Raw genomic sequence first — 144,179 nt, forward strand, 5'->3', positions numbered from 1 at the left:
AATAATATCACTATTATTTAACATTTATTAATTTCTGCTTTCCCTTTCAGCCCATGTCCATATGATTGGCTTGTTAATTCAGCCTTCAATTCTGTATAATTTTATATATATATGTATATTTTTTTTTTGGTTCTTTACATTCTTTTTCTTTTAATTGCTCATTCTCTTCTCTTTCTTAGTTTTCTTCTATTAGGCTTGGCACCGTGCGTTAATTACTTCTCCAACTTTTTGTATTTTCTATTAATTACTTTTAATTTTATCATTATATTTTTGTATCCTGTTTTTGCAGCCTTGCCCATTCCGCTGCAATTCCAGTTTTTCTTTTTCTTGTATTTCCTACTCATACATAGTATATATACATATATACGTATGTACAAAGGTGAAAATTACACAAAATATCAAAGGCTAGAAGAATAAGGATAGTAGAAAAAGCAGTATTGTAGATTTGAAAAAAGCAAAAGAACGTTAATATCCTAAAAGTTATGATGAATTAAGAAAATTATGGGCTGAATTGCAAAGTCAATTTGGATTTGAATGAACTGTAAAGTAAAATTATTAATACCAAGCGCTTAAACAAAATAAAGTAAAATACAATAACACGTGGCAGATCTGTCATCGGATATGGGTGGATAAATTTAGTTATAAGTCGAATACAGGGATGGCAAAATGCAAAGTCTGATGTCAGCTGAAGTATATTGATACATGGTCAGGTAATTCATCGGTGGACTCCACCTGCCCATGTAACAGGAACTGCGTCTCTATACTTGTCCGTAACAGTAGACGAAATGTGTAATAAAGCCATAACAAAAAATAATAAAATTAGCATTCATTTACAGTATGTACAAGGTAGCCCCCTGTTCATTCGTCAGGCCGTAATGTACCAATAAACGTAGCAAATAAACGCAAGGCAATTTTACTCTTGTGATGATTAAAGAAAAATGGAAAGTGAACGAAGAAAGTAATCTTAAAGAAAATTTAGCATTTTCCTTTTGAGACTTTTGACGGTATGGAAAAAACCTACTTTAAATTCGGTGATCGTAAAATGGAAGTTTTATTCTAGCAATTAAATAACTATTTTAGGACAATTCACTAAATCGTCCCCTTTCCTCACAAAAGTATTGCCAGTCCACCTGATATTACCTAATATTACTTTACACGCACGCTTTTATTTTAGAAAACTACTTTACTTTGAATATTCAATATCTTTTAAAATCCAAAAACGCATTTTAATGTCGTAATCAGTATTCCAGACTTCTGTTTTTCAGGTGACAAATGAGGAATTAAATTTGTGCAGTTGTGGAGAAAATCAGAGCTGCATCTTTTAACAAATTGAACTAGCTGCAAAGGACAATATTCAAATTACAACATTTGTTTTTCTCGTTTCATGAATAACTCGCTTTCATACATAAACGAAGGAGATATGAATGTCAAAAAAAGAATATTTATTATGGATCTGAATTATAGGGGGTATGTGACAGTCAATTGACAGTAACAAAACCAGATGGTGCAATATCTAACGTATGCTTTTATTCAGGAAGTTATAGTTGCTTAACACATGGTATTCGATCATACAGGGCCTTGGAGTATCGGATGTATCCATCATCTTTCTAAGCCACACATCTCTTTTGTTTCACCTCACGTCCCAAAAGGTTCCACGTTGAATTCTAGCTTCATATTACAGTATTACCGATGATGCAATTGACGTTAGTAACGTTGTGTGATTTTTTTTATTTGGCCTTAGATTTTAAATGTGATTTTTTTATGAAAATCCCAAATACAAAAGATATCATAACTTGAAGTACCTAGTACGTGTGGGATGAAACACTCAGATAAAACGGATACTGCTTAGTCTTGAATTTCTGTAGGTTGCAAAATTTCTAGAAATACATGTCGTTGTTTAACGTAACTCGCCTCTTTTGAACTAGCTGCCAAGGAAAATATTCAAATTACACCGTTTCTTTTTCTTATTTCATGAATAACTGGCTTTTATACAAAAATGAAAGATATATGAATGTCCATAGTGAATAGTCATTATGATGCTAAATTACAGTCTATATGTAACTGTCCAATGACAGTGGTGACAAAGCAAATTGTGCCGTATCTGACGTATGTTTCATTCAGAAAGTTGCAGTTGCTTAACACACGCTATTCGGTCATCCAGGGCCTTGAATTATCAGTCAAGGATCCTGATTTAGGGTTTGGGAAGCCATCCCAGATGTGGGAATAATGTTCCATGGGATGAGGGATTTAGCATTTGTACAGAATCAGTAGATATTTAGAAGAAAAGTAACTTCCAGAGTGAAAAAAAACAAAAAAACTCAGGTTTGGTCGCAGAAGAAGCAATATGTGATTTGCCAAGAGAGAGATTACAAATCAGGGTAACCCTTTTGTGATCTCGTCTACTACTCCTATATCATTGAAGATGATGGAAGTCACTAAGTTTTTTTCGGTAATTGTTTCAATAATTGTGTTAAATAATTATTTTTTCTTCAGCATTTAAAGAATTGATGGTAGATAAGTTGAAACCGCTTGTGGAAGGAAAGGTTTCTCAAACTGGAAGGTAAAATGTCGTGTACTGTCACCAGCAAAACTAGGGGTAGGATTTCCTATCAGTCATTAATATACAAGAGGAAAAGATTGAAAAGAGATCATTAACATAAAAGCGTAAAAGAGTGAAAGATAGAACTTAACCTAGGAAACACCAGCATTACTGGAGAAGTAAGGAGACAGAGAGACTGTCTACTAAACCATGGTTCTCAAGAGACTTGAAGCCCGCCTTTCTAGATTACCTGTGTGCCTTCAGAAAATGGAAGAGTTCAGGAACTACACACGATTTTATTAACTTTAAAAAGAAACGGGCATCATTTCTGAAGTAAAAACCACAAGCCAACTATACATATAAGCTGACAGATTAGTAAGCTCGAAGAGGCCATTTCCAAAGCACTGCAGGAATGTTCAGATGGCTGATAGCCTCTTCCTAGAATGGTCAGATAGTACTTTTGGTGAGAGTTGCGTAAAGGAAGAATCTAATTGTCCCTTCCCCATCCCCGTACGAGATTTGACTCCCCTGTCTACACTTAATATCACAAAGGAAAACCTGTTGAAAGTAATAAACGATTTACCGAACAAAGCTAACGTTGGGACTGATAGATTTCCTTAGTTCATCATTAAAATATATTGTGTCTTCATTGTGAATGTTCTTTTACATATCTTTAATGAAATTTTGAGAACTTCTTCAGTACCTCAAATTTTAACGCACTACTACGTCAAACCCATTCCAAAGAATTCGAGGCCTAAAACTGCGAAGAATTATAGTCCGATTTCAATGGGCTCTTCTCTCCTTAAAGTTTTTGAAAGGACAATCCTAGCGCAACATATTGAGCACTGTTTTCAGCACAGATCTTGTCACTTTCACAACGTTGTCCCTTGGAGATCTACTACCACCAACTCTTTCAAACGCTGTTTCGCATATAGGAAGCTTTGAATTATCGAACGCAGCTGGATAAAATTTTTCTTGACGTTAAATCTGCATATCATATGATTTCCATCACATCTTTGCTTAACATCTTGAAGAACTACTTCACGATCTCCGATAACCTCCTCACTGTACTCAAAAACATTTTGCAGGAAAGGCGGCTCCTTGTTGAGCACAACGGTGTCTCACGATCCTTTACTGTCATCAGAGGGATTCCACATGGTGGCGTTTTGTCAGCAGCGATGTTCTCAGCGCTTTGGAACCTGTGCTAGCAAATTCACAAAACATGATATCGTACGCTGACCATCTGAAGCTCTTTATTCATTAAGATCAGCCTGAGCAAGCGCTCTCTTTCCAAAGAGCTGCAACAAAACAAATCTCTCAGATAAGCACATTTCTCCAATACATTGGTCTTGAGCTAAATGTCGAAAAATCTGCCCGGATGACGTTTACGAAGAGAAGACGAATAAATCCAATGCACATCTCTATAAATGGACACCAAATTAAACTTGTCAACTGTCACAAGGACCTAGGTTTGGTCTGGAATTCGAACCTGGCTTTTCTGGAGCACTTCAAGGAAGCGAGAAACAAATTATTCGCAGATCTTTGGTCTGCTCGACAGGAACTTGTTGGGTACGGCAATAAGAAACTAATAACTAGCTTTGTCCGAACTTGTGCGGTACCGTGGGCACTTTACGCATAGGAAATCTGGTCCTCTGCCCTCCCACCTACCTGCGAGAGTTCTTGGGGACTGAGTATTGGCTTCTGCGATCACCCAATAGGAATTCAGGACATCCCCTTTTTATCTCTAGGGGTATACTACATTCGCTGCACGGAATGATCCCTTGGAAACTATGGGGGGGGGATTTAATTATCTTTCTTCTTTGTTTTATTTATTTTATATTTCAACTCCCTTATTTCATTAATTGTTATTTACTGAACCCTTCTATACACCCCTTTCTGTCCCCTCCCACTTTACACCTGACTTGTTAATTTCCCAGAAGATTTCAAATTCTAGGGGTTTTGTAATAATGATTTTCCTCACACAGAATCTAGGTTATGGGTTCAAAATGACTAACACAACTCAAATGAACTATATACAAATTTGTTTATTAACATTATTTACAAAATGAATAATTGATAGCTGTGTACATAATTCAGTTTGATACTGTCAAGCAATTAATTATATAAGGTATGCGCTATTGATTAGACTAATTAATAAATCAAGCACATTATTCTTCTTCATGTCTCTTGGATAGACGTATACTATCAGGTCCAGGATTTACGTCTCACTTGTCACCGATCATTATCCATACAGTTGACCTTTCACAATAAAAGCATGTATACATAATGTATATATGTATATATTTATGTATTAATATCTATAAGTTCTTCTTGGTAAACTCCTTAATTTATCCCTTCCAAAATAGGGGTAACTAATGAGCATTCTCAAACGAAAGACAATATATATCTTACATATATATATATAACTATTCCTATTGTTCTTTACTTTATCTTGAGATTTAGATCAACCTACTATTTCTTTCTTATACTTCTAAATTCAACCTATATATATTTATATGAAACAAACTCTTACCTATATATATAACTATTCCTACTGTTCTTTACTTTACCTGGAAATTCTAAATTACACATATATATATATATATATATATATATATATATGAATCAAACTCTCCCTTGATTTAACTATACGTCTCTAAGGTCCTTTTTTTGTGTCTATAGATTAATTTGTGTGTTTTTAGCACTTACTTATACTGTCTAGTCGGATTTTCCTGCAAGGCCTTTCATCTCTGCACTTGGGGCTGCTGTAACCATTTGTATAGGACAATAATCATAACTCCCTAGAACTCATCTCCTAGTAAGTGGACGGCTGCTCATCTTTAGAAATCTGCTGCTAGTCTGTAGCTTCGCTTTCCCATCGACTACGGAACTGCTAACATTTTCTCGGGGTTTTTATCTCCTTCCTCTTGGTCCTTCCAGGGCATCAGAACATTGCCGTGGCGCTTGGAAGTCTGTCTGGACCGTTCAAGCTCTCCTCTCTACTCTATGTGAGTTGCCTGATTTATCAACGCTTTCATCGACTGTATTTTTCAATGTGCTCTGCTCACATATATCTCCATGCGGGATTTCCAGCTTCCCTATCGCTTCTTTGGCAGGTTCGCTTCTCCACTCCCCCACTATACATTATCTTAACTCTTTGGAAACTTATACATCCCCCCTTATTTTAGGCTTAGCTCCGTGACGCTTCCCTCTCGGGGACCCTCTTCATGATCTCCACCCCAGAACACTCTCTCAGGAAAACTACCCAGGAACAAAACTCAGGAACTCTTTTTCCTTGTCTCGCATCGCCTTTTTGTTATATACCCCGCCCCTTATTTCTGACCAATCATTAGCTATTTCTCCCCTTCCTCTCCTATCGCATTTGCTACTTCCCATCCTATTGTCTTGACCTCCAACTTTGTTGCGTGAACTTCCGGCATTCAGAATTTTCTCGAAAGTTCTAGAAGGATGACCGGAGTTCACAAAGAAGATCCGGAAGTTTCCGGATCTGCTTTGTGACCTCACATGCTCTTAATCGCACCATGAAATTTTTAAGTGCGTACTCCCATCCCCGAATTTTCTCCTCTATCGTGTGCTGTCTCTTTCCCCTAATGGGTTTCGTAACGGTCTATTGTTTGATTAAGGGTGGGGTGCTGTCGTCGCTCAGTATACTTTTACTATGAATTTTACCAGATCGGTGAACCCATTGTTCCGCGAGTTCGAAACCGCTTCTCCCCGTTGCTATTTCAATCATCTACTTACTTAAGGACAGTAGGCCAAACAAGGGATATAATTAAAGCTATAATTAAAGGAGTATCTGAACTACAATTTTCCAAACCACTGTTTTCTAAAACCCGGTATATTACTGAAGGCTGACTGTTTTAAAATACAAATAATTTTCCAATATTAAAGAAAGCCACTATTAATAACAGTTGTAAGGACAGGTCCTTACAAAACAAATCTCCAAACTCATTTCGGGTAGACTGCATGCTCCTAACATCGATAGCCTTACCATCATGCCCACGAAGAAAAGCAGAATAACTAACCGGCAAACATCTTCGATCAGACCTGCCCTTAACCAAATCGGTTCGCTCAGCCATATGTACCCAGCAACCACAACTGGACTCCTCAACGACCTGAATATCAACCCTGAGACGATTTACATCGAAAACGCCTACAGTTTTAGCTGGTACCTGCAATTTTAGTTCTTTCAGATCACGATCGCTTTACGTGGCTACTGTGGTGGAGGATGAACTGCGCTCCTTCTCCTGTACTTGACAGCCTGCAGTAACTTCCGGGTATCTGCGCTCCTTCTCCTGTTCTTGAGAGCCTGCAGGATCTTCCCGGCATCCCTGCACTCTTCTTGGACAGACGTTGAACGTATTTAAAGTAATATGTCGGACCTAATCTGTCTTAACTCCTGTAATTAATTATTGACTTGATCTCTGTATATTTTATTTTCCCTGTATTGATATTGTATTCATATTTATGATTCTGTTACCCTCCTAGCATCTGATTGCTCTCAAGTGATAGATGTAACTTTTCTTTACCTGATTAAGTAATACTAATTATAATAATAGCAATAATAATAATAATAATAATAATAATATCACCCATAGTGAGCAGTCAGAGAGTGAACTAGATACTCAATGCAAAACAGCAGTTGGCAATAAGATAGGCGCATGTCTAGAAAGCGTTTTGCTAAAGGATAAAAAGCCTTAAAAATGTTAAGCGTTTTTCTTGAGTTTCATCGAACTTTTCCAACATTAGAGGAGGATTCGCAATTTTTTTAAGATTTTAACTCAGGTTTTAAATTTGATTGATGTTTGGTTTTTTTACCCAATGCAATGTTTTTTTCGATAAAATTGTAAGGTTCTATTATTGCTTTATTTGATTTAGTTATTTAATTTAATTATTAAAAGTAAATGATGTATTTATTTCTTGCCAAGCTCTAACCCAAACAAAACTATTAATTTTATTTATGTACGCCTAGTGCGTGCACAAATTCATTTATTATTTTACAGGAATGCAGTATCGAAAAGACCAGTTGAGCAGTATAAGCAAAAGCTTTTCGGGTATATAATCGACGATTATGTTCACAGTGAATATAACACCGTCCGCCCAGTAGACAATATTTAAATTCAACTCCCTTCAATCATAACAGAAATTTCCATGGGCTTTTCTCACAACATGATTGAATGAGTTGATCTCAGGGGAGAGTTTTATTGTTTTGACTCCTGGAAGGTCGGGTTTCCATCCAGCAATCAGGCGAACAGACCATAGAACACACGCAATTTACAGACACAATGTACTAACAGCTTATCACCTTAGTTGCTTTGGAGATTAACACACAGGTACACGCACACATATACATTCGCAATAAGCAATCGTTTCGTCAGAATTATATTTACACCAAGTAAAATTAAAGTCCCTATAGACAGTTCAAATTAAATAATTTATAACCAATTTAATTAAATTAAGCATTAAATAAATGATTAACTAATTAACACTAATATAACCGCTGCATATTTTGGCTAATGGGAATGCAAGCTTAATTTATTAATAATAGAAGAAGAACTCTTTATTGCATACAAAACTCACATGCCGTACACAATACCCTTCACGGCTACAAGCCAGGGGTTTACAGTAAAGGCTAATACAAGGTTACAAAGGCTAATACAATATTACAGTAAAGTCTAATAGAATGTAATAAACAAGGATGATATAGGAGAAAAAAATAATATTATTACTAATTATACAAGTGTAGGAAAGCAGATGAAAAATTTACATATGAACATATATACACAACAGCATGTTATCATGTTAAATTATTCTCCGGGGAGCAGTCCTTTTACAATGCTGGAGTCATCTGAGCAGGCGCAGAAAGTTGGAACAATGTAGTGAGGGATCCATGAGAGTGATGGACAGGTCCGTGGGAGCAGGTTCTAATGTCCTGTGACGTGGTCCTGAGAAGGAAGTGGATGGACTAAGATGCCTGTGTTTTTTATCCAATGCGAACTTGTAGAGGTCGCCATCCAAGGAGTATATGTACTGCAGCATTTGCACGGGTATAGTGTATAGTGTATAGTGTGTTTAGGGTCTAACGGCACCAGGGGTTTCCCCCATCTCCGCGTAATATACATTGTGGTGTTATACAGAACACTGTAGAGGTCAGAGGTTTAAAAGTGTGTGGATATTGTGGCGTGTAATGTTTTGTACCGTTGTTCATCTGGTCTTTTAGCCGTTGGGTCTCAAATGAGGCCCACCGTTGCCCACACTATACCTCGTGGAGGCAGACCAGGTACACCAGTATTTTAGAAATTTACTATTTACTCTGGCAGGTCCTGCCACCTAATTTCCTGAGATTTCAGTGGCTAGGACCTAAAAAAAAAAAAAAAAAATGAAGGGTGGGGAGAAACGCTAGAAATTGGGTCAGGCCGAGATATAAGTTATACGGGTTCGGATAACTTTAACCGGTTTGGGGTGGCCTGAAGGACTGGATTGGCCCGAAGGCTTGGGACTGGAATCCTCCAACTGCAGTTAGCCCAGAAGTCTGGGTTCGAAATAATGCCAACATTCATTTTTACAGCAAAGACGAGTCTTCTTTCATGGATAATGGCAGGAAGACGTCTGATGTTTAGAGCTGCTGCCATTTGGGTGGTCCTTGGTGCAGGGGGAAACCGAAATTTCCATATGGCCCACTTCAGTAGCCAAAATTCGCCTGCAAAAATCCGTCTCAGATGCGTTGGGGCAATTGAGGTCCAGACTTCTGCTCCATTAAGAATGACCGGATAGACACATGTCTTAATATACCTGCACCCAACGGCCTGGTCATGGACATGCATAAGTTGTTGCTTAAGCATCTATTGGAGTCGACAGAATTTTTTTTGCAGGTGGTCTATGTGTGGTAGAAAGGAGAGCTTCTGGTCAAAAATAACGCCCAGATCGATGTGTTGCTGAACAGCAGAAATCGCGGATCCTCTTATATTGGGTTGCACCATTGTTGGGTTCCGTTTGAGTGAGAAAGTCAGCTGTTTCGACTTCTCAGGATTGATGCAAAGGCCGAAACCGGAGAGGAAGGCCACGAGGTTCTGGATTTTCTGTACTATTAAGACATTTGTGTAGTCAGCAGTGTCTCCGGGGTTGATAGCAGTGAACAGCTTTATATCATCAGCGAAGGTGATAATATCAGTTCCGCCCGTAACGAAAGGCAGAAGAACAGCTGAGAACAAAATACCAGAGAGGACCCCACCTTGTGGGACTCCAGCTGTAATAGTTCTGGTGTAGCGCCTATTGGCATCGCGAACAATAATAGTCTTGTTCTCAAGCATTGTCTGAATGAACCAGAGCACGTCTCCTCCAATGAGGTAATACTCACTTAGTAGCCTTGGCAACGCGTGAACGGATACGGAATCAAATGCTGCCTGGACGTCGATATACGTAACGGTGATTTCCGAACCGTGCTCAAATGCCTCCAGGATCTTGGTAGTGGTGGTGACTAGTTTTGTAGCGGTGGATCTTCACCGGGTGACATAGTGGATCTGCGGTGGCTGATGTGACATTATTTGGGTGGTTAACGTTTTCAGAAGAGATTTCTCAAATATCTTTAATAGGCCTGATGCAGAAGAAATAGGACTGAAGTGACTGGGCTGAGAAGCAGAGCATATTTTTATCAGCAGGTACGGCCGGCATTTTGGCAGTTGTCAGGACAGATATAACAACAACATGATTTGTTTATAATAGGGATGTCGGGCTGCGTTTGTGAGCTCATGGATTTTCCCTTACCATCTCTGGGTGGGTAATTTGTCCGGTTCTCTCATATTCCAAATGAAGTCTACCTTCCTGATCCAAATTACTTTCTTTATTCTGCAAGTCATTGTTTCGAATATCAGTGAAACGGTGAGGGGTTACGGAATTGCCAAAGTATTAAATATTTCTACCGATGCATTGCCTTCTCTTCGCGGAGGGGGGGGGGGTATCATCCTTCCTACTGGCCGTTGCTGTGGTTCCTATTTGCTTTCCCTTTACACAACATTTTCCCAGGAACCCTTTCCTTTTGCTCAGTGACAAGCGAGAGAGAGACTTGAATACCACGAGCATAACAGGCATATTCTGTGCTTCGATTTTCTGCAGATTAAGGTTTCGTCTGCAGAAGTATGACAGAGGTCACATGTCCCAGCAGTTATTGCGAGTGTTGTGTTCTTAGTCATCATTTCCATTAGCAAGCAGCTTCCTGTTATTGATGAATTAAAAGATTAAAAGAATTAGTCCCTGAGGAAGGGTAGCGGCCGTTTTCGGCAACTGAGGCTAACTAGTCAAATAGCCCTATTCATACAGAATCAACGATAACCTTGAAACAAGGTCAGGTGGTTTTATGGCCAGCGTCCATAGTTCAATTACTATTAATATAAAAATATTAATAAATAATTACCTGATTAAGGCACAGGTCAAAGAAGAGTATCACTATGTGACTGGTATCCTTAGGATCATGTAGATACTACACATGGAACTGTTCATAGATTATTTCTTTCACTATTAAACGCAAACACGGAGCACAGAGAGTTTGCGTCCGCACCGACGCACAACAACACCTTAATGTTTCTGTTATCATGTATTTATCGGTTATGTCTCTGATTTGATCAGAGGATTAGGGTCAAATATTTTAAGAATTATGATCAAATATTAAAATATTGCTCTACTCGTCAAGTGAACATTTCATGGAAGAGTTCCTTCATGAAACATTTCATTAAAGAAATATTAACGAAAAACAAATAAAAGGAAATTTGATTGTAACGGACATTCTGCTATTTCCGTTACAAACATATTTCGGACATTGTGCTATGTCCGTTACAAACAAATAAATATGTATCAGCATATCAATTATTCAATTTAAGTTTCCTTGGCCAGAGTAAAAATGAGTTTGAAAAAGTGCCTACAGTTATTTAAATATGGCACATCAAATGGCTAAACTAAGTGCTTTGTGATAGTACGGTGAAAAAAGTTGACTTCTTGATAGATTCTAGATGCAAATAGAGCAAACATAAGACCTAAACCAAGCATATCCTACCGAATACTGGTATCAGTTGTTTTTCTTAATTTTATTTTAAAAATTCAGGATAAAGAAATAATATAGAATATAAACATTTCTTGGTCATATTTTTATAGAATTTGCCTTACGTTGGTACATAACATGAAAAAATATATATATTTGATAATTAAACTTATTAAAATTAACTTGAAAAATTAAACGAAAGTATAGATGGGAAAATCTTATAGTAATTATATTTCCAAACAAAACATATATTACATCATCAATAAGAAAGTATTGACATCAATGACAATCGTGGAATAATGAATAAATTTACTTCAAACAAATCAAAATCAGAAATAAAAATCAAAATGGGATTCCTTATTAAATTTACGGTACAAACATAAGTACAGTATTAAAAGCTAAATTTCGCAAATAATATTTTGTGTTAACGTGCTTTGCAAGCATTTGTCAAATTAGTTTGCTCTTTTTGTGAATACGTATAATAAAACATTGCAGTATCATTATGGTATTAGTACAACATACGACACTCACTCAGTCATTAATTTTACCTACTTTTATAGCTTCCCATAACTGATGGTGTAAATGCAGCAGTTTGCATAAACCTTTATTCGTTAAAAATGCAACAAACTTTTCCCAAATTGAATAAATCACAATTTACCCAGCAAACAAAAATAGAGGTGCAATTTAGCCATAGAAGCTCTTGTGCCATTAAACCCCCAGACCAACAACAAGCAAAATCACAAGAGCTGCAATAGTTCCTTCGTCCAGTAAATCATGAACTCAGTGATCATCATAGCATAGCACCGTTCATTTTCAAATAGTATAAAAGTATCCACTGCATTATCCATCGTATAAAATGTACAGTATAGTTATAAATCCATCGATCTATTTTAAAAATGAAAACTGAAGCTACGCAGAAACGAGGCTACTAGAGACGGTCGTGTTCCAAGCGGCTAAGTGGATTTTTCTTATTTATTGATTTGAAATTATTGTTTTTCTAAAGCTTTTGATTTAAATTTAGTAGTATAACATTATTTTGTGATTTTCTGATTAACTTGGTGTATTTATTCTTTACTCGGCCTTGTAATTGCATAAACGTATCGGTAAAGGTTTCCACGTGTTTCAACTCCGCTACCGTTCGTAATTTTCCCGCCATTGTGATACGACAGTTATATGCTGTGCTAGATAGCGTTAGTTGAACTTCGTTAGCAGTTAAATTGTACGTTTAAATAAATACATATAACGACTTAGATTACAAACGTAATATAATTAATTATATTTAACATAATTAATAACATAACATAATTAATTATAATTAATTAATAAATTAATAGAATCATGACTCAGACCAGAGCAGCAAAGCAAAAGGCTCAAGCTAATGGAAGCTCTGTGGCTCAGAGCAGAACTGAGGGGGGCAGTTGTCCTCTGACTCACAGCCTTATAAAATGCACTGTTTGCTTGATGTTTGCAGAGCAATCGGGTACGGGACATGATACTGCCAAGGGGGATGTCTTTGTGTGTGCGCGATGCAAGGAGTGTATCGAAATCAGGCAACAACTCGGCGTTCTTGTGGGCCTATATGAGAGCTTGAAGGACAGGGTGGATGCCCTCGAAGAAACTAAATTGAGAGGCCCATCAAGCTCTCAGCTGCCCACATCAACGCCAGAGCTTGCACTTGGGCATCGCGTGACACAGAGACAACCCCCAAGGCAGAATGCGCTGGTCCCGAAGGAACTAGTAGTTGTTGGTGACTCTATTGTCAGGGAAACGGGGAACATGCTTTGTAAAAAAGATAGGTGGAACAGGACCAGGGTATGTCTGCCAGGGGCAAAGGTTGATGACGTTGTAGAGCGAATATCATCTTTTAAGGGCACAAAAGGTGATATAGTTGTACACGTTGGCACTAATAATATTAAGAGTAGGAGACCGGCAGAATTACTTAACAAGTACAGGTCACTGTTGAACAAAAGCCGAGAATTAGGGTTGAATTTGAAAGTGTCTGCAATTCTGCCCAGACACGATAGGAGGGAGTATATGATGAGAGCCTTGTCGATCAAGTCGGCCTTGGAAAGATTGTGCAAGGCTCAAGGGGTAGAATTTTTTTCAGCCTGGACTGTACTTGTTAACAGGAGAGATTGCTTCTACAGGGATGGGACACACTTAAATAGAAAGGGTGCAAGAATATTTGCTGATGCTATCGAGGCAGTGTTAGGTGGGTCGGAAAACTGCTAGCTTGGGGGGAAACAAAGACCAATAGATTGACAGTAGCCACTGGCAGAGGTGAAAGAGATTCTTGCACTGCTTCTATTAGAATGAGCAGAAGCCTGAAAAACAAGATGCATGGTATTTCAGAGACTGCTGGGAGCCATTGCGGTACAAGTAAACACATGGGTTGTGTTAGGGTAGCTAAGAATAGAAACAGGTGCAGGTATACTTGCGTGAACACCAATGCTAGAAGTTTAGTAAATAAATTTGATGAATTTGAGGTATTGCTCAAAATATCAAAGGCAGATATTGTTGGGATATCAGAGACGTGGTGTCACACAGATATAAGGGATGCAGAACTGCAATTTGGGGAGTACAACGTCTACAGAAAGGATAGACAGGATAGGAAGGGGGGAAGGGTTATGCTATTAGTTAAGAAACACATAAAAACCAAGGTAGTGAAGCCAGTCGACATCGCTGGACAGTGCAGTGTTGAGTCAGTTTGGTGTGACATAAGCATTGGGAGATCAAAATTGAGAGTAGGAGTGTGCTATAGGCGTAATGACTCTGATGAGTATAATAAGGAACTGTACAGGGAAATAGAGTGGGCCAGTAAATCAGAGAGTCTTATAATGGGAGATTTTAATTTCCCAGATATTGACTGGAATTTGGGGGCTGGTTACTCACACACTAGCAGGGCTTTTGTGGATTTATTGGATGATTGTTTTCTACATCAGCATGTTCGGGAGGCAACTAGAGGGAGTAATACTCTTGATTTGATTATCAGCAGTGATACTTCATGCATTAAGAATCTACAGATAAATGAACCACTAGGTGGCAGTGATCACAGTGTGCTGAAGCGGGATTTACTGAAAGAGGTAACTACCATTAGGGGTAAAGGGAAGGGTTATTGCTTCCGTAAAGGCAACTACGATGGATTGGACAGTATTTAAATTCTATACAGTGGGACCAACTGATGATGTTACCAACAGCAAATTCAAAATGGGAAGCATTCAAAGAACTTATCTTGGAAGCTACTAGGCTTTACATACCAACTAAGAAATATTGTTCAAGGTTTAGGCCAAAATGGATGTCAGATGAACCAATGAGGCATATGGCAGAGAAGAAAAATGCATGGGATACTTACAAATTAACACATGACACAGAAGCCTATGATAGATACAAGTTGATATGCAACCAAGTTACAAAGGAGGTTAGGCAGGCGAAGGCAGATTACGAGAAATCCTTGGCAAGGGATGCAAAGAAAAACAGCAAAGTGTTCTTTACTTATGTAAACTCTAGAAGGAAGGGGATGAATCAGATTGGTCCACTTGATATTGATGGGTCAACTGTTGATGATCCTGCTCAGGTAGCTAACAAACTAAATGAATATTTTGCATCGATATTCACACATGAGGAGTTATTCAGCGAGGGGAATGCCAGAGGTGTATTCAACTCTAGCAGTAAGCTACAGAATCTTGAAATAACTGGGAGTAAAGTGGAGTAGAAACTGTTGAAGATAAACAGAAGAAAGGCACCCGGGGTGGATGGGATCTATCCAGTTATATTAAAGGAGGCAGCAAAGGAAGTAAGCAAACCCTTAGCCATAATTATGAGAGCTTCCTTGGACTCAGGGAAGGTACCCATAGACTGGAAATGTGCAAATGTGACCCCAATTCACAAAGGAGGATCAAAGGCTGACACAAGTAATTATAGACCTGTGAGCTTAACTTCTGTTCCAGGAAAATTAATGGAGGCACTGGTTAAAGAAGCACTGCAGGATCATTTAGACAAGACTTCAGTTATAGCTCAGACACAGCATGGTTTTGTTAAGGGGAAGTCTTGCCTGACCAACTTGATTGCATACTATGATGCAGTCACAAAAGAACTGGATGCAGGGAATAACTTTGATATTATATACTTGGATCTTAGAAAGGCTTTTGATACTGTTCACATGGAAGACTGCTACACAAATTGGAGCAGTGTGACATTGGAGGCAAATTGCTGCTATGGATAAAGGGGTGGTTGAGGGGGAGAAGACAGAGAGTGGTAATCAATGGACACTGCTCATCGTGGACTAATGTTATTAGTGGAGTCCCTCAGGGCTCAGTGTTGGGTCCATTATTGTTTTCTGTATATATAAATAATATTGATGATGGTATATCAAGCTTAATGTCCAAGTTTGCAGATGATACAAAGGTTGGCAGGGTTGTCAAGGACACTACTGACACTATGCTGCTTCAACAGGATCTGGAAAGGTTGAGCAGATGGGCTGAGAGGTGGCAAATGAAGTTTAACATTGACAAATGTAAAGTACTACACATGGGAAACAGCAACCCCAGAGCAACGTATCAACTCTATGGTACTACACTGACAGTGGTAGAGAATGAAAGGGACTTGGGGGTGATTGTGCAGGCAGATATGAAGTTCTCTGAGCAGTGCAGACGGGCTGCAAGAGTAGCTCATGGAGTATTGTCAATGATATACAGGAATTTTTCCAGCAGGGATAAGGAGGTGATTATTCCATTGTACAAGGCAATGGTCAGGCCACACCTAGAGTACTGTATACAGGTCTGGAGGCCTCATTTCAAGAAGGATGTAGAGCTGCTGGAACGAGTACATAGAAGGGCAACAAGATTAGTGAATGGAACAAAGGGGTGCTCTTACGAAGAAAGGCTTAAGTTTTGCAAATTACAGTGTCTGTAGACTAGGCACCAGCGAGGTGATCTGATAGATGTGTATAAAGCCTTGAATGGTTTAAGCATGCTCAATGCTGATGGGATTCTTCCTCTAGGTCAGAAAAATCACTTGAGAGGGCATAAATTCAAATTGAGGAAAGACAGATGTAGGATAGACGTGCGGAAATTTGCCTTTAGCCAGCGGGTGGTTGGTTGGTGGAACAGACTGCCATCCCTTGTGGTGGAGGTTGATAGCCTAAATAAGTTTAAGGCTCAGCTGGACAGGTATTTTGAACGAACAGATGGGTGAAGTGGAAGTGGGTTTTTTTTTTTTTTTTTTTTTGGCTGATGCTGCATAAGCTTGCTTTCTTGCATCAAATGCCTCTACTAATGCTAATGCTAATGCTAATTTTTTTTTCGAGGTTGGCATTCGAGGTGAGCGGACGCGCTTAGACAGGGCTCCTCAGTTAAGTGGTTTACTTTTGGATAGTGCTTTTAAATATTTGATTTATTTAGATATTGTTGGATTATTTTGTTATAGGTTTTCCTGTAACTGTTTGATTTTAATAATATTATAGATATAATTTTTTAAAGTTACTTTCATTGATATTTATTTAATTTTATAATGGTAGTTACGAGATCTGCCTTAAACACGTCACAGGGTATCGTGACTCACACGGAAATAGCAGATGGCGATTTACGGGTGAGTCATGATTTAATCCGTTGTGGAACCTGTGGAATGTTTTCCAAGGTCGACCTGGTGACTAATCCTACCTCACCTGGGGATTCTTTTCTTTGTGATCGATGTAAGGAGTGCACCGATCTTAAATTACAATTTGGTGCACTGAGGGAACAATTTGAGTCCCTGAAAAAACGATTGCTTGCCCTCGAAAATAATGCATCTGGGAGCTCGTCAGGGACTCAAAACGTCAGCAATCTACCAAGTGATGCACACCCGATTCGAGCCTCAAAACAGAAAAACCAAGTGCAAACTACTCTGGTTAAAAAGGACATTGTATTATTAGGAGACTCCATTGTCAGGGAAACGGGGAATATTTTTTGTAATAAAGATAGGTGGAGGAGAACCAGGGTATGTGTGCCGGGAGCAACTATTGATGATGTCACCAACAGACTGTCAGATTTTAAAGGGGGTAAAGAAAATATTATTATTCATGTGGGGACAAACGATATTAAACGTACACGATCTGACGATTTGTTGGAAAAATACAGGACCATGCTGAGGAAATGTCGCGAGCTAGGCCATAATGTCTATGTGTCTGCAATTCTGCCCAGACACGATAGGAGGGATTATATGTTAAGAGCCTTGTGGATTAACTCAAGACTTGAAGGAATCTGCAAGGCTTTAGGGGGTAAATTTCTATCAGCATGGCCCACACTTGTAGGTAGAAAGAATTTGTTTTGTAGAGACAGGATACACTTAAACAAAGGTGGTGCAAAGGTTTTTGCCAGTATTATTGAGGATACCTTAAAGGTTCAGGGAAACTGCTAGTTAGGGGGGATGTGGGTAATACTGACACGCGTTTATCTGATAATATTGGTCAATGTAACTCTTGCACATACCATAAGAGTTCTTATCTGTTACCCCAACTGGACGTATTATCTAGATGTTCTGGGGGCACAAACGTTTCACGTGGGCGGGTAGCTAATGCCAGGGAAGAGAGCCTAAAAAACTTCAAGGGTTGTGTTAGGGTTGTTAAATATACAAGAACAGTAAATCTTAATTGTTTATACAGTAACGTTAGAAGTGTCGTCAATAAAATGAGCGAATTCGAACTGCTGGTTAAAACAAGTAACGCGGACATAATAGGGCTTACAGAGACGTGGTGCCACCCGGAAATTGGGGATGATGAGTTTCAGTACGGCTTGTATAATGTATTTAGGAAGGATAGGTTAGATAGAAGGGGTGGTGGGGTAATGCTTCTTATCAGAAGCAGCCTGAGTGCGACGATAGCTTTCCCGGATTCAGACGTCTCACATGCTAGTATAGAGTCTGTATGGTGTGAGATAGTTGGAAACAAAGGTATAATGCGAGTAGGAGTAATCTACAGACCAGGTGATTGTGAAGATTATGACAAAAGCCTCTACATGCAAATGGAATGGGCAAGTAAGCGTCAATGCCTTATTATGGGTGATTTCAATCTGCCTCTAATTGATTGGAGTAAATGGGAAGGAAACTCGACATGGGGAACAAAATTTTTAAATCAACTAGATGACTGTTATTTGTATCAACATGTCAGGGAAAATACTAGAGAAAAGAATATCCTAGACCTCATCATCACACATGAATCAGATGACATAACAGGGCTGACAGTAGAGGAACCAGTAGCAGGAAGTGATCACGGAGTTCTACGGTGGATGATGACGAGAGAGGTAGCAGAAGTAAAAGGCAAAGGAATGGGTTTTAATTTCAGAAAAGGAAATTACGATGCCTTAAGGTACTACATGGCCTCTATTAACTGGGTAGATATCGCGCAGAGAATGAATACAATTGAACTGTGGTACGCTTTTAAAACATTAATCACAGATGCCTTGAATGCGTATATACCATTAAAAAAATACTCCACGAGGAGGGTTCCAAGTTGGATGACTAGTGAAGTTGCCGCATTACTTGAGCAGAAAAAGGTGGCATGGAAAGGTTACAGAACAATAAAAAGTACTGAAGCCTATAACAGCTACAAGGTGATGTGTAATAGAGCCACAGAAAAGGTTCGACAGGCAAAGGCAGTTTATGAGAAATCACTAGCAAACAGAGCAAAGAGGGGGGATAAAGAATTCTTCACATATATAAATGCCAAGAAGAGCAGGACAAACCAGATCGGACCTTTATGTAAGGGAAAGGGGATAGTAATAAATACACCAGCTGCCGTTGCAGATGAACTCAACAGTTATTTTGCATCAATATTTACAAATGAAAAGCCTTTTGTGGCAAAGGGAAATTGTGGGAGCGAAGTTAAAAAATATGTAATTAATGATATTGAAATTTCGCAAGATTATTTAATGAAAATACTTTCGAGCCTACAGACCTGTAAGGCTCCTGGAGTTGATGGAATATACCCTATAATCTTAAGAGAGGCAGCAAGCGAGTGCATTGAACCATTGAGGCTAATTATGCGAACATCATTAGACTCTGGGGAGATTCCCTTGGATTGGAAAAGTGCAAATGTATCTCCCATACATAAGGGTGGCTCTAAAAGTGAAGTTGGAAATTATCGACCTGTCAGTCTGACTTCAGTAGTAGGGAAAATCATGGAGGCAATGATCAAGGGAGGAATTCAGGATCATTTGGATCGAATTGAAATTCTCAGGATACTCAGCATGGTTTCGTAAAGGGAAAATCATGTTTAACAAATCTGGTTCGCTATTTCGAAAGGGTCACTCACGAGCTGGATTTAGGGAATAATTTCGACATTGTTTATTTAGATTTCAGCAAAGCTTTTGACTCAGTCCCACATGAGCGGTTGCTTTATAAGCTGGAAAAGGTTGGAATCACTGGGAAAATCCTTAGATGGATAGAAGGATGGCTTCAGGGCAGGAGGCAGAGGGTTGTGATAAATGGCTATTCCTCAGATTGGGTTGATGTAAGAAGTGGGGTTCCCCAAGGATCAGTATTAGGACCACTGTTGTTTTTAATTTTCATAAACGACATTGATGAAGGGATAGAGGGGGTGATGTCTAAATTTGCAGATGATGTTAAAATTGGGAGAGTAGTTAATGATCACTGTCAAGCTGAGCTTCTTCAGAGAGACCTAGATAGACTTCAGGAATGGTCAGAAAAATGGCAGCTGTGCTTTAATCCAACAAAGTGTAAGGTATTACACCTGGGAAACAGTAATCCCAAAAAAACTTATTCACTTGGTGGAGTTCAACTAAAGCCAGTACTGGAGGAAAGGGACTTGGGTGTTACGATACGGTCAGACATGAAATTCTCTGAGCATTGTAAACAGGTTGCAAGGAAGGCCCATGGTGTCCTATCGATGATCTATCGAACTTTTGCAAGTAGAGATAGGGACGTGATAATCCCATTATATAAGGCTTATGTTGGACCCAACTTGGAATACTGTGTTCAAGTATGGAGACCGCACCTGAAGAAAGACATCGAGCTTCTTGAAAGGGTGCAAAGAAGGGTAACTCGCCTGGTGAGATCGGCAAAAGGGCGTCCTTATGAAGAAAGACTTCGAATATGTGGGTTGCAGAGTTTGGAAACTAGACACCTTAGAGGAGATTTGATTGAGGTGTTTAAGGCTCTGAGAGGCATCAATAAAATGAATGAGGACAAAATTTTCAAGATTATAAATGATGCTAGAACTAGGGGACATAAATTCAAGTTACGGGGGGAAATGTTTAGATTGGATTGCAGGAAGTTCTATTTTAGCCAGCGAGTTATAAATTACTGGAATAAGTTGCCTTCATGGGTGGTAGAGGCCGACAGTTTGGGGAAATTCAAAGGTCATCTGGATAGTACTTTCGGGTAAGGGAAGCACATAGGATGATAGGTTTAATTTCCTTTTTATTTTATTTTTTTATTTATTAATTATTATTATTTAGTTATTTATTTATTAGTATTTTTTTTTTTTTTTTGTTTTTATCATTGTTTTGTTCGGATTTTTTTTTTTTTTTTTTTTTTTTTTTGGCTGGTGCAGCATAAGCCATAGGCTTTCTTGCACCATGCGGCCGTTACTAATACTAATACTAATACTAATACTAATGCTAATATTTTTGCATACCTCTTAAAGGATTAAATCTTTTCATGCCTCCTAAGATTTTGGAAATGGCCTTATGCGACAATAAATCAGGTTCTCATACAGAAGCCAGCCAATATTCATCGCGCAATAACTGTCACAAAAATTTAGCAGCAATAACAGTTTCCATCCTTCAAGCACTTGAACTAAGAGCAGAGATACCCACCACTCACTTGGTATCCATGCAGCTTTTGATGCCATTTCCATTCCAACTTTACTTCATCTAGTACAGCATTGCTACAATATACGTGGAGACATCCTTTGGTTACTTGGTTTCTTGCTCCATGAAAGGACTTTTATGATGCAGTCAATAACCACACCCCTATCGCAAAACCACCACAGGTGTTCCTCAGGGAGGAGTTTTGTCAAACGTCCTATTCAGAACAACCATGTTCCACTGATCTCATCCAGAACCCAGCACTGAAACCTGAGGAACTCCACTAATAAAAATTAATCCAAGAGCAGTGCCTAATGATTACCACCCTCTGTCTTCTGCCACTTAATCATCCCTTTACCCATAATGGAATTTCTCCCCTAATCAAACATTGCTCCATATACTGTACATCAGTCTTTTATGCGCAACAGTATCGACAACTTTTCTGAACTGTAAGTACTGTCCCTGCCCGGTTTACGTAATACTCGACTTACGGAAATTCGACTTTATGTAATTTTTTTTCCGGCAGGTGCAAACTTAAAAATTGTGGAAACATATTTTGCATCCCATAGAAATGAATTGAGATATCGTAAAAACATCTTAATTGAACCCAATAGCACATTGTTCTTTTTTGGTAATTAATTTCCCAGACCTCAGAAGTTGAAATTTTCGCTACGTAACTAAGCAATTTATCTCCCCGAAAGGTCATTTTTATGATGGAAATTGCACTACACTTTAATCGTTATCATATGTTGCGTTATAAGAATCAATTTTGAACGCCCTTTTGATGTTTTTCTAAAGCACATTTCTGGAGGTCACGACCATAAAACAATAAAAACAATTTGCACTTTCCGGTTTATTAGAATTTTCTGTTAGCGCAATCGGGTAGTAAATAAATGGGTAGTAAACTCGAGCTTCCTGCATTTGCGATAATACCAACAACAGCAGGGGTCGGTGCTCGGGCCGCTCCTGTGGACAATGGTCCTCGATGAATTCCTGACGACGGACCTGGGTTCTGTTGCAGCACACGCCTTCGCGGAAGACTTGACATTGACGGTAGAGGCGGACTCCAGGGCCCATATGCAATTGCTGGCAAATCAGGCACTGCAGCGGCTGCAGCAATGGGCATCAAAGAACCAGCTGAAAATATCGTCAGACAAGACCTCATCGATCCTCCTAAAGGGGACTCTACAACTACAACGACACCGGCAAATTAAAATCAACAATGTAACAATCAAATCTGTGAGCCAACTGAAGTATCTGGGCGTTATCCTAGATAAAAACCTGACGTTCCAGCCGCATCTGAAATACATAAGAAGAAAAATCAGAGGATACTCTGGACTGGTAACCAGAATCACAAGGAAAGATTGAGGACTCAAGAAAAAAACACTGATCCTTTACTATAAAACAACCTTCCTGCCAGCAATTACCTACGCAGCAGCGGAGTGGTATCCAAAAACGACACTGGTGTTCAACAAAAGAACACTAGAAATGACCCGAAGGACCATACTGCTATCAATAACGCGTGCGTGCAGCACGGTAAGTGCCCCAGCATTGCAGGTACTTGCTGGAGTGCTCCCTCTGGACCTGCAGGCAGTTCGGGCGGGGCTACTATTTTTGCTGGCCAGGGGAGTGGCCGCTACCCACCAAGGATACACGACTGACCCGGCGGGCATCCTAAAAAACGAAACATTTAGGCTACAAACCCACCTCCTAGATCTTTGGCAGAGAAGATGGACAGAGACTACAAAAGGCGAAGTAACAAAAAGATTTCTACCAGACCTCCGGAAAATATACCCAAAACAGCCACTGTGGTACTTCCCAGGGTACCATATGACAACACTATTAACCCAACACGGACCCTACAAGGAGAAGCTGTTTGGCTTCGGACTCGTTGAGGACCCAAACTGAATATGTGGAGAAAGCAAAAGCTGGAGCCACACAGTCTATGATTGTCAACACTGTGAAGACCTCAGAGGGCTACTAATAACAAGGTTGAGATACCTCCCAAAAGCACCACTTCCTGGACACTGAGAATGAATATAGGGCACTCTCCCAGTATGCGCAAGACCTATTCACCAGGAGAAAAACACTAATAGCTATCTACAGCAATGTACAAAGAGATTGACAAAAATCGCAATCAAATGTGACAGAAAATTGAAACCCACAGGGGACTAGTACTTGGACAAGGAGGGTGCTGATCACACGGAAAGGAAAAGCAAGGACGGGGCTCGCCCAATGTGTGACAAAACAGAACAGAATGCAGCACAGAGAGTAGAGAACAGACTAAACGCAGCACAGCTGCAAACAGCCTGATGGCGATCTGAAGAGGGCACCCTAGCCGTCTTCACCTATTATTCCCACTTCCTTTGGGGGGGGCGTTTTATTTTCCCTCTCCTCCACCCCCAAACTTTGCATTACACATATACAATATCCATACACTTTTAAATCTCTGGCATTTCCAGTGAACTGGTACACCCACAATGAATACTATGCGGAGATGGGGGAAATCCCTGGTGCCGTCTGACACTAAATACACCTTACACCTCACCTTACCCCCAAACTTCTACTCTGGTGGGGCATGGGCATGCCCCAGTGAAAACTGGGGCTATCTACACTATTGGCCCCATATTTCTGTCTTTTCCCCCCAATCTTCAGTCTTCCTCCCCTCTCTACCTTCATCATAGCGAAAGCCCCACACATCAAAAATTTAATATGATAAAATTACCTTACACCCAAAACTCGGCCTAGCAAACCAAAGCGAATTATCCCTACGATAGCGCAGATTTTTATTTATTTATATTTTTTTCTTTATTTATTTATTTTATTTTTATATATTTTTTTATATATTTTTTTGTTTTATTTTTATATATATTTTTTATTTTTTATTTATTTTTTTTTTTATTTTATTTATTTATTTATTTTTTTTTTTTATTTATTTATTTTTTATTTTATTTAATTTATTTATTTATTTTTTATTATTATTATTATTTTTTAAGGTCCTAGCCGCCGAAATCCCAGAAAATTAAGCGGCAGGACCTGCCAGAGTGAATCTACAGCTACAGGTTCCTGGTCTGCCCCCACGGGGCATAAGTGGAACAAGGTTGGGCCTCAATAGGGGTCCAACGGCTAAATGACCAGATGAACAACGGTACAGAACACAACACATGAACAATTCCCATACACTTTTAAATCTCTGGCATTTCCCAGTGATCTGGTTCACCACAATGAAAGCAACGCGGAGATGGGGGAAACCCCTGGTGCCGTATGACAACAACACACACACACTTACCACTTCAGTGATAGAATGACCCATCCGTCGAACACCCATCTATCATCTCTCATTCAAAGTCGGTTGACTCACAACGTTTATCCATACTGATATCGAATTTCCGTCTACGTGAATGCAGTGATGCAGTTTACCTATATAACTGCCAAGCGTTGGATTCGTCCACTAGCGACAGCAGCAAGTGCGTTGCCCAGGAACCATTTCACTAAGGCTGAACAAACAATAAAGATTTTGGATATGCCTATTAGACTATACATATCGAAGAAATGTTTCTCTTTAAAAATAACAACCAAGTTGTTCTTTTAAAGGCATAATGTGTGGGTAAATTAAAGTACAAAAAGTGTAAATGTAGAAACTTCTAAAAGAAATCTGTCATTATTTCTACAAGAAATGCAGACTTTTCACCAACATTTTATCGTTGTAGTACGTATATTTAGTGAACCTAGTATATTTAGTAAATGAACTGAGGGCCTTTCTACACTTCAACTTCAAACATAAAGTCACTACAAAAAAGACAGCAATCATTGAAAAAATTGGATTCTAACTACGAAACCTCCAAGACTTATACCTCGTCCAATACAGATTTTACTGTACGCAGTTGAAGTGCCCAGATTTTAACAATTCTCCAAAATAAAACTTTATTGCATTTTGCGTCAGTAAAATTAGTGAAATGCTATTTGAACTTCAAAGGGAAACATAATTTCAAATTAATTTTATTTGAAGTGATATTTTATGAAATACTATTGTTGTTACAGATTATTCAGAATGGTAAAGATTTATAAAAAAAATTAGCCATTTAATGGTACTTTAGATCTTTAGATGATTTTGTTCGTTTGTGAATGGGAAAATGAAGCAAAATCATTATAAAGAGAATGGGCCTGTGGCACTACTTTCCATGGTTTACAAGAAGGAAATACAGTAGACCCAGTGGAAGCGGTAACTAAAATGAATTTAATAAGTTTTTTACGCGACGAAGAAGCTTTTTGGTGTAACAAACCCCTTCCTAAGCAAGAAAGGTACATACGTACAGAAATGCAAACGTAACATAAAATGTTAGGTGTGGAATTAATTAATGTTTCTTTGTTTTTTAGGAGCATTAGCAACTATGGCCATATTGCTCCGGGATATGCAATGGTCATTCCCTGACCTTTCCGCATCCTCTGTACTTGGTGGTGACGTGATCAAACCCCGATCTAATCAAGAAACGTGTGTTATGCACTGCTGCTCCTTCTCACCTGGCTACTGAGGCGCCGAATTAATTAATCGGACACTGGGCTAAGGAGTGCTTTGAAAGGCTGCCAGTTGAAGGTAAAGCAAAAAATGTCCAAATATATCAGCTGGAGGATACGGCGCAACATACTTCAGCGAAAGGAGATGTTTGTGAGGTATTTTATCCACAATCATTATTTCTAGAGAAGATCTCATCAATTCCATTAATTTCTTGCTTAACAAATCTACGATCGGCCCCGACGGGTTTCTTATCTTTATTTTAAAAATATGCAGTGCCTATATTTATATAGTTGATGTGCGTTGCACATTTGCTCAAACATCCTGAAAGATGGATTCTCCACCAGAGATGGAATCACTCATTTGTGCAGCCGTTGCCAAAAAAGAGGAAACCTAAGGCCTCTTCAGACTTTCGACCTGTATCCATCAGTTGTCCTTTAAAACTTGAAAAGGCCATCCTTCCTTCTTTAACCCAACAATGTTTGCGCACAGGCCCCCGCAACTCCATACCGTATTACCAAGACGATCCACTACTACTAATCTGTTGGAGCCTCTCTTCAGAATGCTGCACGCATTAAATGAATGGCATCATCTTCCTTGACATAAAGGCAGCTTTCGATAATGTGTCGTTACTTTCACTTCAAAATATACTGAAAGTTTATTTCCGTATTGAGGGCAAACTACTACAAATCATCAAGACCATTTTGAAGCCAAGGCACCTAATTGAACAACACCAAGAATTCCGTGCAGAATACACCCTCACTTGGGGCCTCCATCAGGGAGGTGTTTTATCAGCATTTCTGTTCGCTGCCACCCTGGAGCCTTTTGTGGCGCGAAATAAGAATTTTATTTCCTACGCCGACGATATAAAATATTTTGTTGTCCCTAACGAAGGATCTCTGGTGTCCGACGTCAATTTCGACGCCAACGCTAAGCTGTATGAACTGCAGACATACCTACGTAAAATCGGTTTATGGCTAAACTCAGACAAGTCAACACAACTGACAATAACTAATAAGAAGATAAAAAGTCAAACGTCTTGCTGCCATTTGGGCCGTAAGACAGAGAATAACTGTGATTCGAAACCAGCAACTAGTGACCCAATATATCCAAAGATGTACCACTCCTGTATCCTTATATGCTTCGACAATTTGGTCCTCTGCTCCCAATACTTTAATGCGTGCAGCATTAGGAAATTTCTCAGCCTGGAATACTGGTTGCCCCGGTGGTTGAATAGGATTGCCGGGAAGCCCTTCACAATTTCAAAATCATACTGTATACAAAATTGAACATAGTTCCGTGGATTCAGATGATTACAATACGTAACATCTGCACTCTGGCACAACTTCTGACTAGGAGTTTAGATGCCCCTCAAATTGAAAATCTTGTAGTAAGGCTCCGGAGTCCGCCGCCGCAACCCTCTTAGTCTCCGAAGCGCTCTCAATAACACGGACGGATTAAGGCGGATGCCAATTCTCTGGAGCCCTTTAGAGACCTCAAAATAGACCCGGACACGTACTGCCATAAGAAAACTTACAGGAAGCTCATTGCAGCCGATCTGTATACTAAACTATAAGTATGATGAAGAACGTTATTCAAGAAAGACTTCAAGTGCCCTCGAACTGATAAAAATCTGAAACGAACGATTTATAGTGTCTCTAAAAGACTCTTATAATACTGAGGGTGTTCCTTTTTGTTCAGAGAATGACAATCAGAATCGATTCATAGATTAAATGACGGTGCCATTTTTCGATGTATGTATAATGTTTTGTAATTTTGTAATTTTTCTCTGAATGTATGATTTCTGTACGCATGTAATTTTTCCTCTATATTTATTTATTTTATGTATTTGCTGATATTTTATTCTATGTTACACTCTAATAAGTTTAGTTGGATGTATGTATGAGACACCTTCCTAGATAATTTCTGTACAGGGCGTTTGTTGAATAAACTGATGATAATAATAATAAACTAAATAGTCTGTGCTGGCTCAGACGACTGGGAGAGCGCTACATGAACGCGAGAGTGTTCATTCACTTACTAGGCCACATCACCTGACTGTTGTTGGTACGCGGCGGGCATATGGGATTGCTGAAAGCATTTGTCGTGCTTCAAAACTACTGACACCAAAATTGGGTGTAGGCTTGTACCCTACTGCGACTTAAACTTTGTGACAGCTGGATATATTTAGGGACTTTAATCATGGGCGGTGATAGTAGTGTCGAGATTGGTCGATCACCTCACTTGGGGTTGAGGTCATGTTCAGTTGACCAAACGTGCTGTGCGATTGCAGAGTCCTCAGAGTTACCAAAGAGGATGGACCTGTCATGTTCCGCGAGGTGGTCCTGAAAACGTATAGAGCTTTCTCCTACACAGCAGCTGCCATAATCGTGGTAGATGATCCGGTATACAATGCCGCTGTGAAGGAGAGGAGCGATGGACGTTTTTACTCTCGAGACCAGAGATCATAAACTCCTACCAGTGTGAATTGCAAGCTCTTGTGCCTGTACTACGCACCTGTCTAGCATACGAGCTAGGTTTCTACAAGTGGTGAGGTCAGCTTTTACTCTAGAAACCGCGGTGCGTCTGGCTTCCTCTGAGCTGGAATGACTCCAAGCTTGCTCTCTCTCTCTCTCTCTCTCTCTCTCTCTCTCTCTCTTTCTCTCTCTCTCTCTCTCTCTCTCTCTCTCTCTCTCTCTCTCTCTCTCTCTCTCTCTCTCTCTCTCTCTCTCTCGAATTTGGATTACAGAAAAACGGTCAGATGGTTGAGGAATAGGTAGCCCTTCGCCGTGAGGCACGAGACGAATTCCAGATCGCATATTTGGTCATGTCGTCACTGGCCACTTTATCTTCATTATCATGGTTACTGCGGAAGGCATAAAACGTCCATTTCGATTTATCCACGCGTTTTGTTTTGACGAACAGGTTGTGCGGAGTATGTGTAGAGCCGAGTCCTTGTCCTTGCCGCCTACTGAACACCCAAAGTACAAGCAGTAGCCCTTTTTTATGGCTCGATTAAAGGGATCCCTTCTTGAGGCTAATGATTTCTTTACATGTGTTACAGAAGTCATCCTGAATATTCACACAATTGCTGGCATATAAATCTTACACGACACAAATACTGCACAAGATGTAGAAATCTCACAGAGAACAACTGTTAACTGAGGAAAAATCATCCTTCAGTACCTAACCGTATTCGTGGATTACTGCAACAGATTTGAAGACGCAATTGACGGGACAACTTTCCACTTGAAGAAGGGTGAGGCGACAGTTGTCGTTCACGTGATAAGAGCATGGGATTGCTGAAAGTAAGGTGTTGTCACGCGTTTTGCCGAGAGCCGTAGTTGAATATATATTGTAGAGTCTCTGAGACCATAGGTGTCCCATCTACTGGAACTGGCTCACCTTCCCGTGGTGTGGTCGAGTACCCAGAATCATCTGTCCAGGTGACTGATGCTTCACACACATATCTGGCCCATTTGTAGTGATACTGTTCTTCACAGAGATACGAGGCGGAGTTGAACTGACGTTCTAGGAGCCGCCCCTTACATAAACAGATGTCCACATGTCCTCATATATTGTAGAGTAACTCGCTAATATCAAACCTCAACTGTTATTGGAAAACAAGAGCCAATCGACAAATTTGATCGTCATTTTCTTGCTCACCAGCATAAAATTATTGAAGATTGGATATTTTCCTTTTCATAACATTTTAAGTGTTGACCAGGGTAAACTTTAGTACAGATTAGGGTTCATACATGTGATAAGATATACTTTCTTTGATCAGCTGGTATTTTTGCACAAGCATCGGGTAAATTATCTAGAGACTTTGTCAAGTCTATGAATGTAATCCGTCTGGGTGATCAAGCTGTACCCAGCGGTGATGTGCTGGATTGTTTCTGGAGATAGTTTGCGTCGTCGACATGTATCATCTCTCACTCTGGAGTCTCCTTGGGCATGTATTTCCTGTACTTCCTGTTGTAAATTATACGGTCTTGTATGGCGAGCATGAATCGGTGGTCTCGGAAACGAATTTCCGCTCGTCAGCCGTCCGTTGGAAGCCATCGTATCAATGTAGTCCTGATGTAATTGAATGTGAGCCATGGAGCGCGTTCGTCGCCAATCTTTCTGTCTGTTTATTTTGTCTGCGTGAGTGGGTCTCCTTGTTGAGGTTGGGCGGTGTGTGCTATTTGTCTATCTTCTTTATGACTTGGTAGATTGGCGCTGCTTCTTCCTAAAAGTAATCGTTCAGGTTCGGAATTGCTTTCCTCGGTTGTTCAATGAAGTCTGTCAAACCCGTTCCACTATTTTCCGGACGGCAGACTGCGGGTGGTATTGGCGGGTCTTGGTCATCATTATAATGGTGGATCTGATAATCTCCTCCAGCTAGTTGTTGGTGCAAACTCTGATTCCGAAGGAGAGTGTTAGTAGTGGAACTGCGTCTGAGTGGGTAGCACAGTGGTATCGTCACCGTCCTCACCACACCGGGTGGAAAAGGCCCGGGTTCGAATCCCGTCGATGACGCGAGGAACTTTAGTGGGCTTTTTTTCACTCCGTGGCTGAGTTAGTCGGTCTCAGGCGGAGATAGCAAGGTTTTTTCGTCCAGCAAAATAGGCAAATCGACCAGAGAACACACGCAATTTACAGACACGAATACGGGTTAATGTAATCATTTACGGGTAACCCTAATATAGTAATTTGATTTAATTTTGTAAATCAAATTACTGCGTAGTTGTTTATGGCACTGATCGTGTTCCTACCTGGAAAATACCATCAGAAATGGCATTTTGCAGGCTGGAACAATTAAGGCCTGGTTGTCTAAGAATTCCCATCTCTGATGGTATGTCTCAGCCAGTCAGGCCTCTTGTGTTCTAGCTGTTTAATTCGCATGCATCATCTGCAAATTTTTGCAGGTCCCTCTGTCATGGCTTCAATCACTTTACCGATCTGCAGCTGGTGGAATCTGCTGAGTGGATTTCCTTGATATAATAAATAGGTCCTGTATTTGTCTCACCTAAGTTGAATCCTGATGTCAGTGCTGGACTCTTCGATTATTTGGAGTAGCTAGTGGAGTGGATTTTCTTGCAAAAAAGAATTTTTTATCATTCATATACATCACGTGAGAGAGGTTTTTTAGGATTTTTCTCCCTTCTTTAATGATATATATATATATACTTGCTGTTGTTGAGCATGGTGTACAATATATTGAGTGCTAGACAGAAAAATAGCCAGGGCACTTTTTGTCAGGATTCCTCCTCTAATGTTGATAGTTTTGGTTGTGTTATTTTCGAGCTTGATGGTTTTTCTCCACTTTGATATGGTTGCTTCTACGAAGTCTATCTATGAGGAGTGGTTTGAACTCCTTGGTGCAGTCGATGTAGACCTTTACAGGATGGGGCTCTTGTAGGCTTTCTCCATATGCCAAATCAATGGCAAATTGATACAACATTGTGAAGCCAACTAGCAATAAGTTAGGTTTTCTTAAAGGATATTGCAGAGATTTTATTAATTGGCATTATTTATGCTTCTTTATGAAATTTATGCCATTGCAACCCAAGATCATGCCATTGCAACCCATGCTTCTCAGGTTTGGTCTCCCCATGTGGCCTTCCAAAAATTTAAATTAGAAAATACACAAAAAAATAAGAGTAATGCCATTACATTATAAATAAATAAAATTTCTGTTTATACTCCGGCACGACAACCTAGTCAGTAGAGTTTACAATAAATTTTCAAAATTTAAAATAACTAAATGCACAAGGCATAATACATTAAGAATAAGTAACAATAGTCTTCTCTATTAGTGAAGCGTTACTTATTCGAGGTAGTGCAATATCATGGCAACTCGTCGTGAAGACAGAGCACAATATGAGAAAGAGCAAATGATGCCTACATCAACTACTTTGTAGTTTCTTAAGAGTTGTCTATGGTGTATCTACACACCGATATTATATAAATAAATTTTCAATACAAATATTTATCGCATTTAGTAGTCACGGGTTTGAACCTTGGTCCACTCAAAGAACGCATGCTATGCACTCTCGCTCCTGACCACAGGATTACATCAGGCCTATAAGGAGAAATCCTATAAAGAGTGGTGTGAATTCTTTGAGCTTGAAACGCTGGAAGAAAGCATAGAAAATGCCGATTTCCACTTATTTAATAAGCTGTTAAACGGTTCTATTAATAACTCCAAATGAGTCACAAAATTAAACTTTAATGCATTGAACAGAGCATTAAGATATTCTCCAGTGCTGAAAGTATCCGATGCAAGGACATATTAAGGGTATTTCAACTAATGTAACCACGAAGGCAAGATTAAAAAACATTGCAAATTTGGAGATATGTGAATCATAGCGACCCTTCCTTTGCTTTCAAATAATTTATTTATGTTTTTATTTTCATTTTTAATTTTTACTTGATTTTATTTTCATTTTTAATTTTTATTTAATTTTTTATTTCATTTTCTGCCTGTTGTAATCAGCATTACAAGTCCCTCAACACAAATTGGGCGTGTCCAGCAAGGAACAACAGATCTGAAAAATTTGTACAGTTCGCCTCTTTTTGCAGATAGAACGACTCAACAGATCGTTGCCTCGTCCGTGGAGTTGAACCCTTGGGTTCTTATGGGGCGCACACCTGCCCTCATGAGTGCGGTCTGACATTCGAGGCTGACAGTCCTTTTACCCAGGATAAGCGCATGGTTCCTGGCAAATCTAATCTCTACCAACCTTGCAGAAGACGTCAGGAGAAGCTTGGTGGCCAGGTTCTGAGCCAGTTTCATCACTGTTACAACATGATGCAGTTGAGAGAAACCCCAAGTCAAAATAGGGAGGAGCGGATCTACACTCAAGTGGATTCTTTCTGTCTCACTGATCAATTTAAATCTCATGCGCAATTTCCCAGACATAACTCACAAATGGCTTGAGCCCAAAGCGTTTTGACTGTGAAAAGGCAAGGGATCAGAATTCCATCCCAGATCGATTGGAACCGGTTGGAACAGATTGGACCGATTCCATCCTGGTTGGAACCGACCTAATAGGTTGGTTCCAACCGAACCTGCCTCAGTCCCTCTGTCGAGGAGACTTGAGGAGATATATAATATTTCAGCTGTCCAGACCCGAGAGAGAGAGAGAATTTTTGTTTCCAGACTGGGACAAGAAACAAAAGCAGAAAGTATCAGGGCACTCTTTGCCCAAGAGCATGGGGGATGAGTAGGTAAAGCGGTAATATAAACAGTTTTGCCATAGGCGGTTTATTTGGAGTAATAAAACAGTCTGTTGAGTTGGGGAGTGTTACTGCCCCGTCCTTTTCTGTGATTGGCTGTTGAGGTTGGCTCTGTGATTGGTTGTTGAGTTGAGGGGAACAAAAAATTTATTTAATTATTATTTTGCTCACTAGCTGGCGCTGCGCGTTTTTTCTTTTTCTAATTTTTATTTATTTTCTTGCTGAGGTTCAAATTCATGTCTTCTGTGATGGTGGCTCTCAGAGTGTTAGTACTGGAACTGCGTCTGAGTGGGTAGCACAGTGGTATCGTCACCGTCCTCACCACACCGGGTGGAAAAGGCCCGGGTTCGAATCCCGTCGATGACGCGAGGAACTTGAGTGGGCTTTTTTATTTAATTTACCGTTTTATTTTATTTACCGTTTCAATTGTGTGAATGTGTGTAAATGTTGTAATTATAGATATAAACGTGTGAGTTACGTCAAGAGACCTGTATTCTGTAATGAATTGTGGGGGGGGGGCTCTGTCGTCGAGCGTTGTTTATTTCTTCTGGTTCGATGTACCTGAAGCAAAAAGGTTTTTTTTTTATTATTATTGTTTATTTCCAATGTCGATACTATTGGAAATATACACTGTTATTGTTAGTCCACTTTACCTGCGAAAGAGCTGAAAGTAGAGACTTTTATGTGTTTCATTGTTAAATATATACAGGGTGTCTCAAAAATATTGGTACAAACGTTTACGGGAGGTAGGTAACATCTAAAGGAATGTGAATCGCATAGGAACCCATAACCGGAAACGTCGCCGTAAGTTGGTACACGGCGCTGTTCATCAGTTCGCGAGAAGGAAAATTTCTGGTTTACTCATCCAAGCAGTAGTCTCCGCACGAAGAGCATGCATCGATATAAGAACTATGAGCTGGCAGACATGCACCTAGTGTATCGATTAGCAGATGGCCCAAACGGTGTGCGTCTCCATGCGGCACAACATTGCTTCGCAATAAATGTGTGGGCAGGTATGGTCGGCGACTGCTTAGTCGGCCCATACCTGTTACCATCCCGCATGAACTCGGCTAAATATCCGATCTTTCTTGAACAAGTTCTACCAGGGTTACTTGACGATGTTCCAGCAAATGTGAGACGCAACATTTGGTTTCAACACGACGGGGCACCTGCCCATTATGGAAGGTGTGTTCGTGACCATTTGAACAGGCGTTTTAGGCGTCGATGGATTGGCCGTGGTGGACCTGTTGCCTGGCCCCCACGCTCACCTGATTCATCGAGCCTTGATTTCTTTCTGTGGGGGGCCCTCAAATCTATCGTGTATGAATCGCCTGTGGAGACGGAAATGGATCTCGTGGCGAAACTCGTCTGCGCTGCTGCTACTGTCAAAGAAACTCCAGGTGTGTTCGACCGTGTCCACCAATCCATGCTGCGTCGGTGTCACGCATGCATCGCGTCTCATGGTGGAACCTTCGAGCATCTGTTGTAACATCATTAAATGCATCTATCTCGTACTCCATTGTTAATATTGTGTCAAATAAATGTTTGCCACTAATTACTGCCTTGGGTCATTTCTGCTTCTTGTGCCTCTGCTACTACTTTCCCGTGACGTTTCCGGTTATGGGTTCCTATGCGATTCAAATTCCTTTGGATGTTACCTAACTCCCCTAAACGTTTGTACCAGTATTTTTGAGACACCCTGTATATATCTTTACCTTTTACTTGGGCTATGAATGGTGGCTCCAACAATCGGTGTTTTCTGCAAGCTGAAAAAAAAATCTTTTTCTTCTTATTCTGGAATGTACAGTTTTTTTTTTATTTCCTGTACTGATACTATTTATGTCTCTCATGTTTAGAGGCATACTTTTCTTTCGAAAACGTGAAAAGTAATGTGAAAATCTGGAGTGAAAATTTATATACCGATGTTAGACTATGAATGGTGGCTCCAGCTATCGGTCCTTTCAGCAACTTCACTTTTTTTCTCTAATTTTGAAATATAATGATTTTTACATTCTAAAAGTAATTTCCCAAAGTTGCTTAAGATTTTAAAACTATTGATTAATTGTAAAATTTTACATAGTTTTTTCTCTTGTAGCTAAGAAAAATAGAGACGCAATATTTACAAAAGATATTTTTTATTGCTACAAGATTTACGTGGTTAGCTACAAAAAAAAACGCAAAAATTTAAACTACTAAGAGAAAAGTTTAAAAATTAACACAATCACATGGCCATACACATCGCTAAAAGATACAGCGAATGAGTTTGAAAACACACCTGATTTTAGACGATCCCTAAGACAGTCAAAAGATGTTCCAATATAACAGTTTGCATCAGTAGAAATGCTGATTTTTTCATTTTCTAAACGCTGAAGAAAAGCATAGATATCAGGGATTATAGTGGCAAGGCAGGGTTAGACTACAGCACCCAACATCTGATGTAAGTACCTCGTAGCTCCGGTCACTCCAGATGAAACCCACTTTTGTCTGCAGCACATGGATTCCACTGTGCATTAAGGTCAGCATTCACTGTCTTCATATTCTTCTTTAGAGTCAATGTGTGGTGCCCGAACCTCACCCCCGCCCTCTGGATAGCGCCGAGGCCAACCGAGATATACTTGATGACGATATATCTGCCTCGTATGCATGGTTTGAGACGTCCATCAATGTTTTGTCAGAGCCAAAACTATCAAGCTGTAATCGCTGTGTAGTTAGGGAACCAGCGCTGTATTGTTCATCCCCCAACAGGAGCTGACATCGCATTTTGGAAAAATATAAGGATGACTCCCAAGCAAAACCTTTAACGCTACCATCTATCTCTAAACGGTTTACATCATCGCTCAAATCCAAGAGGCAGTAGCACTGTGAGCTTTCACTGTAAAGCTAAACTGATAACGATCATAGGTTGTTGTGATAAAACATTTTAAGGTTGTAAAAATGTGAGTAACCTGAAGAGAACGCCACAAAATTATTTCTTTTTAACCCAAACGCAGATTCAAATATTAAACCAAATATACCCAAGCAGCTCCTGGAAAAGTTAAAAATTTAACCAATGAGGTGTTTTGAATATATCTGCGTGCATCTTCATCCGGAATCAGTACTTTACTATGGTGTTTTTATGAAATACAGATCACACTGAATATGAATAGAGATATGTTTTAAAATCAGAATGCAGTTAAGCAAGGTGATAAAAGAGATAAAAGAGAAAACATCGATCCGATTGCAATAAAATAACAGAGGATACCCGCTTGCCAAGGACAGTTTCGCAGCTCAGAATTTCTGTTCACGGCTGCCATGACACCTTTCTTAACAACTATCCAAGTCCCGACTACTGACTCTCTGATCTCCCGGTGCATATCAAAATCATCATTGAAGATTCCAATAACAGCTTCCCTAGTCGTTTCCTTTTCTTCCTTCACAATTTCCAAGATTATATTCTTTAACTATCGATTGTGTTCAATAGCATCGTAAATCGCTTAACGTATGTTAATCCAACCGTCTACGACTGCTTCTTTTTCCTATCTCTTGAGAAACAGTTCTCTCTTGATTTTCAAATTTACGAAATTGCGTGTTTGCGATCGTCCATATTTAATTACTTTTCTGATTCCTGCACGTTTATTTACGACGCCCTCAACAACATCCCACACATTGGATTTTCCATTCCTCACAGCTTTTCTTGTCAGAGTGTTAAGTTCCGAATGACTTTTAACGAATCTCGAATGCCTTCTCGTATACCACGCCTTGTCTAAAATTGATTATTTTATTATTGATTATTTTATTATTGATTATTTTATTCGAGAGTGCTGTTGCTGGGACCGCCAGCAACAGCACTCTCGATCGACCCCCCTGAGGTCTCCATGGTCGATGTTGAGCCTACAGTAGAAGAAGTGAAAGCAGCCATACAATCCCTGAAGAATGGCAAGGCACCAGGAGTGGACCAAGTCACCACAGAAGCGATCAAAGCCGGGGGAGATGTACTGCTTCGCCGACTACACTCACTCCTCAAAACCATCTGATGCACTGAACAAATTCCGTTAACATGGAGGAAAGCCATTATCGTACCAATCCACAAGAAAGGTGATAACCGGGACTGCAAGAACTACCGTGGCATCAGCCTCCTTTCCATCATTGGAAAGGTCTTTATGAAGATTATCCAGTCAAGACTGCAAAAACATCGCGAGCAAACCAGTCGAGAAGAACAGGCAGGATTTAGACCCGGGCGAGGATGCTGTGATCAAATCTTTGCCATTCGTCAGCTGATGGAGGAGAGGATCCGGTGTGGACAGCGAACCGTCATTGTTTTCATTGACTTTAAGTCTGCTTTCGACTGTGTCCACCGGCCTGCCTTATGGAAACTACTAGAGGTTGAACATGTACCTCGAAAAGTCATCACACTCCTCCAAACTGCATACAACGGTTTAACCAGCCAGGTGCGCATCCAGAACGATTTATCTGAGGAATTTACCATCCAAACTGGAGTCCGCCAAGGGGATGTAGCCTCCCCGTTGCTTTTCAACATCGTGGTCGACGCCATTATGAGGCAAGCATTCAGAAACAGACAGGGCATACAATATGACAAGGAACACTATGTGACTGACCTGATGTTTGCTGATGATAGTGCTATCCTTGCCGGTAACGACGCTGAAGCCACGGAAATCCTCTACGACATTGCCCGCATTGCCCGGCCATACGGTTTGAAGATCAATGCTGGTAAGACAAAGGCCCTGACAACAGATGGGTCGCAAGCCACCATCTATCTCGAAGGCGTCCAGATCGAGCAAGTGCAGGACTTTAAATACCTTGGGTCGCTGGTCCAGGAGAAGAAAGTTGCATCCACCATGGAAATTCACAGCAGAATTGGACAGGCGGCCACTGCGTTCGCCTCGCTCAAATGGTGTCTGTGGAAGAGGACCAACATTTCCACAAAGACTAAAATCCGACTCTTCCGGACTTTGATCCTGCCCATTCTTCTTTACGGATCGGAAACATGGATTTGTCTCAAGTTAGATTTGAACAAACTTGAGGTATTCCAAATGCGATGCCTGCGGCAGATCTTGGGCATCTCTCTTCGCGACCGCATCACTAATGATACCATCCGCGCCAGATGCCAACAGCAACCAACCATTGCCGACCAAATCCAGAAGCGAAGGCTCAGATGGTTTGGCACGTATGTAGAATGGGCACGAACAGAATACCATCCACACTCCTTTGGAGACAACGACCCACCCAATGGAGCATCCAACGGACCGCGCCTAGGAAAACGTGGGCCAAGCAAGTGGAAGATGACTTGAAGAGCCGACGTCTCGACCTTAACCAGGCCAGGACTGAAGCCATGGATCGTAAGGTATGGAAGAACATCACAGAGCAAGTCCGAAACCCTGCGGCACCTACAGCAGCATACTGGTTGCGTGGCCAACCGCCTCCCCCAGCTGCCAGCTAAGGACCAAAGAAGAAGAAGAAGAAGAAGATTATTTTATTCTCCTGCGGAATTCTACATTCTGCTTGATTCCGTCCTTAACCATTTACCTCAACTGTGATGTTCGCTGATTCAAAGCTTTAATAAATTAATCTAGATCATCATCCTTGCGTATTATATTTTCCACTTCTTCCCACACGTTAATCCATCCATCTTCTATCGCTTTTTCTATGAGATCGCCAAGTTCAGTATTTCCGTTAATAGCATCCCTAATTCTTTCCACTATTTCCAATCTCCTCTCTAAACGTTCTCTTATTTCTCCAGACAGTTCTGCATGGTTCTGCTTTATCTGCAGAAGTAGATCATTTAATTCCGAAAATGTTCCTTTTGCTTTTTCTTTAAAAAGATTCCTCACTTGTTAATTTTTCTTGATCACATTTTCGATATCAGTCGATTCGTCTGCCCAACCATCCTCAATGGCTTATTGTCTCTCTTATGGCATTTCAGAGTTGCAGTCTCCATTCTATATTCTCTCTTATGAATTTTCCAAGATCTGAGTCACGATTTATTGGCCTCTTTTGAGCCGGGTTTATGTTGGAGAGGTCTTGTTTAACTTGCACTTAAAGTCATACGGCTCCAATTTGTACAGTTCTTGATCAATTTCTGATTCAACAGTATCAAAATCTTTCCTGAAATCGAATCATATCAAAATTATTTTTTGCTTCTTGTTTCTTTGTGACCACTGACCACTGTTTCATTGTGTACAATGAAATTGGTCAGAAAAGACTACCCCTTGACAAACTCATGCTGTGTCTGAAGTGTAACTGTTGTCTTGTCTAGATGATTATGCAATGCTTCTTTAACCAGTTCCTCCATAATTTTCCCCAGAACAAAACTGACAGGTCTGTAATTTCTCGTATCAGTCTTAGATTCTCAGACCTTCACTGCCGGTATTAATTAAACTCTTACAACATGAAGCTTTTGTTCAGATGTTTTTTTACTCTTGTTTTAGCATATTTGCTCAACACATTACATGTGTCAGTCACCCGAATAGTATGTGAAGATTTCAACCTTCCACTATAGCTCAACAACCTACTGGACACCACATTGAATAGGCTGCAGCCATGATCCATCTCACAAGGGGTGAAAATAAATTTGACCTGATTCTATCTTCTGGTAGCTGTCTAATTGATATACAGCCTGAAATATCTTTTCTATCCGATCATAGTCCTAGTCCTATTGCAATCTCCGCAATGCTACCGTATATTGATTTAATGTCAAGAAATAACAAAATACAAAACAGCATCGCTGCTCTAAACACATCCGACAATGTCATTCAAGCCGATGAAGCCGATGTGGTTGATCAATTTGTTGATGGTATTATTTTGTAATAATTCAATGATGACAGAATACATGGATTTTAAAGTTTACAAATATAATTTATTTTTGGGAAAATTATAAAGAGTAATTTATTTGTTTGGCCTATTATTTGACGAGTAACTCGCCTGTTCAAATTAGTAAAAAAGGACGTACACATGAGAAAAGACTTCGAATATTAAGGTGCCTGTTTCCAAGGCCGTGGATTACACAGTTTTGGAAATAGGCATCTTAGAGGAGACTTGATTGAGGTGTTTAAGGCTCTGAGAGTCATAAGTAAATGGAACGAGGAGAAATTTTCACGGTTATAAATGATCTAGAATTAGGGGCCATAAATTTAAGTTAGGGGAGAGTTGTTTAGACAGGATTGCAGGAAGTTTTATTTGTGTCAGCGAGTTATAAATTACTGGAATAAGTTACTTACATGGGTGGTGGAGGCTGACAGTTGGGGAAATGCAAAGGTCAGCTGGATAATTACCTACGGGTGGGAGGAGGGAAATGCATAGATTGTCTATTTCCTTTTCTCTTTTCTGAGGCTGTTAGGACATGAGAACGGAATGATACGAGGATAAAGAAAAGGGGCGGAAAGGGAAAAGAAACAGAAAAGAAAATTACGGGTGAGGGAAGGAAAAATAGGAGAGAACAAGATGATTGCACAGGAAGGTAAAAGGGAGGAGAGAAAAGGAATGGTTTTGGGGAAATAATAGAGCCAAACCTTAACAGGGCAATGAAATTATCCAGGGAAGGGCACGAGAACTGAAGACGATGTTTATCCGCCATTAACGGAACACCAGAGACTCAAACATGGGATTTATACAGGTTCCTTAATTTCTATAAAAATAGAAATTAAGCATTTTCTTAATTTTTATTTTTCTATGCGTACTTATTTGACCGCTATCTATGATTTGAGAGTCCTTGGAAGGAAGTTATATTATTATTATTATTATTATTGTTGTTGTTGTTGCTGATATATTATTTCTCCCTGATTGGGAATTTCACTCCGTGACGGGTACTGCTACCAAGTACACAGGGTGCGTGTAATATCTGGTGTTACTGTTGGTCGAGGAAATCTCTGAATATCCTACAGGTGTTCAGGATTGCGACTTCCTGGGGTTCCTTGTAGGTGTTCTCTGGGAGACCTATTGCTGCTAGGCTGCTATGTAGAGTCTTGGCACCATACCGGTGGTTGGCACGATGATCGGGATGTTCGATACTTCTTGTATATGGCACATCTCCTTGACTTCCTGTCTCAGGTTCGTGTACTTCCTAATTTTTTCCTCGTGGGCTTTCTGGACCTTGCCAGTGTTCGGCACCGCTATGTCAATCAGGTTGGTAAGGCTACCTACCTGATTAGGTAAGGCTTCCATCTTGTCCATAAGGGTTATGTCCGGGCTGTTGTTTGGGATGGTCTTATCCGTTATTATGGCGCGGTCCCAATACAGCTTGTGGGTTCGGGTCTCCAGTACTGCCTGAGGTTCGTACTTGTTGTATGATACACTTTCTTGGTCAACTTGTATTTCCTCACTAGCTTCTGATGTATTGTCCTGGCTACTTCGTAGTGTCTATGAGTATACCCAGCCTGGGTGATCACCTTGCAACCCGCGGTGATGTATTGGATCGTTTCTGAATCCAGGTGGCATTATGGACATGTGTCATCTGATATTCCGGTCTCCTTTGCGATGTATTTTCTGTAGTTTATGGTGTTGATTACCTGGTCTTGAATGGCCTGCATGAATCCTTCAGTCTCGGGGATGAGCGTCCCGCTTGGGTGCCATGCATTGGAAGCAATGTTATCGAAATCATCTTGATGAAGGTCTTTGTAGTGTCTGCCATGGAGTGTCTTCTTTGCCCATCTTTCTAACTTCGTTTCTTGTGCAGTCTGGGTGGGTGGATTTTCCTCGCTTAGGTTGAGTGGGTTATACCACTTATTTATCTTCCTTACGGCCCGATGGAGTGGTGCTGTGTTGTTCTGGAAGTAATCCTTCAGGTTAACTATCGCTGTTTTCTGTTGCTCAATCAGGTTTATCAGGCCCCTTCCTCCCTCTTTCCGAGCTATTGTTAGTCTATCCACTGCTGACTTCCGGTGCTGGTGGCGGCTCTTGGTCATCATTGTCCTTGTCTTTCGAATGATATCTTCTAACTCGGTGTTAGTGCAATTTATGACCCCGAATGTGTATGTTAGTACTGGAACTGCATAGGTGTTTATGGCTTAAACTGTGTTTCCTTCGTTCAATTTTGCTTTCAGCTGGCTTCTGACTCTCTGATGATATTTTTCGGTCAGGCAGGCCTTAATTGCCTTGTGCTCTAACTGCTCAGCCTGCATCATCCCTAGGTATTTGTAGGTCTGTCCTTCTGTCATAGCTTCGATCTCTTTACCAGTCAGCAGCTGGTAGTTTCGGCCAACTAATTTTCCCTGGTGCAGTGTGTGGGTCTTGCATTTGTCTAGACCAAATTCCATCATGATGTCCTTGCTGAATTCTTCGGTGATCCGGAGTAGTTGCTGCAGTTGCTTCTCGGTTGGCGCATAGAGCTTCATGTCACATGTACATCAGGTGGGTGAGGGTGTACAGGTTCTTTCTTCCTTCTTTGAGATTATATCCATACTTGCTGGCGATAAGCATTGTGGATAGCGGGTTGAGTGCTAGACAGAACCACAGACGGCTCACAGCATCTCCCTGAAAGATTCCTATTCCAATGGGTATTGGCCTAGTTGTGATGTTTTCGACCTTAATAGAGGTGTTCTATATCGCCATTGTTGCTCCTAGGAAGTTTGTCACTATCTGATTGCCCTTGTTAGATATTCAGGGTCTCTATTGGCCAGCTATAAATTACGGAGTCGAAGGCCTTGCGGTAATCGATGTAGGCCGTGTATTGCTGTGCTTCTTGTAGGCTTGCTCCATAACTGCGAAATCTATGGTTAATTCCTCCTTGCATCCTTTGCACCTCCGCTTGTATCCTTTCTGCTGTTCGGCCATTATGTTCTGACTCTCTAAGTTGTCTGATATCTTCTTGGTTATGCAGCTGATCTCGATCTTGTTCATTGTTGGGAGGTAGGTGATTGGCCTGTATTTCGCCGCCGGGTTTCTTGTATCTTCGTCTTTAGTTTCAGATAGGTGACTCCTTCGGTGAGAAACTTCGCAATTGCCTTATCATTCGAGTGAACTGCTCTGCTAGGTGCTTGTGTGTGCAGGTAAGCTTCTCGTACCAGTAGTTGGGGATCGTGGATGTTATCAATTCCTGGGGTTCGCCAGTTGTGGGTGTTCCTGATCGACTGTTTTACTTCTTCTCTAATCTCCCACTCTCTCTCATCTCTTGTATGTCCTTGGTTTTCATCCGTTCTACTTCTATCAAGAGTGCTCTGCTGTTATGTCTTACTTCACTGCTCCAGATATTTCCCCAAAACTTCTCAATCGTCTTCTTCTCGGATGGTCCGTTTTTCTGCTTTATTATTATTATTATTATTATTATTATTATTATTATTATTAAAATCAGTTTATTTCCCAAGAAACCTTGGGTCATTCCGGGACGGCTGTGTTCAAAGCAATGCTGGGCAATTGTTGGCTGAATTACTTTTTCAAAAATTTTGAGTAAGGAACAACTGATGGAGATTGGTCGCAGGTCTTTAGGAAATTTGGGTTTCTTGATCTTTGGAACAGGCTTAACATGGTAAGTTCTCCAAATTGAAGGAACAATTCCAGATTGCCGGATTTGTCTGAAAAGGTGAAGGAGAAGGTCGACTATACATGGGCTGCAAATTTTGATAATAAATAGTGGGAAACCATCGGGACCCACAGTAGATTTGTTGGGTAGTTTATTAATGACATCAATTAGGGTCTCTCTAGTTATTTCTATTTCGGTTAAGAGTGCCCTAGTTAACCAGTCCTCCTGCGAGAGAGAGGAATCAGAGTCAGGAAAATCTGCTTTCTATAAGCTGAACTGCGCCCATTCCTGGACAAACATTTGGTAAATGGCTAGATGATGATGATATGAAAGGATCCTCCTACCACTCTTCAACCTATCTAGAACAGCTTTGTTCTCGATGTTAAAGATGGAAAAGTCTGAGGGAAGTTAGGTTTTCTGCCATTTCCGGTAGGCCTTCTGCTTCTTGATGAAAGCTGTCTTAGTTTCCTTATTAAAGCCCCGATTCGACCTGTTACCAATCCTGGTGATTCTGGCTGCACCACGTAGTGCAATTAACTTCAGTTGTTCGGACAAGAGCATAATGGCATCCTTCGACTGCTCAGAATAGAGATGGCCACAGTCAAACCCAATCAAGCATTGGAGAATGAGCTCTGGCTTCAGATATTTAGTAGAGAAGGCTATCCTAGGCAATTCAGTGGAGTACTCGTCAGGGAATCCAAGGAAATTGCTCTGTAAGGATAGTTTACACGCAATTGGCGTGTGATAAGATTGGAATCGAAAGTTGCTACATAGGAGTTTGATGTCTTGCAAGTTGTGGAAGATTAAATCCAGCGCTTGGCAGGCTCTAGTTGTAGACTGTGTACATTGTGCATAAACCATAGAATCTCTCCTTCGTGTATACCTGGTAGCACATCATACTTTGGTAGTTATGGCTCTTTATCTCGACTGGATCCGCTGTAGGCGAACGATCTGCTCCTCTCTTGGAACGGCTTTATGGGGGTGCCTACCGGCCAGAAGCTAGAATCCAAGACGATATGCTTTGCATTTGCACGCCAAGAGATGATAAAGGAAGAATAAGTCGGATGTCTAGTTTTGATAGCCTTTGCGTCTACGTTGATATTGCCTCTTGGGCAAAGAGCGTCCTGATACTTTTCACTTTTCTTGCTGGTCCCAGTCTGGAAAAAAAAATTCTCTCTCGAGTCTGGACAGCTGAAATATTATACAGGGTGTCTCAAAAATATTGGTAGAAACGTTTAGGGGAGGTAGGTAACATCTAAAGGAATGTGAATTGCATAGGAACCCATAACCGGAAATGTCACCGTAAGTCGGTAGACGGCGCTGTTCATCAGTTCCCGAGAGGAAAAATTTCTGGTTTACTCATTCAAGCAGTAGTCGCCGCACGAGGAGCATGCATCGATATACGAACTGTGAGCTGGCAGACATGCATTGCACCTAGTGTATCGATTAGGAGAGGGCAATGGACGAGTCGCTCAACGAATTTATGGAGAACGCTTCCCAGACAGACATGTACCGGTCCTCCGTTTGTTTCCGCGTATGCATCAAAATTTGTGCGATAATGAGTCATTTAGAGGTAACAGGAGTAGTTCGGGCAGACCGCGTTCGACACGAACTGCCGCCAGGAAAGAAAGAATGTTGAATGCTGTTCAGAATAATCCTACTGCCAGCACACGTGCCGTTGCCTCTGCCTTAGGGAATGTCCCGTTACAGTGTACAACGTGTCTGGCACGACGTTTACTCTCACCCCTTTTATCTCCAAAGGGTTCAGCCACTGCTCCCCCAAGATCATCCTGCACGTATGGCTTTTGTGAAATGGTTTATCCAAGAAAGTGTTGAAGACTTGAATTTTCCAGCCTGTTTTGTTCACGGATGAGGCTTATTTCACTCGGGAAGGTTTATTCAATCAGCACAATGCTCATGTGTGGGCTCGCTCACGACAAACCACACGGTGTGCGCCCCCATGCGGCAGAACATTGCTTCGCAATAAATGTGTGAGCAGGTATGGTCGTTGACTGCTTAGTTGAATCATGCCTGTTACCATCCCACATGAACTCCACTAAATATCGGATCTTTCTTGAACAAGCTCTACCAGAGTTACTTGACGAAGTTCCAGCAAATGTGAGACGCAACATTTGGTTTCAACATGACGGGGCGCCTGCCCATTACGGAAGGTGTGTTCGTGACCATTTGAACAGGCGATTTGGGCGTCGATGGATTGGCCGTGGTGGACCCGTTGCCTGGCCCCCACGCTCACCTGATTTATCGAGCCTTGATAAATCAGGTGAGCGTGGGGGCCAGGCAACGGGTCCACCACGGCCAATCCATCGACGCCCAAATCGCCTGTTCAAATGGTCACGAACACACCTTCTAATCTATCGGTCACGAACACACTCAAATCTATCGTGTGTGAATCGCCTGTGGAGACGGAAATGGATCTCGTGGCGAGACTCGTCTGCGCTGCTGCTATTGTCAAAAAAACTCCAGGTGTGCTCGACCGTGTCCGCCAATCCATGATGCATCGGTGTTACGCATGCAGCGCGTCTCATGGTGGAACCTTCCAGCATCTGTTGTAACACCATGAAATGCATCCATCTCGTATCTCGTACTCCATTGTTAATATTATGTCAAATAAATGTTTGCCATTAATTACTGTCTTCTGTCATTTCTGCTTCTTGTGCCTCTGCTACTACTTTCCCCTGACGTTTCCGGTTATGGCTTCCTATGCGATTCACATTTCTTTAGAAGTTACCTACCCCTCCTAAACGTTTGTACCAATATTTTTGAGATACCCTGCATATCTCCTCAAGTCTCCTCGACAGAGGGACCCAGGTATGTTCAGTAAGAACCGACCTATTAGGTTCCTGGGATGGAATTCTTTTACCCTGTGTTTTCACAGGCAAAACACTTTGGGCGCGGGCCATTTATGGGTTATGCCTGGGTAATTGGGCATGAAAGTTAAATGGATCAGAAAGACAGAATGCATCCGCTTGAGTGTAGATCCGCTCCTCCCTGTTTTGACGTGGGGTTTATCTCAACTCCATCATGTTGTAACAGTGATGAGTCTGGCTCAGAACCTGACCACCAGGCTTCTCCTGACGTCTTCTGCAAGGTTGGTGCAGATTATATTCACCAGGAATCATACATTTGTCGTGGATAAAAGGGCTGTCAGCCTCGAAGGTTGGACCGCGCTGATGGAGACCGGTGTGAGGGGGATGAGAAACCAAAGTGTTCAACGCCACGGCCGGGGTTTCGATATTTTGAGTTGATCTGTCTGCAAAAAGAGGTCTGTACACTCTCTACTTGCTCTCTGGTCATGGCTCCCTTAATGCGAAACTTGCAACTTTCAACCTTGCTGAATCACCTCTCTGTTCTTGTGGTGACCCAGAAGACTGGGAACATATTTTATACCACTGCCATCAGTACCTAGATCTTCGACAGAACCTTCTTCTCTCCACCAGTATCACTGTCCCTGGAAATGAGCCGGACTTCCTAAGCACCACAGAAAATTTCCAGTCCCTGCAAGAATTTGCTCGTCATGCTTTTGATCGCCGGAGATGCCTTCTCACTCAACTACGGAATACCTCCTAGACTTCCTAGTGGAGAACCCTGCTGGCACTGGCTTCTGGCCAGTGCGGGATCAGATATATATCTATACTTTTTCCCTCTCTTTTTTCTTTTCTCTTTTTATTTTTTTTTATTTTTTTATTTATTTTTTTTTTTTTTCAATTTTATATTTTATTTATTTTTTTTTATTAATTAATTTATTTAATTTTTTTTCTACCAAAAATAGTTTTCTAATTTTTATTTATTTTTTTTCTATTAAAAATAGTTTTCTAATTTTTTTAATTATTATTATTTCTATTTTTATTTATTTTTTTTTTTTAAATTTATTATATATATATATACATATATTTTTTTTTTTTTTTTTTTTTCACATTTTATTTGTATTTATTTACTTATTTATTTTTGCTGGTTCCCTGGGTTTGGGCTGCCCGATGGACAGATTTTATTATCTAGTTTTTATTATTTTCTTACATATAAGTACTTTATTATTATTATTTATTATTTTATTTTTTTATTATTATTTATTATTTTATTTTTTTATTATTATTATTTTATTTATTTTATTTTATTTTTTTTTTTTTTATTTTTATTGTTTTTGCCCTGATACTAGGGCAGTAAGAGCTGGTAAACCAGAGCGTTTAGAGGGCGGTCGCAATACATGCGTAGTTGTGGCCTACCTCCCCGTGGTGTAGACGGACACTGGGCAGGCTTTCCAGGTGATCGCCTGCCTGGTGACAAAACGGCCAGAAACAACTAAACAACACAACAACACACACACTGCACGAACATAATTTTACACACATTTCTGGCCTTTTACAGTGCTTTCTGTAATCATCACAGTGTACGAAGGCGGAGATGAATTGACGTTCAGGTGCCGTCCTACATAAGATACTATACATGTCTACATGTCTACATGCAAAAAGAGGCGAACTGTGCAGATTTTGGAGTTCTTTTGTTCCCCGCTGGACACGCCCAATTTGATTTGGGGTTATGGAAGTGTATCAACTGCTTCCTGTAAGTGGTCCCAAGTTTCCTGATGGTCCATCACTGACGTCTGACTAGAGGGAAAACAGCATTCACTTATAAAGATTTTGAGTCCCTGAGTTGTTCGTTCAGTACGAGCACTTGGTCGAGAATTTCCGTATTTTGGACTTTGAGTTTTCTATTTTCATCACTGAGGCAAGCAGGACAGTCGATTACTGGGGCCAGAACCTCCCCAAAAGTGATCTTGAATCTTTCAGGGAGGGCATTGAGTATAGACGAGTTATCACTTAAAGCGCTTTTAATTGACAAACTGTCAAAGGGACTATTAACCTGCAAGCCCTTCGCGGAGGCGGCAGGAGCGGAATTAAAGTCTTTCCCAAAACATAAGCTTGAATCTCCAAGTGTTCTCGACGCAGACGACGCAATGCTACCTCCAATCGAACTGCGCACCTCAAGAAGGCCAGAGGGGTTGGATGGGGTTTCTTCTGCAAGAGTGATAGTGGATATCTCTTCTGTCCGCGCTTTAACTTTAGGTGGCTCGCAATCACGACAGACGTTTCTACGACGCGTAACACAAAGTAATGCCGGGGCCTCGGGTTTGAACCCACATTCGGCACAGGAGTTTTGCTGAAAGCCCATACTGTCTTTTATTGTATACAGCTGAAATGGAAGCGGAGGATCTGAGCTGAAAAAGGGGGCGAATGGCATGTCGAGAAAGGCAGTAATCGGGTATTTTCAAATTATTATTTTAGGGTCGCCCGTAATTAAATACATTAACCCGTATTTGTGTCTGTAACACAAAGTAATGCCGTATGTTCTATGGTTGATTTGTCTGTTTTGCTGGACGAAAAAACCCCAGTTACTGGGGAGAAAACCTTGCTATCTACGCGTGAGACCAACTAACTCAGCCACGGAGTGAAAAAAACCCATTAAAGTTCCTCGCGTTATCTACGGGATTCGAACCCAGGCCTTTTCCACCCGGTGTGGGGAGGACGGTGACGATACCACTGTGCTACCCGCGCAGACTGCAGTAATCAGGTAGGTAAAAAGGCAGGAGCAACAAAGTCTTGCTGCAATTTGACAGCTTACTCGCTTAAAGTGTCCTCGCTTGTATATCCCGCCCGCCAAAAGTGCTCAGCAGTCGCTGATTAATGGATGCGCAATAATTGTCAAGGCAGTCTTTCTCACAAGGAATGGACTCTCTGATATAGCTCGCATTACAATCTCATGAGAGTTTTCCAGAAGGGTGAGCGTAAATAGTTTATAACATTCTATCCGGCATTTCCATTGTACAGTGTAATTCTAAAATCCTAGCAATTCTCCTGAGATAATACCCCACTTAGAAAAGAATGCAGGCTATACCAGAAACTTGATTGAATCTATTCAGACCTGCGAGAACGTGATGGAAAAAATATTGCCTTCTACGTGCTTCTGAATCGAGAAAATTTCCAAACAATTTAAAGTTTGTTCTGAGAAGTGACATTTCTGGAGATCCGTCCTAACCTTTTTTATTTAATTTGGCTGATTTTATCATTTGTAAATATGATTATGTTTTTCTTGCCCTTGCATCACTGGTGGGAGGAATATAGCTTCATTCCAAGCGATTAAAAAACCATTGATATGCACTGGACTAAGATCCGTTACTGGTTGGAGTCATATGTCCGAACATCCTCAGACATCCCCAGAACATCCTCAATCATCCTCAGACATGAGGATGATTGATGATGTTCATTACTCACTGCTTTGATTCAAATTACTTTATAGTTGAAAACGCATCATTTTTTTATGTAAACCCCAAACACGAGAGGTATTAGAACCTATAGTACTTAGTAACGTGCTTGGGTTGGAGATTGAGAAGACGAAAGAAGATATTTGTTGACATTGGACTTGAACTTCTGTAGACTGTAATTTTTAGGAAATACGTATGAAGGAAGGTTGTTCCAGAAAACGGCAGTTGAAGGAATAAACGAGGAAGATGAAAAGTTGGTTCTGTGAGTTTGAAGTTGGACATTAAATGGACGATGGCTGCTGGCTCCACGTTTTCGGACTGTTTTGAAAGAGAGAGAGGGAATTATAGAAGCCAATTCAGAAGAACCGTGCCCATGGAAGTGTATGTAGAAAAGGCATGCAGCAGAAACAGAACGTCTATGAGACAGCGAGTGGAGAGAGACTCTGTTAGAAATGAATCATTAATTAACCTAACTGCCCTCTTCTGAATGGAATAAAGAAGCCTGAGAGAGGTTTTGGGGGCACCACCCCAGATGTGGGAACAATGTTCCATGGTAGGGCGGATTTGCGATTTGTACAGAGTGAGCAGCTGTTTGAAAGAAAAGTAACGCCGAGAGCGAAAGAGAAATCCAAGTTTTTTAGATGCAGAGGAAGCAATATTTGTAATGTGCTTGTGCCAAGAGAGATTAGAAGTCAGGGTAATCCCCAAAAGAGATATATTATTTTGCGTAGAAATCGGAGTGTCACTAAAGATAAGCATAGGAGCAGAAGAAGAATCCTTTTTGCGAGATATAAGAGAAGACTGTGTTTTAGAAAGATTGCAATCAACTAAGTTGTCTTTGAAACACTGGAGATCCACATTTAAGGAATTGGTAGCGGATATTCGAAAAATTGAAGCTGATTGAGCAGGGCAAGGTTTCTCAAACTGGAAAGTGAAATGCAATGTGCTATTATCGGCAAAACTACGAATAGGAATTCCAATCAATGGAAGAAGGTCATTAATATACAAGAGGGAAGTGTAGGGAGGGGAAAGAACTGAACCTTGGGGGACACAGCATTAGTGTAGAAGTTAGAAGACAGAGAGCCATCTGCCATCACCCTCAGTGAGCGATCAGAGAGAAAACTCGATAACCAATTACTAAAAACAGTTGGCAAACCACTAGATGGAAGCTTGTTTAGAAGACTTTTATGCCAAACACGATCGAAAGGCTTTGAGATATCAAGAGCAAATACTTGGGTTTCACCGAACCGTTTCATTGGATTAGTCTATAAATGGGTAACACAAGCCTGAATATCACAAGTGGATCGGCACTGACAGAATCCATACTGGCGAACGTTGATCACACGGATGGTTTATAGGTAGTTTAAGAGTTGGCGGTTAATTGATTTATCCATTACTTTAGAAAGAGTAGAAGTAATTGCAATAGGACGATAATTGGATGGGAGGTATTTGTCACCCTTTTTAGGAACTGGCTGGATGTGAGCAAATTTCCAAGCTGAAGGAAAAACACCTTTAGAATAAAAATGTGAAAAAACGCGGCAAAGAATAGGAGTAAGTTCAGGAGCACAGATTTTGAGAACAAGTGGTGAAACACCATCGGAACCTGGAGCTTTCTTAGCATCAAGATTCGTCAAAATCCTTCTGACATCCTTTTGTCGGAAGACCACGGGAGGCAGTGAATGGAGCTTGTTGGGAATGGTGGGAGGTGTTTTACAAGATCATTGATACATGAGTTGGAAGAAAAATGGGATGCTAGCAGGTCAGCTTTATCCTTGGCTGAAGTGACAACAGAACCATCTGGTTTGGACAGAGGTGGGAGCAGAGATGAGCAATCGTTTCGGCCAATAGCTTTGGCAAGAGACCAGAATGCTCGGCTGCCAGTAGGGCAAGAAGCAAGCTTTCTATTCTTATCCTGAAATGAATTAGGAAACGAATATGGACTGATTAATAACTGCTTTACAATTGCTGCAAGCTTTGGTGTAGGCAGAAAATGAAACTGATGAATTAGAAAAAAGCCAGTTACAATATGCAACATTCTTCTCTTGAACAGCCTTAGCATATTTATTGGAAAACCAAGGTTTAGATAAAGGATGATATTTTAAAGTGGAATGTGGGATAAAGGATTCCATTCCTGCAAGAATAATTTCACTGAAACGATCAGAGCAAACGTTGACATCAGAAGTTTTGATACAGTAATGCGACCAAGGAAAAGAAGAAAAGAAATCCCGCAGGTCATCCCATTTTGCATTCTTTTAATGCCAAACAACACGAGGTTGGGAATTTCCATGAGATAAAGGCTCCATTGGAGAAGAGACAATCACCAAATTGTGATCTGGAGTGCCTAAAGGACTTCTCATTTCGACCGTTTACTTAGAAGGGTTGTCAGTGAGAAAGAGTTCAAGCGTGTTGGCTGTATGATTAGGATTGTCCGGTATTCTTGTAGGTAAATTAACAATCTGTGCAAGATCATTAGTAATTGCAAAGGTCTCAGCATCTCGACCAGCTGGGTCGGTGTGACTAGAAAACAGAAGCCAGCTGGAGTTGTGAACATTGAAATCACCAAGGAAAATTAACTCACTGTTAGGAAAGTTGGACTGGAGAAAGTCAAGTTGCAAAGAGAGGAAGTCAAAGAGCTCCAAGTGATTAGTGCGGTTGGGAGAACGGTAAAGACAACAGATGAATTTGACACAATGAGGTAGAGAGATTTTAAGACAGACAAGATCAAAGAGAGGAGATTCCAAATTGCCAAGTTTCTGACAGGGAATGTCAGTACGGACATATGCACAAATACCACCTTTGAGGCGAAAGGAAACAAACAGCCAATAATTTTATCATCTGAGATGAGCAGTAGTTGAATCAACCGATAACTGAGATTCCGTCAGAAGAAGTACATGGGGTTTGACAGATTGCAAGTGGAAATGGACATCGTTGAGATTAGAATTGAGACCATGTATATTTGTGAAATGAATTAGGAAGTGATTGGGAGGTTTAGATCCTTTAGCAGATAAGCTTGCTGAATTTGTTTGACAATTCATGGTGTATTCAATAGTAAGAAAAAGTGGGTGGGACATGCTGTATGAAGTAATGAAATTTTTGTATATGGCGTACACATGGTAAGAATATACCCAGATCCTTGACATAACGTGGCCTCGACAATGCTCCCCGCATACCCACTACTCGGACTCCCTCCAATCACTATCTGGCAGAGTAGAGGTAGCAAGATTATACACTAGCTGATCCGGACGCCTCCTAGATAATTACCAATAGGTTCGGTCTAGTGTACTAACTAGCGGCCGACCTGCGAACACCGTTTTAGAGCTGAACCCTCGAAAAGTAAGGAATATTGGATCTCGCCACGATGTTCATCATAACTTCAAAAGTCATCAATCATGCTGCATGATGGAAGAGATAGGGAAGCGTTGACCGGAACTTAGCTCTAGAGACTAAACATGGGTTCCACCACTTCAAGCCTCCAGTAAACAAAGTGGTGGTATTGCACCGGTTGATGAGAGTCATCTGCCATCTAGTACTGCCTGGTAACATAGAGGGGGCGGCATTCCTACATGTGGTGTGGACGCCACACCTCGACCCCTGCTTACGTTGGTTCACACATGGGGGATCACCCACCATCTACTTGTGCATGGAGGTTATACCCAAGATTACCAGCAGTCCCACCATCGTGAAGGTGCAAACAGAGGATTTGGCTGTCACAGACCTTCCGGACTTCGCCGACATTGGGTCCACTTGACTTGAGTGTCACCCGAATATCAGTTCCATCAGCGTTTTAGACTCCTAAGTAGCAAGTACAGCTTGTCTGGCATATCTGAGAGAATCTCTGTTACAATCTCAAGGAAAAAATCGTATTGATACCGAGAGTTTTTTAATTTCTACTCATTTTATTTTGTCAGTTTTAACGGTTTTATTTTTATTTAAAATTCTAAAAGTTGGACTGTACAGAGAAGATATCGAGAAAAATTTTGGGGCCTCAGTTTCTTCGTAGACCTGATCACTTAATCGGAGATACAAAAAATTAATAATTAATAATAATAATTATTATTACTATTGTATTGTACTGTCTTATTATTATTAATTATTGTTATTATTGCTCTTATATTATTTCTCCCTGATTGGGTGTTCCACATCGTGACGGGTATTGCTACAAAGTACACAGAGTGGTTGTTGTTACTGTTGGTCGAGGAACTTTCTGAATATCCTACAGGTGTTCAGGATTGCAACTTTCTGGAATTCCTTGTTGGTGTTTGCTGGGATACCTATTGCTGCTATGCTGTTATGTAGGGTTTTTGGCACCATATCTGTGGTTGACACGATGATCGGGATGGTCGTTACTTGTTGCATATGCCACATCTCTTTGATCTCCTCTCTTAGGTTCGTGTACTTCCTGATTTTATCCATGAGTTTTCTCCAGGTTGCCAGTGTTGGGAACCGCTATGTTAGCCAGATAGGTAGTTTCTTCTTTCTTGTCCACGAGGGTTATGTCCGGTCTGTTGTGCAAGATTACACTATCCGTTATTATGGCGCGGTCCCAGTACAGCTTGTGGGTAGGGGTCTCTAGAACTACCTGGGGATCGTACTTGTAGTAGGGTACACTTTCTTCAATTATTATTAATTTTCCCAGATTGGGGGGGGAGGTTTTCCACTTATGACGGATATTGCTACCAAGTACACAGGATGGTACTTGGTAGCAACAGGATTTTCTAAATCCTGTTGCAGCAGTGTACTGTCAATAGTGTCATTAACAACCCAGTCAACCATCGTATCGTCTGAAAACTTGGACAATAAGCCTCATATACCATCATCAATATCATTTAGAAATTCAGAAAACAACAATGGACCCAACACTGAAGGACCTGAGGGACTTCACTAATAACATTAGTCCACGAAGAGCAGTGTCCATTGATTACCACTCTGTCTTCTCCCACTCAACCATTCCTTTATCCGTAGCAGCAATTTGCCTCCAATGCCACACTGCTGCAATTTGTGCAGCAGTCTTCCATGTGCAATAGCCTTTTCATCCAGTTCCTTTGTGATTATATCATAGTATTCAATCAAATTAGTCAGACAAGACTTCCCCTTAACAAACCCATGCTGTGTCCGAACTATAACTGAAGTCTTGTCTAGATGATCCAGCAATGCTTCTTTAACCAGTGTCTCCATTAATTTCCCTGGAACAGAAGTTAAACTAACAAGTCTGTAATTACCTGTGTCTCGCTTTGATCCTCCTTTGTGGATTGGGGTCACATTTGCACATCTCCAGTCTATGGGTATCTCCCCTGATTCCAGGGAAGTTCTCATAATTATGGCTAAGGGTTTGCTTATTTCCTTTGCCGCCTTCTTTAATATAACTGGATAGATTCCATCCACCCCAGGAGCCTTTCTTTTGTTTATCTTCAACAATTGCTCCTCTACTTTACTCTCAGTTATTACAAAATCATAGAGCTTACTGCCAGAATTTAATTCACCTCTGGCATTCCCCTCCCTGAATAACTCCTCATGTGTGAATGTCGATGCAAAATATTCATTTAGTTTTTTAGCTACCTGAGCAGGATCATCAACAGTTGAACCATCGATATCAAGTGGACCAATCTGATTCATCCCTTTCCTTCTAGAGTTTACATAAGTAAAGAACTCTTTGCTGTTTTATTTGCATCATTTGCCAAAGATTTCTCGTAATCTGCCTTCGCCTTCCTAACCTCCTTTGTAACTTGGTTACAGATCAACTTGTATCTATCATAGGCTTCTGCGTCACATGTTAATTTATATGTATACCATGCATTTTCTTCTCTGTCACATGTCTAATTACTTCATATGATATCCATGGGGTTTCTAGAAGTCGTGTGACTGTTGCCCTGCCTAGAATGGATGCATAAGTACAAGGTTCTATTGTAATGCTCAATTGAGTTATTTATTTATTTTTTCGTTGTTGTTGTTTTGTTTATTTGTTTTGTTTCTGTATTTCACACCGATTGTTATGCCTGCAGAAATATTTGTTGCGGGATAATTTTCATATTGTATGGGAGGAAAACCCAGAAAAAGTCAGGGAACTAAATTCTATATCCCACATCTGACATCTAAGTTTGCCTAATCAGAGGATTTTGAGAATTTTCCAGTCTCTGGTGGGATTGAATTTTAGCTCTCTCCCAATAACAATGTGGCATATCGAAACTACTATAATGTTCACGGAGTACTTGAGCTGCTTTGAATCATCACTCCCAAGAAACTTCTGCCAAGTAAAACCATTGTGTCTTTTCTCTTTGTTGGATTTAAAAAAAGTTTCAAGAGGACTCCATGGCTTCCAACAAAACTGAGTAACCCTGCTCACTTGAAAAATCCATTTCATTTTTCGATATGACTTTTGCAAAATAAATAAAGAAATAATTTATTCATATGAATGTCCAAAACCAAACGAACACTCGCACAAATAAGCAATGTTAAAACAAAAAAAAATTATTTATTCATCCAATTTTCATTACATTATTAAAAATATATTATTTGTATTATTATCATATTATTATAAAATCATATATGATATATATTATAGCATATATCATATATTATTAATTTTATTAAAATTAATAAAATGTTAAGGCTTCTTTTTTTTTATCAATACCTATTAGACAGTTAAGCAACTATAAAATGTTTAATTTCGTTCTAATGCACACAGAACAGGAGTGAAATCAAGTCCACATTCCTGTAAAATAAAATAAAAGATCAAAATTTGAAGTTACAACTAACCTATAAAATGTAATGAAACTATATGACAAAATTAATTTCTAAATGAACAAACTATAAGATATTGCGTTTATGCTGTCGTATCAGAGGGCTGTTCCATGATACGAACACGCCTCTGAGAAAATTAACAGTTGGGTACAATGTAAGGAAAAATGTTTATCTGTTTACTATTGCTCAGTAACTTGATAATCCCTAGTTGGAGCACATAATTAAGACAAGTTCAAGGCGATCCATTCTTTTGTGGAGCTTACTGATATCTTAAAGGCAGCATGGAGCAAATTACCGCTAGTCTTCTGCTAATTCTCTTAGAAATTAGAAGAAATATTTTCAAAAATGAAACGACACATTGAAATTTGTTATTACGGAAAAAATTGGTTAATTACTTTTCGCTTTATAATAATCATTTGTTGCTTCCAACGGAATCACTGCCCTTGTGATCATGAAGGGTCAAATTGCTCGCACTCTCTCTCTCTCTCTCTCTCTCATATCTCTATTATATACAGGGTGTCTCAAAAATACACGGCGTAACTTCAGGAATGAGTTCCTCATATGTAGACAATAAAAATATTTTATATCAACATAGTTCCGAAAATGCATGGTTTCCGAGTTATTAACCAGAATGTCTTTTATCCTGCAGGTGATTTCCTTCATCACAAGGTACTGACAGAATCTGGTAGATTTCCATTCCGGCCATGTACTCAAATCAGGAGCAAGCGGATATGCACTTTATGTACGGTTTGGCGGACGACAATGCTCTCGAGGCTCGTCGTTTGTACCACGAAAGGTTCCCAGAACGAAGATGTCCAGACAGGAAAACGTTTGAAACTATCCATCTCCGCTTTTGTGAATTTGGGACCTTTACACCTCGTACTGCCGACAGAGGACGACCAAGATCTACGACTCCTGAAGTAGAGGTGTGGACCAACTCCTCGCCTCCACGCTCAGCTGATTTAAACCCACTAGATTTCTTCTTGTGGGGCCATTTAAAGTGATTGGTGTATTCGACTCCGGTAGCTAATGTCGAAACTCACCGCAATCGAGTTGTGGCAGGTTGTGAGACAATACGAAACATGCCAGGAATTTGGCATCGTCTTCGTGAGTCCATCAGACGTCGATGTGAGGCCTGTATTCAGGCAGAAGGCGGACATTTTGAACAATTACTATAAGGTGATGTGAACAATTAAGCGTCAGAGACAGACCTTCGAAACTCTGAAACCAAGCATTTCCGCAACTATGTTCATATAAAATATTTTTATTGTCTACATATGAGGAACTCATTCCTGAAGTTATGCCGTGTATTCTTGAGACACCCTGTATAGCTGGACATATACAACACATACACATACTTTTCAATCACATAATTTAGTAATATTTACAAACAACTTCAAATTATATAGTAAAATTCATAATACGTTCATATGAAAGAGAATATCCACTGAGTGTACTTTATTAACCATTTTATTAGGAAAACCTACCTAGTAGGAGATAGGTCCCTCTGAAGAGCTGTAGTCTAACCCACAAAAAATCCGGATTCTTCTGAATCTGGATTTTTTGTGGGTTAGACACAACGAGATGACGAAATAATGCCACAAGAATACTGGCTCAATACTGTCTCCTCGCAGTTGTCACATATTTAATGGTTGCAGATCTGTACTACAAAGAGCAACTTCTACTTCATCCCACAGGTGTTCAATTGAATTGAGGTCGGATGACTTAAGGCTACCGCAATATGATGAATTCACTTTCTTATTCGTGGAACCAGTTTAGTAAAATTCATGCCTTTTGGTGTATTATCTTGTTGTAAAACCCATTCGCAGATGGATAGACTTCAATTATAAAGGGATGCTCATGCATCTGGTCGGAAATAATTTCGAGATAACCTGTGGCATCCAAATGTTGCTCCACTGATATAAAGGAGGACAAATGTGTATCACTAAAACTCTGAGCACAACATTGCCCCACCACCATCTGCGTTCATTGTTGGCACCTGACAGGATGGGCCCCGTGCTCTTTTCATTATGTTCTGGTCCTTCCGTCAATGTGAAACACTAAGAACTAGGATTCGTCAGATCAGGCAACATTTTTCGAATCCTCCACTGCCCAACGTTACTATTCTTGAACAGGCTGTATGCCATCTTATTTATTTATTTATTTGACAGAAGTGAAACCCTAGTTCGGTCGAAGCTACGATACCCTCATCTGTGACAAGTTACGATGCGTTCTGCACTCTGAAATGCCTCTTTGGTTACTACTGTTGTAATGGCTTGCTTTTTGACTGACTGTAGCATTCCTGTTGCCCTGCACAAGCCTGTCAGCATCATTTTGTCTCTCGCATCAACGAGCTGTTTCCGACCACTGTATCGCCTTTGGCCGGATGCTATTTGGTTATTGGAACAATCTCGCTACCCTCAACGCATAGTCTAAAGTCGAAACCTCATCAGTTTCTGAAATACTCATATCGGCGCACGTGATGCCGACTACCACGCCATGTTCAAAGGCACTTAAATCTTTCGACTTGCCTATTGTCGCAATGCATTACACGCACGTGCAGTATCCGTGTGTATCCGCCCACCTGCTTTATATCGCATGCTATGAACAAGTGATGTCTTTGCTGAAGATGAACTCCATTTTATGATAGAGTACATACACTTAATAAAGTGACACTCAGTGTACATTTCCGTCGAATGCATAATAATAGTGCTGGCGTAATTGTGAAAATTATTTCGTTGATGGCATAAGGAAACCTAGCTTACCGCATTTGCTTTGAAGTAGTCTTCCATTTGTGAAATTAAAGATGACCCAGTAGCATTTTCGAATTCTTGAAAGACACAGTCCGCCCACTGTATCCGAATCTATACGAGTAAATTATTTTAAAATAATTATAAAGTAATTTTTATTGTTATTTCAGTTTAGTAGTCAATACTCATATTGTACCACAAAAAGAATTCAGACACCCTATCCAAAGTAGTGAACCAAGCGGACTAAATGTGTACAATATAAGAAACAGGTTTAAAAGCCAGCAGGATGTAGAGATATCACAAACAAGAGGAGTTTCGAAGAGATTTGTGTCGGATGCCAATTTACAATTTCTAATTGCTTGACAAGCATACGTTTGTGCCTCAAATGTCAACAGTAGTCGATGTATTTAAAAAGGGAAGGTCGTGACCATTTAGGCGTATGTATAAGCGTGAGTGCTGATAGGCAGATAATGAAAAAAAAAAAAGAACTGAGCGATTGGGATTGTCGATTACTTGAAGTACGTATTGAAGGAGTATAGAAAGACTTCCCTGGAAAAACGTCGAATCCTTTTACAGTTTCACTTGGGAACAGTGAAATTCTTACTATTTAATTCATTTGAATTATGTTATTGAAATTAGCAACATTAAGACGAAGTATTTATTTTATTTATTTATCTAGTTTTTTAACTGACGGTGAATGGACGAAATATAGTTTCGCATACACGACCATCTCTCTATAAATTGCGCACATTCTTTGTCCCATTTATTTCTTTTACATAAATGAAATCTCTGGAACGTTCCCCGGCGATCGACTACATTATCAAAAATCTCAAACAACTTCCTCCACAATTGAAGGTAATCGGACCCAGGCCTTTACAACACATTGTGTGGAAGCAGCAGCGTCCGTAACCACCGTGCTACACGAAGTCCGTCTAGGTTGCGGATCCCCAATTTTTCATCATGCCGACGAACTGGAGTTAAAATAACACACGGTATAAAGGCGATCCACTTGAAGCCTTGTGGCTTTCATTGTTTGGAAATTAATCCAAAAATCCAATCCGACCCCGCAAGAGAGAGAGGTGTACGAAATATTTGTCCACTGACTGTAAATAAGTATTTGTTGCTTTCCACCAAAATTCTTCCTAGTAAACCAACTAAACCCACGACGTATAGGTAGGTATAGGTATGTTGAGGGTCTGACGGCTCCGGGGATTTCTCCCATCTCCGCGTATGTTCTTTGTATCGAGTGACAGTACCCTGTCTATGCCAGAGGTTTAAAAATAATGTATGGGTCATGTGGTATGTAGTTTGTTGTGCCCATTGTTCATCCGGCCTGTTGGCCGCCGGGCCCCCAGTGGGACCCGGCGTTACCATACCTAGCGACGGGGACGCCGACCGGGTGTACCAAGAGACTAATTATACTCTGGCGGGTCCTGCCACTTACTTTCCTGGGATTTCGGTGACGAGGACCTAAAATAAAGGTTGGAGTTATCGCTAAGTTGGAGTTATCGGTTTAAGTAAAATTGCATTTAGAAAGCGCTGCGTGGGATTTTACGCTGGAAGAACTATTTCTAGAGAGCCTAAAAGGTCGGGCAAAATTTGATGTGATTTAAATTTGGACATGTGGGGCAGTCGCTGTACAAGAGAAAGTGTTGGGAGGGGAGGGTGAAGGCTGGGGGGATGAATAGGAAGAAGAGGGGTCGGATAGAGAGGTGACCCCCATTTTCAGTGGGGCATGCCCATGCCCCACCAGAGTGAAAATATGGGGAGGCGAGGAGAGGAGAAGAGCAAATACCCCCTCCCCCTCCTCCTCCCCAAAAAAAAAAAAAACCGCACAAGGGAGTGCAGTTTTGGGTCGACAGTAGGCCATTCAAATCATCCTAAAGTCTTGTCTTTCTGTGGTATGGTGAGTTTTTTGCTTGTGTTTTTTTTTTTTTTTTTTACTTGTTTGACCTCCTGCATTCTTTCTAGTTGGGTTGCCTTTGGTATATTTCTATCATTGTTTTCCTTCTAGAAAATAGATCCTGGGCATATTGACTGAGTGCCTTGTAGTCCTCTTGAGTGTCTAGCAGTCTTGGTTCTTGGTTTTCTGGGATATATTGGATTGACGTTATTATCTGTAGTCGCAGGTCGTCATACAAATCGCACTCAAACATTAAGTGTCTCCAGGACTCCGGGTTGCCACAGGGACAGTCCGCGTTATTTATGATACCAAGTTGGTGAAGTTTAGCTTTAAACGGGCCGTGTCCTGTAAGGAGGAAGGTGGTATTTCGACCAGGGTGAAACCACACTGGCTCCTTAGGGTACAGCTTGGTGACAGTGGGGAGGAATCTTCTGGTCACTGCACCTTTTTCTGTGTTGCTCCATCTCCTCTGCCAAATCTGGATGAGGTGGTCGGTGATTCTTCTCTTCTCATAGTTGCGGTCATTAGTGATGTCAGTGGTGAGGTCATACATCGTAGCCGATGTGTTTCTGGCAAGATGGTAGAGCAGACCACAGCGGGTAGCTTCGAGATCCAGGGGTACAACTCCTACCAGGACTTGGAGGGCAGCCGTGCTAGTCGTTCTAGTTGCTCTCGACATGGTAAGGAGGATGGTCCTCTGAATGGTTTCGAGGATCCGTTTATTCACTTCTAGTGCCGCCCTCGCGTACCAGACAGGGGAGCCATATGTGATGGCAGGGATGAAGAGAGCTTTGTAGTACAAAGACAGGGTAGTACGTCTGAGTCCCCAGTCCCTGCGAGTGACTCTAGCGAGGAGGGCCGCATATCTTCTTATCTTTTGTTTAATATATTCTAGGTGTGGCTTGAAATTTAATTTTCTGTCCAGGATTATTCCTAGGTATTTAATCTGTTCGCACAGCTTAACTGTTTTGTTCTCAATCTTAATTTGTGGTGGTCTCCTTAAGTCTAGCGTACCTTTTAGCAGCACCGAATTTGTCTTGTCGGGTGCTAGTTTGACCCACGACGTAGTGAAATGACAGTCCACACTAATCTACCACTCTGCTCCCTGTAAACTATTCTTTTCTGGATGTCTTGAAATAACACTTCTGTGACGCTTTCTGCTTCTCTCTTTACTTCACATAAATATTAAAAAATGGAAAGCCTGTTTATGCACCTTTTTGATGCTACATTAGGGAACGACTGATGTGGATGACTGCAAATAAATAGCACTGTAAACCTAAAAGGCAACGAGGACTTATACGGTCTGTTTAAAAAAGTTAAAAATTGGCACAATTATTTCAAAAAACAGTACATGATGGATAAAAGATTGATATTTGAATTCCCCGCACAGTAAGGGAGACTAGGGTCAATTCTTACATTTTTTTTTATTTATTTCTATAATTACTCTATTCTTAATGAAAAAAAAAGTTAAGTAATTTTGTATCAGGCACATAATGTGTCCTGCCGCTAGCATATTTAACGTGTTTTACATTTAGGAGCCATCGGAAGTCGATAAAAGCGTTTTAATTTTCACATATTAATAAAATTCGTGAATAATAATATAACAATGTTTTTATTTTATTAATAATAATTACATATCGGTTACTGAAAGTATTGGTCTGTGATCATTAAAGTAGGATATATAATTTTTACATTGAAGGGTTTACGACTAAATACACCATCTACAGTTGTTCCATTACGTGTAGTATTTATCAGAAAATCTGATGACATGTCCAAGTTGAATATTGTTTTCATAAATGTGCATAACTCGTTTCCAATCTTAGAGTTTAATTGTAAAGAAAAAAGTTACATTCAATCTGGAAACACCAGTTGATTTTTTTTGAAACAAGATTCGTTTTCGAATTAGCGCACTTCTCAGTTTCCGAAAGTTTTTTTTGTATCTTAAAAGTTTAATATTTCTGTTAGGAAATTCCTTAGCTTTTTAGCGATAGGCTATACGTCCACATTATGGACGTACTGCTGAACAGAACGTCACTTCCGTAACGCTTTCGCATGACGGTTCTTCGTTGCAATTTTTTTGGAATAACGCTAGTAAAAACGTTTTTAACGTCGATAATTATAGTATTTATGTACAGGAAGGGTAAAGACTTTTCTGTCACTCTAAGTATGCCTTTAAAAGAACTGAAAGGAATCTTTCTTTCTCAAATGCTGCCAGTAGATTATAAATATTGCTGAATTAAATGCAACGTCTTATAAACTTTTCTCATTACAACTAGCCACCAGTTTATGGTTTAATCTAATTATAACGTGTTGTAGATTATTAAATTGTTTATTTTATTTTGACATCCCCATTTGGTTTTGGTTTTTATAGTTCACATTTATTGAAAATTACTAAACATATACAGTATAAATAATATTTTAAAAATAAGATATGGCGTTTCACTTTAATAAAAATAGAGGGAAGGTGTCTGGGGCTCTTTGTGTAGGGCTCTAAAAATTCTAGCTACGCCATTCGGCCTCCGCCATCTATAACGTAGCTAGAAATTTTAATTACGATTTAAATTATTAGTATTTATAAAATTCAGTAATCATATTACTTTTAATTACTATTTATCCTTGCAACTTGCTAATAAAAGGTTATGAAAAGTATCATTTCAACTGCTTTACTCCTCGCTGAATTATCATTAAAAATATTTGCATGAGAACATTTGTACGACATCTATAATAAACCCTAGAAATATTTGTAAGTTTACCTCACTAGGGTAATGGTTACAGTTACAGTCAGAGTCATTCCAAACATCTTTGCAGATGAATTTGATAACATCTTTGTAGCCCTGGCAGTAAGGTTCTCCGACAGCTTTCACACAATCGAGTTTCATATCTACTATCTGTAAGAATATATCAATATTACATTATAATTTGTTATATATGTTATTATATATAATATAATATAATATAATATCGGTGTAGATACACCACAGAATAAAACTCTTAAAACGCTCAAAGAAAAACTACGGTAGTAGTGGGAAAGGCATCATTTCATCTGTATCTCATATTGTGCTCATCTTTCACAACGAGTATTGCACTACCTGGAATAAGTAACGCTTTACTAATAGAGAAGACTATTGTAGTGAAGCGCTACTTATTCGAGGTAGTGCAATGCTTGGTAACTCGTTGTGAAGGATGAGCCCAATACGAGATACACACGAAATTATGCCTTTCCCACTACTACCGTAGTTTTTCTTTAAGAGTTGTCTATGGTGTATCTGCACCGATATTATATAGATATAGAATCCTAAACTCTTATTATGCCTAGTTACATCTAGTTTATTTAAATAATATATATTATAAAACATATTGTGACATACAGTTTAATTATTTAATAAATTCCGATAAGGAGAGAACGGATACGCTCTGAATTTCTGTCTTTCATCGGCAATTTAATGAATCCTAAACTTTATCAATTTTCGTTCGTAAAATCTCGAATTATCAACACCTTTCATTTTAGGTTTTCAGCTTTAACGCTATGATTTGGTAAATCCTTACATTTGTGAGTTCCTTTTGAATAAAGGTTGATGCAAGTGATTTGTAAAAATCTACTCCAAATAAGTAAAGTCGTTTATTTAGTTATTTATTTTTCTTAAATAGAGAGAATAATCCGATCCCGTCTTAACATCATGCGTGTACACGTGGGCAAATTAAAAAAAATAATACTAATGTTAAAGTTAAGATACAGCATTTAAACTGAAGGATTATGAGATAAGGTTCGGGTGAACTTGTAAGCAGAAAGGAAAGGCTGGAATGAGGGAATATTTAGAAAAGTGTCATCAAAGGGGCGCCGCTTAATTTGAAATAAATGGCATTTTTCTAAATTATTTTAGGAGCACATACTTTCTGCAGCACTCTTTGGGGTATACTAGACGAGCTCTTGAAGCGCGTCGTCGGCGACGCCTTCCAGCGCCCAGTTTAACAAGAAGCAGAATGTTAAGGCATGCAAATTAGAGGGGCACTTCCAACGCCGCGTAGGACGACGTAAGCTGGCGTAAAACACCTGCTAACGCCTTCGGATGCGTTTATATAATATATCCCCTCCCCTTCCTTCATTTGTTGCTGTAGTTGCTATTGGTGATTGGAATATTCTCATTTTATATTCGAATTAGGTAATGCTTTGTGGCTATCGACTGTACTGATGGAATATAAACGAAAAATAAACGTAATAGAATGTCTCGAATATATCATGGCACTATTTAGGAGGAAATAAATACAGTCTACTTCAAAAATCAGCACATAATGAATAATTCTTTAATTAATGTACAAGTTAGTGCATTTGCATCATTTCTGTACATATCAACTACATAAGTAGTTATAAATTGGTATCATTAAGTATATCTCATATAATGAGTTGCCAATATCATGGCAACTCTTCGTGACTTATTGCAACTCGTTATAACGAGTTGCAATAAGTCACAAAGCTCCGCAATGGTGCCCTATGTGTGATGGTATCGGCTGAGAACAATTGCGTCTCCAAGGTGAAACTGTACTTATTCGAAGTAGTGCAATATCATGGCAACTCGTTGTGAAGGTATTCACAATATGAGATATACTTAATGATGCCAATTTATAATTACTTATTCAGTTGCCTATATAAAGAAATGATGCAAATGCACTAACTTGTACATTAATTAAACTATTTACGTAACCTGAGGCTTTAGCCCTAAATTATACCATAACTCTTTAATATAACGATAATTTTACTTTTCCGATCTCGCACATCTCGATCTCCCCAAACATTTCATGAGTTATGTGTGAGTGTGTATGCAAGTTACTGTAATCTGGAGCAGATTTTACAACCTTTCAAAGGATGTTTCTCAACGGAGCATAAACAGGTGCACTCATGAAGTGCGTGTTTCATAATAATAAATCTTCATTTATTATTACGAAGAGGCCATGTTGGTTGTTGCAATCAAATTTTCCGTGTTTCAAACTTCAAATAATGGTACAGGTCACGGCTCCACATTGATTACTTATTAAGAGTAGTTCGTTTAATTTTTATTTGTATTTTAAAAGGCATTCCATTTTCTTGTTGTCGTTTGTTTCCTCGGTTTTCAGAATTCATGCAGCTACAGTCACATAAATTTTATGATTTTTATCAATGAATTTATGAATTAATTAACGTATCTGAATAGGTTATAAGTCATGTTGCTCAATGATTATCAGTAATTGGATCTGGACGGTAGAAGTAACCTTCATTTCTGCGTGAGTTCGATATGATATTAGTTACAAAAAGTATTACAATGGATGCTAGAATCATCCGATACTAAAATTCTCGAACTTTATTAGAGCCTTAACCATATTTCTGCAGGGAAATGAGTATGTTGGTCGATCTAGATATTATAAATTTCAGGCAAGATTAATACAAACAAAAATAGGTATTATAATTTAATTATAAATAGGTATGATATTTTAAGTAAATAATTGTACAATGAAAGAAGCATATTTACTTTGTAGAACTTTTCATTCAGGCACTGCAGATGCTCTATAAGCTTGTCTTCTGTTAAAACTGCAATGAAAATAAAAAAGGTTCATTTCGGTTTTATGTTTCTTCTTTAGCGAATCTAGAATGATGAAACTTTGAATTTATGATATTGTAAGATATAGATTTTACAAATTTAAATAAGACTATATGTTTTTTTTTTGCTAAGAGTAAGGTTAAAATTTGAAGAACGCTAGATTTAATAATGGATAGTTTAAGCGTGAAAATTAAGAATAGTAGCAAAGGGGTAAACAAGTAATTGAAATAATACGAGAGAGCAAACAGGGACAGCAGGACTAGGTAAAGGGGTGCCATTTGAGAACAGGAATGAAGGGGTTGTTAAGGAAGAACAATAGGACGTGAAACGGGATTATACGAAGCGCCTCCTTTGATCTATGACACCGTTAGAACCAAAACAGAAAATGAGCGGACGTCCAGAGTTCGCGTCAAAATAAACCGGCGTCTGGCTGGCTGATATATGAGTGTTCTTATACTTTTAGAGAGAAAGGTGTGAAACGAAAATGAGTGTTTTTGGAGGTTGCCTGTGGACATGAAAGGTTCATGCCGCTTGTGAGAAAAAATAAGAAAGTTCTAGAAAAGGGTTGGTTTGTGTGCTGGGGAGATAGCTTGGGAGAACAGTGTTAGCAAATAGGAATGAACGGAAATTTGAACAGAAAAAGAAGATTGGTTGGAGTCCTTGGCGGAAGCGTGCCAAACTTGAAAGGAAGAGTGAAGTACGGGAATAAAAAAATTGAGAGAGGGAGCATTCTGTCTGACTTCTGTATGGTGTGGTCAAAGGGGAGAAGGTCGTGAGTGTGGGTTGAAGTGGAGGTAAGCGAATTTGGTAATGTAGGCCCTTGTAAAGAGAATGAGCCAGTTATGTACACCTGTGAATATATCGTCTACACAAGAAGGTGCCTCATGTCAAGAGTGCCGCCCTTTACAAAAACACATGTCAAGAGTGCAGTTGCCAGTAGAGGGACCGCGTGTGTCGGTTGACTAAATTTGGTCTCTTCAAATTGTGCTTATTAATATTGTACCAATGGATTATTTTGGATTTCCCTTGGATCTACAGGTTTCTATTTGTGATGGTGAGTCTATCCATGTCATTTTTACGGCAAACCTCTAAGGCTTCGCCGATTTCTGAGCGTTTTTAATTTATGCTTTGTCTTGCTCTACTAACGAACGTTCACAATTCCTATGCCATATAAGTCTGACTGTTGATTATTGTCTATTGGTTTTCGATTTGTAATCATAATTGTCTCCCTAAAATTATAGTTGAATTCAGTGTTTATAGCCTGCATTATTTTATTTTAGAAGTTAAATTCTGATAGTTTTGCTATCTCTGCTTCTTCTCCGACCTGCTGAAATGCCTTCGTTTACTACGTCAGGTTACGTGGTACACGTTCCATTCCGCTATTGGCCTTTTCCTTCGTAAGGTGGACACAGCTGCTCCCATTTGGATTAATTGCATTTCTAAATCAACATTCTTTATTATTATTATTCTGGTTATTAATCATTGTTTATGACGTCACAGTATTTATTAATGATTTTATTGATATGCAAATTTAATTCTTGATCACGTGGTCCTTATAGCTATATTATATTCTGCTGAGCTTGATAGAGTGATTTTCGTATCCTGTTAATTGACTATGACGTCCCCATGTGTCATGTGCCACTGTGGAACATCCTGTGCAAATTCCTCCCTGCCTCTCTTGCTCCCTGGTGGCAATAGTTGGAATTACAATTTTTGGTCGATTGTGATTTTCTTCAGTAGACCCGTTTCAGGAGATTGCCTATTATATCAGTAGACTGTTCTCAGCACACTGATACATCCAGAACGACAGATAACGCGTATCCGGCATTAGTTATCGCGAGGAATCTAGCTCCGCCGCTGATGAGGACTTAGATCCAACTAATGTCCACCCCCTTAAGGCAAACAGCTGGAAAAAGAAGAGTAAAAAGAGATCCAGGGTCCTTCTACTTTGCTCCACTAACAATCCTTCCCCAGTTGATGATAATGGCAGATCACCCTCTGTTGATTCTGAACAATCAATTGCCGCTAAACTTGACTTGAGCAACTCTACTCCAGTTGCTGCCGCCATCTTGGAATCGCTTGCCCACGCTTCTCCTGCTCCCCCTTCTGCACAACCAGTTCTACCCTTCATCAGTCCAACCAGCTGCCCCTGTTTCTCCTACTCCAGCTCATCCTGCAGCCTCTTCCTCTGCTTCTTCGAATCTGGCTCCCTCAGCTCCATCTTGCACATCAGTTTCAAAAACCACTCCGTCACTCTCTGACCTTGAGCAGACTGTTGCATCAGGGTTCCCATCCTCGAACCTCTGCCCCTGCTGTTGCTGCTTCTGCTGACTCCTCTTCCCTTCATCAAGTAATATCTATGCTGCATAAAAATCTAGTGACATTCCTAAACCACGACAATAACAGATTTACTAGGTCGGCAGCAAATACTGTGCAGGAGCTGTGGGCTAGACTGGAGACTATCTCCACAGCACTCCTGATTGATAATGAAAAACTCCGGGCAATTAATGAAGAGCTCAGGTCCCAGACAAGCAGCCTTGAAAGAGTGCTTGTTAACTTATCCAAGCTCCCTCCAACCACAACTCATCCTGCACTGGAAGCCCCTCACAGAATAAAGAACTATGACTCAGATCCTATGCCTCGGCAGCCGAGATGGCATCTGCTACACCATCTCAAGGACTGTTCCACCTCCCACAACTAGCCAAAGCTTACACCCAAAAACCTCAGCATCTTCTCCTGATCCGTGCATCTGAACACTCAGAACTGAAGATTAGTGGAGAGGTGAAAGAAATAGTACAGAATACGCTAAAGAACGACTTAAAGACAGTTAAGATCAAGCCATTGAGAGCAATTAGGAACCGGGGTGTTCTTCTTGAAACCACAACCAAGGAGGATCTGGACAAAATCGCAGCTGCCAGCCCATTTCAGTCTGCTGCAGTCACTGTGAATCCCCCCCCCCGAAGCGCCCCAATCCATCTATACTGGTGTATGATCTTCCCACAAGTGTTAACAAAGATGAGATCCTTGAGTACTTGTGTAAGGACCCATCCTTACAATAATAATTAATAAAGTTTTGTTAAATATTGGGAGAATTAATTGTAGAGTAAATAGTTAGTTTTCAGCTCAAATATCATGGGTTAGGAAACACTGGAATTCGAAGGTTATTCCAGACACTCCCAGCTTAAGTTATATCCCTCATTTGTAAAGGATTCCTTAGTGAGTAGTAATTATAATGGACCGAAACAAATCCCACTTAAGACAGGAGCATATACTCTATAGAAAGGGCACTGAGTGCGGAAGTGGCCCTCTTAAAAATTTCACGGTATGACTACTAGCAGGTGTGGGTGACGTAGTATTGGATGTGAGTGTGAGGTCACAAAGAAGGCCTGAAACTTTCTTAGTGGACCGGAACTTACGTTTTACCATCTAGAATGATCCCGGAATTTCTAGACCAACGGAAGTTCGGACATAAAAGGAAACAAAAACACGCCCACTGAAATGAAACGAGACGAATAAGAATCACGAAGGAAAGGATGTGGAAGTCAACGATTGGCCAGGAAGAAAGCGGAGGGATTTTTGAGAGAACGTAGAGAAGGGTCTGAAAAAAAATGATACTGAGCAGATTCGAGGAGTTGAGTTTTGGGGTGATTCGGAAAGAGTCGTGGTCTAGTTTCGGTGGTGGATGCAGTCCTGGGGCAGGTGGAAGTTGTAGTGGGAGAATTGTGATAAGAACTCTAGGTAAGACTAGAGTAGGAAGGAATGTTCACTTGTAGATATTGAAGCAGTATGGAGGGAGAAAGGAGAAACACACTCAGAGAATTCTAGAGGTAAAGTTTAATCAAATGAGCTGTCGAGCGACTGGCCTACTCGGAAAGCACCTCAGTCCATGAAAAAAAATGCAGACTAAGAAAGAATATAGGATCCTGAATTAAATCCAGCCGCGCAGTACCCGGTAGGGAAACATCAGAAAGATTACCGTGATCCCCAGATGGATGACCTTCCGCATTCCAGTCCACGCCTAAGGCAGATAGGAAAGTAAACCGAGCAAGGAGAAAAGCCCAGTAAATCACGTAAGTGTTAGGAAGTTTTCTGAGAATAAATGAACCTAAATTAGTAAGGGAAGGACTATAGGATAATGCTATATAGTTAAGGAGGGATGTCAAAGTGATAAATATATATATAAGTGTACTAATGTAATACATAATACATAAAGAAAGATAATCAGCCTAGAGGGTGGCATAAGAGTAATGTAATCAAGGTGTAAGTAGTCTATAATTGGAAGTGAAGTTCTGTATTAATGTTTGATAGAAAGAAATGACCTATTAAGTAATTAAGAATTGTTAACGATTGGGTAAAGGTTTCCTAACTAGTGTAGAGTTAAAAGTTGAATTTTGAATTATTGTGAATGTTGAATTATGGTGAATATATCTGATTGGAGTAGGAATAGATTAAACAGGTAGGCTATTAAGGAGTTGTGGATTAATTGATTGGAGGGGTACTATTTAATTTGGTTGATTAATGTTGACCGTTAACCTGGCTATAAGGAAATGTTTGATTGAATAAATGTACTTTCCTTACAATTTTGGAAAAACGAACTCTTAATGAATTTGTTAGCCAGCTCTTTGGCTGATAGTTGGTTGTTCATTTATACGGACTGTTTAGGAGTAGAGAGCGAGGGATTGTGTGAGGTGAATACCATGATCTATCGAAGCCTATGTAGAACATGAAGAGACACAGTGTTATAATATATAAGAATATGTATTAGAATTGGATAATTATTGGTGAAATGATTTATTTGATATCACGATATATACACATTTAAACGTTAGTAACATAACAAGTCTCCAACTAAATATTGTATTCAGTTAAATGTTATTGATATAATATATGATATGTCAATAAACAATGTTATATTCTACATTCATGTGTGTGTGTCTGTCATTCCGAAACTCAGCCAGTCCAGTGGAAGAATACCTAATGTAATTGAGGTCCCCGTGAGTCTGGGATTTTCTGAAATCAATCAAGTCAGGTGTAAAAGTGGGAGGGGCGAATAAGGGGATATAAAAATATATATATATAATAAATAATAAATTAATACAAAAAAGGGGATACATAAATTAACACTTTTACCACCCCCACACTTGTTCGACAAAAATCTTGCTGACCATGGCATCACCCTTGAGGAAATAAAACAGGATACCAACCTCAGGTTCACAAACAAAGCTAATTCCAGTTGTGCAGCTCACCACGTTATCACACTATCACCTAAAATCTTCAGAATAATCATGTCACTTGACAGGATCTTTCTTGGGTGTAGTTCTCACAAGTTCTGCCCATTCACCGTGGTGACTAAACGGTTTTTGTGTCTTGGATATGGACATACATTCCAGCACTGTACGCACTCATACCCTACGTGTGAACACTGTGCCCATAGTGGCCATGTCCATGCAAAATGTCCAAACAAGGATGAGAATCCTAGCTGCGTGAACTGCAAGAGAAGACGTAGTGAATTTGGTCACTCGGTGTGGGATGTAGCCTGTCCTGAATACCAGCAAGCATTAGAACAAGTAAGACTAAGGATCGCCAACGAATAACCCCCAAACACTTCGACCACAGCCCCTAGCTCTACAGGGCAGTTCCTCCTCCTTCCAATCCACAAATCCACAGTCTCACCAGCAATAGCCATAGTGTCAAACTTAAAGTCATGCAAATCCCGCACTGTCGCTGATGAGATCCAACGTGCAGCGGAGGAGCACTCTATAGATATAATATCAATCCAGGAACCCTATGCCTCCAAGATGAAATTTGGTAACTCATTTAAAGTCACGGGATTCTCCATCCCACTCGGGTAATTTAGCCTACCCTCGATGACCCAAAGATCTGTATTGTGATCCTCCACAGCCAGTTGGATGTCCTAGTCATCAACGGCCTTTGCAATAAGTATGCAACCTGTGTTCAAATTACCCATGCCTCATCTATGTTTTATCTAATTTCACTCTACTGTCCACCTTCCAAGGACATAGAAGAATATCTCAACTACCTTGAGTTTGCTTTGGACTTTTTAGGTTCTAAATCAATACTTATAACCTCGGACGTCAATGCAAAATCCCAATTCTGCTACAGCTCTTCCTGAGATCTTCATGGGCTTCTCCTGGAGGACCTCATTCTCACCCGCAATCTGGCAGTCCAAAATCAACCCAACCAACTCTCCACATACTGCAGTTCTACTGGACAATCTAACATAGATATTACTATCACCACCAATGACCTGAGGTCCCAGATCACTGACTTGACCACTATCCCTGCGTTTACACTGAGTGATCATAGGGTCATCCTATTTCATGTTGCTCCTGCCAGTTCCATCCGTCCCTGTCATTCCAGGATTCCTGACTTTGTCCGTTTCTCCACAAAATCAATTGACTGGGCAGCCTTCGATGGATCAATTGAGCAAGACTTCCCACTTTCCATGCTAGACCACCTTGACACTGCTTTGGCCACCGAACTATGTGATCTCGTTCAGCAATCCATAACAAAACCTCATACATATCAGCCAAGAAGAAGACATTCACTCCCAGGATCTGCTCTTGGTGGACAGTGGGAACTCAGTAAACTTCGTAAAGATGTCCATCACGCCTGTAAACAGTACCAGCGGCATCGTGGATGGCCTCCTCCAGATGTTGCCCGACCCTATAATGACTACATCACTAAATAGAATCAGTACACAAAAGCAATAGCAAACAGGAAAAAAGAAACGTGGACCAACTTTGTTAAGGACTCTGGCAATGCAAATCCCTGGGGCTCTTCTACAAAATTACAAGGGGGAAGACTTTCACCTCAGACATCTTAGGGTCTGTGGTCGTAGAAACGAATGAATCAACTAATTGGCACGACTCGGTCAATCTCATTCTGGACAATCTTTTCCCAATTGATGATCCCTTGGAAGACCTTCCCGAACATGCTAATCTTCGAGCACAAAATGCTAATTACCGTTCTCAGTCCTTAGCTGACCCCTTTACCATGCTGGAGCTGGATGCAATACTGAAAAAAATCAATCCCAGGAAATGTCCATTCATGGACCTTATTGAATATGTCTTCATCCTCAGGTTCTACAAATTAAGACCATCACACCTTTTGCTGCTGTTTAACAAGTGTCTACAAGACAGCCAGTTCCCTAAGTGTTGGAAAGAGGCATTGCTCCGGCTCATTAAAAAACCAAATAAGCCTTCAACTGAACCGCGGTCCTTCAGGCCTATTGCACTACTGGCTAACCTTAGAAAAATATTAGAGCGGCTAATGGCCCACAGGGTTACCACTTTGTTCCTTTCACAGGATTTAATCTCCCCATCCCAGTATGGCTTCATACCCGCTCTTGCGAAGAGGCCATATTTTATCTGGTCCTGCATCTGGAGAACTCAACCTCCAAATATGAATTAGCTATTTTTGTCGACTTCGAAGGCGCCTTTGACACTGTATGGTAGGAAAGTGCCCTTGAACGTCTCCGTGCCGCCAGATGCCCTTCCAATTTGTACAAGCTGTTCCAGAACTACTTTTCAGAGTGTTCTGTAGTAGTAAAATCAAAATTTCTTCAGATCACAAGGCCTGTCTACTGGGGTTGTCCTCAGGGCTCCGTCTTGGGGCCCCTGGTCTGGAACATGGTTCTCCAAAATTGTCTTGGTAACTCCTTTGACATCACAAAAATTGTAGCATTTGCGGACGATCTCACTATCATCGTGTCTGGAAACTCACGCTCTACTTTGGAAGCTAATGCTCAGCATGTTTTATCCAATCTCTCCATCTGGACCAGGTTAAACAAGCTCCACATAAATCCAGCTAAATCCAAAATGATGATTTTCAAAAACAAATTTGACCTATGGAGACCCCCACAAATCAAGATCTCTGGTGTGCAACTACCTTTAGTTATGCAAGCAAGGGTCTTAGGGGTCACTATAGACCACAAACTCTGCTTCTTCCCACACCTCCAACACCTTAGCACCAAAGTTAAATGTTTTTCTGCCTGCATCCTCAGAGTCTCTCGAAGTGATTGGGGTTTATGTAGGAGAACGTTATCACTATACTACAAAGCAGTATCCCTACCCATTGTAACTTAAGCTGCCGGTGTGTGGTTCCACCATGCAGTTATTATAAAAATGAGAAACAAACTGAACTCCATTCAAAGAGGAATGATCCTGGCCACCCACAGTATCTGCAGGACTGTCTCCACGGTAGCTTTTCAGGTAATTGCGGGAACTCTCCCGCTAGATTTGTTTACAATTTTCCGTGGCTCTGCTTCAGAATCAGAAAAAAAATACCAACCTGTATTCTAGATTTGAGCTTAATCTCACTGCATATGATAAGTGTGAAAAAACAAGATGTTACAGTGAACTGGTCAACATCTGGAAAACCAGGTGGAATACGTCGCCACAAGGCACAATAAACAAAAGACTCCTCCCCGAGGTAAAGTTTGAGATGACGAAAACTGCAAGATCCTGGTTCTCTCTCAGCCCTGAAACGTCCTTCTTGGTGACCGGCCACGGCCCCTTGAATGAAAAGCTGTACCAACTGGGGCTTCTCGCTACCCACCTATGCTTTTGTGGAGGCAAGGAAAACTAGTACCACCTTCTTTTTCACTGTGACTTGTACGAGGATCTCAGAGATCAACTTGGGAGAGACATTCTGAACTACTCCCCAACCAATGTGGATCAACTTATCCAGAAAATCTTTTCTCTCTGCAGGCCTTTGCATCTGGAATTTTTATCCGGCGAAACACCTTGTATGCCAATGCCAACCAGAACCAGACAAACAATTCCACAGCCGATTTCACACTTGTGAAGTGGAAGGCTAAATTCAAATTTTTATTTTTTATTATTATTTTTTATTTTTTTATTATTTTTTTTATTTTTATTTTTTTTCTGTATATAAATTTTATTTTGAGAAATGTTTTGAGAAATGTGTGTGAAAAGGTTGGATTGGCCAGCCCACAGTATTGATCTAAACGCAGAGGCGGACTTGCCTCTGGAGAAACACCGTGGACCGGACCCAATGGAGGCCACTGTGATTTTGGCCATAAACTCTAGTATGAGGACGCTACAAGTTTTTCCTTGTAAGAATTTTTTACCCAGTCCGCCTCTGTCTCATCCTTATCGAGCAACTTTGGGATGTAATGGATCGTCGAGTACGTGCACATAGAGGTCGCCCAAAGAATAAGGCGAGGTTGTGGCTGCGTTAAAGGCCGAGTGGAGAAACATATCACCTAACACTATAAAAAGCTGGTTGAGAGTATGCTACGAAGATTAAAGGCCGTCATAAAAGCAAAATGTTTCAGTAATATTAAAAGTACAAAATATTAAAAGGCAAAATAAAAGTTCTTTTTTGTCTAAAGGCAGGTGTCCTGACATTAATGGTAGGAGAGTGTACATTCTAAATCATTATCTTGCTGATTGCCTTGTACGTTGAATTATATTCTCCCTATCACTCACTGGGTTGTTGGCCTTGTGAGTATTCTTTTGCAAGGCTTGAACCGCTTATCTATTGTGCAATGGAAGGAGTACTTTTAGGACTTTTTTTTTGCATATATGTAATTTTTTCTTTTGTTAACAGATTTATCCTTATTGGTTTCAATCTGTTACAGTCATACGTATATTGAACAGTGGAGACCATTTTTTATTGATTCACTGCCGACCAGCTTTATTACTCCCATTTACCGATTAACCTTTTGGCTTTATGGCTTTGTGGATTTTGAAAGGAGGCAGTCCCCGATATGGCCGGTCGACTCAATCCTCTCCAGACTCTATACCTTACTCCCTTCCCAATGGATTTCGTGATCTCGAGTCGCAACTGTTTTCCTCTCAGTATAAACTTCATGTAACTTAAGCTATAATTTAACAAAAAAGCAACCAGTTGTTTACGTAGGGACTCAGATATTGCGGCTTTCGTTTTAAAGAAATAACTGATTTTCAGTTGTATAATTTGCTTTTCTTTCTCTTTGTCAAGTTCTTGTAACAGGAATTACATCTTCGATAAATCTACAAGAAGGCACGCGCTTCCAAAAGACTCCTTTTTCATTTATATGAAGCAGGAATCTTTGTAAGAATTTTTATCGTGTCCCGTAAAGTTAATAATAGTAAGAAGGGTATTAAAATATCTGAATAAATTGTAGGATTCTTAAATTATTCTTGAAAATATTTAAATAATTGAAAGCAATATTAATGTTCCAATGAAATTTATAAGAAATTTTGAGAAATTCTGAATAAATGCCCAAACTCAACTGATTTAAAATTAAAGTGGTAAAATGTGAGCTATCAGGGATCGTGATGTACACGTGCTATGATAAATTATGAAAAATTAATGAAACGACGAACAGTTGGTTGACGAACAGCGAGGGCTTGCTGCACTACTGACAACTTGATCACATTTCTGATCTCATTTTACTTTGACGTATGATTTCTGTAGGATATATATAAACTTTTTCCATTATTTATAATAAGATTACTCCAAAATGATATTTGAAAGTGAAACTGTTTGTTAAATTTATGTAATTTTATATATTACTCACAACATCTAGCGCAATCCGACAATAAATCAGCCTCGTAGACATCACAAAATACCAAACTGAAGAGGACTGAAAATGAAAGTAACTTCAACATCTTCGCTTCAGCTGTCAGGAATCTTTCTCTCAATATGATTGCTTATTTAGAGAAATGAAAGCCTACTGGACTAATAAACAGGCTGCCTTTATTCTGGAAAAAAATGATAATTACGGTAACATATGATTAAATCATTTTTTAAAAATACTTCATACATAGCAAAGACTATTCTTTAGAATAAGCACTGTAGCTTAAGCACATAAAGTTTTAATATATCCTGTTTCCAAGAGTACGTGTGGGTTCCATAGTTAATCGGTCTCTGCCGACGGTAGTTGTATTGATTTTTATATGAAAATCCGGTTTTTATTTTGTACTGGGGTCACTATGGTTATAGTACTTCGTGGATTTAGCTGTTATGGCAGCACGTGTTATAAATAATGCGATGATGCTAATGGTAAAATGGCTAGTTGAGCTTAACGATAAATAATCTGAGAGAATAATCCTTAGGGGATATTCTTGAGATACTCTAGTTGTCAGGGATCTGCTCGTGCCACTACCAAGTAAATGTAATTAACAACAATTAATGTTGATTTATCATATTAATGCCTCCTTATCATATGAGCTTAGTAGTATCAGATATTGGCCTAATATTATTACACTACCCAACATAATTTTTACCTCCAGCAAATCAATGGTTGTTTCTGGTCATGTTTTATATGTGTGAATACGCTACCTATTTTTGGCTTAACATGAACCCTGGAAACTCCAAATCTATCATCTTCTCACCTAGGGCAGAAGCAGAATTCAATCCAACAGCTCTCTGCAGCCCTCTATTGCTGGGCATGTACGGGTCGCCACTCATTCCGTAAAATTCTTAGGAGTGGTAATGGAAGAAACCTAACATATAAGGAACAAATCCACAACTGCGTTCAAGAGCATTACGGGTTTTCTGCCGTATGAAACTTGACCTCTATAGAGCGAACAACAAGCAAACGGTCAGAAAATTTCTCCTCTACTATTTTAGTTCTGTCATAAGTTATGGTATTGAAGTTTGGTCTGCTGCTCCTATGTCCAGTCTAAAGACGCTCTGAAGTCTGGAATTCTGGGGCCTAAAGTGGGCCAACAATTGGGCTCACCTACCCTATACATCAAAATCACAGCTCTGCATAAATCTCAGATGCACCCCAGTCCAGCACCTGGCATATGCGAGGAAACTCACAATGGTGCTTAATCTGTGCTCCTCTGCTCTCGATTTCGTTAATATCTGGGAAATTCTAGGCTGCAAAATGTGTGGTCCAGAGATTCTGCCTACAGAAGGGAAAAGCGCAAATCCATAGTCAAGTCCATTCAGTATTCTTGCAATTGTCAGAGGAATAACTACCAGTGAAAGTTTCGGGACTGTCTCAATGTGTTGCAACTTCTATATAATAACTGTAAAATCTATGTAATGCAATATAAGCTTGTATAATCAATCTATTATAATAACCATAAAATCTATATAATCCAATATTAGCTGTGTATATTGCACTGCTATGTATTTTATTTATTTGCTGTGTACTCACGTAGTTTTTATATACTGAACGTAACGTGTCCAGCTAATTGTAATATTCCTCTGGTTACCTGTAGCGGGAATCGTGTCCTAAATTATTATTATTATTATTATTGGATTTGAACATGCTTATGCATATAATTATGGATTTGAACATACCTTATTTGGAACAACAAGGCAACAAATGATGGAGGGAGACAGAACAGTAAGCTCCTGTTTAGATCAGCTTATAACAAATATGTTATAAAATGATTTAATAAAGTTGAAGTATGCAAATTCCTACATACTACTAAATCAAATGTCAGATCATAAAACATACATACTAATAATAGATATGTACTCAAAACAACAACACCCACGTGAACATAAAAAATTAACATGTGTTGCGAAGAACAAATATTTATCAACAGGCAAGCTCAAACACAACACAGAAAACATGTTACGACAAGAGCAAGCATCTTACACAACTGATGTAAATGTCTTTTCAAGTCAAATAATACAAATGATAAACAATTCGAGGATTAATTCGGAGAGAAAAATAAATCTCTCAGCTTGCAACACAAATTCTAGGAGTAGCAGGATTAAACATAAGAAACCTTGGATGACAAGAAAAATATAATTAATGGTACAAAGAGATAAATACTTCAGGCAGCATAGAAATAGTCCATCAAAGATAGAACATTATCACAATTATAAAACAATTAGAAAAAATTGACAGATTTGATTAGAAAGCAAAAAACAATTACTACAATCAACTTTTTATGGATAAACAGATGACTCAAAAGGATAAATGGAGCGTTATAAATAACCTGCTAAGTACAAGGAAGAAAAAGTCAAGGGGAAATCAAATCAAAACACAATTAAAACAGGCATGTGGTACAAATAAACAATATGAGGCTGCAAACAGATTTTCCAAAGCTGTATTAGAGCTCAGTAGATACAACATACACTATTGCCAAGACTGTTTTGCTCAAAAAGATAATCTTCCTCAGGTAGTGAACTCCTGTGTAAACTTTGCTCCAAAGTACACGGAGATTCTCAAGATCATAGAACAGTTAAAGAGCAAGAAATCTCACGGACTTGACTGTGTTACAGTAACCGAAGTAAAGAGAAATAAAGAACAGTTCACTGTTCTCTTGGTGGAACTTATAGCACGAATGTTAGAATCGGGAAATTATCCTACAAATCTACTTTCCTTTAAAATACTCCCCATATATAAAAAGGGACCACCTGATGACTTTTGTAATTATAGACCAATTACAATTCAGTCGGTTATAAATAAAATAATAGAAAATTATACATTTACCCATATAAGTAAATATCTACATCAATATGGACTGTTAAATAACTCTCTATTCTAATATCAGAAGGGTAAGAGCACACAGACATTATTAGAGAACTTAGTAGACTCTCTAAACTTACATTTAAACAACAATAACTTCATAATCATTTTATTTATTGATTTGACCAAAGCATATGACTTAATTGATATCTCAATCTTGAAACATAAATTACTGAAATATGGTCAATCAACTCTTAACATCTTATTTGACCAAAAGAAAAATCACAGTTGAAGTAGAGAATACAAAGGGAAAATCATACAATATAAAGAAAGGAGTACCACATGGCACTCATGATGGGCCAATCATGTTCAACATCTTTATAAATGACGTATTCCAAGTAATTAAGAACTCCTGTATTAAAATTTATGCAGATAATTTAATCTTATATACAATTGGAAAGAACCTTACAAAAATGGCATTAGATTTACAGCAGGATGTAATACATATACAAAATAAATTGGTAGCATGACAATAAATTAGTACTCAGTTTTGAAAAAACCAAATTCTGGGTAATTAGACCCCCTCACCAAACCCTGGACATTCATCCCTCTATTAAATTACATAAACATGAATGCCTACATGAACAGAACTTCCAGAATTGCAATTGTCTAACAGTTGAAGAAGTTCCAAATCACTGTTACCTTGGGTTATGGATAACTCTATTCTCAAAGTTGGGCAATGCAAATAACAAATTTGTACAAAAAAATGAGATTTTATGTGTACTTCTTTTATTATATTAAAAATAAATTGAATCAAAGAACAAAAGTCACCTTATATTATGCATTAGAGGACTCCCAACTGAATTATTTAGTAAATGTATGGTCAAGAGCAAATATAACTGAAATAAGGGTTATAAGCAATTTACTAAACAGGATTCTGAAACTTTTAATGTGGACAAACTCTGGGAATGATCTGAATAAGAGAAGGTAATTTTTGTTAAAATACAAAATACTATATCCAATTCAAAAACTGAAGTTAAATTTATTCTCGAAAAGTCTTAACACCATATATGAAGAGTTGAATCTTCAAAGGAATGTTTCACAAAACTTAAGGAATCCAAAAGCAGTTGTTTTGCCTCCCCCTAGGGTACTAAATAGATTTGAAGATAGGCGTACAAAGACCATATTAAATAACTTGTTGGCAAGCGTTGATTTCAGGCTGAGGAGAGATTATTCATTCTCCAAATTAAAATTCCATTAAAGTGCCTGCTGGGCAAACCAAAGGTCGCGGGTTCGAATCCTGCCTCGGGCTTGGATCAGAGTAGAAAATGCAAAAACTTTGGGAGGTGCAATATGGCCACAGAAGCCAATGCGCCAACGACTAACAGAAAAAAAAAAAAAATATATATATATATATATTATATTTCCCGCTAGAGGGCTAAGTGTAAGCATGTCTACTGTATCAACGCTCCTAGAGTAAATTGGAAATATTTGCCATTTGCAAGTTGAAAAATTCTTTCTATTGTTGCTTATTTAGTGCAAGTGCATTATCTCAAACGTCTTGTGTTGGCTACTCCTAAGGTTTGCAAATATGAGTCAAAATATATGCAAAAAGTCGAACCTACCGCTGCACATGCAAGAAGTGGTATGTCATGGCGGCAACAATGGGTATCATTATAGATGCTCATTGAAAGAGACAACCTATAAAGAAATGGCGAAGCATAAGAAACAATATGGAGGTGCATCTTGTGCAGGAAAGAAGAGAGGGAAGAAAGAAGTGAAAATTCCTACTCAGCAGAAGAATTTCACGATTCGCTGCATCCACCAAACAAAGACTTAGAGTTAGCACAAAAGCAGGCGAACACCCTTAACATAGAAGACATACTAAGAAAGCTATCCAGCAAAATTTACTAATAATTTTCTAATTTATTAGTAAATTATTAATTTACAAAATTTACTAATTTCTCGATTTACTAATAGAAATTGTTCCAATAAAAAAGCAAATGGAGGACCTGAAGACAGAAGTGTAAGATATCAAGAAATCGATTTCGTTTGTCTCCGAATCATTTGACAAAATATATATATATATATATGATCTTTATTGTATACAAATGTGGTATATACAATAGACCCTTCACAGCAGCAATGCCAGGGGTTTTACATTGGCTGGTGGACAATAGCCTTGGGGAGATGGGCCCACATCGAAGTTCTGGCTCATCCAAAAATATTTTATTTTTGGCTCATCCAGAGCCAAAAATAAAATAGAATCAGTGTCAGATTATTTACAGGATGTATGTTTTGACAGTATTTACAATGAATTAATAAAGATATTCATATTTACATTATGTTATATCAATATTTATATTCATAAAGATATTCTTCACTTTATTTACAAAATACAACAAACCATAAGCAAACTGCAAGACTCCAACGCTGCAAACACCAAAAGAATTGTAAAATGCATTCATTTTACATTCTACTTTTCGTACCCCCCCTTCCCCCTTTTACTGTATCCCTTATGCTAAAAGAGGTGTTTTTGTTTTCTTGGGTATCCCAGTGAAAACATTACTAAGAAACACACAGGACAAACTTGACTACCAGCTCGCGTTAGCGATAAGAGTCCAAAATTCAGGAGGGCCGAGGCTTCACACGTCTGAATACCATCCGAATATTGTATCACCCCCCCCCCCCTGTTTACTGTTGTCGCTACGCAAGATAAGCAGTCGTTAGGGAGAAGTTAGTTTACCAGTCCAGAAAAATATGAGCTTTCGCTCTCTCTGGCAAATACTGGTGAGCTTATCGGTCGTGTCGAAGTGAGAATAAGGTGCCCCCACCCTCGATTGGGCTCCGAGGGGGTGGCGAAAGTTCACACGATAAGGTGCATAATACCAGGAGGACGAGAGACCGACAAGGAGTTGGAGAACGTGAGGTCAACGGGAGAACAATCAGTTTCAGAGTAGCAAAGAGTAATTGCGAGCTAAGCAGTGAAGTCTAGGTGACAAAGACAGAGGAAGATAGAAAAATGATGGAGAGACCGACCTTGAGCCCCGTAAATAGCCGATGGAGTCGGCTTAACTTCGGTAAGTTCTAATTACTCCCTACAGTTATGCATAAACTTTACTCCTCATTGAATATGATTTATTATGCTAGTATTGTTAAGTATAGAATACCCTAATACTGCTATCTTAAATAGCGCATCACTCAGATTGTCGGTTTCACAAATTAACAATAGGTAAAGTGATGTATCTTATAGCGCGGTATTTTAGTATCGACACCCACCATGTTTGTATAACCTTTATGTCATATGTCAGTTCTTGCCTGAGATGAAGTACCCACACGAAGAAAACCTATGTGAGGAGCCCATTAACTTCCAAAGATCAATAATGCTAAGAACTCTTAAATCCATGAAATCAGTTATATTAGTGTAACTAGATGATTTAGGATTTGCTTGTCATTGCCACTAGGGCAGTAGTTATTATACATGTATTCATTCTATAGTAGATTGTATTAAACTATGTTTTGTTTTAAACATATGCCTCAAGCCTATTCTCCATTCACACGAATGAGTAAGTAAAGAATTATATATAGAACTTTTTATTGCGGTGCTCAAAATTCCTGACTAAAACTGGAAAGGGTTTGAGTATTAACACAGCGCCCTGGTCGAAGCTGCAGTTCCTATTCCCTTCCATTGAATAGGATTACCGAGGGCCGAGACCATTGTCCTAATATGAAAAACCACTAGACAGTCACATGAGTATACTGGGGTTATGACAGAACAAATGATTAAGGAAGGAAAACGTCCCGCTATGCAGATATGTCATCCAGAGAAGTCTGAACGAAAATAATAATAGTAAGAAGTAATAAAACAACCCCAGTGTAACACTGGTGCCGTGACCAAGATTAAATGTTTTGCGGGATGAAAAACTGTCCACACTGAAGAACGAGTCACAAAAAGGAAACTGAGAAGAGGTATAGAATCTAAAGGGATTACTGATAAGTAGTAAGATTGTTGATTTTGTGCATTAAGAGAATAGGTAGGAGGCATTACTTCTTTGCAACAACACAGGACATCTACACTAATTAGTAAATTATTGCAATTCTTATAATTAGATTTAATAAACAAATGACTACATGCTATAACACACTCTTGTTTTAAATAAGTGATTACTAACATCATAATTTTGTTTCAGCAACAGGTAAGTCACATTATTTTGGAAGACAGGGGCCCAAAATTAGCAATTAAATTTCCCAATTCCTAGTAAATTAAAAAAATGGAGGATCAGATGCCTCAAACAACAGGAACATCATCCCCCCTACCTCAAACAAAACAGCCACCACCCACCCCAGAACCAGACAGACCGCATTCAGCAAATATTGCGGGATTTTTAAGTCTTGTGCCATTATTCTTTGGCAAAAATGATGAAGGCCCTTCAGTCCAACTGTTTTTCGAAACTTTAGAGAGTGTTGGAGAATTAGCACTCTGGGAACACAGAGAACTTTTAGCAGTCTCGAAATCTAAACTTCGCTCTTCGGCAGCGGACTTTTTAGCCCAATCCTTTGAATTACGCAGGGAAAAGAATTACAACATATTTAAGAATGCTTTTTTGGCTCAGTTCGAAAAAAGGGAACCAATTATCACCTCCCTTCAGCAGTTCGCCAGTGCTGTGCAAGCACCTTCGGAAACCATTGCGAGTTATAGCACGCGCGTGAGGAATTTGGCAAGGGCAGCTTTCAAAATTCAGGGAGAGACACCTGAAGTATTAAACATTTTAGACCAGGCAATGCTGGCCCAATTCCTTAGGGGCATATCGGGAAAAATGAGAAAAATGGTGCTCACACACAATCCTTTTAACTTTTTCACAAGCAATTGAGATTTCGAAAAGAGAGGAAATTAATGACCAGCTTACTCACACAAAAACTGTCCCTTTGCATGTTATTAATAGTCCTGTAAGGGACGAGAGTGAATGGGAGCGACAGGAAAATAATCCCAAACACATTCTTGAACCCATTCAAGATCAAATACGCGACTTACAACAATCGTGAAGTTCATTATCAGTAAATTACGCAACAATCAACAATTTAGAGACACAGATAGCCGCCCTGAGTCAGCAGATGCAAACTATGAAGGTGGGAAAATTTCCCCCTCCCCACGGTCAGGCAGCATTAGGCGCTACCTACCTCCACTTGGACAGCGCAGTAGATCCGCTAACCGACGCTAACGTGACCTTCAGACCAGAGGTCGTTGACCGCCCGGAAAGACGCTTCATTGTGCCGTACTACGGTACACAGCAGACAGCCAGAAATACAGTAAACAATCACGAACGAAGGGAAAGACGCATTTCTGATGGCCGTCCGAGCTTCTATCAACCCACTCAACTTTTCCACAGCCGCCCGTGCACGAATTATGAAACGGACATGTACACTGCATCCCCAAAAGTTAGGACGTCCTATTTTAACCACCGATATTCTAATTTTAATGAAAATCGAGATCAAGTCGCCAGTAGAATGTATTATGATGATCATAATAGGAGTAATATAGACTCTTATTCTAGGATTAGGAGAGGAACATATAGGAATGAGCATATTCAGGGGCAAACTCGACCAAAAACATTTCAAGGCAGACAAAATAATTTTACAAATACTGGAAGCTACAGGCGAGATAGGGATAGAATTTTATGACTTAAAAGGGGCTCTACACTTAGTAGGAAGGATCCGCGATGTAATAAAACTCTTTTGCCAACCCCTAACTTTAGTAAAGTTAGTAGGCCAGAAGTCAGGGGCATCAGAACACAACATGGCATTTACATTCTGGAGGATAATACTAAATTACCTGTGGTATTAGGATCTGTACAAAACATTAAAACTAGATTTCTTTTAGACACAGGTGCTAGCGTTACTTTAATGAGTGCAGATTTATTTAATAAAATTAAAAATGATACATCGTTAGATTTCAGACCTCCAGAATTAACTGTATCCGGAGTTTTGGGAAATATTGTGCCTATACACACTACAGTAACTGCTAATATTAAATTAGGTAATGCAACTTTTAGGGAGAAAGTTTTGGTAACTTCAAAAATTTTAATGGTAAATATAACATCATCCTCGGTTTGAACATATTAAGAAAGTTTTCATTCAGCCTAGACTTAGGCAAAGGGATCATACCATCAGTTCCACTAGGGATTTGCCTGAGGGAAGAGGATATTCGGCAACAATTGGTGAATTCCACACCCACAGTTGCTAAGCTTACATGTAAACATGTACTCCCAGCAAGCACAGAACGGGTGGTAACAGTATCTTGTGACCAGCTTGCTGCTCCTCCCAAACAACTAGTATTAGCAGGGCCAAATTCAAACTTAAGCTGGGATGATTTAGCAGTGAAATATTCGGTAGACCAGGTAGACGAAATTGGGAAAATATCTGTGCTCGTCGCTAATTTAACAGCGGAACCGCTGCATCTTCCAAAAGGCATGGGTATTGCGAGTCTGGAGCACCTGAATCCTCAATCAATTAACCCTAAGAGCCACGAAAGAGGCAAAAGGGAAGTTTCTCCAGTGACCATAGAGGATTTTAAGCTTGATCACCTGACTGCTGATCAAAGACACAAATTATCAGACCTGTTACGCAAATACCGGGATGTGTTCGCCAAATCACCAGCCCAACTTGGCAACTCAAAAGTTATCCAACACAGAATTAAATTGACAGACAACATTCCTGCTAGACAAAATGCTTATAGAACCCCCTTTTTACTAAAGGATGAGATTCGCAACCAGGTCCAAGAACTCCTGGAGCCAAACATCATTGAACCCAGCTGCTCTCCGTACGCCGCGCCCATCGTTCTGGTGAAGAAGCGAGGTGGGGGATACAGGTTATGTATTGACTTCAGGAAACGTAACGCCAAGACGATCTCGGACTCGTACCCGATCCCTTGCATCAGTGAGATACTTGAACTTCTGGGAGGTGAGCGCTACTTCAGCTCTCTGGACCTCGAAGCCAGATTCCACCAGATTGAAGTGCACCCTGCAGACCGCCACAAGACAGCTTTTACTACAGGGGAATCATTGCTACAATACCGACGCATGCCGTTTGGATTAAAAAACGCGCCATGTAGTTTTGTGAGACCAATGGGGCTTGTCTTGGAAAATTTACAACGAGATTCCATTTTCGCTTACTTAGATGACATAATCATAGTGTCGAAATTTTGGTCTTCACACCTCTCGAAGCTTGAGAAAGTTTTCCAGCGCCTGAGAAAATACGATCTGAAGCTGAAACCAAAGAAGTGTGAGTTCCTAAAACAGCAATTAAAATACTTAGGTCATCTCATTAATAAGGATGGTGTCCGTCCTGATCCAGCCAACGTGCCTGCCGTTCGAGAGTGTGGACAGCCGAGAACCATGAAGCAAGTGCGATCGTTTCTTGGGATGACAGGATTTTACAGAAAATTTGTCCCAGAGTACGCAGAGATAGTCAGGCCGCTAACTCAACTTACAAAAAAGAACACCCCCTTTTCCTGGAACAGTGCCGCCCAAGAGGCCTTCGACAAGCTGAAGGTCGCTTTGACCACACCACCCCTATTAATTTACCCGGACTTTTCTAAACCGTTTTTTGTGTCCTCTGACGCATCTAATTATGCAATCTCGGCTTTGCTAGAGCAATAAGTTGATGAAAATCAAAGACAGCCAATCGCTTACGCCTCCAGACTACTAAAGAAAGCAGAGACTATGTATAGTACCACAGAAAAGGAAGCTTTGGCAATAGTCTTTGCGGTATAACAGTTCAGACCATTCTTAATAGCCTCCAGCTTCACACTAATAACAGACCACCAACCATTGAGCTATCTTCTTCACTTAAAGAATCCATCCCCTAGATTAGCTCGCTGGAGCATGCTTCTACAAGAATACAATTTCAAAATCGTATGCAGGCCGGGTCGACTTCACTCAAATGCAGATTTCCTTTCAAGGCCAGTGTTAGAGGAAGAGGAAAGAAAGAAGGGGCTTAAGAAATCCAAAACTGCTGAATTCGTTGCTCCTATAGCAGCAAATCCCACTATAGAGTCACTGATCATGCCGCAACAACAAACCAGAACTTTGATTAGGAATCTCCAAAGAGAGGACCCTAATTTGCAAGGGGTTAATTGAGCAATTAGAAGGAGCACTACAGGCAACAAGTAAAATCCCAGATTCCTTCTATCTGAGTGAGGACAGGATACTGTATCACTATACTTTACCTGAACATGGAGCTACTCGCTCAGAGCCCTGTGAACAGTTAGTAGTTCCAACCAGCTTGAAAGCAGAAGTGTTGAAGTCCTGTCACGACGGTTTTCTCAGCGGAGGGCACCTTGCCCTACACAAGATGTTAGAGAAGGTTAGAAAACACTTCTTCTGGTTAGGCCTTTTTGGTGACGTCAAGAATTATGTAGAGTCTTGTCCATCGTGTATGGAGCGTAGAGCGTATAACACTAAGGCTAAAGCAGCCCTGATGAGAGTTCCTAATGAGAACTCACCTTGGGTCCGAGTGTCCGTGGACATTTTGGGACCCCTTCCAATGACTTTGAAAGGACACAAGTATCTACTGATGGCAGTAGACAACTTTACCCGTTATGCAGAAGTAATCCCACTTCATACCCAGAAGGCTGAGGAAGTGGCCACAGCTTTCATAAGCAATGTGATCTCGAGACATGGGATTCCTAAATACATCCTAACAGATCAGGGCACTAACTTTATGTCATCACTATTATGACAGGTGTGTAAAAAGCTAGATATTCATCAGCTTCATACGACCCCATTCCACCCCCAGGCCAATGCAAAGGTCGAATGCTTAAACCGCACCTTGGCAAACATCCTGTCTCATGTGGTGAACGAGTCTCAAACGGACTGGGACATCATGGCCCCACTAGCAATCGCTGCATACCATGCGGCAACTCATAGTTCCACACAGGAATCGCCAAATTTTTAATGTATGGCAGAGATTTGCTGTTGCCATCTGACTTATGGCATTCCAAAGAGAGACATTCATATGCGTCTTTGGAAAACTATGCAGAACTATTGTGTGCACGCCTTCGCAGATCCTATGAAATCGTCTCCCAACACTTGGAAGAGGTAGTGCAGAGACAAGAGGATCATAGAGCATCTGTTGCAGTAGACAAAATCATCCGTGTAGGAAGCCTTGTTTATCTTTTTACCCCTAAGATAAAAGTGGGCACTACAAAGAAATTGGCTCGTTTGAGCACAGGTCCCTACCGTGTGATCGGTCAGCCATCATTAGTGAATTATGAAATACAGCACCTGTACAACCCAAAAGATAAACAAATTGTGCACATGGACAGATTAGCATTAGCATTAGCATTAGCATTAGCATTAGTAGAGGCATTTGATGCAAGAAAGCAAGCTTATGCAGCATCAGCCAAAAAAAAAAAAAAAAAAAAAAAAAAAAGTAACATAAATAAATCAAAATAACCACTTCCACTTCACCCCTCTGTTCGTTCGAAATACCTGTCCAGCTGAGCCTTAAACTTATTTAGGCTATCAACTTCCACGACAAGGGATGGAAGTCTGTTCCACCCACCAACCACCCGCTGGCTAAAGGCAAATTTCCGCACATCTATCCTACATCTGTCTTTCCTCAATTTGAATTTATGCCCTCTCAGGTGATTTTTCTGAGCTAGAGGAAGAATCCCATCAGCATTGAGCATGCTCAAACCATTCAAGGCTTTGTACACCTCTATCAGATCACCCCGCTGGTGCCTAGTTTCCAGACACTGTAATTTGCAAAACTTAAGCCTTTCTTCGTAAGAGAACCCCTTTGTCCCATTCACCAATCTAGTTGCCCTTCTCTGTACTCGTTCCAGCAGCTCTACATCCTTCCTGAAATGAGGCCTCCAGGCCTGTATACAGTACTCTAGGTGTGGCCTGACCATTGCCTTATACAAGGGAATAATCACCTCCTTATCCCTGCTAGAAAAATTCCTATATATCATTGACAATACACCATGAGCTACTCTTGCAGCTCGTCTGCACTGCTCAGAGAACTTCATATCTGCCTGCACCACCACCCCCAGGTCCCTTTCATTCTCTACCACTGTCAGTGTAGTACCACAGAGTTGATACGTTGCTCTGGGGTTGCTGTTTCCCATATGTAGTACTTTACATTTGTCAATGTTAAACTTCATTTGCCACCTCGAAGCCCATCTGCTCAACCTTTCCAAATCCTGTTGCAGCAGCATAGTGTCAGTAGTGTCCTTGACAACCCTGCCAACCTTCGTATCGTCTGCAAACTTGGACATTAAGCCTGATATACCAGCATCAATATCATTTATAAATACAGAAAACAATAAAGGCCCCAATACTGAACCCTGAGGGACTCCACTAATAACATTAGTCCACGATGAGCAGTGTCCATTGATTACCACTCTCTGTCTTCTCCCCCTCAACCACCCCTTTATCCATAGCAGCAACTTGCCTCCAATGCCACACTGCTCCAATTTGTGCAGCAGTCTTCCATGTGCAACAGTATCAAAAGCCTTTCTAAGATCCAAGTATATAATATCAAAGTTATTCCCTGCATCCAGTTCTTTTGTGACTGCATCATAGTATCCAATCAAATTGGTCAGGCAAGACTTCCCCTTAACAAAACCATGCTGTGTCCTAGCTATAACTGAAGTCTTGTCTAGATGATCCTGCAGTGCTTCTTTCACCAGTGCCTCCATTAATTTTCCGGGAACAGAAGTTAAACTCACAGGTCTATAATTACTTGTGTCAGCCTTTGATCCCCCTTTGTGAATTGGGGTCACATTTGCACATCTCGAGTCAATGGGTACCTCCCCTGAGTCCAAGGAAGCTCTCATAATTATGGCTAAGGGTTTGCTTACCTCCTTTGCTGCCTCCTTTATTATAACTGGATAGATCCCATCCACCCCAGGTGCCTTTCTTGTGTTTATCTTCAACAATTTCTCCTCCACTTTGCTCTCAGTTATTACAAGATTCTCTAGCTTACTGCTAGAGTTGAATACACCTCTGGCATTCCCCTCGCTGAATAACTCCTCATGTGTGAATGTCGATGCAAAATATTCATTTAGTTTGTTAGCTACCCGAGCAGGGTCATCAACAGTTGACCCATCGATCTCAAGTGGACCAATCTGATTCATCCCCTTCCTTCTAGAGTTTACATAAGTAAAGAACTCTTTGCTGTTTTTCTTCGCATCCCTTGCCAAGGATCTCTCGTAATCTGCCTTCGCCTGCCTAACCTCCTTTGTAACTTGGTTACAGATCAACTTGTATCTATCATAGGCGTCCGTGTCACGTGTTAATTTGTATGTATCCCATGCATTTTTCTTCTCTGCCATATGCCTCATTAGTTCATCTGACAACCATTTAGGCCTAAACCTTGAACAATATTTCTTAGTTGGTATGTAAAGCCTAGTAGCTTCCACGATAAGTTCTTTGAATGCTTCCCATTTTGAATTTGCTGTTGGCAATATCATCAGTTGATCCCACTGTATAGAATTTAAATACTGTCTCAGTCCATTGTAGTCGCCTTTACGAAAGCAATACCCCTTCCCTTTACCCCTAATGGTAGTTACCTCTTTGAGTAACTCCCACTTCAGCACACTGTGATCACTGCCACCAAGTGGTTCATTTATCTGCAGATTCTTAATGCATGAAGAATCACTACTGATAATCAAATCAAGAGTATTACTCCCTCTAGTTGCCTCCCGAACATGCTGATGTAGAAAACAATCATCCAATAAATCCACAAAAGCCTTGCTACTGTGTGAGTGACCAGCCCCCAAATTCCAGTCAATATCTGGGAAATTAAAATCCCCCATTATAAGACTCTCTGATTTACTGGCCCACTCTATTTCTCCGAACAGTTTCTTATTATACTCATCAGAGTCATTAGGCCTATAGCACACTCCTACTCTCAATTTTGATCTCCCAATGCTTATGTCACACCAAACTGACTCGACACTGCACTGTCCAGCGATGTCCACTGGCTTCACTTCCTTGGATTTTATGTGTTTTTTAACTAATAGCATAACCCCTCCTCCCTTCCTATCCTGTCTATCCTTTCTGTAGACATTGTACTCCCCAAATTCCAGTTCTGCATTTCTTATATCTGTGTGACACCACGTCTCTGAAATCCCCACAATATCTGCCTTTGATGTTTTGAGCAACACCTCAAATTCATCAAATTTATTTACTAAACTCCTAGCATTGGTGTACACACAAGTATACATGCACCTGTTCTTTTTCTTAGCTACCCTAACACAACCCATGTGTTTACTTGTACCCCAATGATTCCCAGCAGTCTCTGAAATATCCTGCATCTTATTTTCCAGGCTGCGGCTCATTCCAATAGAAGCAGTGCAAGAATCACTTTCACCTCTGCCAGTGGCTACTGTTAATCTATTAGTCCTTGTATCCCCCCAATCTAGCAGTTTTCCGACCCACCTAACATTGCCTCGATAGCATCAGCAAACATTCTTGCACCCTTTCTATTTAAGTGTATCCCATCCCTGTAGAAGCAGTCTCTCCTGTTAACAAGTACAGACCAGGCTGAAAAAAATTCTACCCCTTGAGCCCTGCACAATCTTTCCAGGGCCGAATTGATTGACAGGGCTCTCATCATATACTCCCTCCTATCGTGTCTGGGCAGAATTGCAGACACTTTCAATTTCAACCCTAATTCACGGCTTTTTTTCATCAGTGACCTGTACTTGTCAAGTAATTCCGCCGGTCTCCTACTCTTAATGTCATTAGTGCCAACGTGTACAACTATGTCACCTTTTGTGCCCTTAAAAGATGATATCCGCTCTACAACGTCATCAACTTTTGCCCCTGGCAGACATACCCTGGTCCTATTCCACCTATCCTTTTTACAAAGCATGTTTCCCGTTTCCCTGACAATAGAGTCACCAACAACTACTAGTTCCTTTGGGACCAGCGCATTCTGCCTTGGGGGTTGCCGCTGTGTTCCGCGATGACCAAGTGCAAGCTCTGGCATTGGTGTGGGCAGCTGAGAGCTTGATGGGCCCCTCACTTGTAATCCTTCGAGGGCATCCACCCTATCCTTCAAGCTCTCATATAGGCCCATAACAACGCTGAGTTGTCGCCTTATCTCCTTACACTCCTTGCATCGCACACACACAAAGATTGACGAAGGTTATTCACAGGAAAGTGTTTCCCGAACTGAGAGTAGAGGAGTCAGAGGAATCAGAAGATAGCAATTCACCAGACCAAACAAGCACTACATCAGTGCCCAAAAAGACATGGATCTTTGATGAACCTTTAGTGGAGGATTGTGATCTTATCCCACCTATAATTCCCCGACCAACAAGGACCAAACCGACAAGCTTACCCATATCAATCCCATTGTCATCCCTCCCACAAAGAAATCAGGAGGGCCAACCAAGGACAGATCAGTTAGTAAGACCAGAAGGAGCTGTGCAAGCACCTACTCAGACCCACGGATATAATTTACATAGTCGCGACCGAGTAACTCATGCCCCACCAGAGGAAATTGTGGTGTCCCAGTCGCAAGTAGAGGAACTAGTGCCAGAGACAGCTTCAGTGGAAAGAGCAGATACAGTGGTTGATACTTCCAGCAATGTAGCTGAAGCAGAAAGAGATGTCACCCCAGATCAGAGTAACAACACTCAAGCAAACACAAGCCAAAGCAAGCCACCAGATAGGATAGAAAGAGCAGTTCAGTGGATATTGGGTCCACATCTTGCTGAGAGATACCTTCGACCAAGCGATGGCAGTAGTTCTGATCTGGCAGGTATTTTGAGAGATGCCTGGAGAGACTAAAGTGAGGATAGTTAAGTGTATCGATTTCAAGGAGAAACAAGCCATAATTACAGTTACTAGCAAAGTGAATGCTTTGGCAAGACAGTTGCGTACACCGAACGACCAGTTTCAGAACCAGTACCAGTAAATTCAAAAAAAATATATAATAATAAGATTGGTGACAGAAAGTGGAAGCGGGAAAAAGGATTGAGAAGTGTAAATGGCACAGGTGGAAACACAGAAGAGAGAAGATATGAAAAAAAAAAAAGAGAAAAAAAAAAAAAAAATCTTTTTAGCATTCTTGTAAGGCATTCAATGTACAAAAGGTTCGATTCCGAATCTGTATCTAATAGCTAAATTGGAGGAGGAAGGGATATACACATGTATACACATCCCCTGCATAATAATGCATGAGATGAAAGGGACAGAGAATACTGAGAACTAGAGTAGCAGATGTGAAGAGCAGGCATGAGTCTTTTTTTTTTTAGGAGAGAGTGAAGAATGATTGGGAATTTAATTTGCATTTCTGCTTAAACTGTGGTAGGACCATTGAGAAAAGGTTTCTTTTTAATTTGCATATCATTTTACGAGTACCAAAAAAAATTTATGACATCAAGTGATCAAGATTTTAGACAAGAAGATCATCTTCCTGTACTAATGTGAAAAAAAATAAAAACTTTTGTGTTATTTCAAGAGAAAGAGAGAGGGGATAAGCGAAGTTATGATAAGCAAAGGATCAAAGTACATGACTGACCACAGAGGTGAAGAAATTGATCAGTTTCGTGGGATTCTGGCAGTATGTTTTATCACCAGCCGGATAAATGGTTGGCTAAACAAGTACAGGTTACGAAATGGCACAGGTAGGAAAATAGAGAATTAATTCATTTTATCTTTATAAATCTCACGCAGAAGCACGAATCACTTTAATGAATCTTGAAAAAAAAAAAAAAAACAGTGATTTAGTACCAGAATTCTATAATCATTGAGCTAATATCATTAAAGGAAATACTTTTCACACAAATATATCTGGAGTTTATAAAATAATGCAGAGAGGAAGGATGCATTTAGTCTAGGGCATGGCCAGTAAGCCCCTAGTCCCTTTGTGTTTTCTCTCTCTGACTGCATAGCAAAAATTTAAGTTCAAGCAAATGGATTCAAAAAAAAAAAATCATATTTGGTCTTTTCTTTTGGGGACAAGGTGAAGCAATTGTCCTGGGAACGGCTAGTTCCACCCAGTTACTAGTTGTTTTTATCATTTTCCAGAAGAGAAAAAAAAAATGTAAGTGAATAGGAGGTAACTTCTGAACTTCAAGATCTAGACTTGGGGTCCATCTTCTTGTACTACATATCTATATAAATAATATTAAAAAAAAAAAAAAAAAAAAAAAACTTCACTGTGGAAAGAAATCCTCAAAACAATATTAATCAGAATTCTAATTCCATCAATAATTTCTTTTGAATAAAGTTTACCTACTAATGAGAACTTCATCATTTATAAAAGTAGGGTAGTGAGTGATATTGCATTAATGTAAGAAGGACAATATAGAACAATCACACAGATAATATCGACTATAATGAAAAAAAAAAAAAAACAGAAACGAGATTGCTGAAGTAGTGTACTCATGTTCGTGCCTTCAAAAAATCCAGGCTGCTGATAAATAGAACATTGTGCTAATCAGGAAAGTCAGGGGCTATTTTCAAAATAAGAGAATGATTTCTAAAGTTTTTTTTTTTCTGATGAGGATCTTATTATTTTTCCATGCATGGCATGTTTGATTTTGCGAATGAATTGAGTGATTTGTCTTCGGAAAGGTATGCAAGGAAATCAAGAAAGTGACATTTGAGGTGTGAGTGAGAACAGGAAGGATGAATGAAAGGTGTAAATGTGGAGAGTGTGTGTGTGTGTGAGACACCAGAATACTCCCTCACCCATGATTCGAAAGTATAAGGAGAGAAAGATGTGTAAGTGGAGCGAATCTTTAGTATAGAAGAGAGGAATGGAAGGAAAGCAGGAATAAAAGTATTTCTTCACTAACTAGTTTTTATTTAATCGCCCCCCTGCTCTTAGTCACGATGGTGGCGTTTCACAAGTCTATACTATGCCTCATCGCTAGAACGCTGACCTGCCTCCTAGCACCGTTACGTTGGATACAGAGTGCGACCCCCACAAAAATGGAGATCCCAGTGCCTAATCAACCCATAAATCCTTGTCAGGAGTCCTCCAGAGCTGAGCTGATTCTAACCCCACAGCAGCTCGCCCAGCGAGAGCGGAAACAAAAGGAAGTAAGGCGGACTCAACCCATGAGGAGGAAACACAAGGCAGCTCTAGAAATTCGTTTTCCCTGCCACTATGAAAACCATGGCATGGAAAGCTTCCTAAATTGGAAAGGTGAGGTGCAGGTTTCAAAACGTAGACTTGGGATGGTGGATCGCTTTTTCCACCCAACCTGGAGCACACCTGCCCTTCCCCCGGCCACCAACGACACACCCCCTTGGATCACTTCCTCCTTTCTCGAAGTGGATCGTCATTGATTTTCTCTTTGCCAGGAACCAAGAAAGTGCGCTCAAAGTAGAGGAGATTGCCCTAGTAAGTTGGGACCATCAGTATATTGCATCAACCCCAAAGGCAGGAGCGTTTGCATCTCGGCGTCTCGGATCATGGTTAAGCATCCTTACGAAGCCATACCAAACAGTCATAGCTATAGGAGAAAGAAAGGCACAAAGCCTGGAAAAAGTCCTTCCCTTCAGGACTGTGGTGGATGCTAAAGTCTTCTCCTGTCCCGATCCAGAACTCTTGCCTGATGCAAGAGACAATCCCTTTCATTGTCCCTGGAACCACTCGGCGGACCACTGTGCAGTCCGTACAGTGAACCTTTGCACCCAGTGGCTGGAATTCATCGGTCTAGTAAAGGCAAGAAAAGCTCTTCCTCAGAACTGAATAGTGAAAGTGGTTTACCACCAGGCCATGTGTTAACAGCCAAGAAAGACAAGGCCAAACGTAAGGAGAAAACATGAAGCGTGAAGGCAGAAGAGTTGTAATTTCATCCATTTCTGTGTAAGGATATTGCTAAGGTCTACAATATTCAAAAAAAAAAAAAAAAAAAAAATTTTACATATATATATATATATATTATAGACCTAACTTTAATATTTTTGTCGGCTTTACATATATGATATTTCTTTTACGGATGTTTCAGTGATCCATTTTAGTTATTAGTTCATGTCGATGTTATTGTGATGTTTAGTTACATGTATACAATTATAATGTACTTGCTTAATTAACTTCAGATGCTTTGTGTCCATGACCTGAGGACAGTTACTAATTGTATGATTGTTTATGTTTTATGTCGTGTCTGTGAGCCAAGTGAGGACTATGAACAGAAGCAGTGCCCAGAACATTCCTTGGAGGGATAAGCTCCCTTAGTGTGTCTCCAGCCTGCCGAAGAAAGACTTCGCCGAATCAGGAACTACGGAAGAACTTTTCTTTTACCGCCTGACAGCCTCAGCTTGAAATCCAGATCCATTTCCTGTTGTGCTTCGAAGTGCTCACTCATTCTCTAACTATAGAATGTCAACCAGAAGTAGTACAAACTTCTGTTTTGAAAGAAGAAAGAAAGAAAAAAAAACAATCTCTCAATAGACGAGTGCAGACAATGGCCTCCGTGTGGAGAGAAATTAACGTGGGAAGTGTAAATTCATCACGAACCAAGTGTTGTACCTTTGTTTTATGTATCTTATATGTCTTTTTATTATATCCATAGAATATGTTAGTGAATTAATTTCTTTTATATGTTGTAAGAGGAGTAACGTTCATGTTTATCCCCCCCCCCGACCAAACGGTCAAAAACCCCGTAGGAGGGTCGAGAATGTCAGTCTTAGTTGTGTACCAAGACTGAGATTCTCAATGGCAGTAATGACGGGTGTAAAATGCATTCATTTTACATTCTACTTTTCGTACCCCCCCGCCCCCTTTTACTGTATCCCTTATGCTAAAAGAGGTGTTTTTGTTTTCTTGGGTATCCCAGTGAAAACATTACTCAGAAACACACAGGACAAACTTGACTACCAGCTCGCGTTAGCGATAAGAGTCCAAAATTCAGGAGGGCCGAGGCTTCACACGTCTGAATACCATCCGAATATTGTATCACCCCCCCCCCCCTGTTTACTGTTGTCGCTACGCAAGATAAGCAGTCGTTAGGGAGAAGTTAGTTTACCAGTCCAGAAAAATATGAGCTTTCGCTCTCTCTGGCAAATACTGGTGAGCTTATCGGTCGTGTCGAAGTGAGAATAAGGTGCCCCCACCCTCGATCGGGCTCCGAGGGGGTGGCGAAAGTTCACGCGATAAGGTGCATAATACCAGGAGGATGAGAGACCGACGAGGAGTTGGAGAACGTGAGGTCAACGGGAGAACAAGCAGTTTCAGAGTTATGTTGTTATGTTGTTATGTTATTTGGTTTTTAGGAGCATTAGCAACTAAGGCCATATTGCTCCGGGATATGCGGTGGTCATTCCCTGACCTTTCCACATCCTCCGTATTTGGTGGTGACGGGCTCTAACCCCGGTTTAATCAAGAAGCGTGTGCTACGCACTGCTGCTCCTTCCCACCTGGCTACGGAGGCGCCCAGTTTCAGAGTAGCAAAGAGTAATTGCGAGCTAAGCAGTGAAGTCTAGGTGACAAAGATAGAGGAAGATAGAAAAATGATGGAGAGACCGACCTCGAGCCCCGTAAATAGCCGAAGGAGTCGGCTTAACTTCGGTAAGTTCTAATTACTCCCTACAGTTATGCATAAACTTTACTCCTCATTGAATATGATTTATTATGCTAGTATTGTTAAGTATAGAATACCCTAATACTGCTATCTTAAATAGCGCATCACTCAGATTGTCGGTTTCACAAATTAACAATAGGCAAAGTGATGTATCTTATAGCGCGGTATTTTAGTATCGACACCCACCATGTTTGTATAACCTTTATGTCATATGTCAGTTCTTGCCTGAGATGAAGTACCCACACGAAGAAAACCTATGTGAGGAGCCCATTAACTTCCAAAGATCAATAATGCTAAGAACTCTTAAATCCATGAAATCAGTTATATTAGTGTAACTAGATGATTTAGGATTTGCTTGTCATTGCCACTAGGGCAGTAGTTATTATACATGTATTCATTCTATAGTAGATTGTATTAAACTATGTTTTCTTTTAAACATATGCCTCAAGCCTATTCTCCATTCACACGAATGAGTAAGTAAAGAATTATATATAGAACTTTTTATTGCGGTGCTCAAAATTCCTGACTAAAACTGGAAAGGGATTGAGTATTAACACAGCGCCCTGGTCGAAGCTGCAGTTCCTATTCCCTTACGTTGAATAGGATTACCGAGGGCCGAGACCATTGTCCTAATATGAAAAACCACTAGACAGTCACATGAGTATACTGGGGTTATGACAGAACAAATGATTAAGGAAGGAAAACGTCCCGCTATGCAGATATGTCATCCAGAGAAGTCCGAACGAAAATAATAATAGTAAGAAGTAATAAAACAACCCCAGTGTAACAGAATTGTGGATCTGGAAGATTCATTCAAGCAAAATAAGGAAAATTCTAACTTAATGAACTTAATGATTGACTCGATGGAACAACAGATGTTACCAAACAACGTAGAAATAGTAGGATTAACAGGATTAGCAGGCCAAGTTAGCTTGTTATACAGCAGCTAGGACTTACATTGAAGCTACAGCACAATGAAGAAGTTGAACACTATTACATATCCAACAATAAGAAATGAAACGACAAGCCTACACTAATTGTCAAATTTTCAAATGATGTGGTAAAGGAGGAATGGATGAGAAAGGCAAAGGAGATACGACTGACAGCAAATGATGTATATCAGAACAATAGCAATATTCCAATCTACATAAATGACCACCTAATAACTTAACTCAAGCAATTGTTTTGGGAAAGAAAGCAATTAGTAAAAACTCACAGTTACAAATTTTTATGGTTGAAACATAGAAGGATCTATGTGAAGAAGAATGAATCTTCAAGAGCCATTAGAATTCGGAGTTCAAAGGATCTGCAGTATATAAAATAGACTGTTTAATTGTGAATAATTGTAATTTTCTGAAATCTAGACCTAAGGTAAAATTAAGACATCAGGTATGCTTTTTTGAGGAATCACAGACATTCAGTTCAACTTTACATTTTAAAATAATCCTAGTATTCAAACGCTTATAATTGATAAAAATCAGTTCTTTATGGTATCTGTTCTCTGAACATCAGATCATTAAGAAAAAATTGGTTTAACGTCTTACAATATATTAATGCAATGAAAGAATATATTTCATGTATAGTCTTAACAGAGGTTAACATAAAAAGTTATGAAATTTCAAATTATAACATACAAGGTCTATATTTTGAGAGATTTGAGAAGGGGTGGAGGAATAATAATATACTATAGAACATACTTTAAGGCAATACAGGTCAAGCACTTAACTCAGTCTTGTGAAAACTGCTGTGTCAAATTATCGGAAGATAATCCAGAAAACACATTCATGATTTGTGCGTTTTATAGGCCACCATCAGATTCAATAAACAGCTTCCTAATAGAATTAGAAAACATAATTTTGCAATGGGATGACATACAGACTGAAAAGACCATACTAGTAGGAGATTTCAATACCAATTTACTAACAGATGAAATGGATAATAATGTGCTTCTCAGATACTCTGCTATCTTAAACAACTGTGGATTTGAACATACCATATTTGGAATAACTAGGCAACAAAGGATGGAGGGAGATAGAACAGTAAGCTGTTGTTTAGATCACTTTATAACAAACATCAAGTTAAAGTATGCTAATTCATACATACTCTTAAATCAACTTTCAGATCACAGAACATGTATACTAATAGCAGATATGTATTCAAAACAACACCCATGTGAAGAAAAAAATTATTTATCAACAGGGAAACTGAAACAGAATATAGAAAACTTGTTAATACGTGAGCAAGCATCATACACAACAAATGTAAATGCCTTTTCAAATAAGATAATAAAAATGATAAAGAATTCGAGGTTTAATATCGAGAGAAAAGTAAACCATTCAGTCTGCAACATAAACACTAGGAGTAGCAGAATCAAGCAATTAGTAATCCAAGAAACTTTGGATGACTAACGAAATAGAAGAATTAATGGTACAAAGGGATAAATATTTCAGGTATTATAGAAATTGTCCATCAAAGATAGAACACTATCACAATTATAAAACACTCAGAAATAAATTGACAGCTATGATACAAAAACAAAAAAAAACACTTATTACAATCAACCTTTTATGGATAAGCAGATAACTCAAAAAGGAAAAATGGAACATTATAAATAACCTGCTAAGTACAAGGAAGAAACAAACAAGGGAAAACCAAATTAAAACATTATTAGAACAGATAGATAGTACAAACAAACAATATGAGGCTGCAAATAGGTTTGCCAAGGCTGTATTAGATCTGAACAGATATAATTTACATTATTGCCAAGCTTCCTTTACTAAACAAGATAATTTTCCTCAGAGAGTAAACTCTTGTGTAGTCTTAACTCCACAATATACTGAGATTCTTAAGATAATAGAACAGTTAAAGAACAAGAACTCTTACGGACTGGACAGTATTACAGTAACAGAAGTAAAAAGAAACAAAGAGCAGTTCTCTGTTCTCTTGGTGGAGCTTATAGCACGGATGTTAAGAGTCGGGAAGCAATCCTACAAATTTACATTCTTTTAAGATAATTCCTATATATAAAAAGGGACAACCAGATGACTTTTGCTATTACAGACCAATAACAATACAGTCAATTATTAATAAGATAATAGAAAATTGTATATTTTCCGATATAAGCAAATAGTTACATCAATATGGGTGTTAAACAACTCTCTATTTTCATATCAGAAGGGCAAGAGAACCCAGACATTATTAGAGAAATTAGTAGACTCTTTTAACTTACATTTAAACAGCAATAACTTCCTAATGATTTTATTTATAGATTTGACCAAAGCATGTGACTTAATTGATATCCCAATATTGCAACAGAAATTAGAGAAATATGCTATTAGGAGAAGAATCAATCAATTCTTAGCAAGTTATTTAACCAAAAGAAAAATAACAATCGAAATAGAAAATACAAAGGGAAAATCATATAATGTAAAGAGAGGAGTACCTCAGGGCACTCATGCTGGGCCAATCGTGTTCAACATCTTTATAAATGACATATTCGAAGTAATAAAGAACTCCTTTATAAAAATTGATGCACATGATATAATCTTATATGCAATTGAAAACAATCTGACAAAAATGGCAAAAGATTTGCAGCAGAATTAGCACTCAGCTTTGAAAAGACAAATTTTTGGTAATTAGACCTCTTGATCAAAACTTGGATTTCATTCCTCTATTAAATTACATAAACATGAATGCCTACATGATCAGAATTTCCAGAATTGCAAATGTCTAACTGTGGAAGACGTCTCAAATCATTGTTACCTTGGGTTATGGATTGACTACAGTCTAAGTTGGGCAATGCATGTAACAAATCTGTACAGAAAAATGAGATTTTATGTGTACTTTGTTTACTACATTAAGAATAAGTTAAATCTTAGAACAAAAGTTACATTATATTATGCATTAGTGGACTCCCAACTCAATTATTTAGTACATGTGTGGGCACGAGCGAGCAAATATAACTGAAATAAGGGTAATAAACAACTTAATTCACAGGATTTTGAAACATTTAATGGGGACAAACTCTTGGAATGACCTGAATAAGAGAAAGCAATTTTTGTTAAAATACAAAATACTGAATCAGTTGAAAAACTGAAGTTAAATTTATTCTTTAAAAATTTTAGCACTATTTATGAAGAATCAAATCTGCAAAGGAATGTCACACATAATTTAAGGAACCCAAAAGCAATTACTTTGCCTCATCCTAGGGTACTAAATAGATTTGGAGATAGGCACACAATGAATATAATAAACAACTTGCTGGCTAGTGTTCATTTCAGGTTCAGGAGAAGTTATCCCATCTCCAAATTAAAATTTCTAATAAGAAAATTCTTGATACTCAATGATAAAGTGGATTAAAATTGCGATACAGATAAATTACTATCTCTGTTTACACTGTGGAATGTATTATGCGTAGTGACATCATTGTCTTTTCTGGTAGTAAAAGAATTTGTATAAAAAACTTTTGTAAATGAAGAATTTCAACTTGTTGTCAAGAAATTCACTTTTTTTAACAAGTTCATTTAATGTAAACATATTCTCTTGATAAATAATTGTGGTGTATTGCATTGTATTGTATTAATATTGTTATTATATAGAGAATAGAGGATTTAAAATCAATCATAAAATTTCCTATCATGTCTCAGAGTTAAGATATAGCCAGAAAACTGGATTTTGTACAAATATATCATTACTGTTTGAAATACAATTTTTAAACTTATTAACGTTTGGTTGGTTCTGTTTATTGGGCTAAAATTTAAGCAAGTACAACATTACTGTTCTTGCAATATATAGTATTTTTTTTTCACTTAGATGAACTTTTCCACAGAAGTCTGTATTTTTATTACACCATTCAACTGTTCCATTTATAGTTTATGATAAACTACGCTATAAGAATTCCCCTTCTGTTCAAATTTCCCAATTGATTTTACTGTTTTTAGGTTAATGCCTTGATAAAATGGAGAAGACAAAGCAAAGAACTTGCTTCAATCACTCAGACAACGTCTGCTATATTTGTGGACACTTAACCACAAAAACTCAGAGGAAGAAAATATACAATGTCACAAAAGTTGCATATCCATTGTACTTCGGCTGCAAGGTCGGTGACCAAGAAAATAATCGGCACCATATACCTGTTGGATTAATTTACGACGAACATAATGCTGTGGTTATAAGGAAAGCTGAGAGCACTTTTTGCTGTCCCTATGGTGTGGCGCGAGCCCAAGAATCATTTCGACGACTGCTATTTCAAATGCATGACAAAAATAAAAGGTATTTCCAAAACGGCAAGGACTGCCCAAATAACCTGATATCCCATCAGCAATTAGGCCAGTGCCACACGGTAAAGAACTGCCAGTACCTTTGCCACCAAAATCTTCAGTGATTGGAAGTAGTGATGAATGTACAGAACACACCCTTTGTAAGACTCTCTATTATCCGTAGCCAAACGACAAATTGTGCCTACCCGCACGAGACTGTCGAACATTCCCTGCACGTACTAGTTAAAAAAACCTTACAATAGTAGCCGGGCCCTCCCACGGTCTCTTAGGCCTCCTCCATCATGGCGAACCTGGCAGTACGGTAGTTTCCCCACTATCTGTTATTATGTGAAACTTCCCTTAACAGATACCTGCGTAAAAGGAACTCTTCTTCTTGTGGACTGACAGACTTGGGTCCCAGCCAGAAATGCCTGGCTTGTAGCCGTGAAGGGTATTGTGTACCGCATGTGCGTTATGTATACAATAAAGAGTTCTTCTTCTTCTTCTAAATATTATACTCTGTTTTAACTTAAGTTGACACGACTGAGAAAGATGCTAAGTCTCCTCGCAAAAGAAATGGCATAATGTATTAATACGCCTACTTCCATCTACACCATATCACCATATGTTTTTTTTCCAATAAAACAAAAATATAAATTTAAAAATATGTATCAATATTTTTAACTGATTCATTTATTCATATTTATGTATGCATTCGTAATATTTTGCCTAACACTACTCTGAAGCCGACCAGGCTAGCCAGGTGGGTAAAGCGCCTGCCTAGCAACCCAAAGGTCGCGGGTTCGAATCCCGCCTCGGGCTTGGATCAAAGTACTGCAAAAAACCTTGGGAGGTGCATTATGGCCACAGAAGCTGATGCGCCAACAACTACAAAGAAAAAAAAACTACTTTGGAACGGTTTCCAAAGTTTATTTCTGTGAAACAGAGATTTTTTAGATTCCAATGTTGGCTGTAAACCTTCACATGTTGTCATCCATATTAAAAAATGCTCTGTCTCGGACACAAAGAAAAAACAATCGGTCACCAGAGTTTACAACGGAGCGAAATATGGTAACAGGATGGCAGAAAAAGTATGCCTACTGAACCACATGCTGCTGGAGTTTCAAAACAGGGGTGCCGTTACCACCAAAGGAGAGATCACCCGCAAGTTTTTTTTCCCCACACAGAGTATACCCGAAATCACCATCATGGTTCTTCCCTGGACTTCATACAACGTAATTAATAACAGGGCATGGCCCCTTCAATGCTAAACTCTCTGGCTTCAGACTCACAGAAAACCCACATTGTACTTGTGAAGAGATAGAAGACTGGAACCATCTTATGTTTGACTGTCCCATCTACGAAGACTTAAGATGTATTCTGATTACAAAAGTGAGATATCTTCCAAGAGGTCAAGAATTTCTCCTCCTTGAAACGGAAGAAGAGTATAAAGCACTATCACGATTCGCCCAGGATTTCTTCGCGAGAAGAAGAGCGCAAATTGCCATGCACTGAGGAAAGGAGAAAATGCCACCCGACTATGGCCAAAGACAAAACATATCACCAACCAGGACTTCTCCTCCTTGAAACGGAAAACGATTATAACCGAAAACTTGATGACAGTTGGAAGCGCAACTTCAACAAACTGAATTGCAAGGACGGGACTTGTCCCAGGAATGACCCACAACTCTAGAAGTTAATGTGTCTTTAGAAGAACTAGAACTTAAATAGAAGACCTACCATGGACTTGACTCTACCTCTACTAGACTTGACCATGGACTGACTCTACTACACTTGACCTCATTGCAGCTCTGCTGCCAACGCCACAGCAGATCCTGTACCGTTCCACGGTACTTTCCTTCCACTTCCCTGGGGAGGGAAGGAGATGGTTTCACTCTCTCTTCCCCTCCTCGCCCTCCTTTTCCTCCTGGTGGGATATGGGCCTTCCCCACTGACCACAGGGGTCACCTCCTCTATCGACCCCTTATTTCCTATTTCCTCTCCGCAGCCTCCAGTCTCTCCCCTACTCTGTTCAATTTCAGAGTATACCACCCACACAGTCTAAATTTAAATTTAAAATTTTTACCTAGAGTCGCCTCACCTATTGACTCCATATTTCTGACTTCCCCCCTGTCTTCAGTCTCCTCCTCTACTCGGCCTAAACACCAGTGAACGTCGCAAACAATGTAAAAATTTTAAAAAATTGTCAAAATTCCAACTGCATACAAAAACTCCTCTCGGCCTGACGTTTCAGCGACTACTTCCCAAAACTATTAAATTATTATTTTTTTTTTTTAGTCCCTAGCTCTGAAATCTCAGGAAATTAGGTGGCAGAACCTGCCAGAGTAAAAACATAAAATTACTTGGTACCAGGTCTGTTTCCAGGAGGCATAATATGGACACCCCAGGGGTCTAGCGTCTAAATGGCCAGATAAACAACGATACACAACATTAAACTTACAAAATCCATACACTTTTAAATCTCTGGCCTTCCCAGTGAACTGGAAAACATACAATGAAAGTAACGCCGAGAAGGGGGAAACCCCTGGTGCCGTTAAACAAGAATACACTATACTCTACCAGACTAATATAAACTAGCCATATACTAACACTAACAATATATCAGAGCAATATACACTAACAGTACAATACCAGAGAAACTCGCAACTATAAATCAGTCTAAAAAACTCAATTTCGACTTATCTTTAGCGAAAATGTAGCATTAGGAAACCGAGTAATTTTTCAAATAGGCGAAAGCATCAGTTTAATTATAAAACATAATAATTTTAAGGATAAAAATGTATTTGCTACTCACAAATATTTGCAAACGAATAAACTATTTTTTTTTTTTTAAAGAAGGGAATTGCAACTTACGTGTTAGCCTTTCTCTGTAAGCTAATAGACTTTCAGAAAATCGAGACTTATAAGCTAGGGAAAAGCTACAGAACTTACTTTCCTATACTGCGGTTCATTCTAGGAACATGCAGGAAAGGACACAATATATAAAGCATCACTTTATGTAAATCTTTCATATCAAAATGACACACCCGTTTGTGAAATTTATTCTGAATATTCAGAACAGACTGATCAGATCAGATTGCTTCCGGTGTGAGAAATAAACAGAACACATTCTGAATACGAAAATATCTCTATGAACGTCATATACACGTTTAGAAATTATAATTCGTCGTTTACCGAAACGATATTACAAAACGAATGTTTTTAACTTGGACCATTTCTGAATGCATGATATCTGCATTCATTTCATAAATATTCAGTGCTTTAAAGGCCGACCGGGCTAGCCAGGTGGGTAAAGTTCCTGCCTGGGAACTCAAAGGTCGCGGGTTCGAATCCCGCCTCGGGGTTGGATCAGAGTAAAATGCAAAAACTATGGAGATGTATTATGGCCACAGAAGCGGATCCGCTAACAAAAAAAAAAAAACTGCTTTTAAGTTTTGAATTAAAGTGGCAGCTTTGACTTAGCCAAAACGGCAGCCACTACGGTCACTTTTATAAGGATTCATTTATATTAGGTCATCTCAAAATCGAAACCTTGAGAATTAATTTTAAAATGCAAATCCTGTATGTGGCGTTTTAATAGTTATACTTTTAATACTTTAACTGAATCGAACGTGCAGTTATTAATCGCTATTCAGAATCTATATAATTATCCGAAGTATGCGCAATACTTTTCTATTTAAACTGGCCTCTCGTCTCCTTATGATGTATGGCAACATTTTTCAACCCTTTTCAAACACGCAGCACTTTGATATTTGAGGTAGAGGCCACAGACCAAAAAATAATCTTAAAAACTATACGTGGAAATATATTAATAACTAATTTTAAATACAATGGTATGTACTCACATTTAGCAAATGTTGAACACGTTAGATTGTTATAGCTATACCTGTACTCCCATCGCTGTGAATGAGACTGTCGCCTACCGAAAAAATATCATATTTCATTTTCGATCCTCGCGGACCACTTGCATTACCATAAGTGATCATCGAATCACAATTTCGGAAACTCTTTTTTATAATGGATCCATTGCTGTATTAATGGCATCATGTAAAATCTTTGAGATCATTGAACACCATAAATTAACTGCATTTTTTTTTTTCTCATTACAGTATACCAGCACTCTCTCAACTTCGATAGTTTGACTACAGTAAACCCTTCTGTCCCCTATTTCTAATGCTCTGAGAGAAAATATAAGTTCAAATAGTATGCGGGTCCCTCTAAAGCATTTTATTGTTAAATGGACTTTTGTGAAGGTATAACTTTCTTCCACTTTTCAACTCCCGAATGGGTCTTCACTTGAAGGCTACTCTTAAAGATAGTTTCATTTTGATTTGCAGTTATCAAGTCTCAAAAGAAAGTTTAGATTTATCTTTTTTTTTTTTTTTTTTTGGTAGTTGTTGGCGCATAGGCTTCTGTGGCCATAATGCACCTCCCAAGGTTTTTGCAGTACTTTGATCCAAGCCCGAGGTGCACATCAAAGCCCCGACCTTTGGGTTGCCAGGCAGGCACTTTACCCACCCGGCTAGCCCTGTCGGCTTTAGATTTATCTCTCCATCTGTGACAATAGGTTTTCTTGTTTTTTTTTTTTTTGATTTGGTAGTTGTTGGCGCATCGGCTTTTGTGGTCATATTGCACCTCCCAAGGTTTTTGCAGTACTTTGATCCAAGCCCGAGGCGAGAATCGAACCCGTGACCTTTGGGTTGCCAGGCAGGTACTTTACCCACTCGGCTAGCCCGGTCGGCAGGTTTTCTTGTGTTCCCATTTAGGAGTCCAAGTGAGTCTTTCTTAAGAAGTTAAAATAAACGACAAATAGAAGGGTTTTTTGGCTGAAAATACAACATTGCATTTTGAACTCTCAATATGATGACCAACATATCAGCATTTTCATTCCTTCCGTTTTGATTTCCTAAACTGGGGAAACTATTTACTTGTCTAGAAAACAACTTTCTTGGGTAAAGAACTTTTCGGCATTCTAAAATATAACACAGGCTAGTGGTATTAGTTTCTACTTCTACTAACACTCTCCCAGCCAAGGCCCTCTCTAAGAAGTTGAGTATTTGCACACCTAGCTTGCCTAGTATCCTTTAAACTCTTTTCCTTTTCTTTTCATCTTTCTACTTTCTATTCTTTCTTCCATCATTTAGGTGCCACCGTAGCCAGGTGGGAAGGAGCAGCAGTGCGTAGTACACGCTTCTTGATTAGACCAGGGTTCGAGCCCGTCACCACCAAATACGGTGCCTGCGGAAAGGTCAGGAATAACCACCGCATATTCCGCGAGCAATATGGCCTTCGTTGCTAATGCTCCAAACAACAAACAAACTTCCATCACTTGAACTGTCAGTGCAATACGAGGGCGATTCCGACATTCTTACTTTTCTCATTCTGGCTATTTTCGCCTCCTTTATTTTTATTATCTTCCCTTACCCTACATTATTTCCTATTTCTATACCACTGACTGTTACATTTATTGGATTTATATACATAAAATCACCTTTTCGTCTTTTCAAAACATTTTTCAGAAACTTTTCGTTCTTTAGACAATTCAGAATTTGCCTTGCATTTCATACTTTTAAACCAAGTACATGAAAATAAGGCGCTTTTATCTTAATTTGTTTTAATTTAAATTACATACACTGTGTTGGGGCTACCTTACTTAGGTTTTTGGAGGTTTTAGTTTCCCCCTTTTTGTTATATTTTAATCTTTTCTCCATCAACAAAAGTTTGCATAGAAACGCAGTGTTTTGGTATATGATCAGGTGTAATCCCCTGACCTATGTACCAATTTTATGTAGTTCCATCAAAAGTTTTTTTTTCTCATATTTACCATCGTACCACACTCATTTTGATGCTCACTATTATTTAACATTTATTAATTTCCCTTTCAGCTCATGTACATATGATTGGCTTCTTAATTCAGCCTTTAATTCTATATAATTTTATAATTTTTCTTTTAGGTTCTTTACATTCTTTTTCTTTTAATTGCTCATTCTCTTCTCTTTCTTAGATTCCTTCTATTAGGCTTAGCACCTTGTATTAATTACTTCTCCACCTTTTTGTATTTTCAATTAATTACTTTTAATTTTATCATTATATTTTTCTATCCTGTTTTTGCAACCTTGCGCATTCAGGTGAACTTCCTGTTTTTCTTTTTTTTGCATTTCCTACTCATATATATATATATATATATATATATATATATATATATATATATATGAGTAGGAAATGCATATATATATATATATATACAAAGGTGGAAATTACACAAAATATCAAAGGCTAGAGGATAAGGATATCAGAAAAAAGAAGAATTGTAAATTTAAAAAAAAGCAAAAGAACCATAACATCCTAAAAATTATGATGAATTAAGAAAATTATGGGCTGAATTGCAAAGTCAATTTGGAGGTGAACGAAGTGTAAAGTAAAATTATTAATACCAAGCGATTAAACAAAATAAAGTAAAATATAAATAACACATGGCAGAGCTGTCATCGGATATGGGTGGACAAATGTAGTTATAAGTCGAATACAGTGATCGAAAAAATGCAACGTCTGATGTCAGCTGAAGTATATTGATACATGGTCAGGTAATTCCTCAGGGGACTACACCTGACCATTTAACAGGAACTGCATCTCTGTACTTGTCCATAACAGTAGACGAAATGTGAAATAAAGCCATAAAGCAAAAAGAATAAAATTAGTACATTCATCAACAGTATAGACCATGTAGTCAGCCCCCTTGTTCATACATCAGGCCGTAATGTGCCAATAAGTAATAACATAGCAAATAAACGCAAGGGAATTTTATTCTTGTGATGATTAAAGAAAAATGGAAACTGAACGAAGAAAGTAATTTTAAAGAAAATTTAGCATTCTTCTTATGAGACTTTCGACGGAATGGAATAAACATACTAGTAGATCCGGTTGGGGTTCTAACCGAGTACGGCTCTATGAATTTTGGCGACAATTTTCGTGCGTGCTGCCGCCTCGGTCGTTTGTTTTGCCGTTTCGGTTTTGAGCGTGCTCCAGTGAGGCGAGCCGAGGTTTAGGTTTAGCTGTTGCGCCGAGGCTTAGTTGCCGATTCGGAGGAAAAATATATTTTAGTTCTTATTTCGCCCGCTAGATGGCGCCACTTATTTTCGACATTAAATTAAAATTATTTTTTTTACTTTACCCAGGCTCAAACCCAAGTCATTGCTACTGATGGTCCGGTGCTTATAAGTCCGGTCCTTTCAGTTATAAGAATATGTGTAAATGTAGCTGTTATAGTTAAGAGTGGTGTGAGTGTGACGTAGGAAGTTGTATTTCGCCTTGTTCTGATTGGAGGGGGATACGAACCGATGTTCTGATTGGTCTGGGGGGTATAAACCGACTACGTCTGTGACTTTGCCTGTGATTTCTGGCCGGTTGATGCCGTAGAAGTCGTCTGTTTTTACCGCGTTGGTTTTCAAGCTACCGTGTTCGCAATGAATTGTGGACTCGCGCACGCACACACACACACACACAAGCCCGAGCTCTCCCACTCGCGCATGCACACACGCACGGAGATTGCCACGACATCGTAACTACCAGGAAACTGTGTCGCCATCTAGCGTGTCATTCTGAAAGCTGAAATTAATGATTTTATTTAAGATGTTTAAATAAATATATATTTTTTTCCCACATACTTGGGGACCACAACAGTTTGTGCACGGAGATTACCACGACAAAGTAAGACCTAGAAAACTGTGTCGCCATCTAGCGTGTCATTCTGAAAGCTGAAATTAATGATTTTATTTAAGATGTTTAAATATATATATTTTTTTCTCACATACTTGGGGACCACAACAGTTTGTGCACGGAGATTACCACGACAAAGTAAGACCTAGAAAACTGTGTCGCCATCTAGCGTGTCATTCTGAAAGCTGAAATTAATGATTTTATTTAAGATGTTTAAATATATATATTTTTTTCTCACATACTTCTTGAACGGAGATTGCCACGACATCGTAACAACCAAGAAACTGTGTCGCCACCTAGCGTTTCATTCTGAAAGCTGAAATTAAAGATTTTATTTAAGATGTTTAAATATATATATATATTTTTTTTTTTCCCCACATACTTGGGGACCACAACAGTTTGTGCACGGAGATTGCCATGACAATGGAAGACACAGAAAACGGTGTCGCCATCTGTGGAAGCATTCTGAAAGCTGAAATTAAAGATTTTATTTAAGATGTTTAAATATATATATTTTTTTCCCACATACTTGGGGGAGCCACAACACTTCGTGCTCGGAGATTGCCATACCAAAGTAAGACCTAGAAAACGGTGGTGCCATCTGTTGAAGCATTCTGAAAGCTGAAAATAAAGATTTTATTTAAGGTGTTTAAATATATTTTTCTCAATAGCTATGACTTTAACGCTTTAAATATATTTCCATAGCTTTTTGCAGGATGTGTCACGATCTGTTTGAGCAATTCTGAAAGATGAAATTAAAGATTTTATTTTTAATTTACTTTGATGTTTTTAAATTTTTTTTTTTTTTTTTTTTTTACCAAAAGCACTTGAAACAACCAAGAAACTGTCTCGCCATCTACCGGTCCATTCTGAAAGCTGAAAATTAAGTATTTTCATTTCATTTTATATGTTTAATGTTATGTTTTTTTTTTGATGGTTAAATTTATATGTATATATATATATTTTTTTTTTTTACCCATAACTATTTATGATGTTTCCTCTGCAAGCTGAATTTGTATTCTGATGTGTAGAGTCTTTCTAAACAGGAAAAAAAAAAAAAAAAAAACCCTGAAAAGTAAAATGTGTTTATATTTATTTACAGTCTTCGTGAAGCACTGGCGCCATCTTCTGTTTCTGTCTGCAAGTTTGATTTTTTTTTTTTTTTAATATATATATTTGAAATCATTTTCTTTCCTAAAAGGTTATTGATTAATGGAAACTTAATTTCTCCTTTCTAAGAAAAAAAGACAGACAATATTTTTTCAAATAGATGTTTTTTTTATTTGCAAATAATAAAAAAATAAATAAATAAAAAAAATTACAACTTAGGGGAGGTTTACCCCCACCCTCTTTGAATAACAGTACATAAGTTGCAGAGAAAATCACACCCGCCACCAGTAGTCTTGTGCATCCTGGAAGTAAGACTGCGTCTGGATAAGAACAAAAAAAAAAAAAATGTTAGAAGATTACCACGATCCGCGCGTCGTTGGGAGTTTTAGTGGTATTAATGCATTACAAAAACATACAAAATTACATCCTGGAAGTAAGACTGCATCTGGATAAGAACAAAAAAAAAAAAAATGTTAGATTACCACGATCCGCGCATCGTTGGGAGTTTTAGTGGTATTAATGCATTACAAAAACATACAAAATTACCCCGGCGTATCATGAAAGAGTATTTGTCATCTCAGCCTGCTTATGTCAGACACAAACCTCAAAGAATTAATTTTCCTAGAAACCAAATAATAGTTCCTGGACTACACCATACGTTTCAGTGTGACTTAGCAGAAGTTTCCAATCTGTCTGATGCTAATGGCGGAGTTCGTTATTTACTCGTCTGTATAGACGCTTTTTCTAGATACGCCTGGGTGAGAACACTTAGAAATAAAACATCGAAGCAGATGGTAAAAGCATTCAAATCAATTTTCAAGCAAGAAATGCCATTCAGTCTTAACAGTGACAGAGGCAGAGAGTTTATAAACAAAGATGTGAAGGCCTTATTTAAGTCTCTCAACATTAATTTTTATACTACTAGATCGGAGAAAAAGGCTGCAATCGCTGAACGATTCATCCGAACTCTGAAAGAAAAAATATTTAAATGGATAACTTATTCTGAAAGTAAGAAATATGTGCATGTTCTTCCCGACATTGTAGCTACTTATAATCAAACCCCACATCGAGCCATAGGAATGCCACCTGCCGATGTCACTTTGCATAATGAAGAAGACGTCTACAGGAAATTGTACTTGAAAAAAAACCAAAGAACAGATTCCTAAATTTAAACTGGGGGATCGTGTCGTTCTAAGTACAGGTTCACATCTATTCCGCAAAGGATTCTGGGGCAATTGGACGCGTGAGATTTTTACTATATCTCAAGTATTGAAACGAAGAAAACCAGTTGTGTACAGAGTACAAGACAAAACAGGCGATACGATCGAAGGTACCTTTTACGAACAACAGCTTCAGCTTGTTAATATTCACGACTCGTTACCAATCGACGTGTATCTTATTGAAAAAGTACTTAAGGAGCGACGTGTGGGAGGAGAACGTCAATTCCATTTTAAGTGGTTAGGATATCCAGCTTCCTACAACAGTTGGGTTTCGGCTAAAGATGTTCTTCCTAACCCTACCTAGTAATGCCTGTATGGCTTTCCATCCCCAGAATACGCAATCTAATTTTACCATCGTCTTACCCGACACTATATCGCTGAAAGGCAAGTGGGAGGTAGCACTTGCAGAAATACACGTACCTAAGTCCTGGGATAATATTTCCAAAGGTTGGGCCGAGTTTGCAATTCTACAGAAAGAACCAACAATTAGGAACCCCGAGGTTTACATGTTGCACGACGAGTACGAAAATTCGACTAAATTGATTGAGCATATGTATGGTCTTAATGCCAATTTAGAGTTTAAAGTAGAAGAGACAGAATTCAAAGAGAGATTCACAATTCGTGTTGAAAATGGTTGTGAGTTGCGTATGCCTTTACGAACAGCTCGAATTCTAGGACTAGCCCACAAGGTAGCAGTGAGGGGTGATATTGTTGACAAATATAGAAATTCCAAAGGAGAGAACATCGGAAAGTGGATAGCTAAAGGTAAAATAGTGATACCATCAATAAAAACTGACAGTGAGTCTGTTGACAGGAAGCTTGTGTTCATACAACCGCCGACTCGTGATGTTCGCGAGCATAAAATTCCTTATGGTCGTTACAATAGCGTCTCCGAAATTCTAAAGGTTATGACTTTTATAGCCCCTGAAATTAAAGGTTCTGTTAATGCACATGGTTTTGTTTCTTTCGAAATAGAAAGCAGTGTGCGTCTTCGCTTCCCTGAGACTGGACTCGGCGATTTACTCGGTTTTGAACGTATGCCAATGGTTTTGAAGGAACGGTGAGATCAAAATTTCCGGGTGATATAAATAGAGGGGTCGGGTCTTATTTCGTTTATAGTGCCTTGATTGAGGACCAGTTTGTAGGCGATACTAGAGGGCCTCTGTTGCGAGTAGTACCGTTCGGAAGCAGTGGTGAATTCTTACATTTGGATTATTACCCTGTGCTTCTCTCAAGCATTCAATCCGTTTCTATTCAAATTCGCACAGACACCGGTCAGTTATTTCCATTCAGAGGTGGTAAAACTCTAATTAAGTTGCATTTTCAGCCCCAATGAACGCGTACGTCGAATACTACAAAGTGCAGGGGGGGGAAATCCCTACTTTGCAGGAGCAGCGATCCAGAGGGGCCAGGGTTTAGGCAGTATATTCCGATCAGCATTTACATTCCTTTCTCCACTTTTGAAACCCGCTGCCAAGTTCATAGGTCGCCAAGTGTTGTCGGCAGGTCGTAATATGATCGATGATGTCATTTCGGGGGCACCCGTGAAACGATCATTTATAAATCGAGCTTCTGAAGTAGGACAGGCCATTAAGCAATAAGTCCGTAGTCAGAGGGGAGGCAAGCTTCGAAAAAAAAAAAAATATCAGGACATCTTTCAATGATGGGCGAGGTTATGATGTCAGAATTAGACCTGTTTGCACAGCCTGCTACTAATCTATGCATCGAACGATCTTCATACGTTACTTTCTTGCCTTTAGCATCCGTGGACACGCCGGGGCCAATAGAATTTTCCATACCCGGAACATCGGAAGAATATCTGGACCTGGGAAAAATTTATTTGCGACTCAAAGTACAGTTAACTCAAAGCGATGGAAAAGAACTAACATCGAGTGTCGGCGTTGTCAACAACTTTTTTCACTCCATGTTTAAACATGTGGATCTTTTCGTTCAAGACAAATTAATTAATCCAAGCAGCGACACATATCCGTATAGAGCTTATTTAGAAACGCTTTTGAATTTTGACAGAGGAGCAAAAAAATCCCAACTCACTACAGAGCTGTTCGTAAAAGACAATGTTTCCGATGTTTCACAAATGTTTTCTCAGGCCGACAGCGGTATGAATCAACGTATGAAGTTTTTTTTCGAAAACCAAAACTGTGGAACTTTTGGGTCGTCTCAGACTAGATTTGTGCCATCAAGCCAAATATATTATTAACAGCGTATCGATCCGTCTTAGAATGGTTCGCAGTTCGCCCGAGTTCTGTCTGTTGTCTCTCGACAATACGGCGAAGATTCACGTACATGAGGCGTGTCTTTTTGTGCGTAAAGTTAAACTTAACCCCAGCATACAGCTAGCCCACATGAGTGTTCTTGAAAAACATCCCCTTGTATATCCCGTTAACAGAGTTGATGTAAGTTACTATTCAATTCCAAAAGGCATGTCAGACTCTACTAGAGACAATATATATCTAGGCCAGATCCCCGCTCGTTTAATAGTCGGTATTGTGTCCAGTGATAGTTTCAACGGCTCCCTCAAAACCAACCCATTCAATTTTGGTCACTACAACCTGTGTTATTTACTTCTGACTGCTGATGGTGTGCAGTACCCTTCCATTCCGCTAACACCCGATTATAAGAATGGACATTATACCCGGTCCTACCTATCGCTTTTTACATCGCTAAACAAGTGGAATTCCGACTGTGGAAACGACATATCGCTCTTGGATTATACTGAAGGGAATGTGCTTTATGCTTTTGATCTAACTCCAGACAGCAATGCGGTGGGCGCACATATTAGTTCTTTACGACGAGGTGGAGTTCGGCTCGAACTGAAATTCGCAGAACCTCTACCCGAAAACGTTACAGTGATCTTGTATGCCGAATTCGAAAACATTCTTTCTGTGACTAAAGACCGTTCGATAATCATAAATTATGAACACTAGAGATATATTAAAGGTTTTAGAAGCAGACAGTGAATCGAGAAAACATCTGATCGGTGTCTGTGCCAGGGACGAGTTACCGTCAAGAATACAGAGAAAACCAGCATTGTTAGTCATCAATACGGACTTTTCGTATATGCCAGGTACTCACTGGATTTGCATTTTCCTGGGAAAAAACAGCAGTCAATATTTCGACAGCTTTGCAAGACCACCGACACAGGACATTGCAGAGTTCCTTAACCAAAACAGCAAGAAATGGACTTATAACAAAGTGGTGATTCAACATCCAGAATCTATAGCTTGTGGACTACACTGAATTTTTTTCCTAACACATAGGTGTAGAAATATTTCTATGTCAAAGATTGTAAACAAATATTATTGTAAAGATTTGTGGGCAAATGATGTTAGAGCCACATTACATGTACTTCAACATTTACTTGCAAAATAAAATTTTTTATTTATTTTAAAAAGTGTCTGTTTTATTGAAAAAAAAATAACTTACCACAACGATATCCAAGTGTGTTTTCTTCTCAAACGACACGGGGATATCAGAGCAGTATATCGGCGTTTGACATGCTTACGGGATTTTTTTTCACTCCGCCCTCGGGCTGTTGTTGCTGCGCTTCAGAGTCTGGAATTGTGGGTAGTGAGACGGCGACGGCGGCGGCGGCAGTTGTTGATACGGTACCCTCGATGTCATTCGATGCCGTCGGAGACGGTTGTTTTGCGGCATTATTTTTCAGACCTAAATATGTTTGCAGTATCTGAAGGTACATTTTAACTTTTGACTCTGGCAGTAAATCCTGCCTTTTTAAGATTTCAGACATTTGCTCGTCTAAAGAGAGCATCTGTTTTTGTTCTGGCGGTGCAGCTACAAGCAAGAATTTGCGGGAAGGCTCGTTCATCTTTGAATCAAACTTGCAATTAGTGGGGCTACGATGCTGGCCAATAATGGGAACAGAGCACCTCCTTGTTGAATTATTAACTTCCGCCTGGTTTTAAATGCCACTTTTTTATCTGCTAGTGTTCTGAGCAGACGTTTTTTGCGCTGTAACTTGTTTTTCACTCTGTCTGGCAAAGGAATACAGCCTTTGATTATATTTTTGCAGATTTCACAGAGCGAATTTATTTGTGTGGGATCTGAGCTCTTTAGCAGAGTGGATGCTTGTTTTGGTCGAGCTTCCGCCAGATACTTTATGAAATTAGCGTTGTTTTTTAGACGCTTAGCCATGAGGGTACATAGATTATAGTAGATCCTTCGCTTTGCAATACGTGTGAGCGCAGCCTTAGTATATCTGCAGTTTCCTGACGAAAATCAAACAGCAAATATGAATGCGGATCGCGTGTGGCATCTTTATATATGTTGACTAAAACGCGTGTCCTTCCGGGAAACACTTGGCTAGCTAGATGTGAGATTTGTCGCGAGTCGCGAGGGTTTTTAAAAACAATCAAGTAGTGTGAATTCAAGCTAATAGTACGGAACTGTGTGCCTTGGGAGAACAAATTTTGCGTTAATAATATTACACTCAGATTTCTGTGATGCGATCCTTTAATAAATATCTCTGACACAACAATTCTATATTTTACTTGGCTGATGGGATCATCTAAAACAAGTAAATTGTTTACTTTTGGATCGAATTCGGGGATGTTTAAACCATCCACGAACTCGATTTGCGGGTAACACTGAAACTTATCTTGAAGTTCTGAATAGCAATAGACGATTCTTTGAGGTGGTGGGGAAATTAAATGTTCACTATTTTCTAACAGTGACAACACAATGTTGTCTTGCCGCTCTGTGTTGCTCCCGAGACTATCGCTGTGATGGGATGATGAAACATTATGTAAATGATCACGCGCGAGTCTGGACCATGTATTTATGTGTGTTCGCGCGCCGATGCGAGAGGCAGGACTAGTAACGGTAAAAGACAGAAGGTGACGTCTCCAGAAAAAACGAAACATTGTCCCCTTTTTTTAAAAAAAAACTGTGAGTTATGAAAAAGGTGTTCCCCTTCATCTAAGCGCGCCCGTCACTTCGTGACGGGTGGGAGGGGTGCCGCGATCCCCCCATGCACGCGCCCATCACAACGTGATGGGTGGGAGGGGTGCCGCGATCCCCCCACACTCCGGCGCCCTGCGATTCCCATCCGAGTGCCGTCACGAATGTGATGTCGGTGGGAATAGGATGGGGAAGTACGTGCCCGATCGACTTCGCCGACATCCTGAAAAAAAAGGAGATGTCACCAGAGGTAGGCATTGAAAAACTGCTTAGTGTAAAAAACATGGGGATTTCACTGGGTTTTTTTTTCTAATGTTGAAAGTATGATGATTAGGTGGTTAGCTTTCACTATGTGTCTTGGAAATATCCATAAGGGTAAGTGCGTGTGTCGGCTCCTACCACACGTTTAGCGAAAGTAAATCCAAACTTTTTTTGTTACTGAGGACTCAAGGAGACGAGAAGTACGTTTGTCTCTCCGGACAGAAAACGGTACCTCGACAGAAACGTCAACATGTTGGCCTTTTGCAGCAGCAGTCATAACGTCCATGTTGATCAGCTTCGCGTTTTTGGCATTAAGAGTCACACCCTTGCATTTGGTCACTGTTTTACCCCCTTGGGTGCGGAAGGAGTAAGATTTGGGACCGGTCGAGGCAAACTCGACAATGTGGTCCCCAGACAATTCGTCTGTGAGCTGACCCAGCGAGTGACCGATGGGTGGACGTTCGTCGCCCGGTTTTTGGATGAACACTATCGAGTCAGTATCGCAATATAAAAGAGATTGGCGTAGGGGGGCCATAGCTTTGTAGAGCTTTATTCGGCCATAGGAAGTGACGAAAGAACCAATGAATGCATTGCCCCGACGGTGTGGTTCTTCTGTTCCGTCAATCGGGGCAAATGGAACTTGCATTATTTCCTCCGACACTAACATGGCGTCGTGGATGATTTTTGTATCATCCATGAAAAGCTTTACAACGCTTTCGTAAGTGTTACATACTGCAGTGCTCTCCCTATTAGTTCTCATTGCGAGCCGTCCCCAGAGACTATTGAGACATAATTTTGCAAGTGCACGCTTAGCGGGGTTCGCCTTTATTTCGTGCCTGTCCATAGAAATACCTTCCCTACTTTTAAAATCGGAAATGTATGCATCGGGTTCAACCCCTTCGGGCCAGCCCGACGCCTCCTGTTTGATTTTCAAGAAGGTGTCTATGTAGCCACCAAATAACGACTTATGGCTCTCTTTGAAATGCCAAACTTCGTAGATGTTATCAATTTTATAACCGCTCTCAACAGCCAGGTAAAACCCAGGCGTGCACCAGATTCCCGAAAAGCTCCGATCCTCGTGATTACAAGTGGGCGACATCTGCTCGGCACAAGCACCGCATAGTGGGAACACTAGCTTGCCATTGGAGCTTATTGGGAGGACGGGTAAGAACTCCTTTTCGGGTGCTGTCACCCTAGCATGGATTATACCAAAGTATGCATTGTGACTATAGTCAAAGTCACTAAGAATGACTTCGGGGTGACCGCGAGGAAATACGCCGTATTTGCAAACCCACAGATACAACGAACAGAAATCCACATAGTGAATCTCCTCGTTATCCGCCACCTTGTGGTAAAGTTTAAAACAGTCAACTCTACCACCTCTGAGAGCGCTACGAGGGGTAATCGATTCGTGCGTTATGAATGCTGCAACAAATTCTTTCATGGCAGGGTCGTTTTTCTGTTGGTTGTCAAACTGGCATTCCCATACGGAAACCACATCATATCCCTGAGCCCTAATGAAGGCCTCACGGTCCATGGTTTCATCATATACGGCGCCCATAGGTTTGTATCTCTGTGTCTGTATAGTGCTAGACCGAAAACACTTCTTGCACCCGTGATAGTAACAACCATAGAATTCGTAAGCGGTTCTATCACATACCCCATCTAAAAAAAAGGACCTACTCTAACTTCCCCGCCCTGTGACCGAGCGTGTTGAATTTTAATGTTGTTCTGTTGTTCCAGCCACGAAAGCCAAGCCAACGCCTTCCTACTCTGTGTGTTACTCCCTATGTAGCCGCCAGGTGGCAGGATAGCCATTGTGTTTGGTTCTAAATAGTTTCTGGCAAAGATCCTGCTACAAGCACCGGCGATAGTAACGTCCTGACAGAAAGGATCAACTTGCGAGACTGCTATGAAGAGAGAACGGAACTTATTGCAGGAATCTCGTAATACCCTCACGTCGTCTAAGGCATAGGCCAAAAGTTCACATTTCAGGTTGTAGGTATCTCGTGACTTCTCTTGGTACATAACACGAATTCCGTACGGGTTTCTTCGCTCATGAATTCCGGTTTAAAATATTTTTGGTCGGGCAAAGCTCCCACATAATCTAATGTATCTATCTTGTGGAATTCGTGAGGGAAGAAGCCCTTACGCACCTCTGGCAGCTCAAACATAGCTGGCAGTTTTCGGAGTGGAACTGCTAGATAGGAATAAGAGTCCAAGAAGACTATGTTTAGCGATGACAGAAAGATGCCCAAAATCTTCGACCCATCATAGATAGTGCGAGGAACTATGTGTTTCGCAAAAATATAAGAAAGCACAAAGTAGCCGTCAAAACCGCGAAGGTTGTGGGCGATTACTCGCACATTCCTATATTTTGGCTCTGTGTGTCGAAGTTTTCGGCCATCACTACCTCGTTTCAAGGTCTCTCGGACTCCTAACAATTCATCCAAAAACTCAGCCATGCAATTTTGGCCCCAGTAAACGCGTTCCTGATCGCCAAAAGAAGCAACGCAGAGCACAGCCACATGTTCACCGTCCAGCAAGACTGTTTCTGTGTCAAAGTAGACAACAGAAACATCGTGATTTGGGTCCTCGGGTTTTTTAACAAAACAATGTTGTGTTTTGTGCACAGTCTTACAATGGCTACAAGAGTCGGGGTGGATGCATTTGTGTGCTGTATTGGTAAGAAAAGTGCACATACAAACGGTACAGCGATGCACTTCAGAGCAGGTTTTGTTTGCCCTGTGAGCGTTAATGCATGCTTCGCCTTGTAAAAAGCGATTACACAAATTACACAGGAGAAGGTTGTCTTCATTATGAACGGCGACAGCTCTGCATCTATTGCACTTGAAAGAGCAATTGTGTGTGTTTAGTCTCTCGCGAGTAGGTAAGACTTTAAGGCAGAGGGGACAATAATAATCACTGCCAAACAGAGCTTTCAAAGATCGCACAAGATCATAATGTCTGTCGTGACTGAGTAGAAATATCTGTTTATCAGCAGCGGGGTCCCGATACGCAACTTCAAAACCGCACTCAGCGGAAATTACAACAAGTTGGTAATCGGGAATCACACGTTGAAACAGTTCAACTTCATTCAAGCCACAACTTTCTAAAACAACCCCTGCAATTCCGTGTAAATTTGTAGCTCTGATAGTTTGCATGCTACGTTTATCCTCTCGCACCTGTCTGTATGTTTTAGCATCGTCCTGATGGGCAGAAATACCGACAGCAATAGCTCGGGCGAGGCATAAACTATCGGTATTGTTGATTTGAACGACAGCTTTTTTTTTTTAAAAAATCATTCAAATTCAACATTGCCCTTTTTTTTATATTCTCAGAACGATTACCACCCTCCCCCTATTCGTGATATTAATAAGAATTACGTCCAGACTCAAGTCGTCCGTTATCATAAATTCACTATTTGATTGATCGACTGCTATGAAAGCTGCCATCACACGGTCAAACGTTAGATCCGTTAGGGGCATAAAAGGTAAATTTATGGGGGTTTTTAGGCTAGGTGCGTCTAAGCACAACCTAATGTGGGAATAATCGCCTTGACTGCTTAAATTGGGGATTATTTCCTCTAGCATCCGTCGAAAGTTCGAAAAAAACAGATCCCCGTCTGCTAAATCTGCCAAGTTTCTAAACCGGACCTCGTAAGATTTAAATAAGGCCGGTATTTATGTGAAAAACGAACTACCCCATCCTGTATCTGGTAGTTGTTGTTGTTCTGGAAGTCTGCTTCTCTTTCTTCCATCTAAAATTTAAAAAAAAGTGTCGCATGAGATTTAGGGATTTGTTTTCGTGAAAAAAAAAAAAAAAAAAAAATCTATAGACATACTTACATCATCGTCCTCGGCGTTAAAACATCGAGACAGTAAAGATAAACTATCGAGCTCAGTTTCATCTTTACCAGCACCTTCTAAACTAGAGCATCCGGGTTTATGCTCCACAACTTTGCTGTCATTCGAGCATCCAGGTCGTATCTCAACATTATCAGTAGCACCTTCTAAACCGCAGTCACTAGAGCATCCGGGCTTATGCTCCACAACTTCGCAGTCATTCGAGCATCCAGGTCGAGCCTCAACATTATCAGTGGTAGTAGTAGTAGTAATAGTAGTATTAAAGAAATCGGCATTCTGAAAGAGTAGCGTAAAGAAAACACAGTTACTAAACAATAATTCTATAAACATTTTTTTTTTTAAAAAATCAAATAAAAATTTTTCAGTAATGAAAAAAAAATACTCACACTAGTGTACACTAAGCTTTGACAGTAGTCAATTTCCGCCTTCATCATTTCAGTTTCCTCGTATTCTTTTTCAATCTTCATAACATCATTTAGGAATGATGAATCGTCATCCATTGCTAGAAAAACTTCTTCCATGTTCATAATGATAGCTTGTAAGCAGGTGTGATATGTGGTCGTATTGACCCCCTTTTAAAGCAAACTCGTGGATTGAAACGACATTTGACGACAACCAATCAGTGTTTAGATTCAAGAGTTACAACCAATAGGAAATTACTACAGTATGAGAGTTAAAGTCACAACCTATAGGAAATCACTATGGTATGAGGATGAAAATGCAAAAGACATTGAAGGAAATACCTGTGGGAATGCTTTCGTGAACTAGCGGACTCAATGTCTCCCAAACAACCACATTTGAAGATAAGTTATCTTTTTTTTTTGCTTTTTTTTTTTCATACCAAATTTGAAGAAAGGCTTTGGGGACGATACCAACGTTAGTTATGGGGGATTATATGTCCTTTGTACGACATGTCACAAACAACAACAACAGCAACATTTGAAGGTGAGTTATCTTTTTGTTGTATGACATGTCACAAACAGGCACATTTGACAGTGAGCTATCTTTTTTTTTCCCATCCACTCAGGAATGCTATAGAATTGTGAACATCTGTGCAGCTTGCATTGAAGGAAATACCTGTGGAATGCTTTCGTGAACTAGCGGACTCAATGTCTCCCAAACAGACACATTTGAAGATAAGTTATCTTTTTTTTTTTTTTTTTTTCATACTGAACAAAGTCTTTGGGAACGATACCAACGTTAGTTATGGGGGATTATATGTCCTTTGTACGACATGTCACAAACAACAACAGCAACATTTGAAGGTGAGTTATCTTTTGTTGTATGACATGTCACAAACAGGCACATTTGACAGTGAGCTATCTTTTTTTTTCCCATCCACTCAGGAATGCTATAGAATTGTGAACATCTGTGCAGCTTGCATTGAAGGAAATACCTGTGGAATGCTTTCGTGAACTAGCGGACTCAATGTCTCCCAAACAGACACATTTGAAGATAAGTTATCTTTTTTGTTTTTTTTTTTTTTTTTTTTTTTCATACTGAACAAAGTCTTTGGGAACGATACCAACGTTAGTTATGGGGGATTATATGTCCTTTGTACGACATGTCACAAACAACAACAACATTTGAAGATGAGTTATTTTTTTTTCCTTTGTACGACATGTCACAAACAGCCTCATTTGAAGATGAGTTATCTTGGGACAGACGTCTCCTTCAAAACATGTACCTACTTGCTCCTGACACGTTACGAGTTTATGAGCCAATAACAAGGCTAGCAGATTCTAAGCATCAGATGTTATGAGCCAATAACAAGACTAGTAGATTCTAAGCATCTGATGTTATAATCCAATAGACCACATTTGCAGTTTGGAACTTTCTCAGTGCGGCTGTAATTTTTTTTTCCACTGCTGTTTTCCCACAAAAATGTCACGGCACAAAATGTTTGATGATATAAGACGACCAAACATAACTTTCTACAGACGTCTAAGCCACAGCAGCACAGTTCGTGCTTATTGTCACGAATTCGAGCCACATGTTACGATCGAGACATCTATTACGCACTTGATGCTATCGAGAAACCAGTGGGAAGAATTCAAAAGCAAAATGACTGATATCTTGCTTTCCGTAAGAGCCAGATCTAAAGATGAAATCCATCTACCGGGGATCCGAATCAATACAGATGGTGGTGTTTGTGATTTCTATTGGAAACAATTCTTGCTATCAGGAGAACGACGAATGACTCTCCACCTTTCTGAACTTGAAGCTATATCTAATAGAATCATAGACATAGATTCTTTTCTTCAACGTCTAGAAGACGAAAAACCCTCATTTCTGTTAATGCAGTCAGTTATATTGGAACATCTTGATTGTGTTAGAGAACGTATAAAGAACGACGTGTTTACTGGTTCTATCGATGTTTCCTTTAACGAAGTCTATGCATATTACGTAAGAAACGCTGAACCATCTACAAGTGTTAAAATTTTTATTGCTAAGTGTTCGAAAGAAGGTGTAGTTACTGAGTTCAACGCTTATGCTTTGTACAATGCTGTAGTTTCGATGATCGAAGAACTTCAAACTGCTTACACGACGAAATATACGAAGTATCCGTTCTGATCAAAGCAATGTATATATGTAAGTGTTAATTTTGTGATTAGTAACTACATCTGTAAAACTTACAAATAAAAGTATGTCTATTTGAAAAAGATATTGTCTGTCTTTTTTCTTAGAAAGTAGAAAAATAAGTTTTAATTTTCCATTAATCAATAACCTTTTTAAAATTGAGAAGTTACTTTTAGAAAAGAAAATGATTTCAAATATATATTAAAAAAAAAGAAAGAAGAAAATAAGTTTTAATTTTCCATTAATCAATAACCTTTTTTAGGAAAGAAAATGATTTCAAATATATATATATTAAAAAAAAAAAAAAAAAATCGAACTTGCAGACAGAAACAGAAGATGGCGCCAGTGCTTCACGAAGACGGTAAATAAATATAAACACATTTTACTTTTCAGGGTTTTTCTTTTTTTTTTCCTGTTTAGAAAGACTCTACACATAAGAATACATATTCAACTTGCAGAGAAAAAATGGAAACATCATAAATAATTATGGGTAAAAATATATACATATAAATTTAACCATGAAAAAGGTATAAAATGAAATAAATTCCTTAATTTCAGATTTTTCAGCTTTCAGAATTATTCACTAGATGGAGTCAAAGTTTCTTGGTTGTCTCCGTGTTTTTTTTTGGTAAATATCAAAAGCAGCTTAAGTTCAGCTTTCAGAATGCTTCAACAGATGGCACCACCGTTTTCTAGGTCTTACTTTGTTATGGCAATCTCCGTGCACAAACTGTTGTGGTCCCCAAGTATGTGGAAAAAAAATATATATTTAAACATCTTAAATAAAATCTTTAATTTCAGCTTTCAGAATGCTTCCACAGATGGCGACACCGTTTTCTATGTCTTCCATTGTCATGGCAATCTCCGTGCACAAACTGTTGTGGTCCCCAAGTATGTGGGAAAAAAAATATATATATTTAAACATCTTAAATAAAATCATTAATTTCAGCTTTCAGAATGCTTCAATAGATGGCGCCACAGTTTCTTGGTTGTTACGATGTCGTGGCAATCTCCGTTCAAGAAGTATGTGAGAAAAAAATATATATATTTAAACATCTTAAATAAAATCATTAATTTCAGCTTTCAGAATGACACGCTAGATGGCGACACAGTTTTCTAGGTCTTACTTTGTCGTGGTAATCTCCGTGCACAAACTGTTGTGGTCCCCAAGTATGTGGGAAAAAATATATATATTTATTTAAACATCTTAAATAAAATCATTAATTTCAGCTTTCAGAATAACACGCTAGATGGCGACACAGTTTCCTGGTAGTTACGATGTTGTGGCAATCTCCGTGCGTGTGTGCGTGCGCGAGCGGGAGAGCTCGGGCTTGTGTGTGTGTGTGTGTGTGTGTGTGTGTGTGTGTGTGTGTGTGTGTGTGTGTGTGTGTGTGTGTGTGTGTGTGTGTGTGTGTGTGTGTGTGTGTGTGTGTGTGTGTGTGCGTGCGCGATTCCACAATTCATTGCGAACACGGTAGCTTGAAAACCAACGCGGTAAAAACAGACGACTTCTACGGCATCAACCGGCCAGAAATACAGGCAAAGTCACAGACGTAGTCGGTTTATACCCCCCAGACCAATCAGAACATCGGTTCGTATCCCCCTCCAATCAGAACAAGGCGAAATACAACTTCCTATGTTACACTCACACCACTCTTAACTATAACAGCTACATTTACACATATTCTTATAACTGAAAGGATAGCCGTGGAGATAAGCACCGGACCCTCGGTAACAATGACTTGGGTTCGAACCTGGGTAAAGTAAAAAAATAATTTTAATTTAATGTCAAAAATGGGTGGCGCCATCTAGCGGGCGAAATAAGAACTAAAATATATTTTTCCGCCGAATCGACAACTAAGCCTCGGCGCAACAGCTAAACCTAAACCTCGGCTCGCCTTACCGGAGCACGCTCAAAACCGAAACGGCAAAACAAATGACCGAGGCGGCAGCACGCACGAAAATTGACGCCAAAATTCATAGAGCCGTACTTGGTTAGAACCCCAACCGGATCTACTCATACTTTAAAATCTGTGATCGTAAAATGGAAGATTTATTCTAGCAATGAAATAAATATTTTAGTACGATTCACTAAATCGTCCTCTTTCCTCGCAAAACAATTGTCAGTCCACCTGATATTACCTAATAAAACTTTACATTTATTTTTCTCATTTCATGGAAAAACTCGTTTTCATACATAAATGAAGGATATATGAATGTCAAAATATGAATATTCATTATGGACCTAAATTATAGGGTGTATGTGACAGTCAATTGACAGTAACAAAACCAGATGGTGCAATATCTGACGTATGATTTCATTCAGGAAGTTATAGTTGCATAACACATGGTATTCGATCGTCCAGGGCCTTGGAGTATCGGATGTATCCATCATGTTTCTAAGCCACACAGCTCTCTTGTTTCACCTGATGTCCAAAAAGGTTCCACGTTGAATACGAGCTTCATATTACAGTATTACTAATGATGCAATCGACGTTAGTAATATTATGTGAATTTTTTTTAATTTTGCCTCAGATTTTAAATGTGATTTTTTTATGAAAATCCCAAATACAAAAGATATCAGAACTTGAAGTACCTAGTAGGTGTGGGATGAAAGGCTCAGAAGACAACGGATACTGCTTAGACTTGAATTTCTGTAGATTGCAAAATTTCTAGAAATACATGTCGTTGTTAAACGTAACTCCCATCTTTTGAACTAGCTGCCAAGGACACTATTCAAATTACACCGTTTCTTTTTCTCATTTCATGAATAACTGGCTTTTATACAAAAATGAAAGATATATGAATGTCCATATTGAATAGTCATTATGACGCTAAATTACAGTGTATGTGTCTATATGTCCATTGAAAGTGACAAAAGCAGATTGTGCCGTATCTGACGTATCTTTCATTCAGAAAGTTGCAGTTGCTTAACACATGCTATTTGATTATCCAGGGCCTTGAATTATTCAATCAAGGATCTTGATTTAGGTTTTGGAAAGCCATCCCAGATGTGGGAACAATGTTCCATTGGATGAGGGATTTAGGATTTGTACAGAATCAGCAGTTATTTAAAAGAAAAATTAACTTCCAGAGTAAAAAAAAAAAAACCACGGTTTGGACGCAGAAGAAGCAATATGTGATTTGCCAAGAGAGAGAGAGAGATTACAAATCAGGGTAATCCCTTATGTGATCTCGTCTACTACTCCTATATCATTGAAGATGATGGAAGTCACTAAGTTTTCTTCGGTAATTATTTCAATAATTGTGTTAAATAATTATTTTTTCTTCAGCATTTAAAGAATCGATGGTAGATATTCGATAATTTGAAACCGCGTGTGTGAAGGAAAGGTTTCTCAAACTGGAAGGTAAATTGCCATGTACTGTCACCAGCAAAACTAGTAGGATTTCCTGTCAATCATTAATATACAAGAGGAACAGATTGAAAAGAGATCATTAACATAAAAGCGTAAAAGAATGAAAGATAGAACTTAACCTGGGAAACACCAGCATTACTGGAGAAGTCAGGAGACAGAGAGACTGTCTACTTAACCATGGTTCTCAAGAGACCTGAAGCCCGCCTTTCTAGATAAGCAGTGTGCCTTCAGGAAATGGAAGAGTTCAGGAACTACACACGATTTAATTATCTTTAAAAAGAAATGGGCATCTTTTCTGAAGTAAAAACCACAAGCCAACTATAAATATGTAGCGGACAGATTAGTAAGCTCGAAGCGGCCATTTCCAATGCACTGCAAGAATATTGTTGAAATGTCTTCATTTTTACTTTTTATTCGGCTTTGAGAGCTGTCACCTCACCAAGTCACCATATACTCTTGCCACTACTATACTTGTAGGGTGATATTCACTTCGTGTAAAAGGCTGTTCCCTTTTTTTTTTTTTTGGCGTATGCTCGTTGATGCCGCACTAGGAAAAATAGCAGTTGAAACACTATGCCACCTTTATGAGTCCGGCTGATTCACAGCGAGAGATCGTTACTCGATCGGATCGGACGAACATCGTGGAGGTAGGGTTTATAAAACGGTGAGAAAGTATATGACTTTTGTCAGAGAGAACTGAGTAATGTCAATTAAGTAACATACTTTTGGGTGAAATCTGAACCAGATAATACGGGGTGATTGTTGTTTGGAAATTCCCTGTGTAGGAATGGACGGACTTTATATCTGATGACTACTACTGGGCAGTCTGGAAATACAACCCCGTGCTGATGTGAAGTTCCTCTTACTCCTCATAAATTCCATTTTTACTGTGTCAGGTCTCCAGGATAACAGTCCCTGGGATTTTCTTTTCCCCACGAAACTAGCCTTTTGACCAATAGAAGGATTGGAAACTTAAAAAGGGGGGACATACATATATGCAGATGGGAGACAAAGAAAGGGGAGAAAAAAGATCGCAGACACAGAGAGACAGGACAGAGAGAGAACAGAGACGGACAAAAGAAAAACTAGGAGAAAAATCTAGAGAGAGACGAACGCTGAGGAAGATTTTCTTTTTTCGAGGCTATCTGACCATAAGAGACGTCTCGTGAGCCTTGTACCGCTGGCTCCTGCTCTCAACTGCCAACCCCGGAACATGCCAAGGAGTATTCTGGTAAGTTTCACTCCATGTTTGTAATACAATGGCTAGCAGAATGAAAGTGTCGAACATTAAGACCTAACCCCTTATTAACAAGAGTCCAGTGACAAACAACCCTCCTCCTAGGTACACACTACGGTAGCATCTATTTTATCACATTTAGAACCTAGAGTTTAAGGCTAACAAGATCCACTTGTATAAATGTAATACTATCAGTTCTGATTGTCAAACCTATATGGCATCCTTACAATTGTACCCAGATATTCGGAGAGTGAGATGACTGTCGGCTCCAGAGAGTACGAGCAGCAGTGCCAACTAAAGGTTACATGAAGAACGCAGACAAATTTATATACTGTATATATATATCATTATCATATTAACCTATTTTTTATCCATTAATAAGAGATAAAGTGTTCTTATTTAACTGTTCGAAAGACACCATAACTTGTTTTTATATATATTTTTATGCTACAATTAATAAATCATGTTTTGTTTAACCATCCTTGCCTGTTAGCCATTCTCTTGCCACACATTATCGACAGCACCTATTTTAGTAAAAGAGCCATAATTCTGCGGCACTCTGAGGTCTAACTTCTGGGAGGATTTCAGGGAGGATTTCAGAGTGAATAAACACAAAGACGTTGCGAGTCTATTCTCAACGTCTCAGAACAGGTCTTGAGAACACAAGATTATTGTCCTAATATATAAACCACTAGTCGATCATATAAAACACAGGCGTTTTCTGGAACATCAATATTAGTGATCGAACTTGTCCGGAAACCTTATTGTACACATCGAATGTTGAACAATAGTAAGAGTTGATTGCCTTAATCACCCTGTGCAGAATGATGTCCAGCAAGTTCACAATAACAGAAAACCCTGTGTAACGCTGGTGCTAATCGCGATAAAGATGAATTGTTTTTCAGGATGAAAAACCGTTCTATACGAATGCCATGATCGATTCGAATTTTGTGAAATGAGACTAAGAGGGAACTATTGTAGTGGAAGGAAAGGTTGACAGTGTTGGTGGTTTTATGTATACAGAGAATCGGTCGAGGCATTTCTCTTTCACATCAATATAAACAATACAGACGTCTTCAGGAACATTCATATTGAGCAACATTTAGCAACTAGTAACGATCTTACCTATATACATCTAAAAAAAAACGAGCTGCCGTATGTTGTAACACTTTTCTTTTTAGAATTTGTTGATTACTAACGTTATAGTTCCTTTTCAGCTCTACATAAAGGTAAGTCACACCATTTGGGGGGGGGCTAATTTTACCCAGATATTAATAAATTCAAAATGGAGGAACAGATCTTGTCAGAACAGAACTTATCAGCCCCGTTATTTGGAACTGTAAGCTGTAAAATCTTACACGTTTAATATTTTAGAAATGAGTGAGATTTATTTAAAATAAAGCTTAGGAAATAGCAAAATAAAACAGTAAACATTACCAGTCACTAATATTATTCTAGGTCACTCACAAGGAATTAAAATTAGACAAGGTTGAATTAGAGAAGGGAGCGGTAAGCTATTAGCAATTAGGGGTACATTTCAGTTCCCACCATGGCAAAGAACAAACAATAACAACGGGAATGGTGGCAGCGAATACTGGCGAGCAGGTGCGAATAACTATGGTTCTGAAAGAACAAAGGGCTGTAGACTGAACATTGTCAGACATCCCTTTGTCCGGTGACACCTAGATATCGGTCAGGTAGTAAATACGGGAAAATTGCTCCGGTTAGCAATCACATTGGCGTCTGACTGTCGGCGATGGCAAGGTTGTTAGATCATGTAAAATAAATCTGCTAAGTTTAACGAGGGGTGGCGAAGATGACGGCGAACTTCAAAGCAGCGGACTGCCTGGGAAAAATTTGCAAATTTATTAAAATGAGCTCTGAAGATACAGTTTAAGAAAAGTTAAAATGCACGAATAGGAGATAATGAAGATTGATAAAATGAGAAGATTGGGTAAACTCAGAAAAAAGGCGGACCGGAATTATGAGGGGCGTTGCTGAATTCAGGGTAACAAAAAGTGAGTGAGCAGGGGGAAACGAGACAGATCCCTCAGTTGAGCTTTATGTGGGCGGTTATGAAGATGAGTTAGAAACAGTGAGAACCCCGAGTTGAGTATGTGGGGGTGTGTGGAAATGAGTTAGGAAAGACAGAGTTGGGTTTTTGACAATGTTAGTGGGAAAATGAGTAATAAGTTGTGTAGGGTTAGATAAGTCCTGTCCTATCCTGTCAGCCAGCTGGGAAAGATCTGACAAAATTAAGATGGAGTAGTGAAGGGTTAGATAAGTTTAGTGCAGTCAGTAAGTTAAGGAAAAGTTAGTGGAGTTTCATAATAGAAGAGAACAGTCGAGTCAGTCCGTCATCGGAAGGCAAGGGTAGTGGCCCGTATGTAAATAAGTCTAGTCCGTCATCGGAGGAAGGCAAAGGTAGTGGCCCGTATGCAAATAAGTCAGTCCGTCGTCGGAAGGCAAGGGTAGTGGCCCGTATGCAGATGAATGAAGTGTAAGGAGAATAAGCCTGTCCGTCGTCTAAAGGCAAGGGTAGTAGTCCATATGCAAACGACTGAAGTGTATGGAGAAATAAACCTGTCCGTTATAGGAAGGAAGTGAAAGTGGCCAGCGTGAAAATAAGTAGTGTAAGGAGAAAAATAACCCTAGTCGACCATCTGAAGGCAGTGATAAAGGCAAGGCGCAGGTAAGTGAGCTGAGAAGATAAAGTTGTAATTCCTAGTCCGCCAGAATAGCTGAACCGAAGGTTAAGTAGCAATATCGAAGACGAGCCCATAAATTCCTAAGAGACACAGTGATGCCCTATCCAGACGTAGACTACAGCCCATTGAGAAATTAGAAGTCCTGAGATGAATGCCCTTGGCAAACGATGATGCTATTCCCAGACAAGGAGCTGAAGGACCCAAAACGGAGAAATCCGATTTGTAAAATTAAGTAAGTGACTAGTTAGATAGTATTCTCCCTCACAAATAAAGGACTGTAGGAACTCTAATATCAGATTAGTATAATGTTTAGAAAGATGTTAAGGGAAGGATGTACAAAAATATAATTATATATACATAAATATAGAGATAAATCAGATAAGGGTTTTGATTAATGTATAATTAGACATATGTAGAAAGGCAAAGGAGAGAAATTTGATATTTGTTATTAGTTATTGTTTAACATATAGGTATGAGATATTTTGGAAGGCAAGGGTAGAGAAATACAGAGAAAGAAATAGCCTTATGAATGTAGCTAACACTTGGGACCAGCATTAGTCCAGAAATTGATGTCAAATGTACTATCTGTCTTGATTAGAGAAAGTTGTGAAATTATATTCCCCAACACAAAATGGGGCACTAATTAAAACGGAAGTTAAGAGTGAAATTCCTAAATCAATTTATAAGGTAAGGCTTTGATTTAAATAGGAGAAAGGGTGTACCTAATCCTCTTAAGTAATTATTCTTCATGTGTGAAGAAGAAGCTATAGCAGTTTTTGTAAAGATATTAAGTTTGTTGTATATAAAGAAATAACCTTTCTAGTGCAAAACCAATGTATTTAATTGCCATATATAACTGATAATACATAGGCAAATTTGAGTAATAATAATATGTGCTTGAGAGTTGTTAATTTTTATATTGGGTATATAAGTGTAAATAAAATGTTATGTTATATATTAATGTGTGTGTTGTTTGTCATTCTTGAACACTCAGCCTGTCCGAAGGGAATTATAAATAATTAAGAAGTTCCCTTGAATCTGGAATTCTCCTGTAAAGTAAAGTCAGATGTGTAAGTGGGGAAATTAAAATAAGGTGGACAACAACTCTTATAAGGGAACAAATAAAAACAAAATAATAATTAAAATAAATATAAAATATATATATCATCAAGTTAATAATTCCACCCCCCACAGAACACAGCAAATACAATCCCCTCCCGAATCTGGCAGGCTCCATTTGGCTAATATTGCAGGTTACCTTGGGCCTTTGCCAATATTTTTTGTCAAACCTGATGAAGCGCCTTCCATCAAGTTGTTTTTTGAGACTTTAGAGAGTGTCGTTGAACTGGCATTGTGGGAATGCCAGTTCAACTAATCGCGGTAACTACAACTAAAATCCGAGGTTTTGCCTCTGAGTTTTTGGCCAACTCAATCGAATTACGCAAGGAAAAGAATTATAGCGTGTTCAAAAATGCCTTTTTGGCTCAGTTTGAGAAAAGGAAACCGATTGTTACCTGTCTCCACCAATTTGGAACGGCTAGACAAGGCTCGTCGGAATCTGTGGCCTGCTATAGTGCATGAGTGAAAAATTTAGCTCGACTGGCATTTGAAATGCAAAGTAATTCCCCTGAAGCTTTAGCCATACAGGATCAAACAATGTTGGCACAATTTCTCAGGGGTATTTCAAATAAAATTAGAAGGATGGTACTCTCCCAGAATCACTTAACTTTTTTGCAGGCGATCACAATTTCACGAATGGAAGAAACCAACAATGAACTTACTGAATCGAAACATAAGCCAATTAATGCTATTTATAGTCAGGCTAACAGCGATGAAGTTTGGGATCAGCAGGAAAGTTATTTCAAAAAAATTCTGAAGCCGATACAAGACCAAATACAAGACTTGCAACAGCAACAATCGTTAGACGCATTAACATTAACATTGCTACTCTTGATAACATAGAGATGCAAGTCATGGCTGTCAATCAAAAGGACCGATGTCAAAACAATAATACTGTGGATCACTTACCCCCTCCCCGCGATTGCGAGGCGCTAACGTTAACGTATTCACAGCCATACAGGACGTTCCTAGGTGATGGCACGACCTTGAGGGCGGTGGTTGTTGACCGAGCTGAAAGACGCTGCGTTGCACTGTGCTATGCTAGGAAGCATATATACCAAAATTCCGTCAACAAGACAAATCAATGAGAGAACCGCTTCGTTTACAGGGGTCGACCCTGCAACTATTGGCCAACGCCGCTACTTCCTACTCACCGGTGTATGAACCACAGACTGCACTAATATACTGCGTTGTCAAAAAATGAGACGTCCTATTCTAACAAACAGGGTTACAATTTTAATGGAGAGATCTACTACCACCAACTCCTTCAAACGCTGTTTCGCATACAGGAAGCTTTGAATTATCAAAAAAATAAAATTTTTCTTGACGTTAAATCTGCATATGACATGATTTCCATCACATCTTTGCTTAACATCTTGAAGAACTACTTCACGATCTCCGATAACTTCCTCACTGTACTCAAAAACATTTTGCAGGAAAGACGTCTCTTTGTTGAACATGACGGTCTCTCACGATCCTTTACTCTCTTTAGAGGAATTCCACATGGTGGCGTTTTGTCAACAGCGCTTTGGCACCTCTGCTAGCAAATTTCCAAAACATGATGTCGTTCGCTGAAGACCTGAAGCTGTTTATTCATTCAGATCAGAAAGAGCAAGTGCTCTCTTTCCAAACAGCAGAAACAAAAGAAATCTCTCAAATAAGCACATTTCTTCAATACATTGATCTTGATATAAATGTAGAAAAATCTGCCCAGATGATGTTTACAATGAGGAGACGAATAAATCCAATGCACATCTCTATAAATGGACACCAAATTAAACTTGTCAAGTGTCACAAGGACCTACGTTTGGTCTGGGATTCGAACCTGTCTTTTCTGGAACACTTCAAGGAAGCAAGAAACAAATTATTCGCAGCCCTTTTGTCTCCTTGACAGGATCTGGTTGGTTACAGCAATAAGAAACTAATAACTAGGTTTGTCCGAACTTGTGAGGTACCGTTGCAGTCTACGCATCGGAAATCTTACTCTGTGCCCATCCCACCTACCTGAGACAGTTCTTGAGGACTGAGTATTGGCTTATGCGATTACTCACTAGGAATTCAGGACATCCCCTTTTTATTTCTAGGGGTATAGTACATTCGCTGCACAGAATGATCCCTTGGAAACAAATTATCACCACTCACAACATAATTACCCTCTCCAAACTCATTTCGGGTAGACTGGATTCTCCTATCATCGATAGCCTTATCATCCTGACCACGAAGAACAACAGAATAACTAACCGGCAAACATCTTTGATCAGACCTGCCCTCAACCAAATCAGTTCGCTCAGCCATATGTTCCCAGCAACCACAACTGGACTCCTCAACGACCTGAATATCAAACCTGAGACGATTTGCATCGACAAAGCCTACAATTTTAGCTGGTACCTGAATTTTAGATCTTTCATATCACCATCGCATTACGTGGCTACTGTGTTGGAGGATGATCTGTGCTCCTTCTCCTGTACTTGACAGCTTGCAGCAACTCTCCGGCATCTGTCCTCCTTCTCCTATTCCTGAGAGCCTGCAGCATCTTCCCGGCATCCCTGCACTCTTCTTGGACAGACGTTGAACGTATTTAAAGTAATATGTCGGACCTAATCTGTCTTAACTCCTGTAATTAATTATTGACTTGATCTCTGTATATTTTATTTTCCCTGTATTGATATTGTATTCATATTTATAATTCTTTTACCCTCCTATCATTTGATTGCTCTCAAGTGATAGATGTAACTTTTCTTTAACTGATTAAGTAATACTAATAATAATAATAGCAATAATAATAATAATAATAATAGCAATAATAATAATAATAGCAATAATAATAATAATAGCAATAATAATAATAATAATAATAATAGCAATAATAATAATAATAATAATAATATCACCCACAGTGAGCAGTCAGAGAGTGAACTAGATACTCAATTGCAAAACAGCAGTCGGCAATAAGAAAGGCGTCTAGAAAGCGTTTTACTAAATGATGAAAAGTCTTAAAAATGTTAAGCGTTTTTCTTGAGATTCATGGAACTTTTCCAACATTAGAGGAGGATTCGCAATTTTTTTAAGATTTTAACTCAGGTTTTAAATTTGATTGATGTTTGGTTTTTTTATCCAATGCAATGGATTTTTTCGATAAAATTGTAAGGTTCTATTATTGATTTATTTGATTTAGTTATTTAATTTAATTATTAAAAGTAAGTGATATATTTATTTCTTGCCAAGCTCTAACCCAAAGGAAACTATTAATTTTATTTATGTAGGCCTGGTGCTTGCACAAATTCATTTATTATTTTACAGGAATGCACTATCGAAAGAACCAGTTGAGCAGTATAAGCAAAAGCTTTTCGGGTATATAATCGACGATTATGTTCACAGTGAATATAACACCGTCCGCCCAGTAGACAATATTTAAATTCGACTCCCTTCAATGATAACAGAAATTTCCATGGGCTTTTATCACAACATGGTTGAATGAGTTGGTCTCAGGGGAGATTTTACGGTTTTGACTCCTGGAAGGTCGGGTTTGCATCCAGCAATCAGGCGAACAGACCAAAGAACACACGCAATTTACAGACACAATGTACTAACAGCTTATCACCTTAGTTGCTTTGGAGATTAACACACAGGTACACGCACACATATACATTCGCAATAAGCAATCGTTTCGTCAGAATTATATTTACACCAAGTAAAATTAAAGTCCCTATAGACAGTTCAAATTAAATAATTTATAACCAATTTAATTAAATTAAGCATTAAATAAATGATTAACTAAATAACACTAATATAATCACTGCACATTTTGGCTAATGTGAATGAAAGCTTAATTAATAATGTTACTGTTATCATGTATTTATCGGTTATGTCTCTGATTTGATCAGAGGATTATGGTCAAATATTCAAATATTACTCTACTCGTCAAGTGAGCATTTCATGGAAGAGTTCCTTCATGACACATTTCATTAAAGAAATATTAATGAAAAACAAATAAAAGGAAATTTGATTGTAACAGACATTCTGCTATGTATTAGCATATCAATTATGCAATTTAAGTTCACCTTCGCCAGAGTAATAATGAGTTTGAAAAATTGCCTACAGTTATTTAAATATGGCACATCAAATGGCTGAACTAAGTGCGTTGTGATAGTACGGTGAAAATAGTTGACTTCTTGATAGAATCTAGTTGCAAATAGAGCAAACATAAGACCTAACCCAAGCATATCCTGCCGAATACTGTTATCAGTTGTTTTTCTTAATTTTATTTTAAAAAATCGGGATAAAGAAATAATATAGAATATAAACTTATTTCTTGGTCATATTTTTATTGAATTTGCCTTACGTTGGTACATAACATGAAAAAATATGTATATTTGATAATTAAACTTATTAAAATTAAGTGTTAAAATGAAACGAAAATATAGATGGGAAAATCTTATAGTAATTATATTCCCAAACAAAACATATATTACATCATCAATAGAAAACGATGACAATTGTGGAATAATCAATAAATTTACTTCAAAAAATCAAAATCAGAAATAAAAATCAAATGGGATTCCTTATTAAATTTACCGTACAAACATAATTATTTAAAAGCTAAATTTCGCAGCTGATATTTTGTGTTAACGTGGTTTGTAAGCGTCTGTCAAATTAATTGGTTCTTTTTGTGAATGCGTATAATAAAACATTGCAGTATCATTATGGTATTAGTACAACATACGACACTATCACTCAATCATCAATTGTACCTACTTTTATAGCTTCCCATAACTGATGGTGTAAGTTCAGCAGTTGCATAAACCTTTATTCCTTAATAATGCAACAAACTTTTCCCAAATTGAATAAATCGCAATTAAGCCAGCAAATAAAAATAAAGTCGCAATTTAGCCATAGAAGCCATTGCGCCATTAAACTCCCAGACCAACAACAAGTAGAATCACAAGAGCTGCAATAGTTCCTTCGTCCAGTAAATCATGCACTCAATGATCATCATAGCATAGCACCATTCATTTTCAAAAGTATAAAACTACCCACTACATTATCCATCCTATAAAATGTACAGTATAGTTATAAATCCATCGATCTATTTTAAAAATGAAAACTGAAACTACGTAGAATAATATTTTTGCATACCTCTTAAAGGATTAAAAATGACCGTAAAAATATCTCTTTTCATGCCTCTTAAGATTTTGGAAATGGCCTTCTGCGACAATAAATCAGGTTCTCATACAGAAGCCAGCCAATATTCATCGCGCAATAACTGTCACAAAAATTTAGCAGCAAGAACAGTTTCCATCCTTCAAGCACTTGAACTAAGAGCAGAGATACCCATCACTCATCTGGTATCCATGCAGCTTTTGATGCCATTTCCATTCCAACTTTACTTCATCTATTACAGCATTGCTACAATATACGTGGAGACATCCTTTGGTTTCTTGCTCCATGAAAGGACATTTATGATGCAGTCAATAACGACACCCCTATCGCAAAACCACCACAGGTGTTCCTCAGGGAGGAGTTTTGTCAAATATCCTATTCACAGCGATAATGTTCCACTGATCTCATCCAGAACCCAGCACTGAAACCTGAGGGACTCCACTAATAAAAATTACTCCAAGAAGAGCAGTGCTTAATGATTACCACCCTCTGTCTTCTGCCACTTAATCATCCCTTTATCCCTAATGGAATTTATCCCATAATGAAACATTGCTCCATATACTGTACATCAGTCTTTTATGTGCAATAGTATCGACAACTTTTCTGAACTGTAAGTACTGCCCCTGCCCGGCTTACGTAATACTCGACTTACAGAAATTCGACTTTATGTAAGTTTTTTTCCGGCAGATGCAAACTTAATTAAAATCGTGGAAACGTATTTTGCATCCCATAGAAATAAACTAAGGTACCGTAAAATCATCTGAATTGAACCCATTAACACATTGTTCTTTTTTGGTAATTAATTTCCCAGACCTCAGAAGTTGAAATTTTCGCTACATAACTAAGCTATTTATCTCCCCGGAAGGTCATTTTTTATGATGGAAATTGCACTACACTTTCATCGTTATCATATGTTCCGTTATAAGAATCAATTTTGAACGCCCTTGTGATGTTTTTCTAAAGCACATTTCTGGCGGTCACGACCATAAAACAATAAAAACAATTTGCACTTTCCGCTTTATTAGAATTTTCTGTTAACACAATCAGGTAGTAAATAAATGGGTAGTAAACTCGAGTAAACTATTGCATTTGCGATAATACCAATAACTGCAATTCTGTGGGTTTTTAGGTTATGGTATTATGGTGAAATAAGTTCTCCTTCATTGAAATCTTCAATCGTATAAAAAAAATAAATAAATTTTAAGTCTCTTCTCTTCATTCCTATTTATTTATTACAATGGTGAAGGGAAAGGCACCAACGGGAAGTGCAAGGGCTGTAGTGCCAGAAAGCGAAACAAAATTGATTTAGAAATGAAGATGATTAATTAAGAATTACGAAGCAGGACAAAGTTTTTGATCTATTGCACGGCATTAGGTCTCGCTGCTTCAAGAGTGAATACTATTTTAAGGGACAGTGCACATACAAATAAACTTGTTAAATGATCAACGCATTTAAGATCAACAGTGACCACAAATCAGCGTTCAGGTCCTACATCGAAGATGGAACAGCTATTAATAATATGGATGGAAAATCAGATTCAGAAGCAAGCGCCCCTGAGTCCAATGGCTATTCAAGCAAAAGAAAGAAGTGTTTATGAAGATATTAAGGATATCTTACGGCGAACCCCAAACCAAGTTCGCAAGAAACGGGTGGGTTTAATACGTTCAAGCATCGCGCTGGTTTCCAGAACATTAAAGTATGCGGTGCAGTCGCCAGTTCCCATTCTGCAGCTGCAGAGAAATTTTGTGATGTGTTGTTAAAAACCCCTTCTAATTCTCCGCAGTACTCAACTTCCGCAGCGGGGTGCTTATTCAGCTGGAGTATTAATTTTGGCAACGATGCTCAAAAGATAAAACTTTCTGACGTTATTCCTGTCTCCCCCTCTCTTTTTTGTAATTTTATAATTTCGTAATTTTTCCTGCGCATGCCATAAAAAAATTGAATATTTCTATTTACACGTTCGTCGAACTCTTCTTTTTTGCTTCAATCAAACTTGCGAATGCTGCATAAGTATTTAGGGAATTTCTGACTTATAAAATATCGACTTACGTAGAGTTCCGCGGGACGCAACCCTTACGTAATTCGGGGAGTGGCTGTATATGATTTGTTTCCAGTTCCTCTGTTACTGCATCATACTTGGTAATCAGATTGGTCACACAAGATCTCCCTTTAATAAATCCATTCTGCTATCTCCGTATAACTCCATTCCTACCAAGATTATCCTGCAATTCTTCTTTAACCACCGAATCCATTATTTTCCCCTAGAACTAGTGTGGTTTAGATCTGTGATGACACACGGTAACACCATATACTGCATATATTCAAATACATATGGTATTACACACTATGCACCCGATTGCGTTTTGCAATGAAAAATAAAGAACAACCAGTACAGAAAATTGAGTTCTGTAATCTTTATGTTTTTCATAGTTCTAAAGTGGCAGATTAAATTCCCTGTCCTAACTTTTTTTCTACACTTAGGAACTAAATCTTCTAGTGGATGACACAATAGTGGATGTAGTACTGCCTTAAATGATTTCCAAGCTGCCAATTCAACCTCCTTTAACTGGGTTTCAAACTCATCGTCTTTCAGGAGTTTCCTAATTTGGGGTCCTACGAAAATTTCTTCCTTAAGTTTGGCCTATGTTAAATTAGGAAACACACTTCTCAAGTATGCAAACCCGTTAGTTACCTTCTTTATCTAGTCCCTTCAAGAAATGTTTCATCAATCCAAGTTTGATGTGCATGGGTGCGGAATAAGAACCTTATTTGATTGCACTAAAGGAATATATATATATATATATTTTAAATTACACTGTCCTGGTATGAACTACTCTCGCTTGCCCCAATGTTGCACACATAATGTTCTTCTGTTGCACGGCTGTCCCCCAAACATAAAAAACAACAATATTTTGCGAAACCCCCCCCAAACTAATAACGTTAAGATCATTGAATATATTCCGATATATAACTTTAAGAAGAATATAAACTTAAGATCATTGAATATGTTCCAATATATAACCTTAAGATGAATATTAACTTAAGATCCAACCATAATCCTGGTATTTTATAGCATGTAGAACCTTAGACAAGCTTTCATGACTTTCTTTAAGTCCAACTGAATGAAACTGCATAAGCAGTTCGTTGCCATTATGAAGCAAACTTCTTTGCCATTATAAAGCAAAACTGCTTTTAAACTTAAATTTGAGGCATCTCTGAATAAAACGCCATTCATCTGACTTATGCACGACGCCTAGTTCTTTCAAAAGTCCAATAACATCTTTGCAAAAATACGTACTGTCCTCTACAGCAAAATATTTCGAAATCTTTTCATATCTTTTTCGAAACACTGAAATCTTTGTTCCTGCTGCAAGTGTTCTCCACTACTATAACCTAGAACCTAACTCCTAACAGTTCAACTTGTTCTTTCGGAAAATTTAAGTCTCGAATCAAATCATTCAACTCATCTTGTTTGATTAAATGTACCTCTCTACTTGAACTTACTGCTGATAGTCGACATCTTGTGAAGTGGAGGCTTCCGGGGAATCCTCTACTTGAAGTTGATCACTATTATCTTTGGGAATGGGGATTTCGCTAATATTTGAAATTTTTTACATCGTGGAAAATGGTCAAACTTGGTAATGTGATTTGTGTTTCAAACAATGCAAATTTTTGACGATATGACTTTACGATAGAATACGTTTCACATATGAGCACTGTTTCCCCTGTATTTTTAAGTTAAATTCGTTAAGATATCCCACGATGTCTGTAGCAAATTCTAATTTCCATAGCCATTCATTGTTAGATAATAGTGGTTGTGGGCAGTTTTTCTCATTTAGAAAAATTTCTATTGCTTCTCTGAGTTAAAAAAAATCTCAATAAAAGTTTTCCATTGCTGAGCCATCGAACTGCTGTATGGTAGGGCAAATGAGGATATTCGGCTTCAATCTCTAATAAAAAAAATCACGAAACTGACGATGGTTAAGTCCACGAGAGCGAATAAAGTTAACCGCTGACACAACTGGTTCAATAACACATGACGGATTGAGGTGTTTCCCACAAAGAGCCTGCTGGTGAATAATACAATGAATTACCAGAGGTTTTGAACATTTAGCTTCTTCACAAGCCTTAAAAATTTGTCCAACTAACCCTTTCCCCGTTCCACACATATTTTTACCACCATCAGTTGTGACACATTTTAACTGATTCCATTGCAAATTGTACTGTGTTAGCGTTTTCTCGACTTCCTCGAAGATATCTTCGCCTGTAGTTGTTCCATGCAGACTATTCATAGAAGCTAATTCTTCAGTAACCTCAAACTCAGTATTGATTCCTCGAATAAACAGCAACAATTGGGCAATATCAGTAATGTCTGTAGACTCATCAAGAGCCAACGAAAACCACTTGAAATTTTTTGCCTTGTCTTTTAATTGACTCTTGATGTGGCTCCCGATGTCCTCAACTCTTCTAACAGTTGTTCTCGCCAAAAGACTGACAGATCGAAACAAATCCATTTTCTCTGGACGCATTTCTTCGGCTGCCGCAAGCAAACATGATTTAATTAATTCACCATCGGTAAATGGTTTTCCTTTCTTGGCTAATAAATGAGCTATTCGCAAGCTTACTTTAGTTACTGCTTCATTATCATTTTTTTTTTATTTTAAGGACTAAATTGTGTTGTGATGATGCATTACATTTTAAACTTTCCGATTTTAGCTTCAGTTGATTTTCTGTGAGTTTTGAATATTGTGCCGCGTGCTTGGTTTGGTAATGACGATGTATATTGTACTTTTTTTTTTTTTCGCACAGCTATTGTGTCAT

General features: G+C 39.3%; 1 protein-coding gene across 1 annotated transcript; it reads right to left on the bottom strand.

The window, feature by feature from the left end:
- Positions 1 to 56,452: 56,452 nt before the first annotated feature.
- LOC150089807 (uncharacterized) lies at positions 56,453 to 107,011 on the bottom strand. Its single transcript, XM_090368827.1, has 6 exons — positions 106,919 to 107,011; positions 77,372 to 77,555; positions 66,751 to 66,809; positions 64,003 to 64,137; positions 59,362 to 59,460; positions 56,453 to 56,567 (listed from the first exon to the last, which is right to left on the bottom strand). The coding sequence occupies exons 2-6, from the start codon at positions 77,460 to 77,462 to the stop codon at positions 56,517 to 56,519; spliced, it is 435 nt and encodes a 144-aa protein (XP_090224953.1). The 5' UTR covers positions 77,463 to 77,555; positions 106,919 to 107,011; the 3' UTR covers positions 56,453 to 56,516.
- Positions 107,012 to 144,179: the final 37,168 nt, after the last annotated feature.

The sequence above is a fragment of the Mastigoproctus giganteus genome, chromosome 2 (genome assembly GCF_048544385.1).
Source record: "Mastigoproctus giganteus isolate SK-2022 chromosome 2, ASM4854438v1, whole genome shotgun sequence".
In the NCBI taxonomy this organism is placed as follows: domain Eukaryota; kingdom Metazoa; phylum Arthropoda; class Arachnida; order Uropygi; family Thelyphonidae; genus Mastigoproctus; species Mastigoproctus giganteus.

Coding starts and splice junctions, on each gene's coding strand:
- LOC150089807 (XM_090368827.1), bottom strand. CDS start 77,462: ATGTTGAAGTTACTTTCATTTTCAGTCCTCTTCAGTTTGGTATTTTGT. Junction 59,461..64,002: donor GTAACCATTACCCTAGTGAG/GTAAACTTACAA, acceptor TTACTCGTATAG/ATTCGGATACAGTGGGCGGA. Junction 56,568..59,361: donor ACTACTTCAAAGCAAATGCG/GTAAGCTAGGTT, acceptor TTTATTTTACAG/GAATGTGGACTTGATTTCAC.